The 119,338-nt window shown below is 38.9% G+C and overlaps 2 protein-coding genes across 12 annotated transcripts; both read left to right on the top strand.

Moving 5' to 3' along the window:
- The first annotated feature begins 408 nt into the window (after positions 1 to 408).
- On the top strand, positions 409 to 15,526 carry LOC137295106 (uncharacterized). Its single transcript, XM_067826402.1, has 8 exons — positions 409 to 523; positions 5,241 to 6,413; positions 7,214 to 7,347; positions 8,322 to 8,536; positions 10,527 to 10,792; positions 12,022 to 12,228; positions 13,007 to 13,112; positions 13,822 to 15,526. Exons 2-8 carry the CDS (start codon positions 5,252 to 5,254, stop codon positions 13,937 to 13,939), a joined length of 2,208 nt encoding a protein of 735 aa, XP_067682503.1. The 5' UTR covers positions 409 to 523; positions 5,241 to 5,251; the 3' UTR covers positions 13,940 to 15,526.
- An 8,971-nt stretch (positions 15,527 to 24,497) lies between these two features.
- Positions 24,498 to 117,970, top strand: LOC137295107 (protein numb-like). 11 transcript variants are annotated; one of them, XM_067826408.1, is made up of 10 exons: positions 24,511 to 24,817; positions 75,324 to 75,468; positions 76,842 to 76,916; positions 91,295 to 91,372; positions 96,183 to 96,329; positions 102,885 to 102,899; positions 109,491 to 109,680; positions 110,530 to 110,751; positions 111,507 to 111,740; positions 112,499 to 117,970. In XM_067826408.1, the coding sequence occupies exons 2-10, from the start codon at positions 75,340 to 75,342 to the stop codon at positions 113,083 to 113,085; spliced, it is 1,677 nt and encodes a 558-aa protein (XP_067682509.1). In that variant the 5' UTR covers positions 24,511 to 24,817; positions 75,324 to 75,339; the 3' UTR covers positions 113,086 to 117,970. The 11 variants fall into 11 exon arrangements, with proteins under 11 accessions (XP_067682512.1, XP_067682509.1, XP_067682514.1 ...); XM_067826407.1 differs by lacking the exon at positions 24,511 to 24,817 and adding an exon at positions 45,554 to 45,730; XM_067826410.1 differs by lacking the exon at positions 24,511 to 24,817 and adding an exon at positions 62,210 to 62,271 and having other exon boundaries at positions 91,298 to 91,372.
- The last annotated feature ends 1,368 nt before the right edge of the window (positions 117,971 to 119,338 follow it).

Genomic DNA, 119,338 nt, shown 5'->3' with positions numbered 1-119,338 from the left:
CACAGCTTTTGACTGCGGGGGGAATCGAACCTGGGCTTTTGGCGTGACGAGCGAACGCTGTAACCACTAGGCTACCTGTTCTGACAACACAACCATTGTTCACAGGTCAGTGCTGTGATTAGGACGAACACACGTTGAGTTTGCACACATGACTAAACCAGCCTAGAACTAAATCCACTCATTCATTGCACATAGCGATTACAGTTTGCTCTGGTGTCCCCCGCCGTGATATTGCTAAAAGCTTCTTTAAACCATACTCACTCACTCACTCACTCACTCACTCACAACAGTTCTTTTCAGCCACGTGTTGTGTAATTCAACCCATGATTGTGTAACTTACTAACACTGAACCACTCTTATATCTGCCTATGGCTGATTATAACTGTCAGACAACTCAGTGCTTGTGATATGAAACACGATATCAATCTGTACCGCTTCTTCTCTGATAACACTGACAATTAGTCAGGGCTAAGTTCAGACTGGTAGACTACCCTATACATTACGGACGGGTCAACCCACGAAGGTAAATAAATATTCTTCAATATGTTGTATACATGTGGTCGTAATGTTATTATAAGGATGTAAATATTCCTGTTTCCCTTTAAGTATGGTATTGATATTATCAAGCTTCTCTTCAAGATTGACGTTGTTATCATGTATATTCACTGTTTCGACATATCAGATCTTTGAATATTCTAAATAATATTGCTGGTTGTTATATCCCAGTTTCTCCCAAACGCTGATATTGTTATCACGTATATTCACATTGTGTCGACATATCAGTTCTTCTGATATTCTAAATCACTTCAGTGGATGTTATATCCAACCTTACCCCAAACACTGACATTGTTATCTTGTATATCGAATTGTGTCGACGTATCAGATCTTCTTACATTCTGATTATCGTTACTGGAAGTTACATTCGAGCTTTTCTTCTACACTGACATTGTTACCATGTGTAGTGACCTGTGTCGACAATTCAGTTCTTCTGATATTCAAATATCATTAATGGATGGTCAAGCTTCACTTCAACGCTGACATTGTTTTCATGTATATCGAATTGTGTCGATCGAAATATCAGATCTTCCAGCGTTCTAAATATCACTACTCGATGTCACATTGATTCCGCACATTGGTTCCGTAGCAGATGAGACAGCTTATATCACATCATTTGACGCCTTAATGTCCGATTATAGTGAGGATCTGTTAGAAGCTATTCGTATTGTGTCCCCGTTATAATAAAGCGATATTCGGTGGGAATTCCGAGTTCAAATAAAGGTTCGGGTTAAAATAGGGGTCCAGACACCTCATCTAGGAGGGGAGCAATGCACCAAGGCTCAGTGTCGATAACTTCGTTCATTACCAAGTGATCCACTGGCTCGCAGTCAACACGTCCAGATAACATGGGATTGAACATTCATTGCGAAATCATCCTTCAACACGAAGAGCTGTTTCAAGTGGTTAACCACAGAGGTCCGAGTGAGAACTGGTCTGCAACAAACCTCAAAATTGTCGTAGTGGTGGTCAAGTGGACAGGTTGTATGACTTGGTTGACTCATTTTATCGAATTCCCAGGGTGTTGATCTCTGGGTTGTCTGGTCCAGACTAGACCGTTTACAGACCGCCGCCATGCATATAGCTTGAATGTTGCGGAGATAACGTTAAACAACACACAAACAATAACAACAAATTTTCACTGGTGTAGTTCTCCTGTGTATATATCCTGTGTATATATCCTGTGTATATATCCTGTGTATATCCTTTGATATAATTGGAGAAGTACATTGCCTGCTTCTTAATTGGCCTCAGCATAGTACGCATGGCCAAGGCCTCAGGTCGACTTGATATTATTATGTGATGGATATGTGCTTGTAGCTGATGTATTGAGTGGGTTTAAGAACCCATAGACTTTACACCAGACACAATACAGCAATTCCCGCATTGCCTCATGTTTAAAATGTACAGCGAGTGATGTTCTAGAAGACGCGAAATAAGTAAGTAGAAATATGAAAGTATAGTTGATACGTATACACACATGATCATATCTGTACTGGTTATCACATGCATAGATAACACTATCTGTATACATTGTATTGTACCGTATGACTGGCGCACCAAGGTAACTATAACGAATCTTCAAAACATTAAAGGTCACATGCAACCAAAAAATCAAACATAATTAAACACATTTATCACTTATTCATGACGTATAATATACATTGCTTCTTTTAAAAAAAAAACAAATAAACAAAATTATAAGCGTACAGTCGCGATTCAAAAGTGCAATATTTTGTACTTGGGCCCCCGAAACGAAGCCCTCGGGAGACCGAACCCAGTCATAGCTTGTGGATGTGCACTCAAGTGTAACGACGGCCTCTGATTGGCTGTGTCATTTGCTGATATGCTGAGTGTTCATTGTGTGTACAGAAAGGTGATCTGTTTTGTGGGCATTTTAGAAGTGCCCATGGTCAGTCACATGAAAGTAAGATTCTTTATGGATAACAACTTCTTTTTGTGTACTTGATGCGTCGTTTCAGTATGGATTCATATACTGCTGTCAAACAAAATCATACACACTAAAAGAAGTCGTTATCCAGAAAGAATGTATATAGAGATGCTGGATTTTGAAAATACATGTTCTCTGAATTTCCGCTCGATCCAATAAAAAATCATGTCAGTAAAGATGGTAAACTACTGCGTGGCTGGAATCTGTCATTCGTCCAAGTGCAAAGCAGGACTTGAAACTGACAAGAGTTTGCACCAGTTTCCGTCAGATCCAGTCATCCGAAAAAAAAGTGAATGTAGTTTGCTTGCAACCCACAGACATAAAAACATGTCATGTGTATCACACGTGCCTAATGACATAATGTGGCAGAGACGGGGCTCGGGTGCACGAGTCATAAATCAACTCATTTTCTTTATGTCGTATAGTCTGATAGGTGTTAAGTTCAAATTGCACGTGGTCAATGATTGAAGCTGTGTACTGCATGTTGTCTTTAGCAGACAGGCAGGCAGACATATAGGTGTGAATAAACCAGACACTGAGCTTTCTCTGTGACAGAGACTGCTTACCACAATCAACAAGTTTTTTTTACGTAACGAGTAGATTATTTACTTGTTTGTGTACACAACCAAGATTAGACTACTGCTCACGACCTCAGATGCTGGGCATGCATACTGTTTCAAGCTCCGCGAACCTGTTCACTGCGCATGTGTAATGGACGCAGCGCAGCACAGCTGTTGAAACCAGTTTTCCCCCCAGCGCTGGGGGGAATTTAGTGAAACGTTTGAACTCCGATTTCGCGGGCTTTTTTTTCATCGCGTTTTTTTCAACTTTATAGGTTGAATTGGCATTTTTATGATTTGTTTCGGTAAGTGCATACCGAAAGGTACCAGAATCTGCAAAGTTGTATTTTACGTTGCATGTGACCTTTAAATAAAATCCAATTAAAATTCTGAAATGAATAAAGACCTGTTGGTATTAGGATAAAACTATTGAATTAACTTTGCAATTTCTGATATGGAGTTGTGATTATGCATTCAAACATGTTATATAATGTATAGGTAAACATATACATATTTCAACATATACGTATAGATACATATTTCAGAGCACAGGTAAATGACGTAAAACCAGTCATTGTTCTTCATACATTTATACCCAATTATTAACTTTGCATATATGTGTGTTTATATGTTTATTGTTTATTTTAAGCTAAGAACAGATTACAGTTCATAGGAATTTTACTGGCTTGCATAATACCTGTTGGACAGAGACAAGGTGGTACGAACACCTCGCATATGAGGGGAGGTGGTGTAGCCAGGTGGTTAAAGCATTCACTCGTCACGCCAAAGACCCAGGTTCGATTCCCCACATGGGTACAATGAGTGAAGCTCATTTTCTGGTGTCTTCCTCTGTGATATTACTGGAATACTGGTAACAGACTCACTCACTCACATCATGACACAGTGGCAAGAGGACGGTGATAAGCATAAGCATCATTGCTTCACGGTTAATATGTGGTAAAGATAGAACAGAATCCACGATGCCTTTTAGAAAATGGTCTGTAACACGTGTCAGACATGATATTACTCTTTCTTGGTAAAGTGGTGGCCATTTCAGCTATTACCGATCAGAAAGGAATTCAAAATATATTGCTGCGGTGGTAGAGGTGCGGGGCGACCTCGACCAGAAATAGGATCTATTTGCATCCAAACAGTACGTCAACTAGGCTACAGGTTGTCGCAGTTTCCTTATAGTGGAGATCTCGGTGGCTGATTGGGTTAGCCCGCTGACATTGGATGATGGTGGTTAAATGCCTTACTCTGATAGTGTAGCAACGAATTGGGACTCGAACCCTGCCCCTGAATCTACTGGGTTACCAAGTCAACTAAATATGACGTAGAGACTCCTCAAGTTATCTCAGCAAGTTCGCGGTCATCCCGTCCAATCACACAGAACGAAAATTAGAACCAGTTGGCATGGTTAAAACTGGTAAATACTGAAAATGTCCCTTGATTTGGATGTATACAAGACACCTTCAGGAACCCTATGGTGATGGGATAACATAATGGTTAAAGCGTCCGCCGAACAGCCGATTTTGATTCCCCACTTAGGCACAATGTGTAAAACCATTTCACAGTGTCGTCCGCCGTGGTATTGCTGGCATTATGCAGTTAGAGACGTGTAACGGATCGCCGGACAGGGTCGCTGTCTCAGCTGATGCATATCGATGCTATAATGGTGTAAATCGGTGCATTGTGCAGTTGCACTTGATTGGTTACCGTGAATGAGTGAGTGAGTGAGTGTTTACGAAACACGCGGCAATATTCCATGTATATGACGGCGATCTGTTAATAATCGACTCTACCAGAAAATCTATTGATCAACAGCATGAGCATCGATCTGCCCAAATGAAAACTGATGACATGTGTCAACCAAGTCAGCAAGTCTGACCACCCGATCCCGTTAGAGGCCTCTTAAATCAAGCAGAGTCGTCTTTTGTGGCAAGCATGTGCTGTTGAAGTCCTATTCTACCCCGGATCTTCGATACGTTACCGACCGCCATCGCCATCACATTGTAAGTGAATGATATTGTACCCACGTGGAAATCGAATTCGGGTCTTTGGCGTGACGGGCGAACGGTTTAACCACTGTCCTACCTCCCGCCCTAAGCCGCACAGGAGTACTGATACGACATCCCTTTATGTTACTGATTAATATTCGGTTTTCATTGCAGCACCTGCAGTGATGACATTCAACAATCTGCATTTCCACGTCGGGATATTTTTCTTCACATTTGTGTCCTTCTGTCACACAAAACAATGTTTCTTAGAAAAACATCCTTGCATAAATGAATTCAAACTCTGGACTCTCGATGAGAATCGTCAAGGATTTGTAGAAATATCACTTCCCGCGCAACCTCTTACAATATCTCAGTACAGTGTAACGTTGATGTCGAACACTTCTACGTACGATGTACAACTGTCTGAAGACCCTCACCGGAACCGGAAGTACGCCATATGTAACATTGCACTAGGGGAGGATGTGGATGATCACCAACCGTGGGCCATTGTGCTGTTGGAACGAGGAACTGTCATTGATGGCGTAATTTATTCATTTAACTATTCAGATTCACGGGCCCAGGCACTCGCCAAAGACAATGGATTGAATGATTATGGTTTGGTTGATAACAAAAGTCTCTCGCTCAGTTGGTGTGGCTCGTCATATGTCCAGTCATTTCCCACGATGTGGGAGGACAATGCCTGCTCCCCGTACATTGATGTATTTACGGTAGACGACAGCTTTGGTGAAGTGGAAGATGAACCGGGTGATGAACTGGATGATGCTGCCAGTCCTGCGAAAAACAGACCAGAATTGCAAGCTTCAGACTCTACCGGAATGACAAGCGATGAAACAATCACATCAGCAATGCCTGAACCTTCGAGTACAACTACGACCAGTGTTGTTAGGAACAGATCAACGCGACCGTCAGTACGTCAACATACGTCGACGTCACCACAAACTTCAGCTTCTACAAAACCACCATCCTCACAGTCTCCATCAGCGTCAATTAATCCAACATCACCAAGAAGTTCATCTTCTACAAAGCAACCAGCCTCACCGTCTTCATCAGCGTCAACAAAGTCAAAATCAACTCGAACTTCAGCTTCTCCAAAACTACCTACGTCCTCCTCTTCACATTCCTCTAATGGCACAGAACAGGGGCCTACTGGAACATCTAGAACTAAAGTGTCATCCAGTCCCCCAGCCTCTACCAGCAGTGTGTCTGTCACTGCATCATTACCGCCAACGTCCTCAACTGTTGCACCATTCCTCAAAAACCCCGTTATCAACGAGGTCAGCATTCTTGTGCGGAATGATGTCAACAACTCATTTATAGAACTAAGAGGTAACAAGTAATCTATTTTGTTATTTCTTGAATGACATTTTAGAAGATGCTGTTTGATGAACATAGAGTATCTCGTTCTTTTTTATTCTTTGTATATAACGTTGCAGGGCTTGTTCTTGTCCCATCAGGGAAATCTGACCTGATAAATCTGCTTGAGAGGCACGAACCTAAAGTCTTACCTGATGGTGGGACCAGAACAACCACTGCAACGTTTCAAAGAATAAAATGAAGACGAATAAAAAATAATATACTCGATATTGTATTGTTGCCCGTAGTCACAAATATGTTCTCCTAGTGATTCAGGGTTGGAATTGGTCCCAGCAAACCATGCCGGTCCTATAGGATGGTGTGTTTGTGTTTGTGTGTGAGGGGAGGGGGGGGGGGGGTGTGTAATAGTCTACGAATAAGTTCGGCGTTTCTCAGAAAAGAAATCGCCGGTTCGCCCAGTCCAGACATGATTACTTGCGGATAGTGATGTTGTTGGCGATAAACGACAGTTTCCGTACTGTCAACAGAAGTCTCTACGAGGCGACAGTGTGTAGTTATTAAGTCAACTGTGACTGCATCATAGCATTTGCACACGGCGGACGGCACCATGAAACACTGGATCTCGTTTGCTCGAGATTTCTTCGATCATTCGATACTAAAAGGGAGCATTTGTCATATTCTTGTGTAATTATCATCGTGATTACAGTGTACCTGTACATCTTGCTATGTCTGCGTGCGTATGGATAGATGGATGGACGATGTGTCAATTGATGTGAGAGAGACGCCATTCATCAAAGCTCTGATTCTTGCAGGACCAAACATGACGTTGGACAACTTTTCTCTGGTGGTGTTTGATGGGAAATCGACAGAGACTCTCTTCCACAAACGATTTGGCAAGCACGACGTCATCAGTGGGAGCGGTATCTTTGTAGTGCATTACTTCCTGGTAATTTGAATATGGTCGTTATAGCGTTTACGTGGGTTTTTTTGTTGTTAAAATGAGGGGCAGCGAAGTAGAAGAGTGATTTTAGCGTTCGCCCGTCACGCTGAAGACCCGGGCTCGATTCTCCATGAGTGAAGCCCATTAACTGTGCTCCCCAGCGGTGATATTGCTGGAATAATGTTGAAAGCTGCGTAAAACCAAATTTACTCACTCACTTTTGTTATGAGTTGGTAGCTAACGAAGTGGATACCGAAGTCACAACCACGCACTACGTCTGAGACAGTTGGTTAAATCATGGTGGCCGAGAGTTACATGGCTGTATCGCCGAGAGAAAGCAATATAGCGATAACGCGAGACGAGAAAGCGATTTTGCACAGCGATCAATTTATCGTCTCATGTTATTGCTTTCTCAAGATCGGTTTGAATTGGTCTTCAGCAACGCAAGTTTGTCACAAGGTGCGACTAACCGGATCATGCGGCCAGGCTCGCTGACTTGGTTGACACATGTCATCATATCCCAACCGCGTAGATCGATGCTCTTGATGTTGATCACTGAATTGTCTGCTCAGAACTGGATCATTTACATGCTGCAGACCGACGCCATATAGTTGGAGTGCGACGTCAAACAACAACTAACCAGCTATGGCTGTCTCGTCTCGTGCTCCATCAGTTACAATCGATTTATCCCGTTCTCGCGATAGAGCTATGTCTCCTTTCGGCTTCCATACTAGAAGTATATGTCTCGTTGGGGTGCTGAAACCACAGGCCCTCGTGTCTTTGCGAGGATTAGAGATTTAAAAAAATATATTGTTTTTGAGATGACCCCCGATTCGAAATGCTTTCTATTACTGCTGCTGCTGCTGCTGCTGCTCCTCCTCCTCCTCCTCCTCCTCCTCCTCCTCCTACTACTACTACTACTACTACTACTACTACTACTACTACTGCAGCGTCATCAATCGTTCTGCTTCCTCATCCAGAAACGCAACCACACAGCCAACGATTCGTCCGTGGCGGTTGCATTATACGACAACTCCAAATGGTTCCAGCACTACACCGAACACGTCCCAATAAACCAGATACGTGGACTATTGGACTCCTTCATCGTGCGTACTACCGAGGAAGATATACACGCGGACATCTTGGAGAACCTAGTACCTCAGTCGACCAACAGAATCTTCACTGTCAATCCAGGGTAATTACACCGTCATTGTTTTGTTATAGTGTCTACTTCAGAACAGCCACGTCCAAATATTTCTAAAGCCTTAAAACTGTGTGGCGAGGCCATATGATATTTATTTATTATTATTCAATCTGCATTCTTAATCTTTATCACTACCACAGAGCACATTGTTTTATCAGCTACCCTTTTCCTCTTTGTCACTCCCATTAATTACCGTATATGATATTTATGGCCTTTATTGGTCATCCTACATAGTTGTGTCTGTCATCACATCGACTCTAGAAGGAAGTGCCATTGTTTCTCTATCTGTCCATTGTTGAATCTTTGCTTGTCCATTGTTGTTAAAAACTGTATATATGTGTATGCTCACATCTATATACTGAAGATGTGAGGGCGGAGTCCGGTATTCCGACTGTCTGTGTAGGGACGACCACGAGCAGGATTATACCGCTCGTAGGAAAGGCCCTGGGGCTGAGCTGGAAGTCCGCTCACCTCATTCATGTACCGGTATATATACTTGTTTGTCAGGTCTTGTGAAACCAGCCAAAGAAGTTCGAACGGCGTATTCATTCATCATCGACTTACTCTTCATCTAACACCGAACAGATTCCCGTCAACCATATGTACGCGTTGACAGTTTTCTCCAATGTCCACGGTTGTTCATTCGCAGGGGGCTGGGATAGCCTAGTGGTTAAAGCGTTCGCTCGTCACGCCGAAGATGAGTGTTTGATTCCCTCATGGGTATTGCTGGAATATTGTTAAAATGGCGTAAAACTTAAAAACACTCGCTCACTCTTCTGAAGTGACTGAGCTACGTCATCATGGCATAGGTAATGCCGCCATTATCACGCAGTCCCAGCAATGTTGTCTGTGTCGACTGTGTGAGGCTTACACAGTTTCTGACTTTGACACATTCACGTGTCAGCTTGGTGAAGGAAGAAACAGTGAATACCGAAGTGATCAACGTCTTACAGTCTGTTCGACTTGACCTGACCTACTCTGCATAAGCATGATTTGGGGGGTCAAATGGCACAAACTGCAGGTCGGGTTAACTTCATTAAATAGGGGAGAATGTACTTAGAGTTTAGTACCCGCGAAACATGCATACATGGATTCGTTACAGACATAATCGGAAGCGTTAAACCATCTATACTCCGTATGTTAAAAGAAAGTTTGACATTGCTGATCATTTCTCTATCGTGAGATGTCAAACGGCGACCTTGTCTCAGTTGTTCAGACATGCTGACCCCTTCACAATAATAGACCCAACCAGTTGTGACACGGTCACGCAATGGATGACTGGATCAGGGCAAGCAGAATGGGTTGTAGATGTTTAACACTTTAACGAAATACACGGTAAATACACTGAAATACATGATCAGGACTACCTGGAAATCTAAACATGATAAGTTTCAAGTCCAAGGGAATCAACTCTGCTCTGAGAACTGCGGCTCCTTTCAGTATTGTCTCCCCAGACCCCGGGTCAGATGATTTCAAATGTTTGTTGAGAAGCTATCTGTTTTGTTCAGCTTATATAAAACTTGACATCCCAACAGTAGCCGTCTGCATCACCCAGTCTGTCAGGAGTGATGTGTTCCTGGCTCAACAGATACGGGTACTTCCCCAGTGTCAACAATCACATTAGGAAGTACATAACCTAGGCAGGCAGAACAAAGAGACAACATGGTACTAGAGATGCAAGAGTTACATTTTGTAAGCGAGGTCCCCATATTTGCGAGGTTTCTGAACTATGTTAATAACATTTTATTCAAATGGGGACACGGTGACACAAAATTCATTTTACATTCAGAGTTATCCACGTAATGAGTTACAAGTATTATTAACAGTACACTATAAACAACAACAACTACTACTACTGCTACTACAACTACTATTACTGCTACTGCTGATTCTGTTACTACTGCTGCTGCTGCTACTACTACTATTACTGCTGCTGCTGATACTACTACTACTAGCACTACTACTACTATTCCGTTCACAGTTTGGTAAGTGGAAGATCGCACGTGAGTATCAGCAGGTGCGGGGATGACATCAAAGATCCAGGATCCTTCATCTTAGCGCCCTCTACCATCGGCCGATCAAACAACTGCACAACGGGTTACGGCAACAGGGTCCAGTTTAAACTCACGGATGCCAACTGCCAGGACTTCCGGTCCAACAAAGCACTCCAACAGAGCCTAATTGACGTCATCGTGAACAGTGTCAACGACAAGTGCAAATGTGGATTGTCCCAGGTGCTTGTGAAAGGTATGAACAGCTATTTCCTATTTTCATGGCTAAAATGTACAGTAACAGTAAAGTCAGCCTAAGAACTGTTCCAGTAAAAGAGACTCCAGTACGTGTTTATACTTGACCAGTGTATACTTCTGTGCTTGGTGCCATCCAGTCTCAAACACAACAAACACGTTTGCTGCCAGACATCTTGACCTTGACGGATGTTACCACTACCATAGTTGATTCACGAGCACCTGGTGGGATCATCTTAATAGAGCTTAGGTTTTTGAGTCGTCTGCCCCTTCTATTAAGCCTAGAACCTATACCCCGTTTCACAGCGTTCCCGCAAGCCAAAGATCTCGCAGCTTTACACGTCAGAAAAGGTGTTGTTCAAAAGCGCTGAGACTGCCTTAAGCCTGTGTTAAGGTGTGAGAGTTACGGTTACCTTAGCGCTTGGGTGACTTTATACAACGGTGCCCAGGACATTAACTTTGTGTATTAATATATCCTTGAGGGTGGATTTAAAGAGAATGTTCCCTCAAATGTACATTTGACTCCATAGTCTTAAATATGTCATGTCAATTCAATGATTCATCTTTGTCATGAGTGGGTTACAACTGGTTCTCAGCAACTCACAACTTAGTACATTTACTAAGACCCTCTACCTTGATGCATGGCAAGGTATCTCAATTACGTTGAAGCTCATGATGCCTCTCACAGCCTTATCAGTTCAAGGCTCGAATACTCAGAGATCACCTCTTGTAGGTGATTGTATACTCCCTAGGGAGACTGATAATACGATGTGACGCTGAGATTGACATCCAATGATCGAGGGAAACAAATACCAGCGCCTTGTGTAAGCACTAGTTGCATGGAAATGTGCGCTATATAGATATCCTATTGTATCCCATCCTAAGCCTGTTGCTGGAGTGGGGGTCAGAAATTTACAAAACCATCTAAAACAAATACAAGCACTCAAGACCCTACCCAAAAATTATATCAAAATTTTAAAATCTTATGAAGTTAACTGACATGTATCACTGTGTTACAACCCTTAATCTTTCAGACATTGGTAACTGGTCCAAGTGCCGCCTTATTCACTGTGCATTTCTCCAAATATCTGAACAGTATTGATAAAAACTAACCATATACTGATACCTCCACGCTTCGGGCTTAAGTCGGGTCTCCAGTTTTCGTCGCACTCTCATCACTCTGAAATATATGAAATATTGTAAAACAATATTCGCTCATGTTATCATCAGAGAGGCAGTACATATGCGGGAGCCTCATCTTCGAGGCCTATCTGGAATCAAGCTTTCCCTGGCAGTCCCACCTCATCTTCCAGGGTTTCCGCAACTTCGTGCACACTTCCAACACCGTCATTGTCGGCCCTCGCAGCTACAACACCGACTCCTCTTGCTTCCAGGACTGCTTACCGCCAGCCACCAAACCCGGCAGTGACAACGACGGTGAGATATGCTCAAGTTATCATTTTGGAGATAGTGTGTCTTTTGTAAATAATTGGAATGTGTACAGGTTTAGGTAATCACGCATACGTTTATCATCTCATTAATCAGTTTTCATTTGCAAGCATCGATGCTCGTGATGTCTTGTCCACACTCTCGATTATTTACAAAACGTCATAAGCTTGGAACTTCAGAAAGAGGTGATACACAACAAAGAAAACCAAACGTTATGCATTTTCTATTAAATACACTGTCAGTGTTTACAGTAATTATATAATCCATCTGTTATTTGAACATATTTTCTTGTAATATCTGCATTCCGTATTAACCATCCTCTTAATAACATACGAGAAGATTCGATTTATCCCAGCACTACACCTAGTGTCAAGATTGTGTAACAGTTTACGGGAGACAAAGTGTGTAGCAATATACAACCTTTCACGAAATGAACACCTGATGCGGTTGAAAGTCTATGGAGGGTAAAGATTCCCCATCAAACTGTTGATAAAATCAGGTCTAGAATTAAATCCCGAACTTGTTGATGCAAATATACCGTAGACAAACGTTCAGCATTTAATAATGAGGCTACTATTGTCTTTGATGAAATGTTTAAAACATCTCTTTCTTTTCACGGAGTGTTTGGGTAGTCTTGTGGTGAAAGCGTTCACTTGCTTCGATTCCCCACTAGATGCACGTGCAATACCTATTTTTGTGTCCGCATTCGTTATGTTGCTGAAAGCAGCATGAAACCCAAAACTCTCACTCACTCTTTCTTTAACAGACAACGTGACCTTGACAGTGGCTGTGGTGGTATCGTGTGTCGGTGTCTTCCTCATCATCGCAATGAGCGTCATCATCTACATCCGCCGGAAGAAGAGGGGCATTGTGTGAGTGTAACGACTGAACTCGACTAGGACATGGAGTTCCATTCCAAGCTCAATTTGTGTCAATATTCGTCCTGTTCTAGAGATCTTATTCTTTAATTTGAATATTAAGATATATATGACGTACATTGTATATGATTTCTAGAACATGTAGTATCTTTCTCCTTTGGTTATGTCCTTTAACTGCACCAGGATCTGCTACAAAAGTTATTTTTCATGTTAAGCTTAAGTGTAAACCTTATTGCTTGTAGATATATTTTACATTTTTCGTTACATTAAAAGGGGGATTTCACGTTTAGTTGGTTAAAAGGGGATTTCACGGTTGTTTTGTTTTGTTTTTTTTTTGTTAAAATGGGATTTTATATATAGTCGGTTAAAATGGGATTTCACGTTTAGTTGGTTGAAAGGCAAGTTAAAATATATGTAAGTTTTAGTTTAATTTCCATTGAGTACAACTGGGTACAAGTGTATGTCTAGGTATGTTCTTGTCAGTATCAATGGACAGGATAGTCGTCTCCCACATATATATTTTATAAGCTTCAGGACTCCCACACCTGATAAATTGTCGCGATAATATGATGTTTTAAGCACTTTTTTACGCCCCTTTAATTCATTATTATAAAGAATCTGTCACCAAAGTGTATAGCCTGGTCGACATCCAATACCCACTGTAACTGTCCCTTGGTTGCTTCTAGACATCGTTCCTTTATAGGACGTTCCGGCTGACGAACCTTGGGGAACTGGACACGTCGGGCATATTGCACGAGGACAAAGACGACATCATTGATGAGGACAACGCCACCTTCAGGACCATCTCCATTGTATCTTAAATCTGCGCATTGTGACGTCATGTCCATGGGAAATCAAGACTGTACTTGGATGACCATTATTATTGTGATGTTTGAACGTGCGAAAAGGAAGCGAAGGATCGAATACTGTTTATGCCTCGCCCGAGACTTTCAACTGCACGTGTATAACATGACAACACCAAGCCACCAGATACATGTCAGTCGCCTCTTCATAACAAAAATTGTCACAAGATATTGACGTATACTGCATTGCAGTTTCGTATATTCAGTGTACTTTATTTTAATTATTTTCATAAATTACAAATTTCGTGATGCTAAAAATAGGCGTCCAATCAGACTACGCAAATGAGCAAGAGAAATTCTGTGCTGAGATCGTTGATGTGCCGGATTGTTCTACAAAGAAATTAAGTCACGAGCCAGAGAAATTACGTGCAAAGTGTGACACGTGACGTGACGTGACGTGACCTGGATTGTGTCGTCTACCCCGTTCCTCAGAGAAATCGTGGCGCTAAGCTGATTGTAACTATCGTATTTCAACACAAATTTACGACAGTAGTAGTGCTAAACTGATCGTAAGTTCCATACATCAACACAGGTTTGCGACGATTGTAGCGCAAAGCGGATCGTAACTTAAACATAGATTTATGACAGTCGGATGCTTTATGTAAGGGATGTGTTTATCATAGTATCGGAATTCTGAATTGTGTCAAATGAATGCTGCATGCTGTCATACACAATACGCTGACATGCCGTGAATGAACACGAATGGAACAATCCTTTCTTTTTTTATGCAAATTGTGTCATCAGCTACTGTTGGACACTGTTAGGTCTTAGTTCACGTGATCATCTGTTTAACGGAAGTGTAGTAGCGATTTTGAATCGTGAATGCTGCTGATCGCGGCGCAAAACAACATTCCCTCCACTGCACAATGTGATCAGTTGTAAAACAGGGAACGTCCTTCATTTGATTGTGACACTGCAGCCACTCACAATCTTACACGTTCTTCCAAATCTAGAATATGCCAGGGTTGTTTCTGATCAAGTTCAAGCTCTCCAAGCTACAGTAAGGAACATAGTGTATGACCGACCTAACCTAATGTTGTTATCGCTGACCAATCACCCCGGTTATCTCCGATGTGAACTGATAGTGGTTGACATGCGTAACAACTCGTGTCATCCCGGCAAGCCGGCTGGCGTAGGTCACGGAAAGAGACGAGTACTTGCGAATGAGTGGTTGACAGTATGTCTCTGTGTGTCTACGGTGATATGTGGGACACGTGGAGTGATTCCATGGGTATTGGTAGAAGAGGCCCAGAAATTATAAAGGAGTCAGCATTCCTTTATAATTCAGAAGCAGACCCAATTAGATAGTGCTTGAAGCTGTACGATTTAGCCTCATTCGCGGCTATATGCTTATGATAAGGACTGGGCGGAAGAAAACTTTACTTTAGGGAGAATGTCTGTAAGTAATGTAAATATGCATATAAGTAATTATATACCCATGTGTATAGTTAAAATTCCAGGTGAAACGAATGATTCATATTGTCATGGAAACTGAAGTTGTATGTTATACCCACTTGTAACTAAACCGTAAACTGCTAAAGAGGTCACTAGCATTTTATCTGTAGATACTGGGTACTGACAATAGTTTTAAAATACGTTTGTCAGTTTGAATTACGCTTCCTTTCACGCGAAGATCTGAGGAGACGGAGTAACGGGCAACGCCGAGCTGTTCGAGCAGGTACATCTTAGCATTCCGTGATTAGACCCGATTAGAAGAACATTGATACCATAGATAGATAAGTAAGCTTAACTTAAGGTTATCAACACAACGCTGGATCGCTTGGGTGGGGGGAGGTTACTACCTAGCGAGCATCAGGCGGATCAGAACCTTTGGGGCGTCTAAAAAGCATACTAGTAGTTTGAATCGGGTGCCGTTTCGAAGCCAGAGACCCTCGATTAGAGTTCGTTAGTGACTTCCATCGAGGACACCATGCAAGTATTAACAACAGACGTTTAAGGAGTCATTCAAGACAACATCCTCTGTCGAGGATCTAGTCAGCTAATTGAGTAGCGATTGACTCTTGGTGACGTTGCTAGTGTATCAGACAGATAACAAATGTCAACTATCCAAACAAATCATACTCCTCGCTGGCTGGACTTGAAGTGGAACAGCAAGATGAGAACGCCAGAAAGTCATATCATACTTACCAGTACATTCATTAACTGGCAGTTAACATCGTCGAAACAAATCTGTGATTTAAACGTTAGAATTTTACTTTATTGTATGTTTCAGGGGAATTCCCGTCTAGCGTATACAGCGTACAATAGTAAGATAAGGATATGCTTTATGAAACTGGCGTAAATCTTTTCAATAGGTGCGATTTTACAAAATGTTCGCCACCTTATTTTTTTTACTATTTTACCACGCTTACCAATAATCCTTTCCTCTAATACTCAGGGTCAGATTACGGTTTTAGGTTAGGATTTTCGAGTTTGAGTTAGCCTCTGTTTTTTTTCTTCCTGGTGGGGAACATATATATATAACGGCAACATTGGAGGAGTGGCTGATGAGAAATACTATAAAAGTCCTTCTAGCCATCAGTGCCGCCATAAAGTGTTTCATGTAGCAAAATTTCCTAAACATTTACACTGTCTGAATAAAGTTTACACAAGGTGGATAACTCTAAATTACTCGCTACAGATGATTGCCGCTAAAAAATGGCTACGCCAGTCCTTCACATTTTACTCACGCTTCCGTGATTTTCCGGCAATCATTTCGAATAAACTTACTAATCCAAGGGAGACAATTAGCGGTTCTACGATGGATCTACAAGAATGGTTCAACAGAATACGAAGGCCTTACTGTATATACTATTGTTCTGAATTCAAATTTGATATTGCACATAACACTGAGTTATATGTTATCCAACACAGAAATACAAAATCTTCGTTCACATGTTGTATTTGGGCTTTAGGCCACAAAAAAGAACGGTTTCGCTAACCATATATATGAATAATGTCTTTTATACTTTACGTACACTGTAATCTACCGATACTACACTACACTGAACTACACTATACTTCACGACGTTACATTATGCTACACTACACACTGCACTACACCTACTTCACTACACAACAGAATACAACAGTACACTACACAACAGAATACAACACTACACTACACTACACTACACTACGCCACACTACACTACACTACACTACACTACGCCACACCGTACTGCACTACACAACAGAACACACAACTACTCAACATAACACAAAACTACGCCACCCCACACTATACTACACTCCACTCGACTACGCTACACTACAACTGAAGACAACACTACACTACACCACGCTGCACTGCACTGCACTGCACTGCAACACCACACCGCACCACACCACACTGGTTGACGGGGCCCAGTGCTTACAGAACTCGCCTATCATGTGGAAGAACCGGTTTCTATACTTCCAACATCAGTACAATGTGTGAAGTTCATTGCTAATATCCCCGGTCGTGATATTCCTAGAATGATGCTAAAAAGGCGTAAAACGACACGATTACAATTACCGGTCGTATTAAAAGTTGAATTTAGTAGACTTTTATAGGTTCCTGAATAGTTTCTCTGGCGACGTGTGAAGGTACGATGCAGGCAGTCTGTGTGTCCGCGATGGTCACCTGCCCGCTTGTATGTGGTCAGTATTGTGTCAGACAGACGATTCATTCAACTCCTCTGTGCGACAGTGCTAGCTATTGCGTATTCATATCGTTTTTAGGTGGTGATTAACTGTAACTGTCTTCATTCTCAACTAAAAATCACTTTCCTATGATGATTAAGAAAGAATCTAAACGTTAGAGTCAAAAGTCTTATGGTCCTGTCTATTTAGAAAAACAAAACAAAAAAAACCACACACAACCCCCACCACCCATTCAAACATTTCATTCTCTGTTTTGCTTATGAGTGGTGGAAGACGGATAATCGTATTTATTCGATTTATTTAGGAGACAGACATGCTGTACTGAATTGATGGCGACTAAATTTCAACTGGAACCGAATTGGAAAATCAGATAGCGTCAATCCAGAATTCATACCGTCTAATTTTTCTGAACAACCAATCAAAATCCAGTATTTTCTTGAGTCATGGTAGAATGACTGATGAATCGCATACTCGTCGTTGCTGGGATATAGCGCCATCGAAGAATTTGGTCCTTCAAACCAGCAGTATACGTCTTGGTGAAGAGAATAATATAGTTTCACGCAAGAAATTTCCAAAATCAACGAATTCTGATTCGAATGTAAAATACCCTCTGTTATCTTTCAATAATATAATCTGTCGAGAAAACTTGGCATCTTCAACAAAAGGTTGTGTATGTCCATGGCACCAAGGGTAATGAAGCGTAGCGTCAACGCCTCTGCCACGTCACTCAATCTTACTACCACAAAGACATCCGAAAACGTCAGCGATGGTATCTGAATACGTCAGCAATGGTATCTGAATACGTCAGCAATGGTTTCTGAATACGTCAGCAATGCCAAAGAGGGCTCCGGTCGTTCATATTGATTTTGATTACACTTGCACTTTAGAATGTCAAGTAGAGAATATTAACCTCGGGTTTTTCGTTTGTGTAAATTTCATGTTTGGAATAATAATTACATGCCACATACTCTTTTCCTTGATGTATCGTAAGTTTAAGTGAAAATAATTACATAACACAAAAATACGATATTGGGATACGAAAACGCTCTAGAGAAATTCTCATTTTATCATGTAATGTTATTCTTGTCTCAAAGTAATCGATGTTTTTTATTATGTAATTTCACTCACAGCAGCATTCGATGAAACGTGCGGTTATGTTTTCCAGTGAAACGATCAAAGTACAATTTTGTGCCAAATCACTTGCAGTCACGTTAGCAGCCATGTTTCTGACATATCTTGACCGGTGCATCGGGAACGTTTCTTAAGGACCGATCATAATTTATGGCTGGGGGTGGGGTGGTGGTGGTGGTGGTGGAGTGATGATTTCTCGAGGTGGATGTACAATTAATGTGAGTAAGTGAACAAGTGACAAGTGACCCCCCCCCCCCCCCCCCCCCCCGCTAGCTTGCCATGTACATAATCAATGAATCCCCCTCCTGGACATGTGCTCAGAACTGATGACGACACCCACCTCTCTCTCTCTCTCTCTCTCTCTCTCTCTCTCTCTCTCACACACACACACACACACACACACACACACACACACACACACACTAACTAACTAACTAACTACTCAATAATGGTATCTAGATCTGTTAGATAGGGCTGGACAGGTGGGACAGTAACGTGATTGTAGACAGAGTATGGGGACTGTAGACAGAGTAGCTGGGTACTTATGATTCTTAACCGGAATACCATGGGTTTTACTCAAATTTGCCACTGTCGATCTTAGTCCAGTTCTTCGAATTTTTCCACTTAGTAAAATACTTTATTCGCCGGGGGCCGGCAGACCAGTTACGTATACTCATAAAAAAGTAGGGGAACTTATTTTTTTTTATACGATTACTATTATGTAGGAGATTTATTGGAGTCAATCAATGTTGATATGATAATATTAAATCTTTTGAGAGTGCATCACCATTTGCACTTCCTTACAACCACAGTTATTTGGAATGTAGTCGCTTGTGAAAGATGATTGCATGTGTACGATTTAAATTTTAAAACAAACGATGAGAAACAAATACTAACAAATGTGTGATGCAAGATGATAATATTCTAAGTGATTTCTCGACCTTCTTGAAATCCGTCAAATTCAAGAATGGGACCCCATGCACGTGTTGTTCACCTGCATATCATTCGTTGTGTTTAGGGGTGATAATAGAGGCAATTTGTGGTGCGTTCATAATATGCCTGGACCTGACCTTGAAACGTTTGTCAACGTTAAAACTTCCTATCCAAACTGAAAGTTCGGATTCCCCTACTTTTTTTAAAAAAGAGTATATAAGATAACACTAGTCTCGTATGTACTTTGGCGATTCGTTTCCAGATGGGACCTCCACGACAATAGCCCATTGTAAAAGGTGGGTTCAGTGCCGAAACAACTGAACATTATACTCTCTTTCACGGTAGTTTTATAGACCTTGGATGGTTTGATGTTATTAAGCCGGCTCCCACAGAGCGATCTAAACTATCGTGTCACGGCCTGACTGAATCACCTTCACCGGCAACAGTAACATCATCAGGTCACTTTGTCCTCGTAGATGCAACCACATTTTAGGCTGTCTCTAGATATACGCCTGAAAGCGTTTACAAGGGCAGATACAACTTTTTGAAAAAGGAAAAAAAACAGCGGCGGTGGTGGGGTAGTGTGTGTTGTGTGGCGTTTGTAAGTTTGCAAACAGTTCAGAAAAGACACGACTCCCCCTTCGCCCCATTACCCACCACCACCCCAATCCGCCTACGAATATTTTTAGTGTCACCTTAGCGAGATCCAAATTCTTAAAAATCTGTCGTTCTATTGAATATGAAGACAGGTGGTGAATTTGAAGATTTCACGGACTGTTATAATATATAGGTCTACTTATATTGGTGGTGAAAGTGGTTTAAAATATCACTCGGTAAGATAGTTTACGCCAGTCACCATATAAGCGTTACCGTGGTAATTGGTGTACAAGGTATACTGTGTGTCTGAGTTTGGTTCGCTTTGAACACTCTTTATATACATAATGGCAGACCATGATTCGAAGCAATTCGTTGACTTTAAACACTGTGATGAAACAACATATATGGATATGGAGTCAGTGTTAATTTCTTCAAAAGATTAAGCTATATACTGATCCCCCTTCATTACTAACAGACAGTAATATATTAGTGGTCAGCAGATGTGGAATTGTGAAAGTACATAGACAAGATTTCGAAGCTACGGTTTGTTGCCAGAACCAAAAATGAGCTTCACACACTGCATCCATAAGGGGAATCGAACACGGGTCTTTGGCGTGTAGATGGTTCAACCAATAAAAGGCTACCTAACCGCGCAAAGCTAATGAAGAGAAGTTTACAGGGCGAAGAGTGTAAACCCATCGTTCACACAGATAGATCAAATATCACAATATGAACTAAAACACACATTTATTTAAAATATGGTTATAATGACTGGGTAATAGAAACATCTTCAGTCATTTCTTTGGTGGGATGAAACATGTGGTATTCCAGTTCTACTGACCCAGTTGTGTGTGCGAACATCATGCCTACCCTACAAAGAAATTCATTTTGAGAGTTTGAGAGTTCAAAGAGTAAAAGTCAGATGATGCCCGATAGATATAATTCAGTTTCATTACCCTCTGGTTTCTGTTGCCGTGTCGTATACCCATCTTGTCTCGACTGACTCACAGTCCCAACCCTCTATAACTCTCTCTTCGGGGGTGGCCCAGCGGTTAAAGCGTTCGCTCGTCACGTCGGAGATCCGTTTACGATTCACCACATGGGTCCGAAGCATGAAGCCCATTCAGGGTCTGCCCTGTGGCAATATTGCTGGAACAAAGCTAAACACGGTTAAGAACATACGTACTACTAGTTTCCCTTCCGTCCAGTCTTCACTGAAATGTCTCACGGTCCTAGTCCTATAATCCTCTACCTTCCGTCCAGCCTTCACTGTGTTGTCTCAATGTCTTAGTCCTATAATCCTCTCCCTTCTGCCCAGCCTTCACTGAAATGTCTCACGGCCCTAGTCCTATAATCTTCTCCCTTCCGTCCAGCCTTCACTGTGTTGTCTCAATGTCTTAGTCCTATAATCCTCTCCCTTCTGTCCAGCCTTCACTGAAATGTCTCACGGCCCTAGTCCTATAATCTTCTCCCTTCCGTTCAGCCTTCACTGTGATGTCTCACGGTCCAACCATATAATCCTTTCCCTTCCGTACAGTCTTCACTGTGAAGTCTCACTGTCTTAGTCCTAAATCCTCTCCCTTCCGTCCAGCCTTCACTGTGATGTCTCACGGCCCTAGTCCTATAATCCTCTCCCTTCCGTCCAGCCTTCACTGTGAGGTCTCACGGTCCAACCATATAATCCTTTCCCTTCCGTACAGTCTTCATTTTGATGTCTCACTGTCTTAGTCCTATAATCCTCTCCCTTCCGTCCAGCCTTCACTGTGATGTCTCACGGCCCTAGTCCTATAATCCTCTCCCTTCCGTCCAGCCTTCACTGTGATGTCTCACTGTCCTAGTCCTATAATCCTCTCCCTTCCGTCCAGCCTTCACTGTGATGTCTCACGGCCCTAGTCCTATAATCCTTTCCCTTCCGTCCAGCCTTCACTGTGATGTCTCACGGTCCAACCCTTTAATCCTTTCCCTTCCGTCCAGCCTTCACTGTGATGTCTCACGGTCCTCGTCCTATAATCCTCTCCCTTCCGTCCAGCCTTCACTGTGATGTCTCACGGTCCAACCATATAATCATTTCCCTTCCGTCCAGCCTTCACTGTGATGTCTCACGGTCCTCGTCCTATAATCCTCTCCCTTCCGTCCAGCCTTCACTGAAATGTCTCACGGCCCTAGCCCTATAATCCTCTCCCTTCCGTCCAGCCTTTACTGTGATGTCTCACGGTCCTCGTCCTATAATCCTCTCCCTTCCGTCCAGCCTTCACTGAAATGTCTCACGGTCCTCGTCCTATAATCCTCTCCCTTCCGTCCAGTCTTCACTGAAATGTCTCACGGTCCTAGTCCTATAAGCCTCTCCCTTCCGTTCAGCCTTCACTGAAATGTCACTTCCCAAATGGAGAATTTTAAAAGGTCTGAACGGCCATTCTCATCCTGGGTCCTTTTAAATCAATGTGTAGCTTGTTAATATGTTAATATGAAAATACATATTTTCACAAACTATTGTTAGTCTAGCACGTGCGCTAATAGACTAACAGCTAGTCTCTGAAATGAACATATTTTACTGATAAAAACGTTCATAGTGAAAAAAAATATATAATGAAATGGAGCCCCGAGACCTTCATTTTCAGATGGAAATCTAGACTTGCCACATTTTCTAGACTTGCGTGGGCTTTCTTGGATATATATACTTCAGGGTCTGTACGACAGATCAGTGGGCTAATAAAAACAGTAGATTACACTTTTGTGTCGCTTCCATGTGACATGTCCAATTAAATGTCTTGGATTAGTCAGTCTGGGTTGTGTGCGTGTGTATGCGTAAAAAAACAGGGACATCGCCATGCTGGGTATGCGTCTTCATCACATGAACCTAAACGTGGGCACCATCTTGTTTGATCACAACTGACGGAGTGAGTTTAGTTTTACGCCATTTTCAACGTTTGATTACAAAGTATCGTATGCTGTGCATGAACAGTGATGTAGTCCGTAACAATGAAATAAAGACTTAAGAAAATGAAACACATGGGTTTTACAGTCATGCATACCTGAAACAGATAATAACGCCACGAAGATCTAGTGCACTTACAGTACACTTATAACATTACATACGACCAAGACACCATGTCGCTGGAATATTGCTGGGTGTGGCATTTAACAACAAACAAACAACAGCTGTGAACGCGAATTTATGAAAGGACATCGACAAGTTATCAACATAAGAAAAATATAGCACCTTAAATGAATGACTTACTTTCCGAAGTTCGTGTGTTTTGAAGAATCTTGCCAGACAGTGAAATAATTATGACTACAACGTTTTCTCCCAGTCCAATCAAAGCCACCAAGGCCATTACTCTAGGTTAACTAATAAACTTCTCGGCTTTACAGTTGGACGTTAATACATGTATGATAACGCTAATCCGTGCCTTTCTTAATGTATTCTTAATATTAATACATTCATCGAGTCACCAGGGCTCCTAAAGATAAGTTTGTCAGCATAACATAACCACTTCATTTGATAATACATATTTCTAAAAATATACATGATCTCATAACGAAAATGGTAAAACCACAACTCGCGACCTAGAGTCTGTCTCACAGTCACTGAGACCTCTTCTGAATCTCCCTTCTAAATGGGGCTTCTTTTCAATTCCAGAGGAACTGTTTATTTCTGCAAAATATTTTAAATTCACAGAAAAGCGTTAATCTCATCGCACCCTTGATTTACCTAAAACGCTGAACCGTCGCTTGGCTGGAACCCCACGCAGTCCTCAGACGTATGCGCCATAAGATGAATAATTAAACACCATTAATGCAAACAATAGATCTTTCAATAGTGCGTAGAACCTAAGAGTACAAAGTCGTTATGCTGGCCATTAGGTTTACACATAGTTACTACATGATGTCATCTAGTCACACAGGTAAGCTGACAAGCCTGTTTGTTTGTCAATATACGCTTTTCAACCATGTGGGCGGAGGGCATGCGTTACCTGTGTCCCGATGAGCAAGAGAGCACCGACGCTAGCTCACTATCGATTTCTGAATGACGACATCCAATGGCATTTTTTGAGTAGCAGCTAGTAATTGAAATATCTGACAACCGTGCCGATAATTCCGTTGCATGAAGTCTCGGCTGAAATGATTGTTGGAGAATACCTCGCTCTACCTTCTAGTGACCCACGCAAGAGGGCGGGGCAGTTGTTGCTTTCAAGGTGTTGCACATGCGCAATCAGCAAGTCATAGACTGAGTACCTTGCTTGTACCGACCGACACGGTCCAATTTGGTTTAGGTTGACTTTTTACAGAAGCGTCCGGCTATCTGTGTCAGTTTTAACACAGTAGATATTTTACTGGATTATTAACAGCTTCCAAGGCGTGGAACTGACACTGGGGGCTACTTCAGGCAGAAACCGTGATCGGATTTCTTGAAAAATGTGTTACGATCTGTTGAGAATGATTAAATGACGTGACACAGTCGTGAATTGGAGCACGGATTTCGAGCGCACGTTCACGGATTTTAACCCATATTTTACAGATAGCTTGAAGGTAGGTACCAATATGACAGGTGCTCGTAATTTATGGTGTCATGAGCAATCACCAAGACGCCTGACGAAGGCACGTTTCATCAGTCAGCCGACTCTCAAACAAACATGGCTGACAACTCGTTATCGGTGGCGCTCTAGTAGAATGATTGCTGCCTATGTCTTTTATATGTTTCCAGAAATCATTTAAATTTATGTCCATATCGTTCATTACACATCAAGGTTTCAAGACGACTTTCTTATTTTTCTGAATCTTGCAGCGCATAGTCAGTTGTCGCCATGAACTCTGGGGCAACCGGTTTTCATTCACCACTGCCTGCAATGCTATCGAGCAGTAGCAGATTCCTATTGGAATACTCGTCCCAGCACTGTTCGAGCGTGCGAACTGTATGGGTCAAGTGGTGTAGGTGTGAACCGTATATTATGGGTTGATGAAACTTGTGTATCGTCACGCTCAATTGGCTTAATGAGTAGAGAATGATAAGTCAAAGAATGAGGTCACACACGAGTAAGACGTTTACCATGAACAGTAGCAGAAAGTCAGCACTTCCTAACCTGCTACTGTTTTGACTGAAGATACTGATATAGGTTTATCGTATAACTGATGGCATAGTAACTGACGCTTCTGATTAATTTTCTTACAGTTATTATAACCATGTCAACAATTCATGTGATTATATACCAAAATGTGTTTAATTTCATGTGTTTAAATTTTGACCCCCCCCCCCCTACTGGCTAGTGAGGCATACCACTTATCACCAGCACCAGGCTGTAGATCTACTGCTTGCACAGACAGCTTGACTTTTACTAGTCCAGCATATGAACTAGACTTGTACTCATGTAGTATTTCTCACATTGACACATCACACAAGCGATAGGCTACAGTAGTTGAAATCACTGGCTGTATTTTACATTGTAGATGTGAAAAATATGAATCCCCTTGGAAGATGAGACCCAAACATAGTGTGTGCGTGCGTGCGTGCGTGGGAGAGAGAGAGAGAGATGAGACCATTAGTGTGTTGACATGAAAATTCATATGTGATGAGAATTGAATGAAAATCATCCTGGCTATATTCTGAATCGATGACATTGCAGTTCAGATCATAAACAGTGGATCTAAAAGTATCCATAATGCCAACACTCAATCACTAACCTTTGACCTAAATTTCCAACTCTGTCTTATGGACTCGACAGTTACTATGCAAATGATACTGACAAACTATAACTGTCAGTTTTCACCTTTATCTTTATTTTTTCCCCATGAAAACAAACATTACCAAAATTGCAAACCACTACTCAAAAAGTCAACTTTGACAAGTTCAACCATGTGGCGACATCTCAATTATTCATGTCAGCTTAAAACGGAATCCATCAACATTCACAATGAGAGCAAGTTTAGTTCTTTCAAATTTCTTTTTCTTCTAAACACATTCCAATTTTGAAATTTCTTCAATTTGTCAAGGTTGGCAACACAACAGTTTTATTAGCAAATTTATGTCACATTTGCTAAATAACATGGAAAATTAAGAAATGGTGATAACTGGTCTTGTTGTTGGGGAAGCACAATATACACTACAACACTTACCGTTGACCATGTTGACTGTGTTTTGGAGAAACTAAATCGACAACTGTCAACATGCAAGGAACATAGTTGGTGAGTGGCTAAACTTTCATCAAGATAAATTCTGTTTCATTATGTTAGAAACAATGAAGCAGATTGTAAAAGACACCTGAAAAATGGCGATGATAGTCTCTATCCATTATGTACAGGATCTTTATATTATTGGAATCATGTGGAGAATGTTAGGATGTTTGTTATCACCTACACCTCAGATCTGACACACTGACACATTAAATATAGATTGTTGTATTACTTGTACGGCAAACAAACCTGACCTAACAATCAAGAGGATGACACTCAACCATAGGCATAAAAATTATTATTACATTGACTGGAAATGTTGTGAACAGTATTGCTAGAGAGAAGAACATCCTTCTTCCAGTCTGTGCAATCTTTATCTCTTTTTGCAAATGTGCATATGGATTTAACAGAGCCAGAGCATCAGATAAACAGTCCAAACATATCAACATTATCCTATTAATTTTCAGTTGCTTGAAATTTAAAATCCCCCTTTACTATTACCCAGTGTGTCCTTTCCAAGCTGTGTATCCATTTCTAGTGTATGTGTTATATATACACATATCCCACATTTCTCACGATGTATTTATTAGCATTGAACAATGCATAGAAAGGTACTGCAATATCACATGTTTATTATCAGTCATCTATTCTGCTGTTCCATTCATGGTACCAAAGAAACACACAGAAGCCACAGGAACATGTTTATAGCAGAATTGTCATAAAAGATGTCCTGTTCCCATGTGTGAAAATACCAAGAGACTTGACCCATGAGGGTTAGAACATTTTATGTTCAGAAAATCCAAATGGCAATGATGATTTTTTAGCTTTGAGTATTTACTGAGTGCTGGTCCTTCAGAGTTTGTTAATGACTGTTTGATGAAGCTGTCAGCAACCATGAAATATTCTAATTGTTCCGTTTTACCTTTCGAAGATCAGACCAAGCAGTTCTGTGAAGTGAGAAGAAATTCAAGTAAACAAGTACATGGTCATGTACATGAGAAATCTGACCTTTACTGTTTAGTTGTAATAGGACCAGTCTTTAGGCCCTATGACCATGTCTGTTTAAAGTGAGAGATACTTTCGCTGCACGAGAATCATGCTCATCATAAGCTTTTGTCACATTTGAAAGTACTTTCCGAATGTTGTAATTGTATGTACAGCTTGACAAGCTAATACTTTCCCAGTTTTCATCACAGTTTCAGAAAACTGGTTGGAATGAACTTTGACCTGATGTATTTGTCTCCTGATGATTTGTCATTGTGCATATGGACATTAATAACAAAGATGATTTTGCATGTCAGTCAATTCCATAGCCACACCTGTGCCAGTGAACAGACATTATTAGGGACCATTTCAAATTTATGTCTCTCTCTCTCTCTCTCTCTCTCTCTCTCTCTCTCTCTCTCTCTCTCTCTCTCTCTCTCTCTCTCTCTCTCTCTCTCTCTCTCTCTCTCTCTCTCTCTCTCTCTCTCTCTCTCACACACACACACACACACACACACACACACACACACATACACACACACAAAATTCATGTATGAAGTAAATGACCTCCTGCATGTCATGTACAAAATCTATGAGGACCACAAAGTACATGTGTACCAAATTAATGACCTCCCCACCCCCTAGCCCTGAACAAAATAGGTGACCCCCTTGTAATCATCAATCCCAATAGCCCTAAATTATGAATGGTCCTAAAGAAAATCACTTACATGTGTCAGTCTAAAAAAATGTTCTTTTATACAGCTCTAAGACCCTGTCAGTGACAACATACACCTTGATGGTAGCCATGTTTTTCAGTTACAACACCTGTGCATACAGTGTATTTATAGTCATCAGCATTAAGACAATGTACTGACTTTCTAGAACAAATCTCCATTGATTAATCTACTGTTATTTTAGGATTCTGCATATTTGTCATTGATATTCTCGCCTATGTCAGCACTGCCAGCAGGTTGAGGTGACTTATTTGTAGTCACTTCCTTGTTGTTCTATGATCACCTGTAGGTGAATTGTGAAGTTTCAAACATGTAAAATTGACAGCTCATCTGTCACATTATAAAATAATTTTTGTCAAACACATTTTGCAACAGTGCCTGGTACTAATCAGGAGGAGGGGGATATGGTACAGGTAAATAATCTAATCTAAAGAGGTGGCAATAGGACACAGTCTTAAGATCTCGGTGTGGTAAGAATTACATAGCATCAGGAAAGACACGTCTGGAGGAAACAGTCAGCACTCAGACAGATATATTTAGAAGTTAATTGTAGAAAGACAAAATGATAACCTGACTAAATGTCTCAAGAACTTTGGTTGATGTTAAGTGCAGTGTGATTCACACTGACACATGCGTCCATAATTTGTGTATTACCTGTGGATGGCCTGACAGTGGAACAGTTTAGGTGACTTCTTGACCAAGTGAATTTCATATTCTCCTTTTGTCTTTTTAAGTGATACCAGCGTGATGGTTAATGATGGAAATCAGGAATTAATCTACACCTGTTCAGGCGCTGATATTTCCCTCCAGCTGTTGGCGTCAGTAATTTCCCAGACTGGATTGAATAATTTCTCAGTTCATGTCAATTTTGTCTCTGATGTGATAGCTTTATGCACTTTTATACTCTGCTGTACATGTGACTTGTATTTCAATAGTAATAGCAGTCATGGTGTGGAAGAATGTTTTATGAGCAATTTAACAATATTTAACATTAAGTGTCAAAAACATTCAATTTCTCGCAAAATAAAAATTAAAAATATCTAGGAGTTGAACAAGATAGTCTTTTTCAAAATTTACCTTTCAGCATCCTTGATAAAATCCCAGGACTTAGTTCCACAAAGTGATCTTAGTGCTATGGTTATCATAGTATTGTCGAAGTATAGGAGTTATGATCATCGTAATATGAAGATAGCTTTCTGGAACAAATACCCGAATACCAAGGAATGCTAAATAAGAGGGGAGAAACAGAAATGGCTCCAATGAGTGTGTGAGGCCATGTTTGTAGATGTGATGGTTCAGTGTTGTCCAAATGGGGTAGTTGACATGGGAGTGTTGTAGTTTACATTGATGACCATTGTTTGTCTGAGGGAGGTCTAGGTCAAACAAGGAAGATGACACTGTTGATATGGCTGACCCTAGTGGTATGTTGTGAATGGGACATGCTTGTCAGAAGTAAGTTTTCTTTGTGTTGGTAGGTGGAAGTGTGGCAGATGTCAAGGTGAAAGGCAAGTGTTTAGGAAAGGGCTTATGGAGGCTAAAACAGAAGTTCGGACAATCTTGGATCGCATGGAGCACCTGCTGTTGTTGGGGAGTGGTAGAGGATCATGTTAATAGACAATACATATTTTGTTCTGCAGTGCTTATGATATTGATTTGATTCAGTTTTTACTGGGAGACACATTGATAACATGATGGACATGTTGCCACACTGATAAAATTGTGCGCAGTGTTCCCACAGTGATCGAATAGTGCCCAATATTGCCATACTGATTAAATGCTGTACATGTTGCCATACTGATAACAGACAGTACATGTTGCTACATTGATAACAGACAGTACATGTTGCTACATTGATAACAGACTGTAGGTATTGCAACATGATAACAGACTGTAGGTGTTGCAACATGATAACAGACTGTAGGTGTTGCAACATGACAACAGACTGTAGGTATTGCAACATGATAACAGACTGTAGGTGTTGCAACATGATAACAGACTGTAGGTGTTGCAACATGATAACAGACTGTAGGTGTTGCAACATGATAGCAGACTGTAGGTGTTGCAACACTGATAACAGACTGTAGGTGTTGCAACATGATAACAGACTGTAGGTGTTGCATCATGATAACAGACTTTAGGTATTGCATCATGATAACAGACTGTAGGTATTGCAACACTGATAACAGACTGTAGGTGTTGCAACACTGATAAAATAATGCACACTTAGCCACTGGAACAGAAGGACAAGACACAACTTGTATTCATAATTGCTTTTAAGCGACGTAATAACAACATTCCCTCCTACCGATTGGGAAATGTTAGAAAACATCTGTTTTATCTTATGTTCCTAGCATAACATTCAAAGTCATTGTGAAAAACTGTATAAATAGTAGATAAAACATCCTTATGCTATCTTTTAACCCTCCTTCAGGTGTCAGAAGCCGACCTGGGTCAACATGACATAATGTGCATTGAGATAAAATATAAAACCTGTTTATACATGTTGATAAAAGTTGTCCGTGCTCTAGACTATTGATATTTAAGCCATTATGATGACATTATGGTATCGTTGTGCAGTAGACAGGAATCTGCTTGCACTTTGAACTAAATTTGTGCACATATAACTGATGCAAGTCATTATGCAAAAATTTAGTGAAATTAGAAATCAACATTAACTAATATTTTTTGAGACAGTTTCTTGAATCAGACTGAACATAGTCATAATTCTCCACTGTTCTCTATTGGTAATATTAATGTTACAACATGATGATGATTAAATATGGCTCATCATCCCACACCCATGCCTCCACAGACAATGGATGTGCAGCCAGTACATGAGGACTGTTATAATTCACTCGCATATTTAGTGAATCAATCTGTAAACCTCTGCAATTCTGTATTTAATGACCAATCGAATCCACATAAATTGTTAAAAAAGGGAGTGATTGTATTTGAGTTTTATTTATCTAAGCTAGATATTAAAAAATGGAATACTAGTATATCCAAGTCATTGAGGACACGATATCCACACTGACCATCATGATGATGAATTTATGCTTGGTCAAACCATGTCAAAGATTACATTCTGTTCGTGTTTCTCTGTATATATAATGAATATATTTTATGCTCGTTTTTCTGAGTAGATTTTTAGTAGTATAATGAGTATATTTTATTGTTTTTCTTAGTATAATGAATATATTTCATTGTTTTTCTGAGTATGATGTTTTTGTAAGTATAATGTATATAATTTATCCTTATTTTTCTTAGTATGATGAATATATTTTATTGTTTTTCTGAGTAAAACGAATATATTATTTTCTTGTTACTCTTAGTACAATGAATAATACACCAACTGCCAACTTGATGTTTATTACCCAATATCCATATTCTATATAAAACGGTGTTCAGTACACAAGCCAGATAGAAAATCACTACATTGCAGGAGCACAGAAACAATAGGCCATATATATACAGACTGGTTATATTTGATGCATCTGACACTTACCCCTCCACCTCAGGCTCTGTTTTCTTGGGCAGGTTGTTAATACACAAGATTTAATCAGCTGACTGAACATAATGGCGTTAATTCTGTGTCGATTATGTCATGATGTATGCTTGTGTGGGAACATCTTTTCGATTAATTGGATTCCTAATTTTGATCTGCATTAAGCTCCCTAATGATGTTAGAATAGAATATCTTGGTTATGCAATCAGTAACAGACCTTCGCTAATGATTGATCATTAACGATTATCAGATGGTTAGACTTTTATGATGTGGTGACTGACTTGCGTAAATGACTTCTATATAATTTATTCATTAAATATGTATTTCAAGGGAACAATCATTTTATGAATCTAAATAGAATTATTCATAACAGCTAAAAGAACCACTTTCAGAATCAGAATTCAGGAATATGATTAGAGCAAGTTCAGATAATGAAATAATGAGGTTTTTGACATGTGGTTTCTGATTCTACAAGAAATAGCATGAATTATTTTTTGATGGGTCTAAAAATCAAGTGGAGGAATCTAATATTATTCACAGGATATTCCAAATATCTAATACTGGTGTCAGAGATGACCACCAAGCATGAGATAGACAATCCGAGTTACTTGGATAATTGAGTGCCACAACTGATTGCAGGGATTGTTAATGCTAGGTTTGATTTCATTCACAGATTTGTCTGATCCAGGCAGGTTTAAATGTGCTGTGGCATCAAACAACATTCACTCCCTCAGACTGATTCTAAATCCAGCTGTCAGTTTAGATCTGTGTTCAACATTTTCCAGAAGTCCAATCACTCATGCATTCACTCATGAGTACCGGAAACTACAGTCTGCCCAGTACCACATGCTATGCATACAATACACAAGTAGTTGGAGTCATGCATAACAAAGTTGTTTATGATCTAGAGTTCTTCCACCTCCATCCCAGTCAGGATTATTGACTGACTACCATATGCTTGTCATTAGACAACACTAGATCAAGGATTTGATAGTTACAGTGATACATCTGCAGGGATTCATCTGGACCTTCTCTGAGGCTGACACTCGCCCCTGTAGCAGTGTCGGCAAACTTTACCTGTTCATGTCAGTATTATCATTAAGTTGTTGAAATATATGTAATATCAAGCTAATGGGAGGTCTTTGCCAAGGTAGTTTTCATTAATTTCAGTGATGACTCAACAGAGGAAACTAGTTAAATATGGTCCCAAGGTATTTAGGAAAAAGAATACTTTCTGTTGTACTATTATGGGCACTTAGTCATGCTTGGACGGTGATCACCAAAGGACAACAAAGAGTTTGACTAGGCAGTTTTTGTCATATTCCCCAAGGATTTGTGGTTGTTTCTTAACTGATGTTAGATATCAGTATATTTAGTCCCTGTTATCTCCCACACTGCTGAGGTAAATAGAATTGTTTCCTACTAGCCAAAGGTACAACAGTAACCACCCTTCACCCCCACCCCCCCAAACCCTCAGGGAATGTGTTGGTGTTGTGTTTAATCCCAGAATTATTCCTTAGTCACAGTGTTCCAGATCACCTGCCTGCTACCCATTGTCAGCTGAAGCTGAAATATAAGTATTCCTTGAAGAACCTGATACACAGGCAGTATTTTCCTCTATGGCATACAGGGGCGGTGGGGTAGCCTAGTGGTTAAAACATTCGCTCTTCACGCTGAAGACCCGGGTTCAATTCCCCACATGGGTACAATGTGTGAGGCCCATTTTCTGGTGTCCCCCGCCATGATATCGCTGGAATATTGCTAAAAGCGGCGTAAAACCAAACTCACTCACTTACTCTATGGCATACAGCCCTATCCCATGCTGACCCTCTTGAGGGCTGATATAACATGGACATTTGGACATTCATTTTCTTTACTGTCTTATGTTGTCAAATTTACTGACGACAGTGAATATTAAATTGCATTGTTCTGCATTTGATTATATGTTAAGAAAGTGGAAGTAATTGTCTATGATTGAACTTTGTTATCTTTTCTGAATTGACATAAATGTTAATATGTTTGGCTGAAAATTCATTGAGTGAGTGAGTTAAGGCCTATGCTATGGTCAGTATCTGTTACTAGCATTTATGTCTTATTTTCTTTATGGACATTGACATTCATGAGCACCCCTGCCATGATATTGCTGGAATACTACTAAAAGCAGCGTAAAAACTCACTCACTCACTCACTCACTCACTCACTCAATGTGAGTGTCTGTGTGTGGAAGATCCCATGGTGGATCTGGACCCCCAGGGCTAATTCTATGGTGATGAGTGAGTGGAGGATCTCTGTGTTTTGTCAGTATCTGACTTCATGCTGCGAGTAACTTCTGTGGAAACACTGATATAATTGGAAGAAAGTAAACTGATCACAGATCCCGCTGGTCAGTCAGAAGCCTTAATTCTGGCTGAAGGATATTGATGTAAATCATGAAGCAGAATAAGTGAAGTATTATCCTTGTCCATTAGTCACAATTCATAAAACATCAAACACAGACAATCACGTTCAAGAATTTGGCAAAGACCAAAGGTGTCGTCTCTGCCCACAGTTGAGTTTCATATACTCTTCATGAGTGGATTAAATTTTCGATAGGTCAGAAGTCTTTATAGGGTGGTTGTTGACGAAATTGTAAAGTTAGCTGAATTCTTGAATGTAAATCATTGTAGCACTGGAAACCTTCCGTGATGTTGGTGTTTTTACTAGTGAAGTGCTTAGTCTGATGCTACTTACTGTTACAGTGTTAGGGTTGATGGTTAAGAGAATCAGTTGATTCTGAGGGAATGTGTCAGATACTGCACTCATGAGTTGACCAGCTATCTTATTGTGTATGACAACTCTTCCAAGGATGCTGTAGATATCAACCTTGGATAAATGGAGTCATCCCAGGCCATGTTCATTCATTGAAAGGTACAGAAAAGGTGACATATTTTCTTACATCGGTTTAAGATTATCAGTACATTTTTGTCGTGCTGAATTTGATTTGTATTGTCAACATACAGAATACTGTGAAAAAGAAGGTGCATATGTATGGTGACAACTTGCATTCTAAACTCTATAATACATGTACCTGACTCATCGACTGTCAGATTCCAGTTGCCTCCATGGTATAGTGGTTATTGTATCTGCTCATGGGTATAAAATGGAGGTCTAATACCATGGACCTGTCATACAAAAGATTGCAATTTGCTGTTAATCTGTCTGACGCTTGGTTGAGATAGTCTCATATGTCAAGGATTGGTTGAGATAGTCTCATATGTCAAGGATTGGTTGAGATAGTCTCATATGTCAAGGATTGGTTGAGATAGTCTCATATGTCAAGGATTGGTTGAGTTAGTCTCATGTGTCAAGGATTGGTTGAGATAGTCTCATATGTCAAGGATTGGTTGAGATAGTCTCATATGTCAAGGATTGGTTGAGTTAGTCTCATGTGTCAAGGATTGGTTGAGATAGTCTCATATGTCAAGGATTGGTTGAGTTAGTCTCATGTGTCAGAGCTTGTATGATATCACAGAAGGCTTCTACTATAAAACTGATACCTCTATTTCACTGCCTCACCTTTTGGATACCAAAGACTGGTTGGTGCTGTAAAGTACTTGCAAAGTTCTATATATTGTATGAGTTGTATCATAAATCCTAAGGAAATTTAACAAGTTGAGCGGAGGTTAGGTAGCCAAGTGGTTCGATTACCCCACATTGGTACAATGAGTGAAGGCCATTCTGGGGTCCCTTCTGTGATATTGCTGGAATGTTGCTAAAAGTGGCATAAAACCACATTCGTTTAATATGTGAATGGTCTTGATACAGAAGTGATCAAGACTGGTGATAATGCCTAATGACATTTAAGGATGTAATAAACAGAATCTCACCCAAGTGTCTACTGATATCAAATGTATCAACACGAGTTGATAAAGTAACAAATATCCAAGGCTTGTAGAGAATATTTTTACCTTTATCTACGAGTGTTGATATAATTGATATCAGTAGACAGGAGGGTTAGATTCTATTTATCATCCAAAATCATTCTTTTTAGTTTTCCATGTACATCTCTGAACACAGCACTGGCATCAGATTTGCAGTGCAATGATGTCATAGCATTGTGACGTCATCAACTTCATGATCTCATAGCATGGTCAGGGCATTATGCAAAATCTACTGCCTCCTAGGAGATATCGTCTGATCTCACACAAGCCATATCTCCCATGGAACTCAGTTTTGGATGATAATTGTGTTATCGGCCTTAGAAAATGGCGAATTATTCCTCAAGTGAAGTGTCTTCATATATATTAGCTTTCTGAAAACTGTTGTCTAGGCCTTTATACTTTAACCGTCCTTTGGGCCAATGAGGGCTAGGGTAGATGTGAATCTGAAATGAAGATCAAAACCAGATCATGCCATCTACTGACCCATTGCTTGTACAATAACAGGCATTTATACCATTTTGTCTGATCATTGTAATGTCAACATTGTGTCCAGTGTTGATGCACCGTGGTTTTGTGGCTATTGACAATGATATACAAGTATTGATTGGTTTATTGATGTGCTTCTAGGTGAAGGAACTCAGTTCCAGCTATCAGAGAGTGCTATGTGCTGTTAGTGGAGATGAGTCCCCAGTTGACTGGAGGCGGTTACACTTAGCTGTATATAGTCTGTGATTAATTCTAGCATTGCTCTTGGGAACCCTTGTCTCTACAGCAACATATGGCTTCTGTTGGTCGTATTTATTTACCTGGATCAGTACTTGATTGGAACATTTAGAATGTGTCTATGTTTGTTATGATGCATATGGCATACTTTCCTTTTCGTTTTGATATGACAGATTGGGACACATATATGATATGAAATATGGCAAATACTGATTAACAGGATGAGTTTGATATTTCTCATGTTAAGAATTGTATTTATCAGAATGATTTACATTTCTCCTAATTCCTGTAAAATAAACTCAACTATTTTGTAAAACACTTCCAAAATATTATCATACAAGTGCAGCTGGTGCAGTATTGTTAACTGTGTACTGTGAATCCAAATGACTAGATACAATGAGCATTTAAGCTTTCTGTTCTGATTGTGAACTGTGGTATGCTTTTACAGCCCTTGCTTTATTTAAAATTAAGAATGGAATTATTTCCTTTCACAAAATATTTGGACTCACAATTTAGAAAGTGGATAATAAAACCTGTTACTGTGAGTCACCATGACTCCTATTTTTAAATGTGTTTCTAAAAGGCTTTTTAAAGTTGTTACTGTTTTCATTTCTGTGTGAAACAAACTAAACAGCCCAATAACATTTTTGGCATATTAATTTTCAGGGAAATAAAGCTACTTTGAATATTTTTAAAAAAATATTTGTAGAGGGTGTTGCAGAATAATTGTAACACAATGCTAAGGCTCTATATGAAGCAAGTCTTGATTTTTCAGTTTCTGAATCTCTGATCTCACTGGGGTTCCTTTTCAATTTAAATGGGCTTGTTTGTCAAAATTACATATATTCAGAGACTTTGCATTAGTAGGGCGTACAAATGATGAGCTACATATTGGTTTCAACATATGACAATGAATCACACTGAACAATATTCATTAAATTTCGAACGTATTGTCAAGGTGTATTTAATGTGGCATCACAGTATATATAAAAATTGAACAGATGAAACCATTTTTAACCCATGACTATAGTGAGTTATTATTCTGTCTGCGCAACAGTCGTGTACAACTTGTCCCAGGGTTCAGTGTGGTCACTTGTCTCGCCAAGTTTCCTGGCAATCTAATTTTGTCAGCCGTGTTTATGTCACCGATTGTCAAAGCTAGACGCAATACAAGAACCCATTATTTTCCATAAATGAAATACAAGAGGCATATTATGGGCAGAAATAGGACAATTTGGAACAAAGAATAGAAGACAAACACAAGTATATAAGACACTGAATATGGGTTGCGTGAATGGCTTCAGTTGCATCTCGAGTGGAAACCGCTTTGGCCCAGTCCCTCTTGCACCATTATTGGATGAGACAAACCAGTGGTTGATTGCATGAGCATGATCCACAGAAAATTCATTTTATGAATATGTGATTATGTTTTCGAAACCATCAGTGTCCTCTGCCACAAAGCAGGTCAGGGGACCATGCATTCAGCAGCATCCATCTTTTACGACTCTTGTTAACATCATATCTCATGAAATGTTGTACCCAGCGTCTTCAAATTTAGTGACAGCCTACCTTGGGAATTTCACAGGCAACATTTGATTTGGGTGACACTGACCTTATTTTCAAGACCACCAAAATATTTCAACCACTTTCCCAATTCTTGCTACGTGATATATCATGCACTGTTGTACCCAATATCATCAAATTCAGTGACAGCACTTTTCATATGAATATGTTTCCCTCTGAGTCGTATATATTAGCCCATGCAGTCTTCCACTTTCAGTAGTGTGCATTGATCTAGGATGGGCATATGAACAACATTCCTGTGGCACCAGCTGAGGTGTGACTGGAGTATGTATCTAGGTTAACAGTTTCATCAGTCCGTATGAATTAACATTGGGAAATTATCTTTTGATTCAAACATGATGAAAATTAATAATATTTTGTCTAAGTTGCTGAATGTTTAGGTATGAGAGGAGGAACAGGTTTTTTTAATGAACTGAGACTAATATAATGATTGTTGAGGTTGTGTTGTATGTACCGTGTGCTTATCAGCAGATTTGGTTAATACAGTGTGTGTTCTCTCTGATTATGTGTCCAGATATAGTGTGTTCATGATGTTGATCATTGGTAAGTCTTGTCTACTTCAGTAATTACATGCTGCTCTGAAAAGGCTTACAATTTAAACACAACTTTAATTTGCTTACCTTGTGTAAGGCTGTGTTCTGAGTGGAATGGTTGAGAAAAAAAAGAAATATTTAACAAGCAAATCTTCACTCTGTTTAGAACATTTTGTTTCTGCAAGAATTACAATTGATGATAGACGTCAGAAAATGTCATCATATTCAAAGTTCACATTGTTGCTCTGTTGATGATGAAAGGTTTTGGTACTGGAAAAGCTGCAGTTGATACACAAAGAAGAGAATCTAAGCCACATTTCGGTATACTTTTGGCACCAGAATATCCAGGTGTGAAATACTACACACATTTATATCTAAAATGAGAATTTTGTGGAAACAAATCCAATGGAATGATAATCTTTCCATTCTTACGTGTGAGTGGATTAAGAAACTTGTATTCGTGAAGTGAGACAGTAATGACTGACAGAAACTAAAGCACACAGAGTGTTCAGCTTTCCTAATGAGCTGGTGTCTGAGATGAGTTAAGTGCTTGTGCCCTCTGTTGGCATGTGTTTGGGAAGTGTACTTCCCTTGTGTACACAAGGGCACACTTACCTTTCACAGGGGCCACAGTATAATACTACTCAAACATACCTTGGTGTGTACACAGCTTCACACAGCATAAGTAAATGTAGGACAAAAAATTATGTTGTCATCATAAGAGTCTGCTGGCTGGGTAATCACTGTATTCCAGATGAGGGACTGTCTCAAACATTCATAGTCAATTAAATGCAGATTTCCCAGCCCAGCTGCTTGTGAATGTGATGAAGATTGATGATAGTATTTTACGGTATAGTGACAAGACAATTCACCACTCTGACATTAAAGTAACAGTATCCCATTTCAGTAAATCAGATTCTGTATACATGGGAAAGGATGTTTCAGCTCAAGGTAGGGTCACTGATCAAACTGTATTTACTGAGGTAGGAACAAGAAAACAAACAGGTGTTCTTAAGTATCTCACTACATGGTAATGGGCCCTCCCTGACTCAACTAACCAGTATATTACAGGAGTTCTTACTGGTCACGTCTAGGTTGACTTGTCAGTCAGAAACTTGAGATGATCCTTATATCATTATGCATATAAGTTTGTGAGATAGTGCTTTGCACAAGCACAAATTGTTTCCTCAGTGATAAGGAAGTTAAGTCATTAAAGCATATTTGTTTGGGTTTGGGTTTTATCCCTGTTATGAAGTCTACCTGCCTGATCATAGATCTGAGCATAATGCTTAAGTAGATTCTAATGTTATCACAGTATTACTAGACAGGGCTTTGTACTTGGGTGGTGGGGTAGCCTGGTGGTCAAAACATTCACTTGTCTTGTACATAGTACATGGGTACTATGTTTGAAGCCCATTTTTGGATGTCCCCGTTTCTACTGTGGTTATATTGCTTGAATATTATTTAAAGCAGCACAAGACCATACTTACTGAATGCTCTTGGGTGTATAATAAGAGTTGTAGAAGTGCTGATAGGGGTCTATGTTGTTTTATGCATATATTTTGTCATAAAAACACCTGTATCACAAATGGTATTCTTCATTCTGCCATTGTATGTATTTTGATTGGGTCAAGGTTAACCACTGTTGTGTCACCTGATTCTCATTGACTCATAAACAACAGGAAGTTTTTTGCTTCATGCGGGGTGCAATAGATTTATTGTCCCACTTAAAAATCAACTTCCAGGATGTCTTTTTCTCTCTGAATGTTGTATGTGAAGATGAACGTGGTAAGATATTTGTGTTTACCATGTTTGCTGTGATGGATTTTATGATATGTGTCACTGTTTCATGTCACATGTTATTCTCAATCTTAACGACTATCGTAATTGCAGTTTATGTATGAGTAAAATAATTCTGTTACTACCATTACGTGGCAGGAATCAACTGGGTTGATGATGGTAATTGATCAATATGGTTTTACTGCAGCACAGGGCAAAACTTTTTATTGTGGTGCAATGATAGCTTGCTCAGAGGAACTCTGTTGGGAGGAAGTCTTAGGATCTCTTGGTAGGAGGACCACTATGAATGGTTGATGGGAGGAAATTTCAGAATCTGTTGGTGTGAATAAGTGTCAGTGAAAGAAACTCTATGCCTGCTTCATGGGAGGATGTCTTACGATCTCTTGGCGGGAGAACCCTTATGACAACTTGGTAGGGGTAAATCCTATCTGTAGGTAGGAAGAAGTATTATAGTGTCTTGGCTGAAGGATCTCTGTGGCTGCTTATTGGAAATAGGTCTTAGGATCTCTAGGTGAAAGTAAGTCTCAGGATATCTTGGCAGAAGGAGCTCAGTGGCTGCTTATTGGGAAGTCTTAGCATATCGTGATGGGAAGAACTCTAGGACTGCTTGGTGGGAGGATCTACAAGCTGTTTGATGTCATGATCTCAGTGTTGGGATACCTTGAGGAATTATGGATGATGTACGTATGCTAGTGTAAGGCTTCTTGGCTAAGTAAACAGTTGACTGACACAAGTAATGGTTCATTTTGACATGTTTAATCAGTCTATGTAGGTATCCAGCATCAGTGAATCCATCGGGTGGGGGGGGGGGGGGGAATCATCTCTTTGACCTTTGATGCACCCAGAGAATTAACGATGTAGCTGATCAAAAGATGTTTTTTTAAAAATGTAACAAATTGTTTGTTGACATCTAAGTTTCGCACACTGAGCTGTGGAGAATGTCTTTGACATCACAGAATTACATTTGTGGTCATTAACATTGATTTAACCAGCCCAGATGACAAGTAGACTTGACAGCAACTGCTTAATGTCTCTGCTAGCCATTCAAGACAGATGTGGTCTGCATGGCCAGCAGTTTGATTGTGATATTAATTACAGCTCTTACCAAGTGACAGTGACCAGGTGCTTGCCTGCCTTAGGCAGTGGCTGTTACTGTCAGTTGGTATTCCAAGGAGATAATGGTAATTGAAGATGATGAAACATATCTTGATGATAGTGTTGGACAAACAGAATATATATGATTTTTGTCTGTATTGTCACTGTATAAACTTGTACATAGATTCTGCAATTTCTGAGATCAGTGAATAATTTCAAACTGTCTTTGGATGATTGATTTATATGAGAGTGACAACTTGATGTTGAGTTGACTTACACAAGTCTCTAAGGTGAAAATTAATAGTTGAAGTGATAATTTTGAAACAATAGTGTGGAGCAGACTGTGATCACTAGACTTGCTTATTTGAAAGATAGAATTACAAGATATCCATGGGCTCAGCATTTAGTACAGCCTTGGAGCAAGCTACGTGTTGAGATGGTGGGAACTTTATAGAAAACAATGTGGTTGGTTGAATAAGAAATTTGTTCCTCAAGACAGTTTCATGCAAAGGATGCAGATGAGCAGTGTTTTATTGTAAAGTTGTTGCAAAGGACAGTTTTGTTTATATTATGTGTACTGTCATAGCCTGTGTGTGATGGAGTACGTTGCCTGCAGTGTCACACGTCAGTACTCCTAGTATAGTGTTCTGGAATCTCAAGAATTTGACTGCCTTCATGAATTGAATGGCTTCTTTCTTAGCAGTTGAACTGTATCCTATTTAGCACTGTCATGACTGGATGAAATTGATGTTAATGCCTCTATCAACAAACACTGACACCAGTAAAACTTAACGCTTTTAACATTATCATGTATTAAAAGTCTTATATCGTATATCCTTATGTTCTTATCATGCGATTTTTGTCGTCAGAATCTCTTTTCTGTCATGTCATCAAAGTATAAATTATTTTTGCCTGTTCTTTTTAAAACTAATTATTCATTTACTCCCAAATCCAACTCTCTGGTTGCAGGACATTTTGATTAGATTTGCAGTTATCTCCCCTTTTGACAAGTGCCTCCATTAGTCTCTTGAAGGTTTATTGGATTATTTGTTGATGATGTGGATAAAACAAGTGTATTCTGACACATTTTGTGATCAGAATTTACAGCAGATATAGAACACTACCTTGAGTTACCTCCCCATTCCTTGTCGATGGGTCATGGTGTAAATCATTAGGTTGTTTGTTTCTGCCCTAGGTCATTGACCTAATATGTTGATGAGCTAGTGGCATTACCTTACTGCAAGGGACTTTCATTGGTATTTCTATGGAAACTAAGCTCTTTATATACCTTTTTGCATTTGCATGAGGCATAAATACCCATTGATGTCCAATGGTAAGATTGATCATGTCTTGATTTGATCTAGGAAGGGAGTGGGACTACCAAGGCTGAGACTTGCCAAGAGGATTGAGATAGTAGTTTCTTAAACATGAATTTATTAAATCTATTTTCTAGTTTTGTTCTGTATGTTATGCTTTTTTAGAATGATAGGAAGTGTTTTATTTGTAAGATTTGTAAGATCTATTAATCAAGTTAATCCACACCTAGCATAATTTCAATCTGAAACAGTATATCCTGTCTGTAGTGTTGAACTAATCATTCTGTTGATGACTTGTGCAGTTTCTCCCATAACTTGCACTTTTCAAATGTGAAAATGTTTGTGGCTTTTATTTTATTGATATAACGATATTGTTTTACTAATCATGTACAGTTCATCACATAGCTAGCTGTTTCTAAATGTGAACCAGAATACCACTTCTCAGTGCTGAATTATCAATACCATTACATGATTTATATACATGAAAAGTATTGTCTTAACTGTTGTTACCATGGTAAGATGAAGGAATTAATAATAGATGCATAAAGTCATAAGATCCATAACTGATATACAATCATAAGTATCGTAGCAACAAAACGACCTGCACAACAATGAACTGTCTAAGCTTATGGCGTTTTAAGTTTAACCAATGAGCACTGAGGTTTCAACACCAGGACTAATTGTTACAGCAACATCCTATTCATTCATGGAATGTGATGGGGTAGCTTAATGGTTTAAGCGTTTGCATGTCACATGGGAAACCTGGGTTCAGTTCCCCACATGGGTACAATGTGTTAAGCCCATTTCTGGTGTCACCTGCTGTGATATTGCTGGAATATTGCTAAAAGCGGCATAAAACCATACTTACTCACTTGTGAAATATTATTGGCAGGACTGTTCATGAGCAAAAAGAAAAACCATACATGCCCATGATTGATATGTTTAGTGAGATGATATATATGTAGTCATTGGATCATCAGTTTTGAGGAAATGCAACTGGATACAAATCTGCTTCAAGCAACTGAGGATTTGGGATGTTTGTATCTTGCTAATGCTCATAACCAATCTTGGTGCTTAATGTACAGTTGTCATCAGAACTGGATCAAAATGATTTTTAAGTTAAATGCAATATTTTCCTGCCATGTCTTTTTTTGTAGGCAAATTATGACATTTACTAGAGACTATAATGTATAATATAACATAATATCATGACTTTTACAATTCACAAAAGATTCTTCTGTTAATCAACCAGTAAACAGTATAGTGGCACACTTCTGCATTCTGTCAAACAACATGCACCGCCATAAGCTATGCCAGATTTCTAACAAATAATTACAGATCATGCAGTGTATCCTACCTTATATTAAAAGTTCCTTTAGGAAGAGACAATCTGTTGGCACACAGGACCTCTCTGTATCTCAGACAATTACACTGTGTAAGTATGGCGAAGTATAACACTGGTATAGGATAGGAGGCCAGATAATACGATGTCACTTGATCCTCTGCCTGCCCTGCCCCCTTGACATGGAGAGGCTGGACTCTCTGGGAATGTGTGGAATGATCCAGGCTAATAAATAAACAACCAGGTGGATGTTTGGGGGGCACCTGTTTAGAAACAATGAGCATTCTGGGTGATAGTTTGTTGATTAAATAGTTGAAGCTAGGCAGTTTGTTCACTTGTAACTGAAGTTGACTTTGTGCTTTTTGTGAACCTTTAGGTCCCCTAGTTGATTAGTTATTCATACCATACTTTATGTATCCCTAACTTACAAATGCATACTCTGTGTGTCTTTGTGTGGATATTTGCCTACAATAAGCTGTTTGTGCATATTTTAGTGTTTGTTTTTCTTTTCTTTTTTGTGTTAAAAAACAAAGTGTGAAATGTGTACCTGTATATGTGAAGAAAGCCATTAGCTTTTATGGGTGATTTATGCTTAGGTAAGAATTCATCTGTCAATCAACTCTTGAGCATGACAAACAAACTAACTATTTTAAAAGAGGCATTCAGGTCCATGCATGACTGAGCAACTGTAGAAGCATATTGTTCATATGACTTGATCAGCTCAGCACACAAGAACAATGGCTTCTGTTGCTGTTGCAATGCATGTGTCCAGGGGCACCTGCCATGTCACGCACAGTGTGTCACCATGTGTGTGCATAGTTCTGCCAAGCCTATTGTAGCCCGGGGGATGGTGAGGCCAGATCTTTTGAAGGACCATGGTGGAAAGTAATTGACTGATTTAGCCTGTTTGGCCATAGGCTCGAGACTGATTGACTCGTTATTAGTTTGTACCTTGTCGTCCTAGACTGACCACTTGATGCTGCAGGTTTTGAGAGAGAAACCCTGGGTGTCTAAGCAAGCATCATGTTTCTGGGCCAGGTTTCAGTTACAAGCTGATTATAATGTTTTGCACTCTATTATATGCACATTTGTTTGTGAGGAGGCAACTGTGTGTATTTAAAAGGATGTTGGAGGATGTTTAGGAGAAAAACTTTGTATCTTCTTTGTGAGAAAATTGCTGGACTGAAAGTAAGAAGTCGTTTGTTTTCCCCGTGGGTTCATATTTGATTACCTTCAAGCTGCACAAACTGGACTTGTCAAGTGAAGTGGATGCCCCATTTCCCCCAATTTGGACCAGTCTATGTTTATTGTTTTGCAACTGTTTCAGACCAGTGGATTAGTTCATTTTGACTTGAGGGTGCACAGGTAACCTGTTTCTTGAGTGGACATAGGTATAGGGGCAGGTCAACTGTGGTGAGTTGGAGGGTTGAGTGGTACATACTGTGGCTTGTGTCATCCATAGTAGCCCGTCTTTGTAGCCCTCCCTCGAGGCAGAGAGAGCTAGCCACAAGAGGGCAGCAGGGGACATCTGGGCATTGTCCTACACCCCCAAATTGTTTGTTCAAACTTCATCATCAGCCAGCAGCCATACTTGTTTGGAACTAACAGCGTCTCTGGACATAATTAGCGCACAAGAAGTGGACAACATATTGGATTTAACTACGTATATTCTTTGGACTTGTTTCTGAACCTTATTTGTGAGATAGCTGGATCCTTGGAGTTAGAATGGAGAGAAAGAGGTAGGTGATCTTGTGTAAAGAATTGTAGTGGTTGTCCTTTTTATAAACACTGTCCGAGATGGATCATAGCACAGGAATGTTAGTTACGTAACATTGATCTGCAGGTTCAGGCAATGGGAATCTGTCATTGATCGCATCTGTCGACTTGGGATATATATTAAGTTTTTTCTTTGAAAACAAGGGCACCAGCTTCTACACATTGATAAATCTGAAAATACATAGGGAAAGTTAATTAAGTTTGGCAGTTTTTCCAAGTAACTTCAAAGTAACTGTTACCATGGTTACTGTACCAGTTACATATTAAAAGTGTTGGTTCATCATGACGTAGTACTGTGTCATATTTTTTGTTTAAAGTAGGGCCAACATAATGCAGTATAGGAAAATAGGATACATATCAGGTGAATAGACTAATGAATACTTTAAGTTTGATAGATTAAATATGTATTTCCTCAAGTGGAAACTTTTCAGTTATATACTTTTATAAGGTAAAAATTCGAGGCATTTGGACAGTGATGAGCATAGCCTAATTATGGCACTGTAAGGGGCCTTGACATAGTGACAGTGGTTTTGTTACTGTATGGTTTGTATATATTCATATGTCACTCAATGAAAAATATCATACTACTTGCAGTGAATAACACACTTTTAAAAATATTCATAAATATTTAACTCTATTGATCACAAACAGATGTAGTTTGAAGCACCTAGTATGAGTAAGTTATCAGTAATTTTGTTGTTAAAAGGCAAGAGTGTGTCCTGATGCCATTTCTTTATAACTGTGTCCATGATGAGGCATGTATCATTAATGTGTTATTTTCACCTGTAGCCTGTCACAACAGACTGTCAGCTCTGAAGTACAGAAAAGCCAGGACTGTCACTGAAATGTCAGTATATTGACATATTGATAATTTCTTCTCCACACATACTGTGTTGATGATATCATTCTCCTGCAAATTGATTGCCCAGCTTTGTTGAGGTGACAGTATGGTATAATGATGATTTCAATAAGTGTTTGTGAGGACATGTAGATAAAATATGATTGTCATGGTTAGGTTAATTAAAAGCCAAGGGCGTGGAGTTGAATTTCTAATCCGAAGTTAGTTTTCTATGTAGTGATATTTATTGATCTGTATGTCACAGCGTTATTCACTGGGCAGTACTTAATCTATCAAGAGGAGATCCTGTTTTATGAAGTGGTCCTAAGACAGCCATGAGATGGCTTCTATTAAGGTCAAGTCTCAGGTTAGTGTAGACTAACATATGGTCCATGAAATCTTTCACAGCACAATACATTTCTGTCTCATGAAGATTTGTTTACAGTCGTAATTTTGTTTAGAGCAGGCTGAATACTAGGTATAGTCCGCAGAGTTGAAATGAGTAGGTTCAGATTGTGAAATCAAGAATATTTTTCAGTTATTTGGAGTTTACACCATGGAAAGAAATGGGTGGAAAGAAAATATTTAGCAATAATGATGACTGACCAATCTTGAAAATCTAGTGGTCAACCCAAATCAGTGCTCTAATAGTAAGAATCTGAACAATACTCTTTAGTCTGTGATCATGTGAGGTGCCTAAGATGACTAATGTGGTAGGTTGTGACTGATGCCACACTGATACATATTTGTGCCAGTATTCTCAGTGTGTGGATGGAAAATGCAGTTTGTGAATTTGTACTGAAATTGACAATTTCTGAGTTTGATACTCATCTTAGGATATATCCTAACTTGATACTTGTGTTAATATTAGATCATGATCTATTGACATGTTGGTGGATAGTATTGGACTGAACAGTGAGATTCAATTTCCAACAGTGATTCCTTTCCTGGAAAAGCTTTTGACATCATTGCTTAAGTGATACAAGAGGAACTAGCATCAATTAGTGTTATCAGTGAGAGATTATGTCTTAGTCATCTACCACAGGGAGGGAGTGGGCACATGATACTTCAGTGATCAGTTTCATTGTTACATTGGATCAGATGAAGGTGCTTGGGGGTTGTAAGGCTAATGTTTAGTCTTTGAATATATATAATTTTGGTAGTAACAAACAAACCCATATAAATGAAAAAGAGCCCCAGAGAGGCCAGAGATTCTGAACTTGAGGAAATCTAGACTTGCTTTAATCAAAGCATTAGAATTGCAGAGAGGGCTTGGCAGTAGGGAAAATAATGTGGTTTGGGAACTGTCTGAGGCTCAGATATTTGTTGAATGCCATGTACTTGCCAGAAACTTGGAATCCTTTTTTAGGGTCAATATCCAACTCTCTCCCTAAAGACTTTATGTTAAGACACATGATTATAGTGACAGGGTATGGTTGTGCACCACTTTTAGCGATATTTTAGCAATGTCAAGCCAGGGGACACCAGAAATGGGTTTCACTCATACCCTTATGGGGAATGAAACCCATCTTCAGTGTAATGATCAAACACTTTAGCTACTACAAGGCTACCCCTCCAGCCCACATACGTATATATGTAATGATTACACAATGCCATTTAGAAAGTGGTCAAATGCAACCAATGTCATATATAAGATTTCACTTTCTTAGTAAAGTACAAATTCTAGTACTTTTGGGACTCAACTGAAAAAGTACTAGAATTTGTACTTTACTAAGAAAGTGAAATCCCAAATGTGACATAGGTTATGTATATAATTCTCCCTTACTAGTAACACATTTTCATACACCTTAGCCTGTGTGGCCAGTGAATAAGGCAAATGCGACGAATATCTTAATAGCAGCTCCTTAGAGAGACTGTCAGGTGGCATCCTAATTTTTTATTACTTTGCTAGGCGAAGAAATGACGAGTAACATTCTTATAGAGGATTCTGGAATGAAATGGACTTGCTATATAGCTACAACTCTCAATATGACATTACTTAATCACCTGTCATGATTTATGTATATTGTACTTCAACTAGTAGTAGTTTGACTAGTATTACTGCGATAAGCACTCCAGGAATAGAAGTGCAATAAATCAAGGTGTGTTTTGCCTTTCCTACTCATTGTGTTGAAAGCATGTCAGCATTTGTTCCAGCAGTTAAGACCCAGAATGATAAACTTTAAGTAGATGAATAAAAAATCCATGATATATGGCCCTTTACAAATCAGGATTCATATTGACATGCCTCACTGGGTACAAAGTACATATTTTTAACTTTCTTAACAAAAGAAAGACCCTAAATATTGGTAGATGTGGGCATGAAAGGCTGCCTACATTCTATAAATCAGCACTCAGTGACCTTCACTGGTATTTTTTGTTAGCTTCAAGACAGGTGATTGAACAAGTTGTTGGTACTTTTTACTCATTAGAAATGCACAGGTATTGTGTAGTCATTCTTGGTTGAATAGGTCTTCAACGACTCATGCTTGCCATAAATGCAACTATGGTTGTTGTAAGAGGCAAATTACAGGATCAGATGGTCAGGCTTGCTGACTTAGTTAACACGTCACTGGTTTCCATTTGCACAGCTCCATACTTATGCTGTGGAGCACTGAATTGTCTGGTCCATACTTGAGTAGTTACAGGTAAGGGTTCAGTGTCAAGACATTGCATCATTATGGGGAATGAATCTGAACCTTGTGTTACATTTGAGTCTATTAATTTAACAATGGCCAGAGGCTTAGTATTTTGTTTGTTGTCTGTCTATATTTTCTTTTTATCTTTTCTGATCAAAACATTACTGAACTGAACAGCAGAATTTTGGGAAATGTATGCGAACAAAAATATGTTGCTCATTACAACATAAGCTTCACCCATTTTCACTTTGAAAGTTTAGTGGGGTCGTGGAGTAACCTAGTGGTTAAAGGGTTTGCTTGTGATGCTGACACATTGAGGATCCAGGTTTGATTCCCCACATGGCTTCAAAGTGTGAAGCCCATTTCTGATGTCTGCTTCTTTCTCCCCTCCAACCCCTGCTGAAAGCAGTGTAAAAATTAATCTCACTCACTTTGAATTTTAGATAAAGTCTGATATTTTTGTTGGTGATGGTGAATGATATGGAATTTTGTGCACCCTAAACACTGACAGATTTGAATCAAGGTATTCTGGGCATAGGAAAGTTTGTCCACAAAATGTGAATGAACGTTATTAACTCCAGCCTTGATAGATATGCTGGAAGTCTCATGGTGACAGATAATACATCTTGCTCTTTCTTAATAACGAACTTGACCTGAATGTGTCTGGAAAATTGGAAATGGTTGTGTACTGCACTGTATTATTTACAAGGTTCCTGGAATGTATCAAAGAAACATCCTGGTGGGAGGATTAAATAATTCATAAGCAGCATTGATGGTATTGTATTGTGTTAACACATCGTAGACTAACGCTTAGTCTGGGAAAAGACTTTTTCAAATTTTCCCTTTTTGCATTTTTCAGAGAACCTTTTCTCACTTCCCGTTATATTTTGTAGGCTTTGTTTTACTTTGCCCGTTACTAGTTTTAATGAAAAATTGTTCTGAAAAATAATATTTCCAAGGTTGTGACACATGGCTTGGTGAATGTTTTCCTTGTCAGAATGGGCGCTATAGGCTCGTATGCTTCTTGTGAGAGCCATCAGCAGTTCATCATAACACTGGTATTTAGTAAAGTTTTTCCATATGCCATTTCGTTGGGGTTGACTATTGAGGGGAAACAACTATACTCTGATAGCAATAGGCAACTGCAACATGGTTTTGCAATAGGTTTTTACTCCATGCATTGTCTCATTTGAATTCATGTAATTTATGTGACATAAAAACAAGCTGAAGTAATTTCAGCCTGTTTTACTAACTAACCAAAAAAATTGAAACCCAGATCAACTTTAAGAGGTAGCAGGAGTGGAAAACTCTCAGTCTGTGTGAACGAATTTGGTACTTCTTGTTTTTTCATGCTGTGCATTTATCAACAGAAGTCAATTACTAATCTATTGGTAGTCAGTCATTATATCGATGCATTGATAGCATTTTTTTCTACCATAGATTAATTGCTATCAGAGACTCAGCAGTTGCAGTCCATCGACAGTTTGATTCATCATGACAGCCCTAATAATCATAGCTACACTGACCACCAGTAGATTAGACTGGAGTTAACACTACACAGATAATATCCCACATAACACAATCTTCAGTGTTTGATTGTATAGCAGTTGATAAATGCCTGTAAGAGGGAGGTCCGATGGGTGGCTCTGCTGGATAATGTTAATGCCACACAATCTTGTATGGTTGAGGAAGACTTTTGTAGTGCTTGGTCCTGAGAAAGAGCCACAAAGGCATCCTGTGTTGTAAAGGATGTCTGAGAAAGATCAATGTTGTCACAATGTTAAGTGCCATAGGTCAGTATTACGATTCCTTTTACCTGTGAAGATCGAGGTTGGAACTGGTTTTCACTAATCGATGCTTGTTGTAAGAGGCAACTAACAGGATCGGGTGGTCACTCTCACTGACTTGGTAGACACAAGTCATCGTAACCCAATTGCGTAGATTGAATCTTATGCAGTTAATCACTGGATTGTCTGGTGTCGACGTCATTATTTACAGACTGCCATCGTATAGTTGTACTGCTGATGAGTGTGGGGTTAAACCTACCATCCAACCAAGTTTGTTCCAGGTCATATAAAGCAATTTCCAGTTGGCTTTCTGCGTATAAAATGTCATGAACAAATAATAATTATCAGTTATGCTCCTGAAAGAAAGCATGACAAAAGCCATTGTATCCCAGTTGTGTAGTATTATGCTCATGCTGTTTATCACTGGATTTCTGGTCTAGATTCGAATATTTACAAAACACCACAAATTCCTGGAATATTGCTAAGTGCGGCTTTAAAGAACAAAGCCACCACCAACCAACAACTATTCCTGTATATGGATCTTCTGTGACAATGCTATCTGTTGCTCTTAAAACTGGTTGTCCATAACAATATTTCACCACTCATTCCAAATTTTTACTATGTCCGGACAATCAGGTTAATGTTTGTTTCCAAATCTTAAGGATAGCTCTCTCGATTGTTTATTGGCTGCCAGTATAGATCTGGAATAGGGTGAGTGGTATAATTCAACATTGACTTCTTTCTCTCAGAAGCTGACAAGTGCCAGAGGAACAGGAGTATCTCATCCTGTGGACAGTTGATGATAATGTTTCTGTTACTTGGAATCTGATTAAGGAGACCTGGCTTGATGATATTGGAATTGGACAAACTATTGTCCCGAAATCAGCAAGCCTGGTAGGAGAATGTCTGAGCAAGTAGTCAACAGCTTGGGTGCCCATTGATCTCACTTCATTAGACCAGTAGAACACCATCTTCAGTAATGACATATTTAACCTTTCAGCCATTATCAGTTGAAATGGTTTGTGCACTTTCATCATTATCGGTTCTCTTTTCCGGTTGGGTATCATCCTGTTAGATGGTAAATGTAAGACTGTTGTACTCTATGAAATTCTAGTGAGAAGAAAGCTGTTAAGATATATAATCAGAACACTGGCAGAGGTGCCTAAAAGTAGAGTTCATGACCTTGTGTAAATATGTTGATCCACAACTACAGATTCCTGAACTCTTTAAGTTTATTCCTTCCTTCTTTTGATGAATGTGTTTCCAGGAAAGTAGAAAAGGACACTGGAGGAACCACTGCCACAACAGATTCATCACCTGTTCCCAACTCATATACTATAGTCTGACCAATGTTCACGACCCTATCTCTCCTCCCCCACTCTCTGTGTACCTCCCCAAATCTTGTCAACTGCTTTGTCCTCTTTCAAGTTTCAGCATTGGAATCCTCTAGGCCCCTTTGACATGAATGACCCATGTCTGACCCAGGCATACCTGGCTGGTAGTCACAAAGCTAAATATTTACCCCCAAATGTCCATTTAACTAGTTCCACAGTGTAAGAGTGTGAAATATCAGTCTGATGTTAGTGTTTGTATTGCTCTTGTCAAGTCCTGGTAAACTAGAGATGATCAATGATACATGTTGACTTGCCTGACACTTGGACACTTGGCTGACACTTGGACACTTACCTGACACAAGGACACTTACCTGACACAAGGACACTTACCTGACACAAGGACACTTACCTGACACTTGGACACTTACCTGACACAAGGACACTTACCTAATAAATTGAGACTTACCTGACACATGGATACTCAGCTGGTAAATGGAGACATAACCTGACTCCTGGACACTTACCGAATTACGGAGACTTACCTGACAGATGAACACTTACATGTCACATATAGACTCAGCTGACAAACAGACACACCTGATACTTACCTTCCTCAACATATGGACACTTACCTGACAAGTGAATACTTACCTGATGCATGAAGACCTAGTGGACATACATGGACACACCTGATACTTACCTGACCAGTTTTAGATTTGGGTGAAATTTTGAGTGGGTCCAAATTGATGAAAATAATGTTTCTGGACCCCCGTCCAATGTTAAATAGGTGGGCAGGTGTATAGTAGAGGGGGGCCCTCGCTGAATTTGATGAGTCAAAACACTCCAAAACCCTCTCTTGAGCCAACACTGCCTTGACACATGGACACTTACCTGACAAGTGAATACTTACCTGACACATGAACACTTACCTGACAAGTGAATACTTACCTGACACATGGAGACTAAGCTGGTAAATGGAGACATACCTGACTCCTGGACATTTACTGAATTATGGAGACTTACCTGACAGATGGACACTTACCTGACACATATAGACTTAGCTGACAAACATAGACACACCTGATACTTACCTGACACATGGACACTTGCTTACCTGACAAGTGAATACTTACCTGACACATGAAGACTAAGCTGGTAAATGGAGACATACCTGACTCCTGGACATTTACTGAATTATGGAGACTTACCTGACAGATGGACACTTACCTGACACATATAGACTTAGCTGACAAACATAGACACACCTGATACTTACCTGACACATGGACACTTGCTTACCTGACAAGTGAATACTTACCTGACACATGAAGACTAAGCAGACAAACATGGACACAACTGATACTTACCTGACACATGGAGACTAAGCTGACAAGTGAATACTTACCTGACACATGGAGACTAAGGTGACAAATCTAGACATACCTGATACTTGCCTGACACGTGGTGTCTTAGTTTGCAAGGGAACACTTGTCTGAATAATGGAAACTTTGCCGACAAATGTAGACATGCCTAATACTTTCCTGACACATTGACACTTATCTGACACATGGTCATGTACTTACCTTACACATGGAAACGTACCTGACACATGGACACTAAGCTGGTAAATGGAGACATGTGTGATAGATGTAGTTCTCTTGTGTGCATTGAAAATTTTGTTAGTAATATTTATGTTGCATTTGAAATATGTTGGATTATGTCATTGCGTCTTTTCAAACATTACTGAAATCAAGTTAAATTTCACAAAAACGTTTTATGTAAACAAACAACATTTTGTGCCCAAATAGCTGATGGTAACATCACTATTTTAACGTAAGAAGGTCATGGAAATAAATAAAAGAACACATGAAAGTACAGGTGTTCCTTGATGCCTTTCCAGATTTTCAACAACAGAGCTATGCAAAGCATGTGAAAAAACAAAACTGGGAAAGAATATGGGAACACTTGTACTTTCACATGTTCCCTTATTTGTTTCTGTGAGTATATACTCACACAACTGACATTTAGTTTGTGAATGAATATCAAATGGCTGTTCTAAGTGATGGTTGGGAGGACTGGGAGAGGTCCTGTGTAAGGAATCTGACAGAGCATTGATAATATCCCATCTAACCCAGACTTGATTATGGTATTGTGCAGCAGTTGATAAATGTGAGAGGGAGGTCCAAAACCACTTGTGGCTCTGATGGATAATGCTAATGCCACACAATCTTGTATAATCTAGGAGGACCTTTGTTGTGTTTGGTCTCCAGGAAAGATGTTTCCACGATGTGTCATTTGGCACTTATGGAATTATTCAAGTTTCATGTGATATACACCATCTAATGGTAATCTGGGACTTGTTTTATAGCACAATATCATTGCAGTGTATGTGATAACAATCATAAAGCATGTATTTGTTAGTCATTAGGAAAGTGTTTTTCTGTAATCAGAGCCTTTCATGAATAACTAATGATTAATTGGTAGGACATGCTTAGCTGTCAATTTTGTAGCATTATTTTATGTTTGTGTAACACTTGCAAAATCATGTTAGCGACATTGTAGAAAGATAAAATTTGAAAATGGAATGTCAAACAGTGAGAGGTCATGTTAAACCTTCTTTCCTTATCTTGACACTATGATAGCGCTTAGCTCATAGTTACAGACCACTTTGTGCATGTGCGGAATCGTTTATCAATCTACTGGTGTTGGTGATGTCATCATTGTTCAGTGGTATAGCTTGAGTTGATGTGTTAGTAACCTTTACTGGATTGGTGATACAGACCATATTAGGTACCATAATTTGCTTTGTGGAGTTACGGCCCTTTGACACACATGGAATCTGAGATCGGTTTGGATCCTTGTTCACGTGATTATTTTCAGGATTTTCAAGTTCATACTGTTACTCTTGGAGGAATGGTTGGTGAGTCACACTTAAAATGTGGCTTTGATTTTCCCACATTGGGTACATTATGTGAAGCTCATTCCTGATGTCTCCTACCGTGATATTGCTGGAATATTGCTAAAAGCAGCGTTAAACCATACTCAGTCACTTACTTTTGGATGGCACTTGAATTTCAAATGTCATAACACCTTCACTTTGGGCTCTCCTCTCACGTTTATCGTGCAGTGATGTAGCTGGAATACTCTATAGAGACAGATTTACCACTTATTCACTTCCCAACATCGATCATTATTGAGTTGGACATATGTATTGACTATTAGAACCATATTTCACCGTTAGTCGAGCCCCCAATGCGCATGTTTTCGGTGATTACAGTGTTATTGACAAACATTAATGGCTCTAACTGACATATCTAGTTCACCCCCAAGTGTGTGGCCATTGTGCTGTAGCAGTGATGGTGAGATACTCCAACTAGAGCCAGACTTGATATTTTCTCGTTTCACTGTGATAGATTTCAATTACCAATACAATCATCTCTATCTGAGTTGGAAGACTAAATCAGTAGATCATCTCTTTACCATGTTAGTTGCACATGTTAGGACTGCACTCTATTACCAGTATATGGCATTAGACTTTCAAACAAAACATATTGCAGGAGTTTCTTTGAGAACTGATATATACTGATTAAAAGAAGTTTTGTGATTATTTGGAAATTTTGTTAAAAACTACATAAGATTACATTAGAAACGGATGTTTCACTTTGTAACTAATTGAGAGAATGGCATGCTTCACAAACTATATATTTTATCCTAAAGGAAAAAAGATTCTTAACTTGGTTTAAATTTAAACGTTTTATTATTGGTAGTGTTTAATTTTGTCAAATTTTGAGGCATATTGCTTTCAACACCTTAGTGTCTCACAGTCCCTGAACCACACATCTTCCCAACTGCTAAGCTGTCTCTGCAATGCTGAAGCCTTAAATGAAGCAAGTCTGGATGTCCTCAGGTTTCCTCTGAACCTCTGGTCTCCTTACAGCTCCTTTTTAATTTAAATAGGTTTATTTGTTACTACCAAAATTATATATTCAGAGACTAAGCATTAGTTTATACATAAGGTATAAGTTACTTCCTCAAAGCCGTAACATCAGTGAGCTTGAACCTATTTAAATTCTAGACCTGATTCATTTAAAACTATGGTGCTACTCTTTGGCAGAAAGGATAAGAAATGGTTCAGGGAATGTGAGACAATGTGAATATGTCGGCTCTGACACTTCAGCTTTTAGGAATTTGGCCTGTCTGTGAGTGAGTTGCTTCTAGTTGTCATAGCTATATTCTTGTTATATCTTGATGGCCTGTAAATATTTGAGTTGGATTTCGCAAACTCAAGGAGCAGAAATTAGAGAAGTGCTCAGATTTGATTCCTTATGGATACATCCTTGCTTTCATAGACTTGAATCAACACATATTATGGTCGTGATATCATAGACGTCTGCAGTTGTTCTTCATCCTCAGTTCACTATTCATTATTCATCGTGATATTAAACTGATGATGGCCAGCAGGAATCTCAAGGCAGGCTGTTCCTCCTGCCAATATCATGACTGATGCACATTCTGATTGTTCCAAACATTGACAGGCATGACCTTGACCTTGTGAAGCTTGAAACTTCAGATGTTGTCACTGTGTGTTTTTAGGGCTCATATATCATGTAAAGTTCACAGAAGCTTAATTTATCCTTCCCTGAATGGCATAATATTACATAATTTAAGCTCTTACAGAGTTGACATTTAGAACTATGTTTCTGTGTACATTATGATAATTAATTTAATGGATATGAGCCAAAAACCTTTCTGGTGTGTACATGGAATAGAACATGTTTTATGTTTCAGTGACACCAGGATGATATTGATAATAATGCTAAGCCTTCTTGCTCTGTCTGGGCTGCTCTTAAACCATAGGGGACGATTAACAAACAGCTGCATGATTCAGCTGAAGATCTTTAAATGTGGAAACCGATTTAACATTTTTCACGATTTTGTGAAAAGCCTTTGGCAGGAATATGATTTAACCTGTTTACCTTAAGATCAGATGTTATATTTGTAATTAATCTGGGGAAACTATTAGGGGTGTATCTTCCATTTGCTTCAGAAAATGAGATACTTAAGACAATGATCTGATTTCCAAATTCAACCTTTCCCCAGAATATCTTTCGAATGCATGCCATTCTGGTTTGGTATGGTGAAAAGTAAATATAAGGAGTTAACAGGTAATTCACCACAACAATGTGGTGTCATTATTTAAAATTCCAAATTTTTGCCCCAAATACCTCCTACTTTTCTGGCAATTTTGCGATGACTAGACCTATTGTGTGGGATGAGATAGAAGCGTCAACTCAGCTTAATCGAAGTTGCTGCTGATGGAAATGACCACTAGAGGAATGCACATGACTGATTGGCCAGCCAGAGCCATTTTCCAAGACAAAGACTGGATAAGTCCTTTACTGAGGCCAGTCAGTAGGTGCTGACTCCTTCTGAAGAAGATTGGAGATGGCTTGTGGCTAAGCTGCATGTGATGTCGCTATTGCATTAGGCCCACTCTGGGCGACATCATGGGTGATATGGGTCTAATGAACGTTAAAGCTTGACTGGCCGCAAGGACCTTCTTCTTTGAGAGCTTCAGCTTAGACAGCCTCCCTGCTTTGGATCTTTCAATATGAGCGTCAATCTTAACCTGAAATAGCCAACAGTCTGAGGGCATATCTTTTAAGGCTGTCATAATACCTTCATATTTATGGGCATTTTGTTTTAGTCATTTTAGTATGTATGGTTTTGTCATTGTAGTTGATCTGGGAGACAGTGGTGTAGCTGGAATATTGCTTAAAACCATAATGCTCACCCAACTGCACATGAAGATCGGTTTTACATTGCACAAAGAAACCGGAATTATTGTCAGATACAGTCATGCTGTTTTGAGTACAAGACAGTTAACTTATGCACACTGCCCAAAGTTAAAAGTGTCTTGGAAATATTTTATCTTCATTTGGGCATGTGCATGAAAAAATGAATAAATATTTTGCAGAATGGACTTGTAGAAAATGTACAATGGACAATTTACCTTTAGGTCAACAGAGTTGATGTATTACATTCTAAATTGGAATTCTCAGTTGGAACTGTGAATTCAGCAGTTTATATGAATGAAGAATAACAATTTTTATGCATATACTTCGTCTTTCTTGCAGTGGATTTTGGAGTAGACATTAACACTGACACTGGGCAAGTGGTTCATAACTACTCTTCATCATACCAGGTTCTAAATGCCACTGAAGGAAGTTTAAGAAAATATAGCACCATCCATATTTACAACAACCAACATTGAATGGGGGAATGACTGGTTTATATTGTGCGCCCTGTAATACAGGGTCAGGTAGCGCCAGTGTACTATATACACGTACCTAATGGGCTAAACTAGGTCAGCTACAGGCAGCACTGTACTGTCACAGCTGACACTGGCTGGTTGATGGGCATGTTATTCTTTTCAAATGTTACTTATAAAAACATTGGCTTATTTGTGTTTGAGATGTATTGTGTCATATTTTGCAAATATACATCACAATTTTCTAAAACGTGACAGTTTAGGCAGCACATTCAGATATGCTGTCTGTTAAATGTTGATTTGTACTATTGCATGCAAGGTTAGAGAAATTGAAAGTTATGGCATCGATTAGGCTGGAAGAGTTGGAGCTGTTTAGGGTCTCATTAATTGTCTTTATGCCCACAATTTTTCTGTGAACTCATCTATTGATCCTGTTCAATTTTGGAAACACTTCCTAGTTACCGTGTTAGTGACTCAAAGCAGCAGGAAACAATTTGACTGTCTAGACCGTAACTGAATCGGGGCAACAATTAGATAGAAGATAGACTAGAGAGAGGTCTCTTGGCTTTCACAACTGAATCTAAACCCACTTTAAGAGGTATGCTTCATTATTCACATCAAGGAGACATGTCATAATATGACTAAAATAGTATTCCTTTGAGACTTTATTATCTTCAGAGTGTGAGGGAGGCACAGATGGTATTGTCAAAGTAAGGCAGTGTAATTTGCCAAGCAGAGTTGCTTCCCTTGGGCATGATGGGAAGTAACAAGTAACTTGTCAGAAACATGTGGTTGGGGTTCAAATCCCAGTCTAATCCAATTATTCTTCATGATTTGTCATCACCCTGCCTGTGCTTCACCAGTGTATGTATCAGACATGCAATAGTTCAGGCTTCTTCCAACATGAAGATCAAATGCTGTAATACAGGTGCAATGCTATGCAATACTGTTCAAGGGGAGTTTAGCCCAAGGTGTTCTTGTACAGAGCAGCATTACCCCGACACCAGTTGTATGGAATGGAAGTTACAGAAATCTTAGCGCTGAGATCGCTTTGTACAGGGGTTAAAATGTCCCATCACCCGATGCCCAGGACGAATCAGTTTCCATTTCGGGTAATGGTATCTTACATGTTACTTGGCTGCTAGATAATTTCTGCTTACGGTTTTAAACTGCAAATAAACATGGATTTCATTTCATATCTGCACAGAATGTAGGTAATAAATTTCACAATATAAAGTAATATATAAAGTATGGTTATCTTTCTTGGCTATTTTATCACGTTTTGATAAATAGTCCAGTAAACGTTAACACCAAATACCATGTTGAGTTATTCTTTCATAATTTCATCATAATGATTATGTCATAAAAGTCAGAGCAATTGGAAAATCACGTCAAGTTACTTTCTTAAAGTCACATGCTCTGTGGCAAGAGGCTTTTAAAACAAATTTTGAACCCCTGTTTATACAACGGCACTCTGGTCACTTTCCATTTGATTAAACAGCTGTAGACAGCTATAGACAGTATTCCAGTTATTATACATTGTGTAGGCTTAATCATGGTAGAAGCAAGTACAAAATGTCAGCCTGTAGACGTTTACCATCAGTGAAATAAAATACAAGGGTCATAATTTTAAAGAGTTTTGAAGCTTTAGCCTCAATCATGGGATCTTGACAGGAGCCGGACATGATGGAGTAATGCAGCCCTTCAAGCAAATCGTTGCATGTCAGACAACTGCATCACATGTGAGCCTTTTCAGGAAAATCTGCAAAATGTATATATTTTGGTTTATGTATGTACTTTGTAGATCAAGCACTCCATACTTAGTGGCATGGAGTTGTCACAAACCGGCGAATAGTCTGCTGTAAGCTGTCCCCTGTTGACTAAACTTCAAGTCCTAAACCTTTCTCTATTTCAAGCTGACACTAATGTGCTTCACTGTTCCTGTGGAAGAGAAAATTATGAGACCAACCTACGTCTGTCATTAATTTGTATAATCAAAGGTTAATGCAACATCGACAAAGAAATTGTGTATTTGCAGTTGTCAACGTTGAAGATAATGGTGGCTGGATTCTTGGTAAGTTCCCTGTAGGCGTCAGACACACCACTTTTCCCGAGTCCTCATTGACATTTCTGACTGCTGCCACCATTTCGCCCGTCTGCTCGAGCTATTTTCAGAGTTCTGAATGATAAATGCCAATACTTAAACACGGTATCCCTTGTATGATTACAGTTAAACAAGTTAGGCTTAGTGGGTAGGTTACAAAATCTTGCTGCAGTCGCTTGTAATTGGTGCAGGTGACGGCAAGTTGGTCTGTGGATTTGTTGTGGACAAGAGGCTTAGGGCATTGTAGAACCTATTGATCATATTTTCAGGTTTCTTTATCATAATAACCTCTTTTTTTGTATCATGTCTTATTTCTCATAATTATTCTATACATTATTATTGTTCCCTTTTCAAAAGTTACTTTCATTACCATATTAACTTCCTTTCTCAGTCAATGACCAGAATCACGATCAGTCTTGTATTCTGTGCAGGAAAGAAAGTCAAATTCCCTTGTATGCTTTGTCTTGCCCCAGACTAAGAATGTCAGTGTTTTGATGTTTTTACAAATTTGTTTACTCAACAACAACGTAAAGGTGTCTGTGTGTGATCTTCATATCATCAGACACACTATTGCGATACCATTCTTTAAAAATATGTATGGCATTTCTCTCATTAATAGTGACTATCGGCCCCCAGTGAAGCTACCTCATTATTTATTCCGAAAAATTTATTTATTAACATAACACTATGAAGTTAAGTTAGAATGAATTAATGTAAATGTTATAGACAGCAATATTGTTGAAAATGCGTGACATTGTCAGATTGTTGTTTGTAAATAGGAAGGATATGAACAGGATGTCTTCCTACAGGTGATGGAGGAAGATGGGAATGTTATGGAGTGTAGCCTTCCTGTTGACATAATTATGATTATGCATATGCATTGTCTTGTCTTTTTATGTATTCAGTGTTGTTTTCAGTTTTAGTTGTTTGTGAAGCAGGTGAGTGAAGTTGAAGATGAAATATTGGAACCAGGTTTTAGAGCTCTGGTCTTGTTTGAATTTAGAATGTCCAGATTTGAATTTTCAAGGACATCTTTACTTTCAGTCTTAAATTCCAAGCCCAGCGGAGACTATTTGTTTATGCTCTTGCATGTAAAAATATGCAGAGTCATCTCCCTTGTTTCTATATTCTGTCAAATAGAAAGCCTCCATAATAATAACTGCTGTAAGTCCTAGAAATCACTAAATGTACACATCAAGTTATTATGTATGAAGTTACATGTTTTCAGACACGTTTTGGGCTTTTCACACCCAGCCACTCTCAACATGCATCAGTCAGTCGTTGATGCATGTCGTATACCTAGATACTTGTCCCTCCAACCAGAGTCTAGCAGAATGTAATGTCCTAATTTATATTCTAGTGGCGAGACTTTCATGTTTATGCTTGGCAGTCTCTTTCCTCAGCTATATTCTGTCAAACCCAAGGTGAAGGTCAGACTGAATTCCCTCCTCAACATCGTGAGAATGTTTTGCTTGAGTGATTTTGCTTCTTGGATACTCTTGCCATCTCGGTTACCTGGAGGTGTATGAAGGTATTTTGAAGACTAGATGCACTACATCAAGTTACATTTGTAGTAGTTGCAAGCTGAGTTTATGGAAATAGTAAATCCTGCAGTGTTTGATCTTCAGGACATTCATGGGAAGGTCTATTTTCACAGAGACACATACCTCACATAGTTTGTCCTACTTGTTAAACATAATCCCAGTCGTCCTTGAAGTTTGAATTTAACAGGTTTGACTTCACTAATGAAACTCTGTTCTTAATAGAGAATTGCCTTATATGGTTTGTGCTGTTTACCTTTCAATAGTAATTTCCTGTAAGACTATATTTCATTGTAATGTATTGTAATCACTATAGTACGCAGTTCACGTCTGCTATGCTACACATCTGCTGTTCATGTCTGTTATACTTCCCGTCTTCTGGTCATGCCTGATATGATTCACATTGTGTTCTTATCAAATCGGTAGTTGTTGTGTAAATCATTTTATGACCTATTTCTTTAGTTTGAAATCCTGCTCTGAGATTTTGATATGCCATAGATGACATTGTAGTGTAGCTTAATAAACTGACTGACTGATAGCATGGAATATGAAACATTAATGACCTGGGCCCCAGTAGTAAGTGACAGTAAGTTATAATGCTGTACATTTCCATTGATTCATCCTCAACAACCAGTGTTAATGACTGACCAGGGATAATGAATGTGTCATATGATAACATATGTACATTGCACTCTCGTAGCTATTTCACATCGACCATTCAGATCTTCCTGTCACACTGGATGATGTAAGTTACACGTGAATTATACATTAAGCATTATCAAACTGTGAAATTCATTGATGTGATAGATTGGCCTGTGCAGATGTATGTATTTAATTATTGGTATTTTAAAGATTTGTCAATTGGAATTTGACAGATTTATCTCAGAAATTGTTATAATTTGTTATGAAATGGTTTAATGATTTAGCCTTATTTTAACTTCCTGCTGGTCCTATAAGGTCTGTACTAGGTTGAGTGCAGTCAAAATACTTTTCAATACAGAATTATAGTTTCTGTTATACGTTTGATTCCTGCATGTGTACAATATGTGAAGTCCATATCTGGTGTTGGAATATTGCTTAATGTGGCATAAAACCATACTCATTCCAGGACATAACTGGTGGACATGTTTGTCCTGAGCACAGAGTGCAAAGTACATTGATGGTGTACTGAAGCTGATACCTTTTAGACTGACACGACCTCTGTTTATCTAATCCAACTTGGTAAGGAAGCATGCATTCTTACTGACAATGAAACAGTGCACACATGCCTTAGCTTTATGTATTTCAGAAAATTTAGAATTTTTCAGGGATCTTTTGAAGTTTCTGTCAAAAGATTATGCTAACGGAAATATTAAATGTGAAATTTAAATTTTACAACTAAGCGTTATCCCACCAGGCAAGGTGTAACGGAAGGAAGTCTTATGGAAAACATGGGAAGAGCTGTCATTCTGTTTAAGCTGGGTTATTGACACCAATGTTACAAACATCATACTCTTGAGTCCCTGTCTTGGTGACTGAAGGATCCCTGAATTGTCTGGTTAGTTTTCAGGCTGTGTGTATTGTAAATTGTTGTTTACATGTGAGGAGAAAGGGAGATAGGTTGAAGACAAGCTTGTATGATATCAGAAAATAGTCAAGCTGCATATCAAGGCTGTGTGCAGAATGATATGAAAAATCTGAATGTGTGCTAAAACACTGAAATTATCTTTTTAACATTAAACTTTGGTTATTATCCCTTACCTCGGTTTCGTTTATGGTCTGTGTGGTAAACCTCATGTGATGTGTTTATGTAACAGCTGCTGTAAGTAGTGAGCCTTGTTGTTCAGAGACTATATATCTACATGTGTGTAGCCTCGGACCCATTATGAGTTATCTATAGGGACACTGTTGTGTAAAATAATCTCAAACTCTGAATAATTATGTGGCATGTGTTAAAGTTTGTACATGTGGTGCCTCCATGATAACCTGACAGAACAGCTTGTTGATATAGGTCAGCAGTTGGAGGTTGTTTGCCCACCTCTGCTGGAAGCATTCTGTGCTTCAGCTACAGCATGTAAGTGTGGCCCAAATGGGGGCCATTATGGCCAGGTTTGTTGTCATACGTCTATAAATAGATGATTTATTTCTCGGGACTAAATTAGCAGCGAATATGGAGTATGAAAGTGGATCTGAATGTATGTGTGTGAGTGCATGTTGATGTATTTTGATTGGGAAGTTTAATGTCATGGAAAGGTGAGCTGTGAGAGGAAGGTGAGGTGTTGGGGTTGAGGTTGAAGAAGGTGAGTCATGAAGACGGTAGTTCCAGTTTTAGTGCAAGAGTATTTTGGTGATTTAAGATTCAAGTTTCCTGTTTCTGGAAGGGACGGTGAGGTAGGTAGTGGTTTCTCTCCTCTTTCTGAAGACCTGGGATTCCCCAAATGGGTACAATTTGTGAAGCCCATTTCTGGTGTCTCTCCTAGCCCCTACTCCCCCCCCCCCAGTGATTTTGCTGGAATATTACTAAAAGCGATGTAAAACTAAACTCTGTCACTCACCCATGTCTTGTTGAGAGCTCATCACGTTTGACAAATCTGATGCCCAGTATACAAAGAGTTCATGGCACTATGATATCAGTAATGAAAATTGTCGGGTGATATATGACACTATATGTGTTACCTAAGTCAGGGACGATCAGATATTATACTAAGTAAAGATTATGTATTCAGCCTTTCCAAAACTTAATTCTCAAGCCGTGAATGTGTGTGAAATAAATGACACTGGGTACAAGAGAATAGTTAGTCTTGATTATCTGTGGAAAACAGATTCCATTTAAAGGCAAATTGGTGACATTTATATCATATATAATGTAATATCATGTGTACAGTACACAAACCTGTGTATTTAAAAGAACCCACAAATCTGTCCGTATATGACCAGATAGTAGTCACACAAATACATACAAACACCAGTTTGTAGGTACAGCAGTCCACCCAGCTGTGGACGGTTACCTTGCAGCTAAATAAATTATTGATGGATATAAATTGGAAAATGGAGAAATGAAACTCCTAGCTGGGTATCAAGTTTCAAAGTACAAAAAAGTTCTTCATGATGTGATCAAAATTGATTTCTTAAAAAGTCAACTGGCAGTTCCATAAAATACTATCATCAAATAAATCGTTAAATATATATTATGTGTTTGTGCAGAATTACTTCTTGCCCCTTTTTGAAGATAGGTCACATTTCCAGTGCTTGAACACTCTGATAAACAGTGTGGTGCAATTTTATCTCTTTATTCTTTATCCAGTTTATCCTGAAAGCAGAGATCATATGGTCACTGGTTGAAAAACATGCAGTGGGGTAGCATATTGGTAGAAGCATTAGCTAGTCATGCCAAAGACCAGGGTTCGATTTCCCCCATGGGTACAAAGTGTGACGCCCATTTCTGGTGTTGTGCATGCACTATGATATTGCAGGAATATTGCTGTGATACAACTGAAAAAGGTGTAAATCCTCACTCACTCATCAGATCATGATGTTGGGCACTTGGCCAAGTAACCACGTGGGCAAACAGTCCTGTTTAGTTGACTGTTGCAACAAGGCACACTCTGAGGCTATTTTCTCCTGAATCCCCTGAGGGTTGTTATTCAAAGGGGATCATTCTTTATACTTGAAGTGGAATACTGTAGGCCTCTTGAACATGTGTTTGTTCATTAAATAGATGAATCCAGTTCAATTCTTTACATAAACTTCTGCCCGTTCATAATTTATACTTTTTAAGAATCATACAATTTTTTTAACTGATAAACAGTGCTCATACATAATCCTCACTTTGTTGATAGTTTATCCTGGTGTAGGCAGTACAAGCTTTTCATGTGTCTTACGTCAACTTGTCAGCTGAACTTATCCTGACGTGATATGATGTGTTACGATATAAGATACACCAGGAAATGAAGACAACTGCATCAAGCAGTGGTTGATACAAGACCGGCATTACTTTGATATATCACATACAAAGGAATGCACAGCTGGAATACAAGATGTTATGTACCAGGAAGACCAACAGAACAGTAACCTTGTCTAAACCTCAATTTGAAATTTCTTACTGAAGGAATTTGGCAACTATAAATGCCTTTGATCAGTGAAGCTGCTTTTTACAACTTCTGAGTCTCTATATGGAAGAATGTCATCCAGGGTCTTTGATACAATATGGAGATGACCATGAATATCATAGTGAACGAAGTGTTATTGGATTAACTAGGTATTTGAACTCCTTGCAAGAAGATCCTGCTAGCTAAGGTACTGACTGCATAGTGTTGTGTGAATTGACATGACATGATGTGACGATTATCTTGTTGGCTTGAACTTGCTGTAAATAGTTGTCTCTTGAGATGCCAGAAATCAAAGAATGTGAGTTCAAATCTCATTTCACCCTGAATGTGTCTAGGTATTAAACTACCACACATATGATTATGAATTTTAACTTTAATGGCAAATGTCTGAGACATTCACTATCATGGCCTTTCTTCCCATTGTGAGCTGACATGTGGCAAATAGGCTTAAATACTGTTCAGTGTTAACACTAACTTATTCACTGAAGGCATAGTTTATCTAATAACAATTAATCTGCTTACAGAGCATACAGGTGATAGGGCTTGGAAGATTTGTTCCAAGCATTATGTAGTTTCTTCACCATGGGAAAAACTGTATAGTACTACTTCAATCAGGGTTCAGTTTGTCTCGTAGTAACAATTGGTTTCTTACTTTAATCAAAAACCAAGAATTAAATTGAGAATTTGATTTTATTCCCTGAATAACAGTATTGATTACCAGCAGACTTATTGGAGAAAAAGCCATTTGTCATGTGCAGCAGCTCCAAAAAAGTATCCAGGGTACACATCAGCACTTAATATCTCATGGAGTTCAAGACTTGAGAATCTGCTGAGCCTCTAATATTGAATTAGGTAAATCAATCTGTTACAGTAATAGCCGAGAGGATGGTGGCTGAGTGCCCACTACTGTGTGGTGTGGCTCATGGGTAGAACAGGTTATAATGTTGACACTGATGTACCGCCTACATCAGCAGTTCAACACCTGCTGTGGAAACACCGTTGTATTCAACACTGCAACACAGATTCTAGTGTTGAAACACCGTTGTACTCAACACTGCAACACAGAATTTGCCTTTCATGGGCAGTGTGTTTTAGTGAATAAACAAGCTATTCTCTTGTGTTGACATTTTATGAAGCACTTATTTCCTTCTGTGTGAATGTTTGAAACATAAAAGATTGGCATATCCAAACACATAAATGATTGGCATGTCAATGTCTTTAATCTGAAATTTGTGATAAGATGTGACAACATGATAGTTTCCTCGTGGCTGATTCCAAAATCTGGTCCTTTCATAGGTGTCAGAACTCTCCTTGTAGATTGCCATATGATACATACATACAGGCTTTATCAAGCACTGGAAACATATGTTGCTGAAGATGAGTATAACTACCCAGGGTCAAAGGTCTGTAGGGTCTAATGAAATGTCAAATTGTACAGGGGCTGTGATGTGACCAGTCTATGATTAAAGTAGGACATTGATTTTGCCTGCAGTCCAGAGTCATTGGGTCAAGAGGAGCTAGGGTTGCAGGTCAAACATGGTAATGAACAAATTGGACATGGTGATTCCCTTGTTGGTAGGACTGGACACCCAGACTGGAGTTGACCTACACTTCAGTTACTTTGTCACTATGATATGACTGAATTCCTCGTTCATGCAAGTGTTTGCAGATTGTTTTGAATCTTTTAATTTTGATCAATAAATGCATAACTGTTTGATGTTTTTTTGGTTTAGGGTTCATGCAGGTTTGGTTATCTTAGCTACCAGAATTAGTTTTGCAGAGTTGTATCCCTTAGATGTGCCAGAAACTTGTGACATGTATCTACATTAGAGTGAAAAGCAGTGTTGAGCCCAACTCACCCTACCTGGTGATAATTTGACTAACTATAAGACAAAACACATTGACTTTTATTCACCTTGATATACAAGCCTTCAACTACTGTTTTACTGGACCCAGAGTCAATTCTGTTCAGACCACCATAATACTGAAATAATGATGCTGACAGCTGTATTTAAATACTTTCTTGCACTCAGTTGTTTTGCTGCTAAAGTACTGGCATCTACCTCGCTGCGTCCACAGAGCTCAACCTCATTATAGCCATCACTTTGATCTACCATGGGTTCTGTCAGCTCCATGCTTGGCCAAGCATCTGTCTCAACAGATACTTAGCAGTGGTTCCAGAGCTGCATTGGATGACTCTCTCTGGAGGTGAACTTTAATAGGTCATTTGTTTGTACCTGCTTTGGAGCAACACCAGCCATTTGAAGGGAGCTATTGGTGTTTAGATTAATTTGTTAATGTGTTGTTCTGGGTATTCTTCATGGAGAGTTTGTTGACAAATCAAACCTGGGATTATTTTGAACAGTATCTTTCATCAAATAACTCTTTGTCATTATATCATGGGATTACTGCTTTTGCAGAAGTCCAGTATAGTTGACTGTTTATTTTTTGCAATTAGATAATGATTCTTAGTGTATTTGTGAAATTAGATGTGACTGGTGAATCTGCTTTGTATTCACCGCTGGTGTTTGAGAAAGTTGGTTTTCGTGTTGAGGTAGTGCCATGTAAGGCAGGTGTGAACAACTTAATACCAAAAATGACAATATCTGTTGATGTATTGTGTTCTATTTCAAAGCATTTTGAATGCCAGAGTTTAGGCACTTTCAAAGCTAGAAGATCTGGAGCTGAGTAAACCATGCCACTTTTAGAAATGTTTCAATATTTTACTGTAGTGAACAGATTGTGCAATGTGGTCAAAGTTGCAGTTAAAACAAGCTCATCCCGACCCCAGCAGGTCAAGGTTAGTCTCTGTTGGATTCACTGGCAATATTCTTTAAAATTAGTAATGGTTATACAATAGATGATCTGCAGCTTTATTTCAACTACAGAGATGAGGTAGTCTAGTGGTTAAAGTGTCGTGCTCCAGAACTGGGTTCGATTCCCCCACTTGGTACTATGTGTGAAGAGCATTACCACGGTCCCCTGTAGTGATACTGGTGGAATGTTGCTCAAAGGAGTGTAAAATTCACTCAAATGCTAAAAATATTCTAGAGTTTGTGAAAACAAAAAGGATGCATATTTCATAAAAGTTAGTCAAGTAAATTTTAATCCAGTACATCTATGTGCACCTCTTTTAATGAAAAATTACAAAATACCAAATTTCTCTTCCTTATGATTTCGGTCTTAAAACTTATACCCAAGATGTACATGTACTTGAAAAGCGTTGACATGCCAGTTATTAGCTTGTTGCTTATAGCTACACTGAGCAATTTTCTAGATGCAAGACAGTGAGTTTTGATATGTTGTTGGTAGTGCACTGTCATAAATTTGTGGATTCTATGGAATTCTTTCAGAACATGTAAGTGAGTGAATATGATTTTTACGCCACTCATACTTACAACAATATTCCAGCAATATCAAGGCAGGGACCCAAGAAAAACCTTCACATATTGTACACAGTTGGAGCGTTGAACCGGGGTCATCAGTGGAATGAACAAATACTTATACCACTAGGCTGCCTCACCACCCTCAGAACATTGAACCAAACAGAGACAAATATGTCTGCAAAATAGGTTAATGTCACAAAGTGTAAGGAAATTCATCACTGTGAATAGCTGTAAAACTGATGCTTCTGCGTTATGCAGTACTCACTTTAATGAAATACACAATGGCAGGTATGTAATGATAATCTTCACAAATGGAATTGGAATTGGTTCTCTCAGTGCTCCAACAATAGGATGTTTCCACACTCCCCGAGATATCATTAATATCTTACTGCTCTGGGAGTGGTCAACGACGGAACAGTCCTGGACTAGTGTGTCTGCTGTTGCTTGAGAGGCTGTAGATAAAAGATTTATTTACAGGTGACTGATCACGCTCAAAGAACATTCAAGATCAGCACAACTATTGTCATATTCACCTCAAAGTTTAGATGAGAGACTTTATAGGGTGAAATCAATAATCAATAATTCTACCCAAGATAGTTTTGTGACTGTGGAGATAGTTGTGGTTGAACTTTGTTAAAGAGGTGGAGTTGCCATTTCCTTGGTAACGCATGAGGACCAGGTGATGGCAGATGATGTAGGATTGGACATTAATCAATATCGATTCTTACAGACGTAGCTGACCCATGGTATTATCATTAACATAATGAGTTTGTTGTTCACATTGCTGTCTTTTAAATAACAACCTCTCACCTTCATTAAAAGTGTCCAAAGACATTGGAGAGCTTAAATAAAAAAAATGTGCTGTTTTCTAGGCCTCACTATTTTTATTACTTGGTTCACGGATCTACTGACTGTAATTTTTGCTGAAGTGGAAAAAAAATGCAGTTTTAATTTTTCCATTTTTTAAAATACTAAATTCAAATTATATAAAAATCTACTTTATTGAAATTGACTTTACAAAACAAAATTTAATTTTTGAAACAAATGAAAATTAATCAGTTAACAGTTAAAGGGAGACAAAATCTGCAAAAGCATTTTTAAATTAGGACATTTTTCTACCAGTTACCAGCGATTCCAGTGATATGAATAATAAATGGATGAAAACAGATTTTTAAAAAATGAACAATAGGAACAGAGAAAGTAAGGTTGAAACATTTCATACCTTTCTTATGAATTTGACTGGAACATAAAGGATTCAACATGCTCTTATTCTGTGTCTTTTCTTGAAATATGTCATGAGCAAGTCATGAACATGTCACATGAATGGTTTTGTCAGATGTGAAACCCAAAAACAAATTCTATCTCTACATCAAACAATAATTTTAATTGCTGTAAACCTCTCCACTGCAACTTAAGGAAAACTTCTACATGAGCAAATTGTCTTGAGTTAGATATCAGCAATTGTACAACTACTAGATGCTACTTATAGATATAGAAAACACGGTATGGAGAACTACTTGCACGTTTGTGTCCTCACTCAATAGAAGTGGTTGCTACTCAGTCATGAGGAGCTTCTTCCCCTTCTTGCAACAAAATGGCGAATTATTTCCGGTCTGTAGTACTTATTGTGTCCATTTCCTATATATTCTGATGTGTGTAACTCTCACTTTCAGTTCAAATTGCTGTCGAACTTGTGAGATGTAGTTTTGGATCTCATGTTTTTGTGCGGACTGAGGTTTCTTTGATAGATGAAACCATCTCCATGGAAACTGTACATCACCTCTCTGACTTCTCAATACTCTCTGGAGCTTGGTTACTGGGAAATTGCCCTCAGAACAGGTTAAACATTTGATGTTTTACATTGATAGGCTTGTCTGAATCAGGATGAAGAGGCCACATTGAATGTGTATTTTGATTTTGTCTGTGTGTACTTCCTGTTGAATTTGACTAATTGAAAATTGGAGATGAGTGGGCTGCTTGCTTCGGCAGCTTAGACATGAGAATGTATACAGTTACATTGATTCTGCTGATGGCGGCCATGTTTCCATGTCCAGCATGCATGCATGGTGTTGGTGCCATTAGTGTTCTGACATTTTTTTCGATGTTGCTGTGATGGTCTGATTAGTTTCCTTCATTTTCTAGATGCTTCGTAAAGAGGTCATCTCTTGCTTGGATGATGTTTAATGTAGAATTATTGACTTATTGATATAAATATTTTCATATTTATACAATCTATGTACACTGTGCTTAATCTTGTGTGCATAAAGCGTCTTTTGGCATTTTATTAAATTTACTCTTTATTTATAGATTCTTGGACTGCTAAGTTGACAATAGAAATTTTCATGAGCTAGGTCATCTGTAATATGTACTTATGAGAACTAACTACTAAAATTTATTTGAGAATTTTAAAGTTTCTGATTCATTATCTGAAATTTTCTCCCTTAGAAGATACTGTTTTCAGCTGATCTGTAGTCTGTTATGTAGGTCAGCTTTACTGCCAGGAAAGTTCATCATGTCTGTTTGTCTCCAAACTTTAAGTCTCATTTTGTTTCATGATCTTGCTTTCAAATATAGCATAATTCAGTCAATACCTAATTCCATCCTTTTCATACAGTATACTGATCTGTTTCAGTGAATGTAGATTTTTGTGCAATAACTTCCTTCACTCATTGTGAACTGTAAATAGACGAAATAACCTTTGAGATGATCCCTGCTTTTGTTTGTCACATAAGGAAACAACACGTAGTGCAGACTTGTTGCCCATCCCCCCTGTTGTGTCAGCTTGTGTGTAGCGGTGTCACCAAGGCAGTCCTCATGGTTGTGGCCATGACGAGGGAAATTATGTGAATGTGTGGTGTTGTAGCAAAGACAAGCTTGTTTGTTCGTGGTTGTCCATCATGTATCCAATATATTCTTGTCTGTATGAGTATTAACATCATCAAAAGAATATACAGTGATGTATTCAATTCAAGCATGTCTGGTTTAGGGGTGGTTGGTCAGTCCAGTGGTTAAAGTGTTCACTCATCATGCAGAAGATCCAGGTTCGATTCCCCATGTGGTTTCAACATGTGAAACCCATTTCTGGTGTGCTCTGCCATGATATTGATGAAATATTGATAAAGAGGTGTAAAACTAAACTCACTCACTTGTCAGAATGTCATTTGAATGTCCAGTAATGTATCCAATACGTATGACAAGTGAAATCCACTGAATGTCCAGTGACGTATCAATGACAGGCTTATCTGTATGACAACTGATGTCATCTGAACATCTAGTGTTGTGTCCTCTAAAAGCATGTTTAAATGACACTTTGGTTGTGTTAATGGTTGCCCATGTGGACTGGTGCCATGACATCAGATAATGGAACGTGGATGCAATTCCATTTGCCTGCTCTAGTCCTTTATCACGATTCATTGACTTCACTGTAACTGGATTAAACCATTGTGGAGTTAATTTCCCCTCACACATAAGTGCCACCCTCAATGTATTATCCTCCTTTTGGTAACACCATAGTCCTGTAATGCTGAATCATGTGACATCAGCAGTCTCTTCAGTTTTCAGTAGAATAACGTAAGGTTTACCTCAGATTTTGTTGATTTGTGTATTCCATGATATTCAACAATACTTCCAGTTCAACAGGTTTAATGTGATCATTGTTACTTGCAGTAATGGAGCATAGTATGTAGTGCATTTCTATCCCTATTCAACTTCAAGAAAATGGATGACTTTACATGCTTTTGAAAAGGATGCACTGTATTAAGTTGTCACTTTCTGTAGCTCAAAAGAACATCACGCTCCTCATCTAAGCTATGACTGTAGTTCAGAAAGGGATTACTCAGCTAGGCTGAGATGTTCTTCTATTAGAAAGGGCATAATTCAGCATCCATCATCTTATCTGTAACTATCTGTTGTTCAGAAGGTCCCTTAGTCATACCAAGATTTTCTGCTGTTCAGAAGGGCTTTCCTCCACATAGCTGAGATTGTTGTTCACAGGGCATCCCTTAGCCATACTGGGATTATCTGCTGTTTAGGAGAGCCACCTTCTGCATTGCAGAAACAGACGTTTAGAGGGTCATCCCTTAGCCATACTGAGACTGTCTGCTGTTAAGAATGGCCTCTCTTTGCATAGCTGAGATTGTCTTGCACAGGGGCATCCCTTAGCCATGGTAATATGTCAGCAGATCCTGACCTTTGATAAATGACCTACATCACTTCAAAAGCTTGAACACAATGATTGAGACTGTTGTCATAACCATAATGTTCAGAAAAGGTTTTCATTGTATCACAAGATTGAAATACATTAGTAGGAAATGTGAAGGACCCCTTCCTTTCTAAACACTGTTACATACAGTGGTCTGATATTTTGTCACAAGTCCAAGCCAGGTCCAATCTCTGCCAGACCTTTGTGACTGTGTGCTTTGAGAGTGGTTTTTTCTAGAGGTCATGTTATGAATGATCATGAACTTGGCTTCATTCTTTCACACAACATGATATTGAATAAATACCTTGAATAATAAACCTTGTAAGGCATCGTAATGAAACCTGCAATACCACTTCTATATATATATATATATATATATATATATATATATATATATATATATAGTCTTGTTGTTTTTTTTATCATATTTTAGCCTTTTTTGATTTTTGTATAGGATTTAAAATTTATTAATAGCATTATCAGTACTGTATTGATGACATACACATGTTTTTTTAATTCATCATGTTTTAACCCTAGAGCTTTTTGTGGAAAATGAGTTAGTGTCATTTAATGTTTCTTGTAGATCTCATAAAAATGTTTTTTGTGGGCATTACTGAAGATGTCATTTGCCTGGAATTATCCAGTGAAATGATAGTATTTTATGTTGGTTGCGGCAAACGCAAGTCTAAGACTGCGTGGTTGCCCCACTGGCAGTTTGCATGATGGTGAACAGCTAGGTTTATCGGCTTTGTCAGACTCTCATGATAGGCAGGCTTTAGGCTGTAAGAAGACTAAGACATCAAACGGTTTGTGATACGTCCTTGTGTTCATGGAGCATGAAGAAAATGGCTGTTGTAAATGGAATCGTTTGTTTTGTGCACTGATACTTGGCCGTGGGAAAAATATCTTCAAGATATCACTCAGGATTGTTTATTTCTGATGTGCTTTAAGCTGTATTCATGCCTTGAATATTGATGCTGGAGCATTGATTTGTCCCAAGTGTGGATCATGCGGGTCTAACATTTTGGCTGAAAAGTGTAATTGTAGTTTGTTCATCACTGAAATGATGCTGTTGCTGTATGGTTCATACTTTAATGGCTGGTGTAGTTGCCCATAGAGAGCAGGTTAGATTTCTGTGGCATATCTTATTTATCAGATTTACACATGAATTGAGCCACAGCTCACTTACCAACACTCACACTAACTCACGTGTTCACTGAGTTTGGATTCTTGAAACTCGCCTGTTTCAGAAACAGGATGAACAGCTCAATATTTGCTTCTTTAATAATGCTTCATCTTCAGAATGTTTTGCCATCTATGGAGTAAATTGTGAAAGTCTTTCTTAAATGTTTTCTTTGTGTTTGCAGATTTTACCGCAGTATAATGCAAAGCCTGAAACGGCGACTTAGTTTTCGGAAGAAAAAAGATCATGTGCCTGAATGTTCGAAACCCCACCAATGGCAGGAGGACGAAAAGAAGGTGCGGGACGGCACCTGCAGCTTCCAAGTCCGGGTGAGTCCTACTGACTTCTAGGGTAGGGTGGGGTGGCCTTGTGGGTTGGGTAGCCTAGTGATTGAAGGAGATGCTATTCATGAAGATGGCATGCAGCCTCTATTACATCTCTCTTCTGTGGAATAGCTGTAATAATGCTTAAACTCTAATGTGGGATGAAACTCAGCCTGGTCACTCACTCACTCACTCGTCATCTTTGAGGATGCTAGGGCAGAATAGCTGCGCTTATTGAAAGGAGGATGGGATGGTTGTCCTGTGTGGCTTTGTACCCAGCTGTGCTTTGTTGTTGATATCAGACACTGTTACCCCAAGCTATTTACAAGTCACCATGGTGTAGAAGGAATCTCCCTGACTACTGTGTTAAACAACACTCTGTCATCCATATATCTGGTAATCTAGTGTCATGTTGCTTACCAAAACCAACCTATTTAAAAAACTTATAGGAATCAAAGCTAGAAGAGGTCCTGATACCTCTGTCAGTGAAATGGGAAATTGTATGACATATCTAGACTAAATGATGCTGCAGCATCACAGTAAGGTTTGGCCGAAAGGGAACATGATATTATTCAGGAACTGTAAGAGAGACCTGGTCACAAACCTCAGGCAGTGTGTTAGTTTTCAAGTTTGATGAAATGCTATTATTTGTACAGGTAATTTTGATGTATGTGCAAATGCAGGATGTTTTGCTCTGATTGATTTGTGATTGCTTTTACAACATTGTGGCTGTCATTATAATTTCCAGAGAAATAAGTCATTTGCTCTGTATTAAAACAGGTTCTAGATTAAAATTGATCAATATCCAATGCTTGTGATATGGGATGACTCAGTGTATCAGAAGACTTGGTCAATAATGAGTTATTGTATCCTGATGTTGTCAGGTGACACTCAAGATGTCAGTCACTGGATTGTCTGGTCCAGATTTGATTATTTGTAAGTTGTTGTCGATCAGCAAGAATGTTGGTGTGGTGTAAACCATCAAACAGACAACAGTTTATAAACAGTTATGTTGGACATAAAGCCAGGAACTGTGTGTCCTTGATCTAAACAAGTTTCAGTTCTGATAAATAATTCAAGCTGTGGAATCATATTGCTGTTGAACCCTGCATCCCTTCTGCCTTTCTTCCACATTAAGTTGCCACTCGGTCACTCACTCACTCACTCACTCAGCAATAACCAGTGAAGCAGTTGCAGCACAAACATTTGATTAAATTTCAAAACACAAACATTGAATTTCAGTTTTATTTTAGAATGTTGCTTTGGGGGAAAGAAGACTCAAATACATATACAAAAGCTTAACGAAAATAATGCATCTTAGCACTATTTTGATCACATGTTTTGGGCTGTCCATTAACACTTGATACTTTCATTGACAGTATCTTGGCTGCATCGAAGTTTTCGATTCTCGGGGGATGCAAGTTTGTGAAGAGGCTGTGAAAGCTCTGAAAGCTGTAAGTATTTTTTTTGTTAGCTCCTCCTGGTAGTGAATGTGTCGGATATTGATTGATCACACACCTTTGGGTCGATTCGATGTTCTCTGTCATGACGAACTGGGTGTACACGCTGAAAGTGTCAAGTTGAAGGTAGAGACTAACAACATTTGCACTATTTAATCTGTAATTGACACTATTTGGAGCTGTTATTAGATCAGCTTAATGCCCTGAAGCGTGATTTTGCTGATCTAAACTTGTTAGGTTCATAGTTCCTGATGTTGTGATTTCTTCACATTGGGGATTTTATTTAATTAGGAGGATCGAGAATGTTATAATGTTTTAATTATCAGTTGTAAGTTTGGTATGGTCATGTAGATAATCTTCTGATGTTTGCTTGTTTAAAATATTCAAATCCACAGACTAAAATGTATTGTATTGATCTTTCAAGGCTTTATGGAGATTTGATGTTTTAATGCTGTGTAATGTCACCTCACAAGCACTTTACAGTAACCCCGTTAGGGACTAGAGGTCAGGAAAGGTCCTTGGTACTTAATGCCTAAGGTGACTAAAAGCATTGGGTAGTCAGAGTCATGAGCATTGGATGTTCATGATATCAATCACTGGATTGTCCTGTTTTTTGAATACTTAATTTAAACTTAAAGGTTTCTTTCATACAGCTGGAATATTGATAGTCTACCATGAAATGACAATGTTACTTTTAAAAACAATGTTATCGTATATTCTTGGCAGGGTTCTTGTAGACATTATGATCAAGTTTAGGAGAATGAAGTGGTCATTTGACTTCTAACCCTCCAGCTCTTCATAAGAAATTTGCTTCTCATAAGCACATAATTTGTTTGTAGCTTCACAGAGTGTCTTTGAGATATTTGAGTCCTGAAGGTGACAGCCAATTGGATGCTAGAAACCTGTGCTGGGGATCACCCCATCAGCATCTGTGTTCATGGCTTCCTTCAAAGTGTAAATGTGTGAGGCCTGTGTCACGTATGGCTTACAACTTACTTTTAACAGACATGCCATGATGTAACTGCTGTAGTTACTATGATTGAAACGATGGTTCGGTACACTGACATTCACTTTGAAAATACAGTACATCCAGTTTTTGTGTGGAATATATCATCCTATCGTACACAGATTACTGTCCGAATGTCATCACAAATATTCCTTGTAATTTAATTCTAGATGACATCTTCATGTAGCTACCGTTTCTGAAATTTCTTTGCTGCTATTGTCAACAACTCGGCTAATTTAACTTGATGAACTAGATCATGTAAGGCACATTTGTTTGGATCCCAATTCCAAGAAGATTCTTCTCAGAACTTTAACCAAGCTGGCAGTGCCTTTCCAAGGAAACGTTTACCCTATCGACTTTAATGGTTAATGAACTGAACTGAATTGTACTATTGCACCGGACTGAAAGCTGTCCATCATTATACATAAAACCGTAGCACCCCCAAGAGTTATTAGCAGTGTCAACCCCATCTCACTCACTAACTTTTACACTGCTGCAACAAGAGTGCTATTGCGTGCTGGCCCAGTGTATGCCCAGAAAGATGCACTTCAAATGTGTCTATGGAAGTAGTGTTGACCATTTGGCAACAGTTCTTGTTCATTTGCTGGTATGTTTATATCTACAGCAGTATCAGCAAGAGACCTACTCAAGACAGCTGCTGATGTTGTGGGTGGCAGACATTACGCATGTTAGCATGTATTTGTGGGGATATGTATACCAGATGACATGGTGTTGGTTGCCTGATACATTAGTCAAATTGCCATTTGGGTCAGCCAAGGGTGAAAGCAAGCTAACAGAATGGCTACTGACTGCATGATTATATATACATGGAACATCATGTCGGATGATGTAATACAGTCTTGGTACTACATGCCAAATGGTCAAATATATGCATGGAACATCGTCACATCATGTAACACAGTTCTGGAACTTCATATTGTTTGATCAAATATATACATGGAACATCATGTCTGATGATGTAACATAGTCTTGGTACTTCATGTCAGATGGTCAGATATAAACATAGAACACCATGCTGTAAGGTCTGATGTAAAAATGGACATGACACATTGTGTCAGATGATGATATACAGATCATGGACAGTGCAACCTGGCTGGTCTCTTTTAGAAGAGGAGCATCAAGTCTCCTGATTTGTTATCAAACTCACATGTGAAAAGATCACCCATGTCATAACAATGCATTATTTAACATGGTGTCTGACAGTATATTGGCACCAGCTGCTCCTTCAGATGGGGGTATTGGCAGCACCAAGGAACTCTGTGCATCTAGATAAGCCACAAATCAGTGTGACATACCATTGCTTAGAGATGCTGGTTTTGTTGGTTGTTTAATGCCACACTCCGCAATGTTCCAGCCATATGGCGGCAGTCTGTAAATAGTCAAGCCTGGTCCAGATAATCAGGTGTTCAACAGCATGAGCATCAGTCTTTGCAGTTGGGTTACAGTGACAAGTAACCAAGGCAGCGAGCCTGACCACGTGATCACATTAGTTGCCTCTTACAAGCATGGGTTGCTGAAGACTTATTCTAACCTGTACCTTTAAGGGTTTAGAGATGCTGCCACAGGGAAAAAAACAAGAGTTCATGTGATTTGTCTCCAGCATTATCGTTTCACATCATGTGTAACTATTACTTATTATTAAGATAAGAAGGTCATTTAAACCATCCATTTTCATAGTGATATCAATCATGTCTCAAAGCCTATTCTTTGAGTGGGGAAATGAAAAAACATAATCTTTTATGATATTTCTTGCCATTCACCAAGATTGCTCCATGGTTAAATCCATCAAATCTATAGAAATAAATGAACAGATCAGAAACAAATTGGACTCCGTCTGGGACCTGAACAGGCGATTTGTCAACCACTGCCCTCTCTCACCATGGTGCTGAAATCTTATTAAACGCTTCTTGCGAGGAGAACCTGTCTAGTCTCAACCTGGAGACTTGATTGTAGGTTCCTGTCCCATGAGAAACATAATGCCTTTGACATTTTTCGTGGTACCCTTCTGTATAAGCTCTCTTCAATGACACTTTTATGGCTCTGGACATTAGATGTGTAGAGAATAATGTTCCTGGTACTAATGCTGCTGCCTCTGCTGTCATCTTAACCTGCTGAAACTTAAACTATAGAGTCTCTCTTCACACACTTGAGTGTAAGCAGTTTAGTTCATGCTTTCACAAATATGGTTCATTTTAGTAAAGCTGTTTTCATTTTTTTCAAAGATGTTATATTGAGAGTTTCATTAAGTTGGAAAACATTCTGTACTTAGAGCCCCAACCCTCACAAATATACTGAACAGCAAAAGAAATGCAAGTTTCGAAAAAATGAAATCTCATGAAAGTAAACGGTTATGTTTATGTATTCATTTTAAAACCTTTTGCTGTTCAGTATACTTCTCGAATACCTTCTGGCTTGTTGATTGTACCCCTTTAGGTTATTGGCAGTACCCCTTTGTTTGTGGACCATACCACCATGCCAGCTGATGAAACTGCCCTGCTTGTTCACTATATCCCCATGTTCTACCCAGTACTGCCCATACTAGTTCACTAAATATACCACCTTTCTCCAACTTCCTTAGCTCGAGCTTCTTGACGATACTCCAAGTTTATATTGTTCTTGACATATTTCTCTGCTGGTTGACTATACCATATGCTTGTTGACCAATGCATATGCTCTCGTCCTCTGGTCTTCCTCTCCAGAATGCCCCATTTCCAGGATATTTTCATGTAGCCAGGGCGCGGTGGGCGAGCTGCTGTACTTAAAAGAACCCACAAATCCATTGGTAGTTGCAGGTACTGCAACATGCGGTAAACTTGGACAAAGTGCTGTGACTATGTGACCCAGTCCATCGAGCTGTGAAGTGGGTGCCTCGTTAGGATGAGTAAGCCAAAATAAACTCAGTTAAAGATTTGTATACTCCCCAAGGAGTTGAGATTGATAATACGGTGTGATGCTGAGATTGACATCCAATGACAGAAGGAGTCAAAAACCAGCACCTTGAGCAAGCAATAGTTATGTGTGCTATATAAATATCCTACAACAATAATAGCAACAATGTAGCTCCCATATTATTGACTAAGGCATCAGACATTCACAAATTTACACCTTTACGTAAGAAGATTTATACAGCGACTTGTGAAAGATGTCAAAATATATTAATATACAGGGGCAGTGGTTTAGTCTGATGGTTAAAGTGTTTGCTCATCATACCGAAGACCCAGGTTCGATTCCCCTCATGGGTACCATGTGTTAAGCCCATTACTGGTGTTTCCCATCATGATATGCTTGAATATTATTAAAAGCAGTGTTGAACTAAACTCACTCACTCACTCACTCACTCACTATTAATGTACGTAACCCTTTCTTAATATCACAAGTATAAGCTGTAACAGGCATGACATTGTGTGTGATACGGACATGAATTGATCAAGTATTCTGGCTGCAAATGTTGGTTATGGAATGGTTGATTTTCCTGGCTGAAGTGGAAAGTTTGAATCAATGTTTGGACTTTCGGCCTTGACAAATGGTTAGTGTGGGATCACATTCATATCCATGCCTTGTCCCTTTATGCTCAATCTACAAATCTCATTTGGTAGCTTGAATCAGGCCTATTCCTCAACACAAGCACAATAGCCATCAAATTCCGCCGAGAATATTATCAAACATTCCCAGCAATTCCCAGTACTGTTATGCAAATTCAATAGCACTCCTTTGATAGTGATGAGATCAGGGCTTCTCAGAGGTACGAAAAGAGCAGTGGCAACTTGGGGGTAAGGATGCTTTTATGTCATGATCATGTTTTGATTTATTAAATGTGTGTTATTTATACAGGGGAATAACCTGACATATTTCATGCTGTGCATTGAAAGCAGTGTTGTATTATATGTTCAAAATAATAACAGTCCTGATTTATTTCACCAAGTGATTGTTCGTGGTGTGAAACCATTATTACCCTGAACAATGGATAATAGCACTTGATCTAGTTCTCAGCTCCCTTGGGAGAGTACAGCCCAAGCTGTTGCAAGGCTAACAGTCATACTATGACTACTCAGTCTATTTGGATTTGCATGTGGAAAGGTCACATTTCACAAATCACAAGGAAAACCACAGTGGTCACTGAGATAAGTTGCATGTGGTCCATGGTTTACCAAATTTGGCATTTCCTTGGGCTACTTACAAATATGCACCCTAGAAGTGCCCAGTGGGATGAGACAGCAGTTTAAATATTAACCTTCAGTACTTTACAGGAAGTTTGGTTTGTATAAGCCCTAGGGAGCTGAGGTTAAACTTTGATTGCACACTGATCTTTTGACAAGAATAGTAATTATATAATGTATCAATTATTATGTCAATATATCATCAGCATCATCAGGATTGACTGATTACAATGGCTACTGGGTCCTCCACTGGTTAAAGTGTTCGCACATTTGCTGAAGTACCATTTGTGAAGCCCATTTCTAGTGTCCTCTGCCATGATATTGCTGGAATATTGCTAAATGCTGCATCAAAAAAACTTATGCTCTCACAGAGGCAACTGAGTATCTTACAGTGAGGAAATATTGGTAAAGACAACAGTCACTGTTTATCACTGTTTGATGGAAACAGTGGTACCTGAAAGGGCTAGATGGATGATGATCTGATGGATGGGTGATTAGGTGTCTGACTCTCAGAGTGCAAGTTCAAATCTCAGATGGGACTCAACCTACCTAAAGTACTAGAATCTGTATTTTGCTGAGAAACTGTAACCCCAAATATACCTGCTTGGGCTGATCCTGAGTCAAACATGTGAAGGCTGTGTTTTTAAAGATGTTACATTACCGACTAGGATGTTACAGTGTAACATTCACGCCATCCCCTCCTTCCTCCTTGGCAAATACATTTTTATAGATTGAATATTCTTAATGGGAAATGTTTATCATAATTGATAATGAAAGATGAAAGAAAGGTTTACCATAATCTTTTGAAAGATGAGTATGGAGGCTGCAATATTGTCAGTTACAATCAATCACCATTTCTGATTTTGATAATTAAGCAATTATTGAAGATAATGAGTATCTGATCTCTCTGATCAGTCACGATTTTCATTCAATCATATCATGTGGCCGAAATGTCTGGCTCTACGATTCTTGGAACATGAAAACATTTAAAACACTTCAGTGAACCAAGCCTTGAAAGGGAATTTGTTCTTGTGTCACAAGCATGAAGAACTCAATTCAAACACAAATAGCCACTGATGGTAATTAGTAAATATTTGGGGAAGATAGAGAAAGTCATAAGGAAAGCATCCAGGAATAGTTTTTGCTGATTTAGCATGGCTGGGAGTAAAATTGTTTGCCAAGGTGTCTGGCAGAGGTTGTACAGACATCAGCCTGGGCTAGGCCAAGAGGTTGGTGTGGGTGGAGGGCGAGATAAGGAGGGGCACAGGAACAGCAAGATGAAGGGATGGGGAGATAGAACTAAGTAGAGAGGTGAAGAGAGTGAATCATAGTAGAAAAGACAGAATAATGTTTGTAAATCTATATGTAAGTGTTTTATTGTAACACTGCACAGTTATACTTGTACAGAGTGGGTCATCTGACCTTTCTCTCAAATGAAAATATTTCAATATAACTTTTGTTAATTGTTTTATGTTTAGAAAAAAGAGAAAAACTCTGCATTTACAGAAACTGATGAAATTGGACTTATCAATAACAGTATATAGTTGTTTTGGATTTCAACTTTTTTTGTTCTTTTTAGGTGGTAAGGATTGGGCTGTTGGGAGAAGTGGTTCTTTTTGAGAGACTATGTAGAGACATTCATGTACTAATTTGTGTCTGTCAGATTATGTTTCGAATGTAAAGTGCTGAATATTGTTTTAAAATTTCAAGTTACATTGAACCTAGTCGTCTAATGTGGTGAGGTTTGCTTAGACTAACAACTAGTCTCTGAAATGAACATATTTTACAGAAAAAACTCAGTAAAATAAAAAGTATCATACAGTGAAAAAGAGACTCTTCATTGTCAGCCTGAAACTGTGGAAACTGTAGACCTGCCACATTTTCTAGACTTGTGTAGGCTTCCTTGATTATATTTGCTTCAGGATGTGTATGACTGACTGAGGTTAGCTGTCTGGAGTCTGTTTCTCAGCTGCCATCACACTGACCCTGGGTGCAGAGTCACCTGGGGCTCTCTGGTTATTGTTCTTGGTTTAATACCATCACACCATTGCTTGCTGGCTTCATCTAAATGATCAATGTCTCTGCATTGCATCACTTTGGCTTTTCCCCTCACATTAAGCTGAAAGACCTTAATATGACCATTCTAAATGTGTGTTAAACCCAGCTCACTTGCTAGTGTTTGAGATCTCAGTATCCTTCCCATAATTACAAGCTGTGCATGATGCTCTTTAAGAAAAAATACCACTAAAAACATAAAAATCTCTTACACTCATGGCTTTTAATATCAGACTTGATGCTTGAACACATCTGTGGTTGAAAGCTAGATTGCAAATGTTGACACTAAAAGTGATCACAAATTCTTGGACACAGGTAAAATGAAGTCAGTGCTCTTACGTTAATGTCAAATGTCGGCAGAAACATTTAGTTTTCATTGGAATGGAGAAAGAAAGGCCTTATGGGTAATGTTTGGCTATTGATTCTGTATTGCGAACTGATCTGGCATCCTAGGATGTCACTTCGGTACCGTACACCCTGTTGAGGATTAATCAATAGTTACTTCAGATACTTTATTTCTTCATAAAATTGGACAGCATTGCCGAGGACCGGCTGGTTCCAGCCATCAGAAACTGGAATTAGGAGTATGAAAGAGAGGCTGTGGCCGCGGGTGCTGGTTGACATTAACCGACCTTACCGAAGTATAAGATGCACTGGAACCACCTGCTGATGGGTCAAAACATAGTTGTGTCCTGGAGGTCCATCATGACATTCAAGTACTTCTTGTATTGGAATTGATGGAAGTGGAAACCATGGTTGAAATGAATGTCTAATATTCAGTTGTCAGATTTTGATGAGGATCATCTGTGAGGAAGTAATTGAGCATTTGTCCAGATGTGTTGGAATTTGTAGGGGCCAGACGTAACAGTGGTTGATATGGGCCAGGTGTAACAGTGGTTTATTTGGGCCAGATGTAACAGTGGTTTATTTGGGCCAGGTGTAACCGTAGTTTATTTGGGCCAGGTGTAACCGTGGTTTATTTGGGCCAGACGTAACAGTGGTTGATATGGGCCAGGTGTAACCATGGTTTATTTGGGCCAGGTGTAACCGTGGTTGATATGGCCTGGGCGTAACAGTGGTTGATACAGCATGGCTTAATGATGATTTATAGGTTCTAGGTGCAACAGTGGTACTGGTTGATTGTATGGCATTTGTAAATGAATCGTGATACATTATCCTTTATTTCTTGTTTAACAATCTGTAATAGGTGATTCCAGATTTCAAACTTTAATCATGGGTTTTTCATGGAGCTAGAAATTTTGAAATGTTGGAATGATATTTCCATTCTATGTATTAACTTGTTAATCAATAGTGTGACTGTCAGGTTTTGAAGAAAGTTCATAAATGCATTGCACACTGAAGCTTGTCTTTGAGGTGGTTCTGCAATCAGTTAATCACCTGCAGATTGAAACATGTTGGTGTAATCCTCCATCAATTCCATATTGGGTCCTTCATGCAAATAATTATCCTGACTCAGCATTTTCTATTGTGATAATAATGTCGGGGCAAAACTGGTCAGAAGTTGCTTATTTCAAAGAAAAACTGAACTTTGATTTGGAATAATGAACACACAGAAAGAGTAATGTTACAGAAGAAATAATGCTTCACTTGAACAAAAAAATGTTGCTGGGCATTATGCAGATGGTAACTCAATTTCCTGATGTGTACTTGATCATTTTCTTTGGATGAGGTTTTCAGTGTGTAAAGGAAATTACTATTAGAATTAATGATCAAAACCTAATCCAGGTGCTTCATTCTTGCTGAGGAGAAGAAAAACTTGCCTCTCATTTTCTGGAGAATTCTTGGTAACTATGAATGCACAATACCCATTTGGAGAGTTTACTGAGTTGAGTGCCAGTAGTATTTAGGCTTATGACTACTTGGGATTTAAGAAGGTTGTCGCCTACAGGAATAAATATTAATATATCTGGCAGCTGACCAATATTTTTGATCTTTTTTATGTTGAAGTGTTTGAGGGTGGTGATAAGCTGTTGCCTAGTTGTTGAAGTATTCGCTTCTAAGCTTAAGGCAGGGTTTGATTAGTTGTATGATTACCAGTACCTGATTCCAATCTCAGTGTAGTGATATCCTCATTCTCCCCAGTAGAGGTGGAGTAGCCTGGGCTTAGATTTTCAAAGCTTTCTTAGCGCTAAGATAGTTGTAAGTTGATGTTAATGGATGACACTTATGACTTTCTTAGCGCTAAGAGAGCTTCGAAAATCTGGGCCCTGATGGTTAAAGTGTTTGTCAAGCTGGGTTTGATTCCCCATGGGGGGGAACGCATCTTTGGTGTCCCATGCTGTGATATTGCTGGAGTATTTCTGAAAACAGTGTTGCTTACTTCCTGATCTTCACCAAACAGTAAAGGAATGGCTTGCCCAGTGATTAAAGCACTCACTGATATTAAGCTTGAGGTTAAGGTTTGATTATTTGTATGTTCCCAGTATCTGAAGCCAATCTCAGGTGCCATTCAAAACAGGGACTGTGATTAGTCACGTCTGGATGAGACATACCAGAGACTGATGCTATGAACATCGACTCTCAACCATCCATTTAGTTGCCTCACCAGTGGAGTATGGGTTACACTGGAAAATGTCATACTGGAATTAATCCTCACTGGTTTGTTTGTTCAGAGACTAGAACCAGAAATCCAATCTGATTCACATTTAACTCATCTGGTTATAGTTATTGAATATCTGAGGCTGTACTTTGTCTCGACTAACGTACCTATGAAGATGAGAGTTAGAAATGATCTTCATTAACCCATGTTTGTCTTAAGAACCTTAAGAAGCATGTGACCAAACTGAGTGATCAGACTCGCTGATTTGGTTGACGCAAACCGTTGATCAATGGGATTGCCTGGTCCACATCACCGCCATATAGCTGGTATATAGCAGAAATAAATGAACCAAATGAACAGAACAATCCCAGAACAATGTTAACATCAGAGCTGATTCAATCAAGAGTTGCTGAATTTTTCCTGACTTGAGATGGACTCCTTTTTCATTTTATCCTCCAGGATCTGGTTGACACTATGTTTTGACGTGAAGTAGTTGATATTGAATGTGTAGATACCATCCTATCTGTAGACACAACTCAAGCATGTTCCCACTGCTGTCAGTCTTGACAGACCCATTCATCACATTGTTTACTCTCTGTCATATGTGACAGGGAGTCTAATTGATTTTTGGTTCATTATGTTTGATGATTGGCCAGAATAGGGTCAGTTGGTTAGAATCAGGTGAAGTAAGGACACATATTGTGTATTAGCCAGCACTAGTGCTTACTTAGGGATATTTGTGGTCACTAGTAGAGCCCTCATCCTCAACAACAGGAATGTAATGACCAGCCTAGTGGTTTAAGTAGTCAGTCATATTGAAAAAGATCTGGGTTGGATTACCCATGATGCAACGTGTGAGCAGTCAGTTTTGATCATCTACAACTGTGAACACAACTACAAAAATGTTTGGATCAAGCTCAGTCACCAATGACCTAATTTGTAGAGCAGCTGTCATCTGTTGTAGATCTTGGTTAAATTCTTGTCATTGTTCATTCCTAGTCATCTCAACCATTGTCAAAATAATGCAACATGACTGAAATCATCCATACTAGCTTTGGTTATTAAAGCTGTGCTGTGCTGTGCTGTGCTGTGCTGTGCTGTGCTGTGCTGTGCTGTGCTGTGCTGTGCTGTGCTGTGCTGTATAAAATGTTGATATTACCAGAGGGGCAGTGTATTCAGAATTCGTTGAGAATCAATGTCTCTCCCTCTCTCTCTTTCTCCCTGCCTCTCTCCTTCCCTCCCACCAAAATGATTTACTGTTGTAACTCAGTGTTAAATTGTTTCAGTAGCTGGGGCAGTGTAAGTTGAATTATCTCAGGACTCAAGCTGAAAGACATCATACTACGGATGTCAACTTCTCTATTGTACGCATACTTTTTCTGAGTTTTACCTTGTCCCTTTGTCACCTGATGGCCTTATGATAATCCATAATATGCTGTCTTATTCTTGAATGCCAACTTCTATGTGCTTCTCAAGAAGCTCTAGGCATAAGAGCAGTCTAAATGGGGATTGCATGGTTGCAAAATGTCATCAGTGTGTTTTCCGAAGGTGTGGTCTTCTTGAACCACATGTTCACCTGGTTCAGACCTTAGTATTGACAGGTTCACAGTGACGGAGATTCGTTCTTGGTTGAGAGGTCAAACAACATCGCTGTTATCACACTGTACCCAGTAGCACAGATCAGTAAAACCATGAGCTAATGTGCTACTACTTCACAAGTCGATTACTATTTTCATTGACTTGTAATTGTAGTACGGCTCAGATCTTGTGGGACATGCCACAGAGTTAATTAGCCACTGCAGGCTTCTTTGATTTTCCCAAAATACAATGCTGCACAAGGTTGCTCCGTCTGCTTGGTTCAAGGTGGTCATACGACATTGGCAAGACCAGCCATTACAGGACTAACCTGTTTTGCCTGATACAGCAAGAACGGCTGCTTTCTGGTGCTCACTTTGATCATGTGGTAGTCTGACATACCTAGATAGGAAGGCTGGAGATACCTTTCCTCTGCTGGTTCTGATGACAAGGGAATGTGTGGGAACATGCTCTTTTCTCATCTGTTAAACTGAAAAGAAACCATCAGTGACAACCATTAACAAACAAATGGCAAAAACAGGGATTCTTGAGTTTCTTCTTCATAAACATCGACCAGAGCTGTACAGGAAGGAATAAGCTTAAGCTGTTCTTATTATTTCTGTATGGTTGTATGCTTCTGTTTACTTACATGACATCTATTAGGAAGCTGCATTTTGGATAGATAGGGTCTCTCCATGTGCGAATAGGGTCAGGTGCATCAGTTACTGGTGAATGAGGATGAGTGTGTTGTTTGAACCCACATTGTTCCCTGGGTGACTCAGTGCGTCTCGGTGCAAAGACTTAGTAGCGATTACAGGTTGGTTAGGTACCTACTACCTGTGCTTGTGTGAGGCAGCTAACCAAGCACAGTGAGTAACTTGGTAAAATTGGTACCATTCAGTGGTTTAGGTCCAGATGGTAAAAGTAACTTTTACCCATACACTTACAACTATTTTTTCCCAAGCATGATTCTGCTTTTCTGTACACAACAAAAAGAGTCCATGCATTAGGTGGCAACCTTTAAGTAAACCCCTTTCTGCATATTGATGGTAGATCTCCCAGCATTCTTCTGTGACACCATGGAAATTGGTGGCTTTGTGGCCATGCAATATTCAGCCTGGCTGCATCAGATGCCAAAATAAGCTGATTCTTGACAGCAGTCTGATCCAACCTTGTCTGGTTGGAAGACCATGCATATTGCTTGTATGATAATGCACCTATTACTCAATCTCTGGATTTAAAGTACATACATTGTGGATACTGGTGAGCTTTTCTGAAGGGTGGAAAGATAAGATGGTGGCTGTGCTGTGATTGTGTGTCAGATTTTGTCAAAAGTAGGATTTGACCTCAGACCATTTATTCAGATGTGACCTTGGACAGCTGGATCACATACAACCTTGGAATATCAGTTCAGATTGGACATAACACTACTGACTTAAAGAAAGAAGGGGGAAATTTGTTTTGTGATACCAGTTGCTATTTCGGAATATGATAGAATTGGCCCTAAGTACACTTTCTGTGACTGTATGGGTAGGTAGTCAGTACCCAGATGTGATACAGTGTTGGTCATTTTATCATTATATTGACTATGGGTAGCCAGTTAGTTTTGAGTTCCCATGCTATGACACTGAAAGTGAGGGTTCAAGTCCCAGATGGGACTAGAGCAAGTCTTACAATCTTTACTGATAAAGTGTAATCCCAGATATAAATTTCATTTGGCCACTTTCAAAAAAGCATTGTGTATTCATTGCTGTGATGTTTCTGGTATATTGCAAACTGCTGTGGAAAATATCAAATGTGGAATACCCAGACGGGATTACCTTCTACTGGTTACGTGATTTAGATCTCAGTTCCTTGTATGGATAGTCTGCAGTGGAACTAATTGTCCATGTCCTGATATTAACAGATTAGAACTAGCCACAGATTAGCAAGTCATTAACAAGTCATCACAAGACTGATATCCAGGTGATGAAGATACATTATTGATTATCAGCTTCACCTGAAGCATCTGGATGGATGGTGTGCCGGAACGGGGCCCAGCAGTGATGAGATCTACTTAACTACTTATACTCCTTATATTTCCTAATCATTTTGAACTTGCTTGCTGGAAACTCAGTTTGACTGCGGGGATTCACACACAAAAAATGTTATATTTGGACTTTGATGAGGCTGGTTCTGACTAGAAATGTTGCTGAATATCTTGTTACTACCATAGCAGTGTTATTTTCAGTATCTACTTTATTTGCAATTATTTTCTTTTTTGGTCTCTTTGGCAAAAACTTTCATGGTAGTGTTTCACCTTTTCTTCATTACATATAAAGTAGATAAATTGTTTCAAGTCTCGTTTTTGATTTTAGTTTGATAAGTCGATTGCATAAAGAAATATGATTCTAAGGACTAAAGCTGATATTTTCTAGTAAGTTCAGTACTGGAGGTCTTTGCTGATGACAAACTTGGGGTGATCATAAGTTCTTGTTTGATTTCAGAATTGTGTACCAGGTTTTATAACATTTTTGTCCCTCGGGTGCAATTAAGAAGGATGAGGTAGCCTTGCTTGTCATGCCAAACAACATGGGTGATTGTCAGGGGGTAAACTGTTCTCAGCACGTGGTACTGGTCCCTGATGTGTGAAACCCCAAAATGGCTGTCAAAAAGTTACTACTGCTGGCCCATTCTTGGATGCTGACCATCATGAAGACACTTGCTGTTTTTACAATTGTCTGCATGTTTATAGTTTAGCCTTGTGTTTGAAGCATTTGTTCATTTTTGCTGAATACCTGGGTTTGATTTCCTGGCCACTGTGATAATCATGGAATATTGCTATTAATGGTATAAAATCTAAGTCAGTGACCATGTTTGTGGGTGTCAATGGGTGCATCTTGACACTATTAATTAAATTCTACAGACGTGACTAAAGAGAGGAAATGTTCTGTTTTTTGGAAAGTCTTAAAAGTTTTGAAATTGTTGTCAATATTGACTGCATTTCTCTTTCTTTCAGCAGTGCAAGGGCAAGTACCAGAGAGCAGTGTTGTATGTTTCGGGAGATGCACTGCGGGTCGTGGATGAGATCAGTAAGGTAGGTATCTGCTTCAGAAATTCCCATGGTTCTGGTTTAGAATCAGTCAAAAGTAACATATACTGGATGTGTTGTTATGAATGTACCCTAGCAGTGTGAATCTTTGTTCATGATGTCTATCTCTAGATTTTCTGGGCTATACTTCATTATGCACAGGACTCCTTCACATTACTATCTGATATTAACAAAAAGATCAGACTAATCACAAGAATGTGTAGAAGTGGCGCTGTCTTCATTGGATACACTTTGTGAGGATGTCAAGGTCAAGTAAATTTCAAAACTTCGAAGGGTGGTATAGTAGCCTAATGGTTAACGCTGAAAACAAAGGCTCAGTTTCAAACACGGGGTCAATGTGTGAAGTCAATTTTTGGTGTTCCCCAGCTGGAATGTTACTTACAGTAGCATAAAACCATGAACCATCACTCAATACTTAGCTGAGTGATCACTAAAGAAGACCAGCGTCTCTGCCGCCGGGGGTCTGGGGTAGAAATTACTCCCATTCGTTACAGAAAGAAACTCACTAATGAACCCAGCTAGCCCTTACAACAAGGTATCATATAGTTCATTGCTATGTACAGTAAATTATGGCTGTAGCTAACTCTATTTTAGTCTCTGACACTGGAGTTTGTATTTTAGCAAAACTATTGTACAATATTGACAGTTTGTCCAACATGAAGGTGTTTATTTTAAATGTAGTTTCATGTAAGTGCAATGATACCCCTCTTACTTCCTTATATTTTGTTGTAAGAATAAGGAAGAACATGCTCCATGCTTTATTCCTTACCCAACTCTGTTCAGGTGCCTTTTCTGTCAGAGGTGTTCTCCGGTTATTGATGCCTACTTACTCAGTCGCTCAATGTAATCAGTTTGGATACAGGAACTCAGTCTTGGTTCCCCTGCCTAGAGATAATGGCTCCAACATTGTTAAATGTGACATAAAACTGTAGTAAATCTCCCTCTTAATCAAATTCTGTGCAAAAAAGGCTTGGAAGTTTGTTAATCTTGTATAAACGTCTTTTGTAATTTATCATATGGGTGTAAGGCCTTCCAAGGTAGGGTTTCCTAGCATCACAGTCTCAATCCAGCTCACAGTTGATCATGGAGTTTAAAAATGAAAGCTGTTAAAGTCATTGCACTGAAAATATGAACTGACCTAAATGACTAGATTTATGTTCCTCTAATTAATAACATAAACATGTGTTTGTAGTATAATGCATCCTGCTTTGACAGTTATTGTTTTCGTTTGCTGATCAATAAGGGTGATGTGGTACAGAAGCACATAAGGACTCATTAGTATCATGGCTGGAGGCAAAGTGAGGGTCCATGGCAACGTAATGAATCATTGATGTGATGGTCTGGCAAAATACCTTTGCTAAATGGAATTGTTAGAATGGTACAGATATTACTGGAATATCATGGATGTTTGTGACATGTTTTGCACTGAGTAAATGATGTTCTATGGCTTGTCAAGTGATATCAACATATGGCCAGTCAGTGTTTGTAATCTGTTGACTGTCACTCCTTTCATGAAGTAACATGAACAAAAGTTAACCTTAACTCCATTCTTTAACATTACACTACCTGGGACTCAATTTTGAGGCATTAAAACATGGAGTCCTGTGCTGTGTGCTATGTTAAACTGTGTTATATTGTCTCAGTTGCTAGCTGTGTAAAGCCATCATTATCCGAGGCTATTACAAGCAGTGACATACATCCACACATCACATGCACATTGATATATTAGTGCAGTAGTGTTGAGCACTGCATTAAACCCCATTTCTTCCAACCTCACCTTTAGACCCATGTACAAGACATGCAATATGAATGATTTATTGAACTCATCTGTGTAATACATGACAATGGCTGAAAGATTAAAATTTTGTTTGAACTTCTTTGTCCATTTCTAATTACTAATTGTCAAGACAAGTCTTATAAACAGCAACCAAGTGTTCATGATGATATTGTAGGGAGTGATCGACACAAAGAATTGTCAAGTATGTGAAAGATACTAAAATGCCTAAGAAATGACACACAATGTTTGGAGCAAACTCATCATTTCTACCAGAGCAAAACATCCTCTCAAGTTTTCTTGATTCTGTAGAGTGCTGGAATCACCAACTTCCTGGCTGATAAAGTCAGACCAGAAATAGAATAATTAAATCGGTCTATAAAGGGAGCTCTGCCTGTTGTGCCTGAATGGGAGTAGGGAACAGAGATCAAGATGCATCTCACATGGTCTGAGGAATGGCTCAGCTTGCTCCCGACTTGAAATGATGCCCCGATTTAGTCCCGACCATAAACTTTTGTGTGTTGAGGCCCATGATGTTGAGTCCATGCATTCTCCATGGAGATTTCCATGTCATGACTTCCACTGGTATCAAATGATTCACAACATGCAAACAGAAAAGATAAGCAGATCGTGATGTGGGTGGGACGGGAGGCCGGATTGGAGCTGATGGGGAATGGAACTAAACTTCCTGGGTGCCATTGTACAAATCATCCTGAGTGATATGCCAGTCTGTGTCTGTCTTTTTGTATGAGAGTTGCAATCACCTTAGCACTGATGCTGCTTTGCACAATTGCACCTAGGATGGAGGTCAAGAAAAGATGGACTTCCTTAAGTCCAGACACTGTCATTGATGATTGAGCTTGAACTATATTAGTGATAATGAAAGTGAACTTCTTGCTGTCTGACATCCGCTAATACTGTGTATCCTTCATACAAGAGGACGTTATGGACATTTATCACAATGTCAGTTTTTCATCAAACATTTCGTTTTGTTTTTGTTAGTAAGAATTTTTCATTAGTTTCAACTCTGTTGTTAATGTAACTGGAGGAGAAATGATTTGAATCGTGCCTGTAGTGATCTGCACTGCGAGGCAGGTATGATATGATGTGATCAGTATCCATGCATGTGTGTTGTCAAAGTGAGGAACTCCTTAGTACCTTCAGAAATAAACCTTAAATAACCAGGTTTGATGTTTTGTAACCATATGTGATTCAGATCAGGAAAGGTCTTGGTATGGGGGATCGTTATTATATGTGTTCCATCAAATATGATGTATTCTAGGCTATGAGGTTGAAATACTGAATAAATATATATCATCATATCGTATCATTATTTAAAAGTGAATGGCACAGTGTACTTGAAATGGATGTACCATACTTCCTCAGATAGATGCGCTTTCTGTAATTTTTATATCCCCAAACTGAGCTAGTGGCGTTGCAAGTTGCTTATAATTTTTTACCTTTTCAACTTTCTCTGAAATGACACCATGGATTCTCCTTAATTTTTGTGTGACTGTTTGTTACAAAAGCAGGTATTTGGTTTGTTCAGGTTGTCAGAACTGGAATCTCTGTATAACCACCACGTAGCCATTTTTTATGATCACAAGAATGTTGAAAAGAACTTTTTCTCAGATACTTTAAAAAACCTGAAACTTGGTGATAGTGTTGGTCACTTTCAGTTTTAGTGGTAACATACGTGCTCAAGACATCTTTGTCAGAACTCAAATCTGGCTGCCATCAGCCATAATGAAGAGTGATGCAAAAGGTTGTACAGTGTTCTCAGCTTTATTTCCTCCTTCCCATCAGTTTGTTCGTGAGAGTCAAATCAGATATTCAAGATAAGAAGAATAATGATGAATGCAGAAAAAAACACTTCTCTCACTCATCCAAAATAGCAAAACTGTTAAATATTATGGTAATTGAGAACCAGTTAAATCACAAGTGCATCAGGTGTCATGCTGAGATCTCTTCATGGAACAGACCCAGTATAATTATCTGTGTAGCTCACTTAAAGTAGGTTAGGGGTTAAAATGTGTGACCATCCTGATAGTGTGTCAAGTACTGTGACAATGATGTTGCTACTGTCATCTGCTTTGGTATCTGTTCCCTAAACTGTTTGGGTCTGTAGCTTAGCCTACAGTTTGAAGTGTTCACTCATCATGCTGAAGGCTCAGGTTCGATTCCCCACATGGGTACAAAGTGTGAAACCAATTTCTGTTGTCCCCTTCGTGATATTGCATGAGTTGGCATGAGAAATTGGATGAGGGTGACAGTGGTCATGCTGCCTTTCATATAGAGAGAATAAAATTATTTGTAGTGCCTTCTAGACTGACTTTTAGTCCTTAGAATCATGTTATCTTATTAACAAAAATTTATGTGCAAAAGAAAATGAATAATATTACAAATACTAAAGAAGCTTAGGACAATTTTATTATAATTGACTGTAGATCTAAGTCAGTTTACACTTGAAGGATGAATTTTTATGAATATACAACTTCTTTTATTCTGTGAAAGGCAGTGTTTCAATATAGATTCAAATTATGTTGGCAAGCAAGTGATGACAGAATCTATCTCCTTTCACAGATTAAGAGAAGTTGTGTATACATAAAGAACTATCATTATTCTTCGTCAACTCAACTTCTGAAATGCCCATCAAAGAAATTTGAGTTGGTCTCCTTAATATATTCTATTGTGTCAGGAAACTAACTGATCATTTGCCTGCATGCCACAAAGGTGCACCATAGTATCTGACTATGGAGAAATACCTAACTTTTTAACACGAGTGTAATGAAATGATGCTTTGACTTTCATATTGGGTTGTCGTGTGGTGAGATAGCCAAGTAGTTAAGTTGTTTGCTCAAAGGGCTGAATTCTGGGTTCAATTTCCCTCCTGGCTACAATGTGTGAAAGCCATTGCAGGTGTCCCTCTGCCGTGTTATTCCTGGAATATTGGTAAAAGCAGAACTAAGCTAAACCTACTCACTCGTGATTGATTGATTGATTGTAACTTGTTTGTTTCAGAGCATGATTGTTGATCAGACAATTGAGAAGGTTTCATTCTGTGCTCCTGATCGCAACCACGAAAAAGGGTTTGCCTACATCTGTCGAGATGGAACTACCAGACGGTGGATGTGTCATGGCTTCCTAGCCGTGAAAGAGTCCGTAAGTGTCAGTATTGTTTTTTTATTTCTCACTACTGTGTGTGGGCTTACTGTAAAGTGTGCTGAGCCAACCCGACCTGTCACCTGTGAGAACAGCAACCTGACTGGACCACCCAGGTCCTCACACTGCATGGCCTGCTTGGTTTGGGAACATTGCACACACCACAGAAAAAACACCGACATCATCTCACACACCTCAGATTGGACACTCTGACATGTTGCACACCAATGTCATTACTTACCTCCAATAGAACACCCCGACATGTTACACACCAGTGTCATTACTTACCTCCAACAGAACCCTCTGACATGTTGCACACCATTGTCACTACTTACCTCCAACAGAACACCCTGACATGTTGCACACAGTGTCATCACAATACCCTGATATGTTGCACCCTATCAACACTGCAACCACCATCATTGATAATCAAGTTTAACACCCCTTTTAAGTTGCATGTGGTTGCACAATTTCTCCCCACCACAATGACCCAGTCCTCTGATCAAAGAGCCTGATGAGTTGTACATGAATACACATTGTCCACAGTACAATATTCACCATCACCATACAGCTTGTGGATGGAACACCTGTGACATGTTGCATCCGGACACACCTGAGCAGCTTGATGGCCATGTAGAACATGATGGAAGAATCACAGCATATATTTCAGGATATAATTTTTGCTTTCATATTTATCAACATTCTGACTGCACTTTGTGCAATGTTGTTAGCTTCTGATCACATCTCAGATATGACTGTTGCCATACTTCACATGTTAGCAGCACATGCAAATAGGGGCCACGGGTTAGCCTAGTGGTTAAAGTGTCCACTCGTCAGGAGAAAACATGGGGTTTGATTCCCCACATGGGTACAATGTATGAAGCCCATTTCTATTGTCCCCTGCCTTGATATTGTTGGAATATTTTAATTAATTAATGTTGCTGAAAGCAGCGTGAAACCAAACTCACTCACTCACATGCAAATATTTTTGAAACATCTGTTTCTAAGCAACAGTTGGATAGTTTTACCCTATATACTTACATACAGTTCACTCAGATCACAATCAGATCAAATCTCTCCCAAACTGACCAGGCCATGCTCTGGATTGAGATGATGTTTGACCAGAGGTAAACCTTATTAATCCAAGTCCAACTACTAACCCAAAGTTTGAAATAACATTCAAGTTGCTTTCACACTTTTATCCTCCATTAACTCTAATTCAGACCACATTCCGCGTATACTATAGAACTACAATACTCTCTCTGTAGACACTGTAGACTGTCAGGTTGTTCGACACAGGAAAGCAGGTTTGGGAAGGCTTTGCTGCCCTGGTTGAATGAAGGAAGGGAGGCAAAGTCCTCTTGAGGTCTTCCTTCAGCCAGAGTGGTGACTGGCTGCTTTTGCTTGTAAGAAACCATAGCACTGTCATTGAAAAATGCATACAACAGGGAACTGCATGATAGATTTAGGAAGGCCTCTTTCATGTCAATTGCTTCGTCCTGGGAGTGCAAAATTCTTGGAGCGAAGAAATCCAAATGGTTGATAATTTAATCAAATCTTTAAAATTCTGTTAGATTTGGACTAATGTGAAGTTGATTTGGTATCGCATTTTGTTTTCCCTTTAGCTTGTTTTGTCTTTTAGAAAGGAAGGAATAAGGTTAGGTCAGAAAATTGAGCTGCACTTTAATAATTGCTGATTGTTTTAATAGTATTTCTTTTTGGCATCATTGCATCAATTTCAATGATAATTTTCCATTGTAGAATCAATAACATTATCTTTTAATGCTTTTTAATCTATTCTTTTAGACAGTGTAACCTTATATCTCTTTTGTGGATTTGAAATTTATCAAATTTGAAGATGGCCCAGCTGTGTCTATGACTAATTTGGATATTTGAATCACAGATGACTTTTAGCAGCTATTTCTCGCCAAACCAGTACCTAAACCAAATATGTTCCATAGCTCAATATTTAAACCAAATATGTTTCATAGCTTGATATTTAAACCAGATATTCCATAGCTCAATATTAAAGCCAATCTGTTACTTAGTTCTTACGTACTACTGTTTCTTCTTTTCATTTCACACATTCTTTTCATTCTTTTTCTTTGTTGCAAAGTAAGGCACAACCGTTATTCATCTTTTCATTTGGAAATGTTTGTTGTTGAAATGTGAATGGCTGGGATCTTTTACAAGCACAGGAGATACAAGCATCTTTTACAAGCACAGGAGATACAAGCATTCATATCTCATTAATGGATAGAGCATCAAAGATTAATTTTTTATGTTTGACCTTTACAATTTTGCTATACCTAAGCAGAAATGTATTTTATCCTCCTGCACTTAAATAAATTTCTATTTCCACTTGCCAGAAAAAATTGATCTGTTACATCGCTACAAATTCCTAATGGTAAAAATTGTTATCAATCAAAATTGCTTGTCTTGTATAATTTTACTGGTCTTGGACCAGTGGATGTACATGGACCCTAAGAGATCAATATCAGGAGGTAGAATAAATATGAGCCTAAACTAATTTACTGTTCCTTACAAGATGGAAACTACCTTAGTTGTATTGATATAGAATAAGTACTCTTTACTGTACACTTGGTACTGCAAACAGAAAGAATACAGTTCCCGTAATGCATGTCAGTGCAAGTGTCTTTGTCTTTCTAATGCACTCTTTAACAGAACAAACACCTGCTTTGTAGATAAATACAGTTAATGTTTAAGTATGTTTAACTTTAATATAGGATGTTGACGATGCTAACATCTAACATTCTACGGAATTGTGTGGTGCTGTACTGCCAGTGTATGCCTGTGTTCCGGCTTGTGTATGCATATGCATGTTTATTGAGCAGAATCACATGTACCCAAAGGGACATTATGCTGTCACACTCCATTTCTTCATCACACACTTAATTTGTGCATGACTTTTCTTCCAGCAACGTTTTCCATATTTTATGGACCAAAATGTGGCGTTTTAACTTTGTGATCAGGCTTTCACTGATTCAATTGTGAAGTAACAGTCTGGTAATGCAAAGTGAAAACAATGCATATAGTGCTGTTATTGAATCAGGGTAACTAGTGTCTGCCTCAAGTCTGGAATGATTTCGCACCTCTAATAGTGATGGAATGGTATACCCAGTATTAGTAGAACCACAGTATTTTGCCCTTGGTTTGATATACCGTAATGCAATAAAAAAAATGCAGTGTTTTTGTGTTTTTCCACGGTAATTTTGTTAACATTTTTGTACTTTATCTAAAATGTCTAGTAATCAAAATAATTTTCTCAAAATATGTGCATTTCGTTTCTATATGGCCACCATTTTCTCAAAAGTAAGTTTTCATAGACGGACCAAACTGAAGGCCTTGTACTGCCATAGATACCGTACTGTAGTAAGAGTGTACCGTTTCACCCCTAATGCCAAGGCTGCCCATCTCTAGGCAAAGTAAGAATTGCTCTGGACACCTTTTGGTTGTATTATTTTAGGGTTTTTATATAGATTTGGGGGTGCTAGACCTATCATTTTATATAACTGCTACTAGAGTTTAGAGGGCCATTACAAGTGGTGTGGAATTCATAACAATAAATATAAAACAATGCTCAGTTGTAGCATCAGTCTGAATTACTCCCTTATCTGCTTAGTGGGTCAAGTGTTCATTTGTCTCACTGTCGGTCTGGGATTGATCCTCCAATGGGTTCAAGTGTGGTCCTATTTTGTGTCCTATCTTAACCCAGTTGCATAGAATGATGCTCGTGATGTTGATCAGTGGATTGTCTGGTCCAGAGTCCTGATATAGCTGGAACATTGCCTAGTGTGATGTTGGTGACCAAAATCCTCTGCCTTGATATTTTTGGAATATTGCTTACACAGCATAAAATGAGTCTGACTTCTTCACGATCAGTGTGTATATTAGGATACTTGCTGCTAACACCATTGACTAAAATAATTACCTCGGATATGAGGTGAGGGAACACAGTATCCCCTGAATGATGGACCAAGATATTTTTAACTTCAAAACATAGGGATCTTTTGAAAAGTAAATTCTGTAGAATTACCCTGGTGTGTAATGCCATAAATATAGGTGAATCAAGTAGAATTAGAATACTACAGAATCAGGGTAGGGGTTTAGTCGCTGAGACAGTCTGATTGGTCAGTTGGTTTGTCTTTTAAAGCAGTTGTAATCCAGGGTTATGGTTGTGTTATGTAGATAGAGTTTGGACCAGATAGTCCAGTGATCAGCATCACAAGTGTTGACCTATGCAGTTTAGATACGATGACATGTGCCAACCTAGTCAGCGAGTCTGGCCACCAAATCCCGGTCATCGCATCTTAGGACAAGCATAGGTCACTGAATATTAGTTCTAACGTGGATGACTATCTGATAGTCAAGTCAGTTATTGATGTATGTTAGTTAAGTTCTTGTGAATAGAAAAACAGGAAGTAGATTCACTTGCATCTTGTTGGCACCTATGTTGACAGGCCATGTTGAAGAAGTGGCAGCATGTTGAATTATATATTCTGGTTACCATGAATACGGAAGAATATATTGAACAGTCTTTTGTCCATGATGTTCTATATCTATTATTCTTATCTGTTGATATAATTGTGATCTAATAGTCTTCGTAATGCCCTTCCATTGGTATTAATCATGGCTTATTGATAAGTTCCACATCGGATTATGTATGACATAGTGCCCCTAGTTTGAAGAAATGAAGAGTGGTTAGTATTTAATTAGGATGAAAATCAATGTCGGTCATAGATTCTTATTTAATTTGTACAGTGTGTAGGAATAAATTTCAGTTTTCAGCCAATGTTTGTGAAATCTAATGAATATATATGGTGCCAACCCAAATAATTATAAAAATGCCAAAAGATTGACAGGTCTTAAAAGGGAGATTGATTTTAGTCTCTTAAAAAGAAATCTGAACTTTTTTTTTCAGAAAAATACAAAGAAATGTGTTTTTGATAAAAACAAAACACATTTCCTACCATTGGTCCTTTGTTTTTCACTATGTTTATGTCACTTGGCAAAAAAGTTACAAAACTGGCACAAAAAAAGGAAGTATTAATTTGAATGTAACTATTTGTTGAAGTGTAAATCTCTAGTATCATAATGTTGCATATGAACACAGTATTTTATCACAAATTTCACATGGATGAACAGTTTAAAAATACATGTTCACACAAAGGCAAAGTGTTTACAGGAACTCACAATAATGAACAGAGTTGAGTGAGGCCTATGGTTAAATTGTGGCAAAGACATCATTGTCCTGATTTGGCATTAGGCTGCAACAATTGGTTCGATTCATCGAAAATCAAATAGTTTCGATTTTCAATAACCATTATCACTATTTGATATTTGAAATTATTTCCACACAGCCAGAATGTAATTTTGACTCAGACTTAATCAGTTTCGAGTGCTGAAATAAGGCAAAATGCGATTGATTCATGCCTGGTTAATTATCCAATGAAAACTAGTAGATATTTTCCAGTTGATGATGGGTTTTATCTTTAAGAAGTCAACTCAAAGGGTGAAATTTATTCTGAAGTTTTCACTTGTATGAAGAACCAAATTGAAAGTTTTCAAGGGTCTGGGTGAACTGCGCAGCCCTAGTTGCTGGTTTCTCTGCATATCAAACAGTGTACATTCTTGTTTGAGGGACATTTCTTTGACTTAGAGATGCTGTGTAGCATGATCACTTCATAGAAAGATGGACGTTAATTTTGTGGATAATTACTAACATGTGATGCAAATACACACTTGAAATTATGGATGAAGTGTTCCAGCACTCTAGCCAAAATGTTGATGTATTTGTTAAACTTGTGAAGAACTAACTGCTTCTATGACTATTTTTTTTTTCTTGTTTTCTTTACAAGTACCCCCATTTTGACTTGAGTCTGCATGCTAGAACAGTGACCATTTGCTTAATTCATTTCTTCATCTGCAGAAAGTTTGCTAGCTTGACTTTTTTTATATATGTATAGTTGAAGTTTGTTTCTGGCTTATTTCTTGAAAATTGCATGACCAGGGTAGTGAAAAGATAAGGCATGAATAAAAAATAAGCTAAATGTAGTTATTTTGTTGCCATAGTGACAAATATTCCTTTGTTTGATGGAACCTTATCAAATTTTGAAGTGATAGGAATTTAGTACTATTTTCAATATAACTTATTTTTGAAAATCAAACAAAAAACATTTATCCATCCAGTGATACACCTGCATTTCACTCATTCAGATTAGCAAAAAGGAAGAAAATGGTGAAAACATTGTTTGAAATTTATACTTGAGGAGCAGTATGAATGTGAATTAAGAGGAGAAGTTCAGTGCTGTTTGATATTTTAACAAATAACAGTAAATATTAAACATTTCAAAACAGATCCATTAAATGGAAAGTGTCAACAGGGGCCAGACTTCATCTTTCTCAGGAAGCTTGGGTGGATCAAGAGGAAATTGAACAGGAAAATAATTAAAGTAATTTATGAAGTTAATTTAGACTTTATCTATTGTTGCCCACGTCACCAGTCTTGTTCATGCTACACAAAATTCTGCTTATTTTCAGTCCACGGAAGCGATGGTAAGATTAAGTGTTAAAGCTCTCGTTTCCACTAATCTTGAATGTGCTTATGGTTAATGATTAGCAGCATTTTCACATTAATTATATATTCACCCATATCAATTATGTTTAGTTGAATCGTGTGCCTTAGTTTTTAGGCTTGTTTTTTGAGCATTTTGTGTTGTAATTTTGTTTTCAACTTTGACTATATTTTTTTTTTGTATCTATGTATTGAAGATGTTTTGAATTCCCAAAAGCATGAGTATCATATTCACCCTCAATCTATCTTGCTTCTGTGTTATGAATAAACAGCATCACCATTGTTACTACAGTACATCTTGTGTTACCATAGTCACACTCTCAAAAGCCTATTGTGAGCTTTCCAGGGACCAACTGCCTCCGTGGTGAAAGTAGTTAGAATGCCTATAGAGCAGGAGGTCGCATTTTCATACCAAAAGACATTAATATGGTACTTGTTTGCCCTGCCTGTTGCTCGGCATTAATGGGTAATACAAGGACTGGCTGGTACAGTGCGTCTGTGTAGGGTATTCATGCTTAACTGCGGCATGGTATCTCAGCGAGCTAGCACTTCAAAACCAGTTCAAGTCAGGGCTAGTACAAGCAGCCATTCATACTCACACATGCAAGTCATCATACGAGCGAAGTAATCCCAGGTACAATGTTCAACCCAATCTCACGTCACCTTCCAGGGCAAAGTGGTCACCAGGTCCTAATGTTTGTTGTTAGAGTTAGATATAATGTTGGTGTGACTGGATTGTCTGTGTGTGTAACCGGATTGTTTGTGTGACAGCATTGGTGAAATATTGGTTTGCTTGGCACAGACTTGGTTACTTGGCATAGCTGGAACATTGCAGACCTTGATGTGAAACATCACTCATTCACTCAATAAAGCGACCTTCACACTGCAAACTTAAGTTTGAATACACATGTCGTCAAACTCGAGTTTGACAGTATGAATATTCTATCAACTTGCCACCAACTCCAATATCAGAGTTGTGAAACAGTTGCTGAAAAATATGATTAGTGTCTAATCTTACCAACATTTCAATCAAACTTTTGGTTTTGTCAGACTCGAGTTTGATGCATGATGTGTCATCAAACTTGTGTTGTTCAGAAACAACCAAAAGCGGTGAAATTGTGACGTGACCGCACCAATAGAGACATGGTGCTCAAATGACAATAAAGTTTGAAAAAGTGTGAAAATGCAAGTTATGCAACTTTTAGACTTCTCTAAAATTTCAACATCATCTGTTGAGAATAGGCTGGACTCCTTGACTTTTGACACCACTGTTCCTTGGCCTGCTCTTGTTCAGAGGTTCCTGAAAAGTGATAAATGCCAATACAGTGTGTCAGGATAAGCTTTCCTACCTATTTGACTAACATCTCTCATGGAGATTCCTGGGATGAGTTTGTCCCCAAGTGTCCATTCTATGAGATGAATGTGTTGCGATTCTGGTCCAGGCAGTGTGTGAGAGAACCTCCACGCTTACAACCATGCTGACATACCATATTGTATCGAGGTGTTCATACTGTTGACCTCTAGTTTGTCTTGGCCAGGCTTCATTACTTAATGCAGATGCTAAACACCATTCACTCACTTCACTCAATCACTTTTCAGTAAATCTGTTGCACAATACATCTTGTAAGGTTGTGGGTGTGTAAGTATTGTAAAGCTCCTAAAATCACCTATGAGAGTTACATTCCCTGGAAGTGCAAGGATGTTGATCTTTGGCTTAAATCCTAGACTGGCCCTGATTCTGATCTTTGGTCATCACCACTTTCCTTCTAGGGCCCTTGAAGGTCCAGGTTAGAATTGGTCTATGGCAACCTATGGCAACCTTTGCTTGTCTTAAGAGGCAACTAACGGGATCAGGAGGTCAGGTGGTCATTGGTTTCGCTGACACATGTCATATCCCAGTTGCTTAGATTGATGCTCATGGTGTTGACCGCAGGATTGTTTGGTCCCGACTCATATAGCTGAAATATTGCTGAGTGTTGTGTTTAACAACAAACAATTAATCAGTCATTAGTGTTAGGCTCAGCTACAGCAGACATACAGTTGGTACCCTCACAGCATGTAAGGAAACTTGTATCTTGCATGTCCAGCATATGTGGTGGAAATGTATACAGATATGAAGTGAAACTGTATCAGTATACTGCAATCATGTGCTCCAGGGTTGTTACTATTTATACAAATCAATCATGCTGATTGTATTCCTGATTGTATTGCTGGTAGCATGCTTAACAATCTATAGTTTCATTAATTACAATTAGTGGTAGATTAAACATAATTATGCGCCACAAATGTTTTTTTTCTGGTCACATTTCGAACATGCCTTGTGGATTGGGGCAACTTCAGGGATGAAAATGGCCTGCTGTGTCATTTCCCAGCCGTACTTCCTTTCTTTTTGTCATGTTGATTAATATAGTTATCATGCGACAGAGTTGGTTTGGGGTGGTGGGGAGCCTAATGGTTGAAGTGTTCATTCGTACTGCTGAAGTCTCGGGTTTGATTCCCCACATGAATACATTTTTATGTATGAAGTTCATTTCTGGTGTGTCGCAGTGATGTTGCTGGAAGGTTGCTAAGACTGGCATAGTGTGTTGTAGCAGCGCTGATGCAGTTGCAGTAGTACACCTGCTGGAACACTTGCCCCCAATTAACCACAACTACAGAATACCTTTACCCATGTAGACAGAGCTGTTTTCATTTGTTGTTTTTGATGCTAAATGGCTTCCCTTGGGCTTGTGCAAAGTGAACAAAACATGTCTTGGTTATCTTTTTGTAATCATTACACTCCACAATGTTACAAATGTTTGTAATATTATGCATCTGTATAAGGTACACTGTTTAATAATCAAATATTTGATTTTGTAACTTTTGGTTAGCAGTGGGTTATTTTATTGTTGGTTCCAGTACAGTTTGATAAATGTCTGAAAATATTTTCATATTATGAATGGTGTATAACAAGGATGATATTCATTTTGAAATGATATTTAGTTCCTGTCCTCTAATCAGTAGAGTTTGATGGAATAAAACCTATAGTCTAACTGATGTCTTCTATAGTCTGACTGTGGCTTGTGTTCCAGCTTTGAATGCTCACATGCCAGGAAATAATAATAATAATGTGTGCATTTCTCTTGCGCCGAACTCCATTCACGAGATGAATGCTCATACCTGTAACAGTCAAATCAGGCATATTATTACCCAGATAACCCGAGCTGCCTCCTAGGCACGACTTATACCACTAGGTACCTGCTTTCTGCTTTTTTTAACGAACTCACTTGCTTAAGGTGAGACCACATGTATCACATGTGCTTCGTTGTGGGGCAGGACTGAAGTCATAGACACTCTCAGGAGTCAAGTTGCCAAACATTATCACCCATCCAAGGACCGTTCAAAATCCAGCGCTGTGCACAGGACCACACATCACCAGACTGGCTGCTTTAGGGAAAACTATCAACATTTTTTATGGACATGAGTTTAGATGGATGTCTATTATTTGTCTCTTAATGAGTGAGTGACTGAATTGGGTTTTTTTGCTGCCTTTAGCAATATTCGAACAGTATCACAGCAAGGGACACCAGAAATGAGGCGAATCGACACAGGTCTTCAGCGTGATGAGTCAGTGCTTCAACCATTTGTCTACCCTACCTTCTTTCCTTTGAATGCAGAAGAAAGTTACCAAGAGTCCAGTGCTATCTGCTGCAGGTGCTTGTTCTTACACTGAACAGACCTCTCTGGGGCGGTTCAAAACCAACTTCCTTCCTGCAGTATCTGTCCAGGCTTTCACTTATGAAGTAATTGGTTCCACAAATGCCACCTGTGCTGTGGCTGGTCTTGTTCTAAATGGTCCCAGAATAGTAACATTTTGATTCATTAAGTGCAGAGTCAGATTTCCACATCCATCAGTTTTGTGCTTGAGTGTCAGTAACCGGTCTACAGACATCCTTGTCCAGGAATCCTTGCACAGTGTTTGTCATCCGTACTTACATAATGAACATTCCAAAGTAATGTGTGCACTTAGTGGATTGGACATGAAAAAGAAGTTTGTGTCTCACAAAGGGAAATGTTAAAAATATTAAATCATTGCTGTCTCATCCCTTGTTTCTATGCTTTATTACTATGAGTCCAGTAATGCAATTAGGTTAAGAAAATTTAGAAGCTTGTAAATCTGGATATTTTCTTTCACGTATGCATCCTTATTTAAAAATCACTATGTCGACATTGTGGCCATCTTGGTTTTCAAAATTCCCACCATTGAACCGTTTTGTTATGCATTTTGTTTTATGTTTTATTTCTCGCAACACCCATGGCATTAAACAGTCCGAAAGTATTTTTTATATCTGTCATAGTGAAATAGAACACAGCTATGACTAAAATTATAAGTAATTTCATCGAAAACTGTAAGCCTTTCCTCGCATAGTTCACACAAACTAGCTTTACAGACTAGCATCTTGGCCTATATCTAAGTATTTAACACACACACCCATTACAACTAGATACTTAAGCTCATTCTCCTTCAACTACTGCTTATCATAACAGACGAACATAGCCGTCTTCTGCTTTTTTTTACGTGACCTTGCTGTCAGTGCCAGAATGTGTGTCACTGTGACCTGTGGAGTTGGTGCTCATGCAGTTGACCTCTCTTTACGTCTGTATCTGTGATTATATAAGATAAATCAATACAAGCTCTAACAAAGTTAAAAGTAAAGTGGTGTCTTATTGTTGACAATATGTGCTTGAGTGGATTGTCTTAAGTGCATTTTCACTATTGTTTAGACTTCATCATTTCAATAAAAGATCTACATGCGCCAGAAAGTGTCTTAAGGTCTTTCATGAGGTTTTCATGGTATATCTTAATTTGTACTCAGATTGTTTGTCATTGGGAATATTTCAGGCCATCAACCACCCATGGCACATGGAATATTGTTCTAGTTCACGCTCTAATCATAGCAGGGCAGTTCAGAAATGTAGTTCCATTTGTCAGTTCTGAAACTTACTGTTAGGACATTTTCATAAGAAATGGCTGATTGATTGTACCTATAGCAATGGACTCTGGAAGGCGATGAGGAACAACAACAAGATATCATCTGAATTTAAAATCATTTGATGTCAGGTATTTCTAGATGAAGCATTTCCAGCACTAATGCGGAAACATGGTTACCATGGTAATATGAACATTATCATGGACTTTCAGTTATATTGAAGGCTGTGCAAGCTTTGATTAAATTGTGGATTGTGTCAACAAGGTATCCATGAATACCTTTCAGCAAGATGGCCGCGTTGTGTCTGAAGCTGGACAGAGTTGACGTGTGTTGGGTCTTTGTCAAGTTGGGTAGCATGGCATGTTGATTGATATTATACTACTGATGTCAAGATACTGACATCAAGATGCATTGTAGAGTGGACAGAATGATAAGCCTGGTGTCAATAGATGTCATGTTTGAATGTAGGTTGCATGGAGAAACATCCTATTATTCATTAATCTTGAGAGATATTGATTACTGGAAGGGGAAATGCTCTGTATTGGAACATATAGATGTGTGCTGACATAGTGTTCATTTTCCATTCAGGAAGCATGTCGTGTAAATTTGTTCCTGTACATATATACCAGTCAGAACTATTGTTTGGTAGAGTAACTTACAAAACATGACTCTGAGGGTGCATGCTAGCTAGTTCTCAATAAGATTACGAGATATAATTACTTTTATTTATGTGAAAATGGAATCTTTGCTATGAAAAAATAATTATTTTTCTGTATGACTGTGGAATATTCTTTAACATTACGAAACATAATTATCAGTGTGAATGACTGTGGAATATTCTTTAACATTATGAAACATAATTATCAGTGTGAATGACTGTGGAAAATTCTTCAACATTACGAAACATAATTATCAGTGTGAATGACTGTGGAATACTCCTTTAATTTTGCAAAACGTAATTATTTGTATGCATGGTATTTCAATAAAAGGAAGTTTTTTAGTTGTCAAATTTTATGTCATATCATTGTTGTATTTCTTGTAATGGTCTCTGTTGTAATGTTGTATGCCATGAATACAGGAGGCAGGATAGGCTGACATAGCTTGTGCTTGTTGTAAGGGGCTGACTTGTGGCACATGTTGGCTGGGTACAATGTGTGACCTAGCGGTTGTGTGACTGGGTGGCGGTGTGGATGATTGCTCATGTTGTCAGCCACTGGTGTTTGCCAAGCTTGATCTCATTTATTTACAGCTATTATGGCAAAGAATGAATAGTTCTCGATGTGGTTTGAAGATAATATTCGCTATCTTCCTACCGAGTGTTTACTTGGTTGACTAATTTTACAGTGCCCTGCTCTGTTACAGACTGAATGATACCTGGTTGTCTAATTGTGAAGTGCCATGTTCCATCAGTGACTTAAAGTGAACTGGTTGTCTTTTTATGAAGTTCCATTCTCTTTTACAGACTTTTTACCTGGTTATCTAATAATACAGTTACAGAATGAATGTTAATCTTGATGCCTAACTGTGCAGTGCCTTGCTTCATTACAGACTGAATTTAACATTATTTTCTGCTTAATTGTGAAGTGATTTGCTCTGTTACAGGGAGAGAGACTAAGCCATGCAGTAGGGTGTGCCTTTGCAATATGTCTAGAGCGGAAACAGAAACGAGACAAGGAGACCGGAGTGACAGTTCAGTTCAGCCAGGACCGAACAAGCTTCACTCGGACAGGGTCCTTCCGACAGACCACCCTGACAGAGAGGCTGGCAGACCCCCAGAGTGCTATTCTAGCAGGTAAGTGACAACTGGTCCTGGTAACTTCCTGGATCATGATGGGTATCACCTGATGCTGTATAACTGACTGGGAAAAAACCCAATTTATTAGAGCAAGAAATTATTCCATTTTGTTCATGGAACATACGCAAACATTTCAAGTGCCATTATTATGTAGATATAACACAAACTCAGTTTTTTTTTCATCTTTATTACTAGTAATAATTTGAGTATGTTGATGTGAATATGCATGAGAGAGTATATGTTATGAAGCATTGGTAGTTTTTATTAGAGTCCCTTGACAGTTTGGAATGTACTGTCCCAGGAATCGTTTTAAAGGGTTGATATTGCAGCCCAGTGGGTAAGGCATTTTCTAATCATGCCTAACTCACAGGTTGAAGCCAACATACCATGGTCTTTGATTCAGTATTTTGAATGTGATGTATCTCAACAAAAAAGATCTAGTTATCGTGGAAGCCTGTTGTAGTATGCACAGTGTGCAGGGTCCACAATATGCAGCATTAGTGACCATGTTATGCAGCTTGACACTTGAAAGTTTCTAGGGCCCCTCATTAAACCACTTGTGTCTTCTGATAATGTTTTTTTGATTTGCTTGCTGAAGGCTGCATTCAGCAGTATTCCAGCTATAAGGTGGCAGTTTGTAAATAATCAAGTCTGGACTAGACTGTCCAGTGACCATCAGCATGAGTATCAGTCTACGAAAGAGAGATACGATATACGTAAGCCAAGTCAGTGAGCAATTGTAACAATCGTAATAATCGTGCAGTAATTATTGTGAACTTAGATATTCAGTGTTATTATTATCAAATTATATGGATATACCTTTGAGCATGATCATACTTTAAACAGAACCTGTCCCTGTGCGGAAGATTGAGAATCCTTACGCTGTCCAGCGGCCACATGCCACTTCCTCAATGTTGAACAGGCAGGGTTCATTCCGAGGATTCGAAAAGTTACATGAAGCCTCATCCCCCTTCAAACGCTCCGTGTCTCTACGTCTGGGAGAACTCCCCTCAACATTACAGAGGCAGAATGCAATACTGGAATCCCCAACACATAATGGCAATGGTGGTAAGGGAGAGAACTCTATCATGTTTCTCATGACCTTGTCTGATGTTGCTGTTGGTTTTTCATGTAAAGAATTGTGGTTCTATTCCTGACATAGCTGCCTTGTGTCCCTTGTGGCAGAGACCATCTATTATATGGTCTCTGCTTGTGGTGATGAGTGTGTCCTTTTTCTTATCTCAAACTGTCTGATAAACTATGAATATTTATCTCCCACGAAAGCACTACAGTGACAGGTGAAATGATAGTAGGTGTTACATGGGCACATAAGATGATACAATACTGATACGATTTGGCATCAACAAGTGAAAAAGTGGGTTTGATGCTAAATCATTTCACAAGTTTAATTTCAGTGGTGTTTCACGGAAACGAGTATAGCATTCTGTTTTTCACTCTCTAACATGCACAGATAGTAACTGCCTACAGTGTGACGCTCAGCTTTTTGAAAGTTAAGCAAGGACTAGTACCATAGTGAAAGAGGTCTCAGCTTTGTGACTTCATAACTGTAAACCATTATGACATCATATATCCAGCAGAATAACACTAGTGTGATATTGCAATACTGCAGTATCTTCCATGGGCATGTAATACAGTTTTTCATTCAATATCCCAGGCATGATTTCACTTAAATCTCCTGGGCATACTGACTATACTCTCAGGTAGGATATTAGCCTAGTTAAAGCACTCTGCTACCTGGTGGGGTATAACCTTCATAATGTCCCTGACTGATGTGGTTATAACTGATGATGTTTTCGCTGCAGCAGTAGGAGGTGCTATACAGGAGATGTCTCCCAGTCATGAGCAAGAGGACTCCATCACCAAGATGTGTCAGCAGCTCACACAGGGGCTGTCGACGTTGTCCTCAGATGAGCCCTTTGCTAATGCTCCTACTCGAGCAGGGATGGGTCTCCCACACCAGAACTCTGTCCCACCATTCCATCAGTACTCCAGCCCCACTCAGCCAACTCTTGTGCGACAGAACACTACGCCAGCAGGTCGGTATAAAACTTGGAACAGAACATTGTATGAGAAGGTTGGGTATGACACTTTAAACTGATAAGTGAGTAGGAAGGTGAGGGATAACACTTGTAATGCTACACTGATATATAAGGGATAACACTTGTAATGCTACACTGGTAGGTAATGGATAACACTTGTAATGCTACACTTGTAGATAATGGATAACACTTGTAATGCTACCCTTAAGGGAAGGGATAACAGTTGTAAAAGAACACTATAGTGGGAGGTAAGGATAACACTTGTATAGGAACACCATACTGGTAGGTAAAGATAACACTTGAAAAGGAACACTATACTGGGAGGTAAGGGATAACAGTTGTAGCAGTATAACACTGGTTGGATAACACCTGTAACAGTACATTATAGTGGCTGTTGGATATCACTTGTAACCATTCATTAAAGTAGCTGGGCTGGATAACACTTGTAACCATACATTTTAGTTTCCTAGCTGGATAACACTTGTAACAGTACATTAATGTAGTGGGTTGGATAACACTTGTAACAGTACAATATAGTGGCTTGTTGGATAACACATAGAACAGTACATTAATTAGGCTTGCTAGATAACACTTGTGACAGTACATTATAGTGGCTGTTTGATAACACTTTTAACAGTACATTATGGTGGCTGGTTGGATATCACTTGTAGCAAAACTCTGTTCTGGAAGTTTGGGGATAGACCACTATGTTTATGTGACACATATATGATGTATGTTAGTCGTGTCTGTTGCAGGTTACGGATCCCATGTGCCGCAGCCCACCACCAACCCGTGGGCAAACCCCTCAACAACTGCAACACCCCCTCCTGCACCTCAGCGTGTCCCCAGCGAGGACTGGCCAAGCAAGGGAGCCACCTCTCCAATGGGGTCCACCAACCCCTTCGCCTCTGCCCCTCAGACTGCTTTCACCACCTCCCCAACGTCATCTGCTGTCAACGGTGTGCCTTTCACTGGAGAACCCTACCCCAAGGCACCTCCTGCCCAAGCACCAATGGCACGTCCTCGACCAATGCCCTTCCAGCACACTAGGAGTCATTCCATAGACACAGGAGAACTCTCTAACACAGGCTGGCAGAAGACGAAACCGACTTTGTTAGAAATGGCTCATCAGAGGAGTTTCCAGCAGAATGGAAATGTATCGGGCAGTAGTCACTGGAGTGCATCTGAAAGTTCTTCAAGTAGCAGTGTGACCAGTCCAACACGACAAGCCGGACCAGGTGTGGATCCATTTGATGTGGCCTGGGCAGCAAAGGCTGCCAATAAACCTGGTAGTAATCCATTCGGGTCAAAGACTGTGAAACAGTTCGAAGTACAGTTATAGAAGTGATTCCTTTTATATGACAAAGTGATAGATATTGGCAAAGTCCTATTTTTAAAAGAGATTTGTGAAGGATGCTATTTTCCGTGGCTGGATTTATCGTCAGATACTGGCTATCTGAGATAAGTTGTATAATGATTCATTACACCCAGTGGAGAAATATCCAGACAGGCATTGGATATCAAGAGCCTCGTAACACGTAGCATCTCTGTGGAATAACACTTACCAGTTGCACAATGTGTACAGTTTTGTGTTTCACAAGGAGCTGCTGCAGCCAGACCTACATACCATTTTCGTCTACACATCACTCCCATCTGTGGCAGTGTCAGCCAGATTTCTCAGTTATTCATCAGGTTGTTGTCCAGTCTTGTATAGAATCAATCACTGGAACCCATCTCTCAGTGATCTGTCACACCAAGTCCACATCCCATGTCTCTGATAGGTGTTATTATCGCAGATGTGGTACCATTGCATATGGTGATGATAAGTACGGGGATGGTATCAGCATATATTGGTGATTATTTCAGTTGTGGTATAACGGCATACATACCAGTCATTATGGAAGATGTGGTATAAATGTTTACATACCAGCCATTACAACAGGTGTGATATACCAATACATACCAGTCGCAATGGATGGTGTGGTATTACAGTGTATTCCATGTCAGGTAAACGTCCAGTGCTGCTACTGTTACATGTACAGGGTAAATGATAAATGCTGATAATGCAACTGATTGTGAAACAGTTACATCTTGTTAACTCGCATAAAGTTTGGGCCCTGTATGAATTGTTATGTAGCTGATACATAGGTTGTTGTACTCCAGGATCAGTCTCTGCTATAATTACCCATACTCTAGTGTCATCCCATCACCACGGGAGCTGTCATTCAAGGAAGATTTGTTTTCAGGGTGAATGTGAATGTTTACCCATGATCAGATCCCTGCACTATAGTGTATCAAGACTGTTGAATCTAGGAGTTACGACATTTAAACAGCACCATTTCAGTTTATTCCATTTAGACTTGTGTGGGGATAAGTCTCCCTTTGAAGGATGGACCCAAACCCTCTCTCTTGGACCATAGACATCCTTGTGTACACAACTTCCGCTGATCATTCACAGTGCCCTCTATGATGTTGCATCACAATTTCCCAGCAGCCTTTGTAGCACTTCCTCACTTCTGTACTGTGCTTCTCATGGGAACATGAGATGGTTCATCTTACCTTGAATTACATCACTTTTACCTTGTTAGAATTCTTTTGTATTGATTACTTTAAATAAGTCTTGGTGTCCATTTTTATAATAACAAGAAAGACAATCCTGGTAGTTCAATAAATTTTGTGCTCTGTTTATGAGGACAAGATATTTTTAAAATTTTGTAATACATTTTATCAGAATACAAAACTGATTGCTCATTTATTGCCTGATTTGCACGTCTTAAGTGAAAAGAGGTTTTAGAAGTACAATATATAGAAAACAAGCTCCTACTTGATACATTGTGTTACATATTGACTACTCAGTGTCTCTGTTCAGCAGGTATTGTCTCACATTTTTGTAATGGCAGAGTCAGGATGTACATATTGTTGTGAATCTACTCTTTGTTTATTTGTTATCTGATCATGTTAAGTAGTTTAAAAAATTCAGAACTTAAAATGCACAATCAAATTTTTTCATCCGTTAATACGACTTACTTCATAATACATGTGCATTTTTATTGTGATCTCTGTCCTTCAAAACTGTCTACTTAATTTCCTTGATGGGATGCACTTTTATGTTTTATACATTTATAAAAGATGAAATTTTAGAGCTAGAATTTATTACAGTTGCCCAAACCGACATGTCATGTTTGTATATATGGATATACTCCAGACCTGTGAGCAATAGCTGAATGAGTTTCTCTGCCTTATAAATAGACATGAAACTAGATGCAGGCAACACCACACCTATAATCAAGGTGATGCCCCACCTGTAATTTAGGTGTCATCTTCTGCTTGAGATTATGTAAAGAGTGCTGGCTATAAGTCCCATCTTTGTACCACACTAAATATTTACACTGTAGTAGTGCTATATTTTAAATGTATATTTAAATTTTATTACTGACAGTCATTTTTCCAGATTTTATATGACTATAGCCAACAGACACTTTAGTCTGTTCCTGGGGAATCAGTTTGATGTGGATCCAATGTTCAGTGGCCTTCTTATTCAGTTAATTTTGACATTATTTGCCTTTTATGAAAAATTACATTGGAATGCTGTATTGGTAAAGCATCTAAAATCATCTAATTTGTGGCTGATGCTATCAAAAACTGGCATCTGTTCAGCCCTGCATTACACTGTATGTTATGTCTATGGAGTGTCTCTATGATTGGCTCTGATTCTCCTTATCTGTTGCCCTAAAACTGTTTCTTGTTGTCTTCACTATCCTCATGATAATGTGAGTCCCAAATCTCAATTAATGTTTTGTTTGGACCAGACCATTTTATTTATTATTTTACTGATCTGTCGTATTTTTTCAAGAATTAGACAAAAAAAGATATATAAATAAGAATTGATTTTCCCCACTCAAAAAAAAATAGAATTTTAATGTTTTCATTGGCCAAAATATAAGAATATATTTTTTTTATTGTATTTTGCCCCATATACAATCCATAAATTACCAGAAGTAAAATACTTTTAGTGTTTAGAAGGAATATTACCTTGGTGGTTTTATTTTATTTTATTTTTTCCCTTAGGTTTTCTGGGGGTAAAAATGTGTGAAACGAGAAATAAAATCGGTTTGACCTTAATCTACTGAATAGACGTTTGAAATACCCAATTCTTTCCCATTAATATAGTTAATCAGTCACAATGACAGAGTAACTTGATTAATGTGAAGAATGAGAAAACCCTTGGCTTTCTAGCATATATTGAATATTTGATACAGGCTTTATTTGTGTACTTGGGATTGTTTGTTTTTTATTTCAATAATCAGTACGTTTACAGAAATAGTCCTTATCACAGCCTAAAGCCACAATATTTTTGTTCCGATTCATCAGCGTCTGGAGTAAAATGACAGATTCTAATATTGATAGTATTTGTATTTTGACAAGATAAGTACTTTCTCAGTGAAATGAGTCAAATATAGTTGAAAACATTCTGGAAGTCAGTGTGGACTTCAGTGTTTTCCCTGTCACATTTTGCTTATTTCCTGGCGTGAAATAAACACTGATTGCTCAATATTGACAGCCAATACTGATGGGGGCCTTTCATATACTTGACGTTTCATCTTGAAATAGAGCAGGCCGTTATGATATTGACCCAAGTTTATATAATTGTAATGTAAATATAAAGTTTATTGCAAATATTACATATTTATTCAATGTGAGATGTCAAGATGGATATGAGATCATGTTGGTTACAGTGGAACGGTCTGTTTTTAACCGTCCAGATGTGTAACATTCTCTGTGAGCTTTTTCTCCATGAACTTTCTTCTCACTTCTAATCAGGTTTTGACAAGTAGTATTTCGATTTACTCCATCATGGGTTAATGTCAACCAGTAAGGGACCAGTCATTTGTTACAAGGGTGGAGGGTGAGGTTTTGATGTCCTGACAGTAATGTTCTCTCCTGCTTCACATTGCTGAAGTAAGACTCTTTTTTGATTCCTTTCCATAAATCTCCTTTCCTTTCCATATAAATGATTAGTTTCTAACTATTGCATCATGTGTTCTGTGATGACTGATGTAGCCAAAGCAAGATAAGATGATTTGGGTGAAAGTAATTCTTTCATTATTCAGTACAAAATTGAAGTAATGGAATGTGTTAATTCACTACTATCTTGGTGGGCCTGTGAGAAGATAGACTGTGGGACCTTGCGCTGATAGTGCATTGCTTGCTGGTCCAACAGTGTCAAGATTTACAAGCCAGTGACCATGCTATATTGTGTGATATGATCCAGCTTTTATCAAGAAAATCAAACTTTTTTCAGCAATTGTGCACATATTGATTCAGAAATATTTATTTTATTCAAACTGATCAAGGAAGTTACGCAAAATAATTATTTGCATTAATTACATGTTATTCATGGACAGGAAAGTAAACTGTATGGCCACAAATGTAAACGTTTCCTTTGAATCCAATGAAATCAAAAGTGGCAACATTCAAGGAACAAGGAAACCTTTAGGTCAATGCCCAGACTGCCCTTGATGCCAATATCTTGCTGGCTTTGTTACTAAATGCTGATCCATATAGGTGTTGTGTATGGGAACATATCATGTTGCTCTCCTGGGTTGTGTCTGTGGTATACAACTGATATATTACCCCGCTTGATAGAACAGGATTCTGTTTCTTCTCAATAAAACCATGTATTATAATATTCATGAAATGTGATATTGTGAGACATCCTGATGTGATAACAAAGGGAGACAACTTTGGTCAACTATTTCAATCTGTGCTCTGTGTCCTTACCCTAGCATTTCTGTCTTACTGTGCTGTATATTGATTTGAAATTCATGTTATTCATCCAATAGCTTTACCTCAGTATACCAGACGGTGTGTAAATATCAGCTATCAGATGACACTCTGCTAAATCCAACTGAAGGACGTGGCTGGATTTGGTTGTAATGCAATGTCATTTTTTTATGTGACTTGTTAACCTCATTGTTCTTGTCTTAGAAAATTTTAATTCCTTATTCAGTGGAGAAAAAGCTATTGTTATATCATTTATTATCTTATTTTAACCAATACTTTTAATTCCTGAAGGTCGTGTCACTGCAGTGTACAAGACATATTTGTACAATGAGGTAACACGCGTGCCACATGTGGCTCTTGGTGTTAGCGCTGTCATACACCAGTTCTCACGTCACCATGTATAATGTAAGCTCCCGGAATAAAATAAACATGATTACAGTTAACCCATGTTGTTATGCTTTTCACTGAGTGAATTTTGGTTTCATGCTGCTTTAAGCAGTATTCCAGCTCTATTGAGGCAGGTGTCACCAGAAATGTTCTTCACAGTGTACCCATCTTGGGAGTCTAACCTGCATTTTTGGGGTGACGAGGGAACACTTTAACACTAGGCTACCCTAAGGGTCTTATGAATCAGTACCAAGGACCTTTCTTTATTTTGAGAAAGAAATTTAGTAAAGATACAAGTAAATACGCATGACTTCTTTAATTCTATAGCATTACATACTTTGTACCTTGATTCTGGTCTTAAGAGGCAGGATGGTTTTCCTACAAAACTGATCACAGTTGTGGGCACTCATACATATAAGAAACATCCAGGCCTGTCAAGACCAGAATCAAGGTTCATCTGACATCAACCATCAAACCAGAAACCAAACATATCAGACCACATAGCAATTCATCCCAATCACCACATGAACTGTATGGACTTCACCATTCTTGTAACAAACCAGTCCAGACCTTGCCAAATGCAAGGTAACTAAAGGAATGAATATCAAATGATACCAACCCATGATTATGAGAGATAAGGCTCCTTAGTCCTACTGCTTACTGTGAGCTCATCAGTCAACCCTTTTTTCATGTATTAACACACATTGTGTCACCAGCTTATATGTATATCCCCATAATCCTTTGATATACCTGTGTTTTCATAACAATGTTGATTAGTATATATACTCACATGCAAAAGTAACGCATGTCAAGTACATGTATACAGTCGGACACTGCTTATTTGGACCCCACATATCTGGAATATATCTTTTTTTTCGGACAAAAAGATCTCTGCGCACATGTTGATATGAATTGATCAATTCAGTTCAGTTGTTAATTAGGCTTTCACAGATTTGAGAACACCTCATCAGTAACAACAACACATGTCAAGCAAGATTATTATTAACTACACTGTCACTGTATTGTATATAACACTTATAAATTGACCCCAACCCTGTAATCAAAGTCATGTGATCCTGTGTGGAAGTTTACTTTCTCTGAAGTGATGTTAAATGTTTTCAGGGCAAGAAATACTGCATAAACTTAAAAAAGAATGTGCAGTAGGCAAAATATTGGTTTATGAGCAATTTTGGTCTCATGACATCACTTCTGGTTTGATGACTGAAGTAAATATACTGCTTGACAAGTATTAGATGAGCCACGACCTGACAAATGACCCCAATTTGCATATATGGGAAACGCCCTCCAGAACATTCCATTTGAAACAAGAGGGAAACAGATTGTCTAAATATTAAAATGTTCAATTTCCTCTCTACGAGACATGTGATAAACAGTAGCGGTATTGATTTCACGCCACCGTCAGC

Source organism: Haliotis asinina, chromosome 8 (genome assembly GCF_037392515.1).
Source record: "Haliotis asinina isolate JCU_RB_2024 chromosome 8, JCU_Hal_asi_v2, whole genome shotgun sequence".
Lineage (NCBI taxonomy): Eukaryota > Metazoa > Mollusca > Gastropoda > Lepetellida > Haliotidae > Haliotis > Haliotis asinina.
Note: the sequence above shows the minus strand (reverse complement) of the source record. Positions and strands in the feature narration are given on the sequence as shown.

Coding starts and splice junctions, on each gene's coding strand:
- LOC137295106 (XM_067826402.1), top strand. CDS start 5,252: ATGACATTCAACAATCTGCATTTCCACGTCGGGATATTTTTCTTCACA. Junction 6,414..7,213: donor CTCATTTATAGAACTAAGAG/GTAACAAGTAAT, acceptor TGATTCTTGCAG/GACCAAACATGACGTTGGAC. Junction 8,537..10,526: donor ATCTTCACTGTCAATCCAGG/GTAATTACACCG, acceptor TTCCGTTCACAG/TTTGGTAAGTGGAAGATCGC.
- LOC137295107 (XM_067826403.1), top strand. CDS start 71,518: ATGGAAACTGTACATCACCTCTCTGACTTCTCAATACTCTCTGGAGCT. Junction 76,917..91,294: donor CTGTGAAAGCTCTGAAAGCT/GTAAGTATTTTT, acceptor TCTTTCTTTCAG/CAGTGCAAGGGCAAGTACCA. Junction 109,681..110,529: donor CCAGAGTGCTATTCTAGCAG/GTAAGTGACAAC, acceptor TACTTTAAACAG/AACCTGTCCCTGTGCGGAAG.